At 32.0% G+C, this 144,179-nt stretch overlaps 3 protein-coding genes across 4 annotated transcripts; 2 read left to right on the top strand and 1 right to left on the bottom strand.

Moving 5' to 3' along the window:
- Positions 1 to 2,047: 2,047 nt before the first annotated feature.
- Positions 2,048 to 17,719, top strand: LOC124371403 (nucleolar protein 16-like). The gene is made up of 4 exons (XM_046829734.1): positions 2,048 to 2,379; positions 11,845 to 11,953; positions 14,046 to 14,216; positions 17,503 to 17,719. Exons 1-4 carry the CDS (start codon positions 2,279 to 2,281, stop codon positions 17,626 to 17,628), a joined length of 507 nt encoding a protein of 168 aa, XP_046685690.1. The 5' UTR covers positions 2,048 to 2,278; the 3' UTR covers positions 17,629 to 17,719.
- A 6,714-nt stretch (positions 17,720 to 24,433) lies between these two features.
- Positions 24,434 to 83,933, bottom strand: LOC124371401 (probable 2-oxoglutarate dehydrogenase E1 component DHKTD1 homolog, mitochondrial). 2 transcript variants are annotated; one of them, XM_046829732.1, is made up of 19 exons: positions 83,519 to 83,933; positions 64,422 to 64,545; positions 63,430 to 63,598; positions 62,365 to 62,584; positions 61,754 to 61,915; positions 59,630 to 59,703; positions 58,388 to 58,492; positions 57,802 to 58,023; positions 48,605 to 48,762; positions 46,641 to 46,776; positions 44,287 to 44,418; positions 43,995 to 44,115; positions 42,344 to 42,483; positions 41,942 to 42,098; positions 39,381 to 39,583; positions 37,450 to 37,570; positions 28,816 to 29,007; positions 27,998 to 28,083; positions 24,434 to 25,557 (listed from the first exon to the last, which is right to left on the bottom strand). In XM_046829732.1, the coding sequence occupies exons 1-19, from the start codon at positions 83,634 to 83,636 to the stop codon at positions 25,450 to 25,452; spliced, it is 2,748 nt and encodes a 915-aa protein (XP_046685688.1). In that variant the 5' UTR covers positions 83,637 to 83,933; the 3' UTR covers positions 24,434 to 25,449. The 2 variants fall into 2 exon arrangements, with proteins under 2 accessions (XP_046685688.1, XP_046685689.1); XM_046829733.1 differs by lacking the exon at positions 63,430 to 63,598 and having other exon boundaries at positions 83,775 to 83,928.
- Positions 83,934 to 88,020: 4,087 nt separating this feature from the next.
- On the top strand, positions 88,021 to 129,685 carry LOC124371400 (egl nine homolog 1-like). The gene is made up of 4 exons (XM_046829731.1): positions 88,021 to 89,068; positions 105,196 to 105,315; positions 114,189 to 114,328; positions 129,388 to 129,685. Exons 1-4 carry the CDS (start codon positions 88,130 to 88,132, stop codon positions 129,518 to 129,520), a joined length of 1,332 nt encoding a protein of 443 aa, XP_046685687.1. The 5' UTR covers positions 88,021 to 88,129; the 3' UTR covers positions 129,521 to 129,685.
- Positions 129,686 to 144,179: the final 14,494 nt, after the last annotated feature.

Here is a 144,179-nt window from a genome sequence, read left to right as displayed (position 1 = left end):
GGAACAGGAAAGCATTGTTCAGAAGATCTCATGGTTTTGTAAAGGCCTGGGATTCGATACAGCTTAAACCTGAGAGAGGGTGCACAATAAGACGGATGGCTGAGAGGCAACTACCAGGCCTAGGAAACCTGGCCCTCTGTTAAAAAAAAAAAATCTAAGGTCAAGCTGAATGTGAACAATTGGTACTCTCCTGAACTTGCTAGATTAAAGAGTCTTATTCTGTTAGTTAATGACGTGTCAAAATTAATCAACAATCTGATTCCGCTACTTCTTAGTTTAAGGAGTGATTACCGTACTAAATTAAATTAAGCCAAGCAGGTTGCTAATGCAGCTTATATTATTAAATCACCCAATTCTTTTAAAGCAGCTTGGAGTCAATAGATGAAATTCTGAACAATATTCCCATTTTTTTAGAATAACCCAAGTTAAAGTAGATGAACCAGAAGTTAAAAATAGACAGTTAACATCAATCACGCTTTGTGACTTATCTCATGCTTTTGGCTGCATTCCCCATAAAATTCTTGTAGGCAAACTGCAGAAGTATAACCTTGATTATTTTCTTCCAAAATCTATCGAATCCTACCTCTCTAATAGGCAACAAGTAGTTAGCTAGAATTGTAAGAATTCTAACTGCACAATCGCTGCACGGGGTTCCTCAAGGCTCATTCATGTTGGGCCCTCTATTGTTTCTGGTGGCGGTTAATTATATCTACTTCAGAACACCAGATAACACGTTTCTTTTTGCAGATGATACCACACTGTTTTCAACCCACAAAGATGTATCTCAAGCTAAATCGAGTATGTTGGAGATTTTAAATTTAGTGCAAGAGTGGTTCGATTTGAACAGATTGGCTTGGAAAATTATTAAGTTTGTAAAACAAAATTACTAATTTTTGGCCTTGAGAATAATGTCACAAAAGGGGAGCCAGTTAAGCTTTTGGGTTTTACCTTGGATTCCAGGCTTGTGTGGTATGCTCATATAGATGCTCTTGTGTACTAGGTTAATCAGAGTCTTGTACTTATATTAAAATGGCTATCCATCCACCTTCATTTCCATTACTAGTGCCAGGCCTCTTTTGGGTTCTTCCACCCCCTCCTATCCTATGACATTAGGTTATGGGGACATGTTCAAAATGTATATAAAGTTCAGTTAATACAAGAAAGGTAGTACATTTATATTTGAGGCACACTAATTAAACCACGGCACGCCTTTTTTCATGCATAATTCTATTTAGACTGTCTTAAATTAATATATTTAACAGTGCCATGTGAGCATGAGTCCTTCCCTCTGAACAAAAATCTTCATGAGTACAACATTAGGTACAATGGCAATCTATTCAATCCTAGAATAAGACTACATATGTCAAACAGTTAGTTTCCTGTTGCAGGTATCAGGTTTTAACCCAATTCTTACTTTTGTCCAGAACCTCCCACTCTCAAAATTTGCAAGAATTTTGAAAAATTGGCTCTTAGATAATCCCTTTTACAATGTCAGTGAGTATTAAGACACTAGTCACAATGACATTGCAGCTTATGTATCAATTAATTGATTAATACCACTAACATAGACCAATGTATCCCTACGCTGCGTAATTATTCAGTTGTGTAGCTTATTATTTGTTTGAGTTTGTTTGTGGTTTGTGGATTCTTGTTTTGCCTGATTTGCTCCAGTTCAATTTTATATTATTTGTATACTTTGCTCGTGTATGTACACTTCTGGATCAAGTGAAGCATATATATATATTTGAAGATTATTTGATCCGGTCTATTGTACGTTTGTAACGAATGGCTGAAATAATCTTATGACTTAATCTAACCCTACTTATATCGGATAATACAAATAGTAGCTAAAAACAGAGCCGCCTCCGGATAGTACTAAAGTACCGTTACAAATGTATAAAACTAAATTTTCAAAGTATAAAAATAAAGCAGTCTTCAATAAAAGTGTGGATTTGTAACCAAGTGTTATGTAAAATTATAAATACAAAATATAAAAAAAGTATTATTGAAGTCGGTAAATAAAGCAAGAGCAGTTGGCCTTTGAGAATTTCACATCTTAATATTTATTGGTGTTTGGTCTATCTATACACATGTACAGCAAACATGATTTGAGGTTGTTTACAAATTTCAGTTTTGTATTGAATTGAGGTTATTATTACTGTTAGTGCACATTTTGTCGTGTATTCAACGTGGGCAATAAAGAGTATATTTTATTCAAACCTTAGTTTTATTTTGTTTGGTGGTATTTTTTTTTTTCAATTTAGCCTACTAAGTAAAAATGACAAAAATTCGGAAGCAAAGAATGAAAAAGAAATATGGTTATAATGTTAACAGGAAAAGGTTGCGAAATAAGGTTAGGAAAACGCCTGTTATTACTTGGTGAGTTAATAATGAAGCCAATTTATTTACATCATATTTTACCCTAGTTAAATTGATTAATATTAACTAAAGTCACGTAAAATAACTTTTAACAACTTTTTAAGATAGCATAGGCTATTATCATTTCCAGAAAGAACCGAAGGATTTTAAGTGTTGAGAAGTATATGCTGCACAAAACTTATTAATAGGTTTTATTATTAGGTTATATCTCATTATACAGGTTAGTCCATCAATGGGCCATTGGTATTTGGGTGGGGAATCTTAGGAGGGGATAACAGGGTTATCAACATTTACATGAAAAAAGGCAGGGGAAATAGCGTAGTCTACCAACTACGTTTTGAGGATAAGTTGAGATTTTTTTCTGCTACTTTTCTACCTCTGTGGAGATGGTTATTTATTGGTTTTCTCTCTCCATTACACAACAGCTTTAGGCGTTTCAGTGTTAAATATACTTTTTGTATTTCATAATTGGTAACATTTTTGTTGTGTAGTTAATTTCAAGAGGCAGTCACTGTGTTTTCTCTTTTGTGGCGTTAATGAATAGACAATAGACAATAGACAACTTTATTAACCGTTTAACAAGTAGCATACATGTAATAGGTTTAGTTAGTAGAGGCTAAAAGAACAATCATGGCTTAAAACTAAAAACCAAAGGCTATGTACAAACCATGCAGGATTAATAAATACTAAAAGTGAGCACTCCATGCATTAGAAGTAATGGTTAAAGTCACTCTGAGATAAGGCAAGAAACTCACTTTGACTGTAGAAAGGGTTTGCCAAAAGGAAAGCAGTCAGTTTGTTTTTAAATTTGGTTGCCTTCAAGGTCCGAGCTGAGCCTGGAAGTTTATTAAAAAATATACAATACCTTGGTAATGCAGATTAGATTTAGATTTAGTGAGCCTTTTGTATGGAATATCAATAAGACTTTTATTCCTAGTGTCATGCTATGGACATCACTTCTTAATATTAAAGCTCTCATAATTCTCTTTAATATTCATAATAACATTAAAAATTATACAGATTAACCACAGTCATGATATTCTGGGTTTTAAACAATGGTCTACAGCTAGCACATGAGTTAACTTTGCATATTATTCTAAGAGCTTTCTTTTGGCAGTATTAAAACACTATTTACACCAGAATCTGCCTCCCCATAGACTGAGCCCATACTGGATTAAGCTTTGAAAAAAAGCAAAATATGCTGTCTTAACATATTTCAATGGGGACGCAGTCCCTTAGTTTTCTTAAGAGATATATTACTCTAGATAGATAGCTTACTACTTAAAATAATGTACATGATCATGCCAACTAACTTACTATCTAAGGTTATGCCTAGTAGGTTAACACTATCTCTAAAAAATATCTACACCACTCAAGCTAAATATAATTTGTTGTGTTTTATTCATGTTAAGCATAAAAAGGTTGGCTCGGAACCAACTAGAAACTGAGTCAAGTGAGTCCTGCATCGATACGACTAAGTCATGTATATCAGCATTAACATCAATCAGACTGGTGTCATCAGCGTAACAAATTACATCAGAGTTGATGTTACAAGATAAGTCGTTTACCATTACAAGAAAGAGTAATGGCCCAAGAACGGATCCCTGTGGTACTCCGTGCACAACAGCGCCCACCCGAGATCTATGACCATTTACTGTGACAATCTGCTCTCGTCCTCCCAAATAAGACCTGAACAGTTCCAAATTATTGTGATTTATACCGTAGTGCCTTAATTTTTCAAGCAATATAATATGTGATACACAGTCAAAGGCCTTACTGAGGTCACAGAGTGTTACCCCCGTATTTAACCTATGTCAAAGCCATCCAGTACGCCACTAACCAAGTGAGAGACTGCACTCACCGTGGAAAGGCCCCTTCCTAAAGCCATACTGGGCATCCGAGATCAATCCACCCTCCTCGAGAAACCTTTGAAGTTGACACTTAATAAGAGATTCAAAACCTTCCCAAAAATGGGAACATTAGAAACAGGCCTGTAGCTCTCCGGCAGTGACCTATCTCCCTTCTTAAAAATTGGGGTGACCCGAGCAACCTTTAACTTTCCGGGAAAGACACCTTCATTTAAACATGCATTGAAGCAGGCCATCAAAGGCAGCAAGATATACCCAACCACTGATTTTATAAGGCTGTTTGATAACGAATAAATGTCCTTGCTTTTACTGTCCTTCATCCGCCCAAAACCGTGTGCAGAATCTGGTCCACCGTTATAGGTGTCCACCTCATGTCTTCCACTGGAGCAATTAGCTCTTCTGGCCATGTCCTATCGGATTGAAGGGAGCACCTGAACATTCTTGAGAGCCTCTTCCCGCAACACTGAGGAAATAATCATTAAATTTATCCGGTGTAACCGAAACCTTCGTTATATTTGTACCCAACTTTTCTGCCTAATTACCTTCCAGGCAGCAGAGCACTTGTTCGCAGCACCCTCAATATAAGCAGCATTTGTCTTCAGTTTAGCTTGTCTTATTTCATACTGATACGTTTTTTCTAGCAGCGCTATAGACTTTCTTAGCATCCAAGCTTCCTGTTGACTTAGCAAAGTCCCGGTAAGACATTAGTCTCTCCCGCATCACTTTGAGTTCAGGGGTGAACCATTTAGGTCTAGTAGGCCTATTTTTCCGAGTCCTAAGAGTCACTTCCGGAAAACAAAATTGAAAACCATTCATAAAAACCTGAAAGAAGTCATTTTAAACCTTGTTTCATCAGCGTCCTTGACAGAGTCTACCACAAACTCCGTTAATCGTTTGGAGATGGTTAATAAAATTACATAATTTATCAGGTGTGATGGGTCTAATAGTACTAACAGTTTGATTATTTTTGTTGCAAGGTATGTTAGGATCTGTTGTCCAAACATTGGTACAAACTGAGTCATGGTCACTCAAAACCGTAGTCAATTACTTTCGAGTCAATCAATTCAGTCCGCGAGGTCGGTATTATACTATCCAAACACGAGAGTCCTCTTGTAGGATTGTAGTTCATAAAATACATATTTAATGATTTAAAATGATTTTCCAGCCTGAGTGTATTTATATCACGCTTGGCGATATTTACATTAAAGTCTCCACCTATAAGAAAAGTTGCATTTATGTTTTTCCAATGACAGGATCATTCTTTCGATGTTCGACATAAACAGATCCAGGTTACCACTAGGTGATCGGTAGATAACTATCACAATGATCTGAAATGTACAGAGTTTTACAGCTGCAAATTCATTATGCAATTCTGTACAGTAATAGGAAACATCAATAGCTTCATAAACACACTGGAATCTGTCCGACAAGAAAAGAGCCACCCCACCATGTTGTAAAGTACTGCGACGGGGTATGAATAAACCTACTATATACACAAGTTAGTGTCAAGAGTGCTTATGAAATTTGACTGCTATTGCGTCTAAATATAATGAAAACGTGTTTTCTTTTACTTCTAAGTAGGGATTTATATTCTTTGTGTACTTCAAATGTGCTGTCTATTATTCTCTTGCTACATAGGCTACAATAATGTTAGTTGTTATGTATGTAATATTTTGGTATCTATGAGGTTAAAGGCCAATCCGGCATATTACGAAATTTGACATTATTAACATATTCTGCTCATCCTCTTAAACAAAAATATACATGGTTTTAGGGGGTGCAAATGGCAAATAACATGGTTTTAGGGAGTATATTCATAAATAGTTTAGCTTTTAATATTTTAATGTTCTGTTTATGTGTTGTGTGTCTCTATATCTGTGTACAATGTTTTCTGCGGCTGGGACTGATAGCGTATATGTTATCTGAGCGCTCCGGGGCTGTGGTCCAGTGCTTCATAAGATATCGTGTACTGTAGTTCGGATCGAGTGAGTGCTTGTCAATCATGGATCAACCACCCACTAGTTAGACGAATTGTTTGTGTCGGGCATGTTAGGAGTTTACGTTTTTACCAAAATGAGATTATTCCATTTTAATAGTAAGTGTTCTCTATTACTGCCTATTTATATATTAATATTGGGTTTTTACATGATTTATTAAGTTTTTTTACACTTTCATAAATTTCTTTCCATTACTTTTCAATTTGTATTTCTGATCAGCTCCTCTAGAATTTGATATTTTACTGATATGTACTCTCTAGAAGGATGTTTTTCTTTCATTGACATCAGTGCAGAGCAGCACTCAGCCCGTGCTGATGGCTGGAGGCACTCGTCTCAACCCGATAACAACTAATTAATTTGTACCTCGAAAATAAGAACAACATTCTTTATTTGGGTCAAAATTCTGCTCATTTCAATTTTATTTTTCATTTACGTTTCCAAAGATGGTGGTGCATGTGTGATGACGTCATCACAAGGTTAAATCACGGTCACAAAAGATCACGTGAGGCCCGACGCAGATGTTCAACATGGATATATTCTTCTGTGCGTAAAAAATAGTTCCATATTTCATGTTGTATAACTTCCATTATTTCTCATTTCCACCCTGTGAAACTTAATATTGTTTATTGTTCAGTAGGACGATTCCAATAAATTAATGCGAAACTTGTATTTTTAAGCTCTAGCCGTTACTTTCACAAGTACTACCATATTTTCATGGGTCTCAAGCATTTGTAATCATTATTTTAGAATTTTTATATTTTACAGATCAATACTGTCAGCCCATTGAACTACTAGTTCCTTTAACAAGGAGTTTTTTGGGCTTTCCAAAACTGTTTTCGGTTCCTTTGTTAATATTACTTTGTAAGCATTTTGCCTTTTGAAATAAAACAACAAATAATGTGAAGTGGCTAAAGTATTAAATCTAACAATAATTATTTAATTTCAATTAGCGGGCTTAATTAAACCCCTCAGGGTTGACCGGGACAGTGTCCTGGCATACTAGTGCTAGCGCTTTAATGCTCCGTTCTTTATTTATTTACTCAATAGTTTTCACCTTTTACTTGATAAACAATAATTAACTTTCTAAAAGAATACATTAAAAGTTCTGATTTGTTTTTTGGTTTACGAATCCCCTTTTATTTGCTGCAACATTTTTTGAATTTGCTGTGTAAATAACTTCTAGCAGTGATTACTAAAGGTACTTTGGTATTATCAGGAGGCCATTATTTTTAAAGTATTTCTTGCCGGCGACCTAAAAATTCAAGATTATTAGAAAGAACAGACTTTATTTGACTTATTGTGAAAATTACATGTTATTATGATGTTTGGTTCTTGTTGTCTGCCTCTCAAAAGTAACTGATGTCAGCGAGAAGAAGGGTACTCTGTCCCTATCTAATATTTGTAATTAAGCTATATAAGTAGATAAATATGTATGTATGAATTATAAACAATACAATTTAATGAATGCTCATGTGATCTGAGCTTGAATTTAGGTACTATATCTCAGGATATGTTTTTATTTTTGTACCAGAAGTGCAGGGTGACACCAAAGGTGGCACTAAAACCTGCACTGGTAACCAGGGGCATTTCCGATCAGTACTTTACCAACCCCAGATTACATGCCAGATTGACCTACGTGATATGAACTCGGAATAGTTGGACGATCTAGGCACTCGTAGACGTTATCTTTAAACTGGTACTTTTAGTAACATATTTATGATAACCTAATCTAAACCTACTTATATTGGTTGTAGAACTCGTAATAACAAGTGGTAGGTAGGGACAGAGCGGTCTCCTCGGCGAAATCACTTAAATGCTGCCTACTCTAAATGTTTAAATAACCTATATTGATGATAAGTAGTTATGATGCCTGGGCTAGCGTAATTTAATTTGGCTAACCCTGCATTCCATGTACCCTTAAAGTTGCAAATAATTGTTCTAAATTGTACTGATTGGGAGTGAATTAAAAAGGATGGCCTTTCATTTGCAATCAACAAAGGGATTCTTCCTAATCATACAGAAAAGAAAATACCAAATTTAGTTAAATTCAATTATTAGGGGTGAGCCTATGTAGTTTTTTTTTTCGGGATAAGAATTGCAATAGATTAATAACGCAAGTTCTGCTGGTGTGGTTAAAAGTAAACCAGAAAGTAACACAAAATTTAACAGTAACTGTTTACAAACATAATAAATAATGTAAAGAACAATATCTTAAATTTCATGAATTTAATAAATGAGAAAAACAAACCTAACTATAACTTCCTAATCCCATAAGTATAGGTATAATCTACCAACAACCCACAGGGTAACTTGCAATTACATCAAAATATTAGTTTCATGATTTTAAAGTAACACACAATAACACAAGACCTCCAAGTTTCACTTTTGATCACACAATGATCAGTTAAAAAATCATTACAATAATTTCCTCAAATTTTAATTGCTCACATTATCCACAATCAAACACATTCATTATTTTTCAAACTAAATGGCGCTATTATAGTTGAATGTGCGGAAGTGAGTATTAAACAAGTCTGCAGTATAATAAGCGTCCACCTACACAATTGGATGAATCGAATCATCAATATTCATGACCATCCAAAGGACTAAAAGCAAAATGTCGGGCCAAATAACGTAATAGATATTTCAAAGAACAATAGGGTTTTGCTAATTTTCAATCTTAGAAATGAATTGGCATGTTGACAAATTAATTGAATCTTGAAATTAATGTATAAATATTAATATAACTACAGCAAAACAATAACATTCACTTACTGTAACGTATTTTCAAGGATAAATGTGACTGCTTATAAAACAAAGACACGTACGTCACTGTTCTTGCTGCCATTAGTTAATAACAAAACGCATTATTTGAATTTTGGATTTATTTCAAACCCCGTTTTTACTTTGAATACATTTTGAAATAATTTCAGATTATAGTAATAGTCCTGGAGACTTTCAGAATTGTAAATAGTGTGTACAATTAAAATAGGAAGTGTAAACTGAGAATTTATACATTTCATAATTGTCTTGCAGTAACATTTCTCTTGTCCATTGGTAGGAGTAAGTCCAAAAACATAGATTAAATAATAACAAAACATGCTCATTGTTGAGGTCTGAAATGTCAAAGGCCATATGTTTGGGCTATATGTGTATGCTGAAGCCAACGAATTATACTAATGGAACGCGCTCTGGGCCGGAGAAACCGAGCTGAAATCCTGGGCTGCGTTCCGAGTCTGCAGGCGCTGGAAATGGGCAAGAACTCACTCCGCCCATATGGCAGGCATTATAGTAATGATCAAACACCACTTTAAAACGCCTTCTAGACTTAATAATATTGCTAGATACCACAATTTATTTATTATTACAAATGTTAATAACTGCTTTTTACTGTAAATTTTTATTTTTAGTTTAAAAAAAAAACAGATTTTTGTACAATATCAAAATAACTGAGATTTTGATTTGGTATTTTACTTGTAAAGTTGGAAACGAAGATGTCTGTAAGATTAAAATATTTCCCAGGTGAAAAAACAACATTTTTATTGACAGTATTTTATTTCAAAGTAAACTACATAAAATGTACAAACATGAAATACTTAATCTACGTGTTAGAAAATAAAATTATTTTTGCAAATTTTTGCCTTATTCCTAAGTTAGATTTTTTTGTAATGTCAAAAGTTTTCTGTTTTGCGATGTTATGAGATATTATTTTAAAAAAATAGTTTTAATCACAGTTTTAATTAAAAATAACCCGTGGCTTCCAGTGAATTCATCATAAGATAAATGCCCCTTGAAAACACTACCATTAAACTGGTTACAAACACTCAATGTCAATAAATTCAGAAGTGGTCGTATTTGTTTGAGATAGCTTGAGCAAATAACAATATTTTACAATTTTCAATACATCATCGCTTGATCTAATTAATTTACCCTTAGATTTAAAATCAATAAAAAGTTAATGTGTTCTAAGATCAGAATCATTAGCATGGAGTAGCCTACAGAACTACAATCGTTACATTTAATACATTTTTCAATACGTCTTACAACGACGCCACAAATATAGTATAAAATTTCATCCTTAAAACTAGAACTATCATAATTTTCCATGAGATATATGGCACTCTCAATTTCATCATCCAAAGACAAATCCAAATCACACTTATCAGCATTAGGAAGCTCAATGGTGCCTTCTTTCTGACAATAATCCTCCTTCGTTTCTCCAGTGGCTGGTGCTTATGAGATGGTAAATAAAAGATTGATGGAACTGCTTCATTTGTGAGACATTTTCTTAGTGTGTCAGGCAAAATTAAATGGTAATCATGTTCTGTAAAATGTTTACTGCATAAAACAGTATGTTTTGTTGGCTTAAATTTTTTTCTCTTTGTCGCAGTAATCCACTTTTTTAGTAAATTGTCATCTTTCAATGGAAATCCAAAACAAACAAATTAACAAATAATGGAATACAGGTAGCTGAAAATCACAAAGATCCCATAATTATAAATTAGAGTAGGTCAGTAGATACTGTTTTTAGCAATGATTTATAAGTTTATGCATTTATAAGTGTAACGACCAACATTGATATCTTGGATCAATGCGGATAAAATAATTAAGTGATAAGCATGTTTTACTTCAACGATATAATTATTGTTAATGATTAAAAAACGATAGCTTATTATGTAGGCTACTCATTAACAGTCGTACCGTACTTTTACTTTTACTTTTATCCAAATATTTGGATAACCCAGTTAATAATTTGGCAATATTAATAATATAATATTGGTGAAAATCACTATTTTGGAAGTTGCAAATAAATATTGACATGGTTGATATAGTAAGAACTTATTTGTGAAAACAAATGTGGTTGCCTTTAGTCCATCTGGACGTGGAGTTGTACGCAGAGCAACTCTTCACCATGTCACGAAATAACAAACATGACTAACATTGACAAATAAAAGGAAAACTAACTAGTTGAGTTGCTCAAATCAGACGTTTTGACGGAATAAACAGGAAGAGTTGCCAACAATGCAAATAACAGCAATGATTTGTGTTTCGGCATGAAAAGGCGTGATGCCGTATCGTCCCGTTGATCGCGGGAACTTTAAGCGCCTGAAAATCCATGGATACACCAGTAACGCACAGCTGTGTGCGACCGGAAAACACAACATATGGCTTATGGGCAGTGCGCGTTCCAGTAGTATAGTTCGTTGGCTGAAGCTGATTAAAACACCAGAAAAGAACACAATAGGACATATTAAGTCTAAATATATGAGGCATACTTGACTTCTTTCAATAATCCATAAAAAATGGCCTGGAACATGGTTGACCACCACAGAGACTATCACCAATTGAAACAATTTTTAAAAACACATAATTTGTTCAGTTGTAAAAAAAACCACAAAAAGAAGGACGCACCTCATTCTTTTAATAAACATGGCTTAGAATTACAATAACCGAATATCACACTTTAGTCATCTCCAGTGTTATTTGTTATATGCTATGTGCAGCAAATAAATGCATAGCTATTTTATTGACACTAACAACATATAAATCATTTATTTTTATAGGTTGAAACACTAATATTGATCATTTTTCTGTTGCAGCCCTCAAGTGAAAAATGCTTGGAATGTCAAACAGTCGGTTAAAAGAAATTTAAAAAATATGGGCCTGGCTTATGATGCCAATATTGCGCAGTCCATATCAAGCAATAAGGTAAAACTTTAGTATTAGGTCACAATTATTATTAGGAATATTATATATATATATATATATATATATATATATATATATATATATATATATATATATATAATACAATATATACATGGGTTATTCTACAAAAACTGTACAGTTTGAATAATGAACAAGAAAGTAGAATTTAGGACATTTGCCACTGTTATATATTGCAAAAATTATAACACTACATTTCAAGGATTGAAACCTACCTTATTCTTCAGGTGTAGAAAACCCTAATATAGTCATCTTTTAAGGACAGCTGAAGAGGAGGGTAGGTTTCAACCCTTGACACAGTGTTATAATTTTTTTGTAACATATAGTAAAATCAAGTGTCTGAAACCCTACTATCTACTGAAATTATCCATCATCAATAAATTTTAAACAAAGAAAAAATCATTTAATTTTTTTTATTATTATATAGAAACTGAAACTTATAAATTAATGAATTCCGGTGAGAACTCAAGTAGAGAGCAAGCTAAAAGACTACATTATGTACTTAAAAATGTAATATATACAGCCCAATTTGTAATCACTTAAGTACACAAACTCACTTTTAGAAGGCCTAGAAATTTGAAATCTGTTACGCAGTCAGGTTTTGGCATGAACCACCCAGAAAAGTCTGAAAACAGGATTTTAATTTTGAACCCTTAAATAACTTACAATGGCGAAATGAAAATTTAAACTCTAAAGGACTCAAACTGTAGGAACTAGCTTGGATTTGACTAAAAATCATTGAGGAATGAATAGGTCTACAAAAAAGGTCTAGTGACTTTTTATGCTCTGTTTTGTATGTATTGTTTTTGCCTAAATCTTTACCTTTAGTCATAAATTTTAAAGTTCCATTGATATTTCCCCTCGGAATTAAACCCCATCATTAACTTAATCCCCTGATACTGATCAGCTCTTTAAAAGTAATTAACTTCCCCGTTAATTGTGTGTTCCTGCTTACCATAAAACACCAGAGTGAGACTGGGAAGTTTTGTGTTATTGTGTGTTGCTTCAAAATCATGAAACTGATATTTGGATGGTATCTCAAGTTACCTGGTGCATTTTACATATACATATGAAATCAGGAAGTTATGGTTAATATAGTTTTTCTCTTCTTTTCATTTTTCTGAAGAGATCCAAAAAAAGTCGGCAAAGAAGAAGCTCAAATAAACAAACTATGTTGAGAAAGGCTGATTTAATGTGAGTGTTCAGTTTAACTCCAGTTTACCTTCATCTTGGTGCAGCACCTGAAATCTGATGTTGTCACAGACTTGACACCTGGAATCTGGAGTCTTGTTTGTCTGAAGAGTTGCAAAAGTAGTTGGCAATAAAGAAGATCAAAACGAACTCTTTGCATTGTTTCAACATCAGAGACACCTAGACTACAAAATATAGTTTAACCTAGGTGAAGATGTATTCTCATTGTCCCTTTAAGTGCACATTTTAGTTTTAATGATGACATGATGTTTTAGACACAATCCCATGCTGGTGGAGCAACCGAGTTTTCTGCACATAGCTAAGGTTAGAAGGGTTGATTCAGTGTGAATGTTGAGTTTAGCATGACATGGTCCCAGTGTCTTAACCATCATAGTGCATCTGATAAAACAATGGGAATACCTCTTCGCCTAGACTACACTATATTTGATTAATCCTGAGGACACTTTTTTTTACATATTATCCAATAAAAATAATTTAAAATCTAAATTAATATGTTCAACAAGCTACATTCTAAACTTCTAAGTCACGGTGTAACCCAATTTCATCAACTGTAATTTTTGTAATCAAAGGACATTTAACTGTATCTTTTTAGAAAAACCATGTATAAATTAAATTTGTGGATGCAGAAGTAACCCAATTTAATTTCAATGAGACAGATTAGTGAAAAACAGTATTCAATCAGCCTGGACTAAAACTCAGATCTCTTATTTGCTTGGTGTGAATGCTCACCATTTTACACCAAAGCCCTTATCTTGTATCGATAAATTAATCTATAACATGATTATTTTTGCAATTAAAATATAATCAGAATGTATGATACTTATATTTTTTCTAGTTAAAATATAATTGTTTTGTTTTACAGTTAATAAAAACAGAGCATGTGAAACCCAATGAAAGGGCACCAGAAAAGTTACATGTTGTCACTGAACTAGAAGAAGATGCTCGTGCACCCAGAGAAAGGCGTTTTGCTTTACCTAACAGTCAGGTGCAATGGGTCACATATTTAATGGACAAGTATGGTGAAGATTATGAGGTAAGATTTTTGTTCTATAATCCTTGGCAAAAGTATTGTGATGTATCTTGTTTTTTTATAAAAGCATTTTCTAGGTCTTATATTTTGTAAAATGTCAATTTTAATTGCTTCAAGCTATGTGGGTTTGTATGAGTTGAACAAGTGGAACCCAATAACATAAACATCGAAGCTGCTTGGAATATGGTAATCCAATGATCAAACATTTTAACCTTTCACACACCATTAATAAATCTATTAATTTTCCTATAATTACAAGTACAAACTTTTGTTTCTTTAAGTTAAAAGCTAATTTTTATTATAACAAAACTATAAAAGGTAAAAGCCAAAAAAGTATAAAACAGGACATTTTATTTCAAACTAGTATATTTATTGATCAAAATAAAAAAAGGACCATTTATAAAACTGTTTATTTCAAATAAATTGTAATTTCATTGTAAAATGTAACTAAACTGAAAAGTTTAATTACATTTTACTATAAATTAAGACAAATATTTTAAACGAATCATAACACTATTAAATGGTGAAGAATAATAACTTAGTAGAGTTAGTAGACGCCTGCGTTCATAATGACCGAGAAAGCAGTAATACACACCACGGATGTTTGGTTATGGATCTGTACAAGACGCAGAACTAATGAGCAGGTAGTCAGAATTAGACAAAGGGTGCTTCCCTCCCCCTGCTGCAGAGTGAAGGTCGTTTATAAATACTTCTTTAGCAATCGCAATAAGTACAGAGCATGCAAATTCGAAGGCCTTTTATCCACTAAAAACTCTCCAAGAGTCATAATCTATAATATCGGATAAACTGTATTTGGCGTTTTCATCAAAGTCTACCATTCTAATACATCCGTATACGGCGTGGGAAGGATTAAGACTTCGCACTTGTTGATGAGGGTGTGGTGGTATCTAGTATGCAATCTGATAGTGACATTGTGGAGTCCCGAAATATTAAAGATGTTTTTTTTTTTCATGACAATTGCTCAATAAATAAATCTGGAGGTGAAGATTTTTCGGTTCCATGTTAACATCTGGGCATATCAGTATGAAAGGTTTGGCTATTAAATAATGAGACTGACACTGCCGTGGATCAAGGAGGTATGCATCAACCGCTATTAATTAACATCTGATTAGTGCGGACTTTTCTCATAAGTATGCAGCTAGTCTCGCTTCTGTAAACAACACCGTTTAGTCAGAGCCTACATTTACGTTATTGTTGTTTTTTTTGTTTCGCCGGATAAAATGTTTGGTGTAATAGCAGAGGAACGAATTATTGTAAAATTTCACTTTAAACTTAAACGAACTGTTACTGAAGCTTATAATTTACTGAAAGAAGTGTATGGCAATGAATGTTTATCATGGTCACGTTTTTTTGAATGGTTTAAGCATTTTAAAGATGGCAGAGCAGATGTTGAGAGAAGATTATTCGTGGCCAGGTCACCCTTCAACATCAAAAACAGATGAAAATGTTGAAAAAGGCTGTAATTTGAATCACACTGACCATCGATTAAGTAATGACGCAATTTGTGAAACTGTAATTATCGACAAAGAATATGTATGGCAAATTTTACATGACAATTTTTACATCTGAGAAGTGTGCCTAAAATTCTAACATTTGAACAAGAAGCTCGAAATAATGTTTGTACTGACCCTTAGTACACGATTTTAAATTACTCACATTTTCTGGAAACTATAATAACATGTGGTTTTTTACTTACGACCTGGAAATGAAGTGCCAATCCATGCACTGGAAGAGCCCAACCTTACAGAAAGCCAAAAAAGCTCGAATGAGCAAGTTAAAATTTAAAGCAATGATTGTTTTATATATATATCCATGAGATTGTGTATCTTCACTATGTTCCTGAAGGTCAAACAATAAATCAATATTACTACCTTGAAGTACTTTCTAAACTTCGTCAAAGAGTAAGGAAAAAACACCCTAAAATGTGAAGGATAAATCATGGGTTCTCTACCAAGACAATGCACCAGCTCATTCCGGTTATCTGTCAAGAGGTTCCTAGCCAAGTACAGCATCCCTGTGTTAGAACATCCACTTTATGACTTCTGCCTGTTCCCTAAGTTGAAATCTGCATTGAAATGAACAAGATTTGAGTCTGTGGAAGCTGTAAAAGAGAAGTGGCTGTCCTGAAGGAGCTGACAAAGGATAATTTCAAGCACTGTTTCCAACAAAGGAAAATTCGCATGGACCATTGTAGGGATAGAGGAGTGTATATTGAAGGTGATAATAAGTAATTATGAATAAAATTTAAATACATTTTTTGCTTCAGTCTAGTTATTTAATAGCTAAACCTCATAGAAATATCAATTGATTGTAAGGGTTTACAATAAAGGTTATAAAACAAAACGTATTCAGGGTAGAAGCAATTAGTGAGGTGCTTTAGAAAAAGAAATAAATTCTGATTTTGTGTTGGTATATGCAACTCATTACTATTTCATTGTTTTGAAAACCAACCAACTTAATACTATGTTGTTTTAGTATTATAGGCTAGTAAATACTTAACCAAAATCGTTGTTCATTTTACTTTTTTATTCCTTCCATTCAAACGTTAATTGGAGCCCAAAACCTATTGATTTCTACACAATGGAATATCCCCTTCCATTAGTACAAAAAATATTGCACCATTCATGCATAAAAAAATTTTTTAGCAATTGAACTTACCCACACGTACATGTGGCCACATTAGATCTGGGGTTAAATAATATTACATCAAAATGTATAAATAACTTTAATTTAGCAAAAAAAGTATTTAAAAAATTTAGCAAAACATACCACATTTGTTGAACTAGAAAGCTTTAATATTCTTTTGTCAAATACGAATTCCATTTCTGAAATTTGATGAAACTATATTCAAATTTTCTAGTTGAAACATTTCCAACATTACTTATTTGCAACAAAAACGCAAGCAAACAAATTACTGATGTAAAAACAAAAATAACAAGATAGAAAAATTAGTACGATATTTATCTCTCTCTTAGCTTTGTCAAAGATGTATTGTCACTCGAAATTTCATCTATTAGTCATAGTTGAGAGTGATAGACCAATGAAATTTCACCAGTTATTAGTTCTGAGGTTAATGCTAACTGAAAATCAATTTATATATTAAAGGAATAGGGTCTTACAAATGACCTTACCAGCAAGAAAAACACAAAAGATCTGTCAAGGAAGGAGAGACGTGTTAGGTGTAGTCTGTGAAAAAACAGTTTTTCTAATAATACTTGCACATTATGCTTTTTCCATCAAAATATTTGTAAATGTTATTTTGTTTTAGGCGATGGCACGTGATAAAAAGAATTACTATCAAGAAACGTGGCAACAAATCCGAAGAAAGATTAAACTGTTCAAGGGTGTCCCTGAACAGTATAACCAATACTTGGCTTCAAAAGAAAAATTGTAGTTAATTGTTGATATTATTGTTTTGTTTAAAATGATTTTTAATGTACAAAGATTAGTTGTACATTGTCAATAAAATAATTCTTTTTAATAAACAGTGTTATTTTCTCATTAAAACGCCACTTAAACCCTTTCACCATCAGAAGCGTATATGTTAGCTTGTATATAGCCAATCGCTGTGTCCTTAAAATGCCAAGAGCTTATATATAGCCAAGCTGAGCGTTTAAAACAGAGAGCCTATATATAGGCTTGTGACTATTTTGCTTATTACTAAGTAATTTTCTATTAAATTTCAAAGAACCTTATGCCATTATATTCGGGATGAATTGCGCTGTTATAATATAACACATTTCATTAGCTCGTTTCATTTTGACGTGACAACGTCTTAAATTAGGTTGCGGCTCGGAGTCACTCATGAAAAAGTGTAACGCCCGGTAACGTTACGATGCCCGTCCAGTGGGTCCGCCGCACGGGATAAAGCAGATAACTATGTTTATTCGTGAAAATGTGGAGTGCTTAGATTCGTCATTTACAACAACTACAACAATAAAGGTAAATAATTGTACACTGATATTTCATTATCGTAAACTATGATTGATTGATTAATTGTTAGATTGACACAAAAGTTGAGAAACTGAGTTTATAGGTTATGTCATACTATTGACAAATGTTGATAGTGTTAAGTAAATTATTAGTTTAAATCACCCTGCAATCAATCGTAATTCAGTCGATTGAGAAGAAACAGCGCGTATTGCTAGTCAAACATTTAAAATAACAAATTATAACCTCTAACCTGTCATAACAGTGCGACCAAACAAACGAACTAAACCGACCAATCACCACGCGCGGAGTTAGAATTTAACTGTGTTTAGCAAGAATTTCAAATTCCAATTTTAGTAAATGTTTTATTCAACTTTACCATTTACAATAACAAATTTTAATTAATTTCAAATTATGTACAATGTTTTAGTAAACAAAATATATTTCTATAGTTAAAATTTGTGCAATTCTTATTTTCATTCAATTCCTTGTTCCTATTGTGCAATTTAATAATATTCATATCAATAAATATTCTACAGAGAAAAAGACGTTGTCACGTAAAATCTTCGCCCGTAAAACCGACTTTACAGGCAACCATAATTTTTTTTTGTAATATAGTATACAAGTTCTGAAAACTCACGATATTCGTAAGGCAGTGGCCAATACACCATGAATGCTGGTCTATCTTACATGGTGTGTCATATGTTTACACTGTTAGTCATTTGGTTATGACAAAGTAATAATATAGCTTAGTAACCCTTCAGTAATTACTTTAGATTATGTTTATCGAGTTCAAGTTAAAAAATAAATCTGTTATGAATTTTTTGCTTTATCGAGTTTTATGAAATTATTTTAGAAGGAAGTTTTTATTTTTGTTTTGTTTCTCAAGTTGCACCTCTCATCACAAAAAAATGGAACTAAAAACCATTGCTCTACAATCAAAAATAAGAGAATGGCAATAGTTTATGTGTAAAGGTACAAAAACAGCAAAAAATGTTTGGTGTTCTAGCACTTATCACTGAAATGGCTGGTGCTTTGATGCTCGCACCCGTTATTTGCTTGGAGGTCAAAGGATTATGTAATTAATCTTACTGGTCTTTACTATAGAAAGTATCATTCTTCTAATACCATATATTTAAAAATCATAACAAATTCTGTTTGTTATTCAATCCTTTTAGGACCAGGCAAAACTTTTTTGTATATTTGAAATTTTATGTGTTTTAGGAAAATAATCATATATGTATAATTATTTATTCAGAAGCTCTGGTTTTATGCGTATTTTTTTACCTATAATATGTTCTACTGAAAATTATATACTTTAGACCTATAAGAAAGGTATATATATTATATGTAGAAAGTTATGTCTGAAAAATTCAGTTTGATCATGAAAAACTATTGATTATAACCATTTAAAAAATATCTTATAATGGGAAATCTTGTATTTTGATTTTAAATATAATTTTGTACAAATATACCAAAGTTTAAAGCTCTAGTATTTTAAATAAATTAATCCAATAAAGTATTTATATATATTTGCTCAAACAAAGTTTTTTTTTCCATGATTATAGACAAAATTTTGTAGCCTATTTAGAAAGCAAAGTTGAAAACATATCTGCAATAATTTATATATATATATATATATATATATATATATATATATATATATATATATGTATGTTAACATATCTAGATGTATAAAATCTTGCTTCCCTGAATCCTTAAAATGTTGGCTCAACATTCTTCTTATGGCTCTTTTTTGGAAAATCAGTATTTTGTTTACATTTTGCAGAGGAGTGTATCTTATACAAATTATAAGAGTGAGTTAAAATACAAAATTGTTGATTTTTTCAGATATCAATGTACAAGATGTGTACAATAAGTATCATGAATTTTGTGTATTTTCAAAAATTATTTATTTATTCATGAATATCTGTTTTGTCCCCTTCAAAGTAATCCCCCTGGGATATTATACACTTGTGCCAACGTTTTTTCCAATCTTCGAAGCACTTCAAAAAATAATTTTTTTGTATCTTGTTCAGCTCCTCCTTCGATGCCGTCTCTATCTCGTTAATCTTGGCGTAGCGTCGTCCTTTCATGAGCCTCTTCAGTTTCGGGAACAAGAAAAAGTCACAGGGGGCCAGATCTGGGGAATACTGTAGCTGCGGTATCATTAGTGTGTTGTTTTTGGCCAAGAAGTCGCGTACAAGCAGCGATGTGTGAGCAGGGTCGCTGCGGACAGATTCTAACATCTCATTAGCAATGTTCATGCGATGCTGTTTTTGATCGAAATTGAGCAATTTTGGTACAAATTTTGTGGTGAACCGTCTCATGCCCAAATTATCGACTAAAATCAAATGGCACGAGCCAATCGATATGCCTAGGTCCTCGGCAATTTCTCTAACGGTGATTCGACGATTGGCCAATACCATTTTCTTTACTTCATCAATTTTCTCATCTGTTGTTGAGTGCTCGGGCGTCCGGCACGCTCTTCGTCGTTCACATCTTCTCGGCTTTCTGAAAACATTTTGTATCACCGATAAACATTGCTTTTGTCCAAAGTAGCTTCTACGTATGCCACAGTCAACATTTGGAATGCATCCGTGCACTTAATTTAGTTTTTCACACAAAATTTGATACAGGTTCTTTGTTCCATTTTTTTAAATAGGTAAAAATCGAAGACGAACCAAAACATGTGCAAGCAAAGCAGCTGTCAACAATTAACTGAACATTCAAAATGGCCGAAATTGTCAAAATAAGTGAGAGACATATGTACAGTAAGCGCGCTGAAGGTTCGGCCCTGTCGTTGCCCTACTAACCAAATAAAAACATTGACTCTCCAATGATCCATCACGGACGGCAATGTTTAATTCTCGCTCGACAATCAACTTATGGTTAGACCAACTTCCTGTACAAATAAAATTCTGAAACTTCGCAGATCTATTTTCCTGTTTATGCCAATGATGTATTAAGTTTCAATGTCTTACTACTTTTCTTCAATAAAATATATTTTAAAATTAACTGTGCCAAAATTGTGATACAAAAAAGTTTGTATGTGAGGATTTTTTTTATTATTTGGTCAGGAAACTTTCACCAGCGGGAAAGTTTTTCTGAATGAACTGAAGTTAATTTTAGATTTAACTTTTTTCAGATGCATAGTTTAGGTTAGCCGTAACTTAGTCTGAAGTGGAACGTATCACCGACACCGCTACCCTACAGTTTATGGCCCATTCACTTAAATGCAACATGGCAATACCATTTGAAAGTTTAACATTGAATCACTTTGCAATAGTTTATTTCTGAAAAAAAAACACTTTAGGCCATAGTGGTGATCTGTGATAAACTAAGTTTTAAACTTTAATGAAATTATGTTGAATTTCATTGTATTATATTCGAATAGAGTGTTTTGGGGTGTATTGTTTATAAACTAATTTTATGACAGATGAATGAATACGAAACACTGTTGTATAAAGAATCCTGTTTATGAAAAACTTAATTATTAATTATGTGGCATGTCAATAAATTATTTTTTTAGCATTTCTACGAATACACTATACATAGAGGCATTGGTTATATATGGATTAAACCGTATTACATTGTAGCATTCAATTCAAAATTCGAATACTACCTTAGCAATATATTGTATATTAATTGACTTTCTGACAGATAAGAAATAAAATGTCATAAATCTATTAGTGATTAAAAATTGTAAAATTACTAAACGTCTAACAATACAAATTAAGAATTTAAATTCTCAACACATAAATGTAGAATCCGTTATTTTAAAATCGGCATGGTGAACAGTATTTTCCCTAGATTTTACTTTGTTTACAAAGCTGTTCTTACCTATAATAGAGTTGCCAATGGCGAGTTATTTCCATCCTCACCACCCATTTCTGATTCTTCGCTGGCATCCTGTTTACTGTTGCTGCCATCAGATAACTCATTCAAACTAATAATAAATCTTTCTGTTGTGTCATCAATTAAATGTTCCTTTTCATAATATTCATCTTCAAATTTTACAACTTTCTTACACACCTTTCCCCAGTCTTCTTTTGTTATTGAGTCTATTTTCTCTTTGCATAAAACTATGGTATTTTGAATGTTATTTACAACATTTTTTTAACCTACATAATTTTTTATTATTCCCCAAATATTCTCAATCGGATTTAGATCTGGATGGTACGGAGGAAGGCAAAGAACGCTGTGTCCGTGGTTTTCTAACAAATCGTCAAATGCAAATCTTTTAAATACATCCTTATGTTGTTTTACTAAACTGTACAATTCAGGCTTAAGTGACATTGTATCAAACTGCAGTCCATGATCTTGTAGCCACTTGATCATTTCTGCTTTTTTGGAACCTGAATTACGTGCTTTCTTAACTAGGACGTTATGATAGGCGGCATTATCAATAAGTATTAGAGAGTTAACTGGCAAGTTTGGAATGAGCTGAGTTCTTGTCCATGTCATGAAGTTCGCATGGTTCATCTGATCATAATAATCTCCTTCGCTCGTTCCCGCTTTCCAGATTAAGCAAGCTCCAGGAATAAACCTCATTTCACCCCCTGCATGCAGTATTATGGCCCTCTCGCCTTTACTTATTTTCTTTTTAAAACCTTGAAGACTGGCGTCACTTCATCCCTTTTCAGTCACATGAGATGATAATATATATACGATTCATCGATGTAAACAATAGGAGAGTTCTCTGCTCGCGCTTGTTTTATACTTCGTAAATAGTTTATACGTTTCATTCCTATGTCACTAGCTTCAATCAAAATTTGTCTATTATTTTCATTTCCATATGATCCATTTTCATATTATTTTTTCCCACCGAAATCCTAATGATGCTAATATTTTTCTGAGGCTAGTTAAACCCCCTTCATAGTTAATTTTTTCATTCAGCTTATTTTTTAACAATTGAAGAGTTGACAGGCAACTATCAGTTTTTTAAAATTCATGGACGGTTCTTCGAACAACACATTTATCAAAGTCGTCTAGTTCTACTATTTTCTTTTTTCTTTTATATTTTTTAGGGGTAGTGAACAAACACTCCCCTTCAGTGGAAGAATACATAATTTTTTTTCACAGCGAATGTCCTTTATCAGTGTCTTTGAAACACCACAAGCCGCGTCAGTTCTTTCTAAACATTTATTTATAGGGATTCGTTCATTATTAGATAGTTTCGACTCATTTGCCATGAACTCACTAACCCTCCATATAATTTCTTGAGCCTGGCTTCTCGTAGTTTTTCCTCGAGCCACTTTGGAAACATATTGGGCCATTATACCAACTGAGATGATGAATCAAAACAAAACTACTAAAACTTGTAATATAACCTTAATAGCAAGGATAATATTAAATAATTTGTAATGCCCTACAACTATCAAAATTCACTAACGTTACTACTAACTAAACCAATGAATTGTGTATAATGCACTTAAACCACTTGTCCACTTCTAACAACAGTGAATACTCGACTGTAAGGGAGAACAGGGACAATAAATATTCAGACTGCAGCGGGCCAAACATTGGCGGATGTCTGCAGGACAGTTGTTATATCGGGCAATCCACCCGTCCCCTGCCATAGTCTGCTCGGTTGACTCGGAGCCAAACCTTCAGTGCGCGTACTGTACCAACATAACACCACAAAAAAATCAAAATTCGAACATACGTAACCCGCGAAAATTCAAAATTCGTGATACTTTTTGCACACACCTCATATATAGAGCTAAATTTCTACCTTCCTGTATTTTAATGTATAAATTATGGAGCACACCCATACTGCCAGTACACATAAAAATGTTTGTTTGAATGTCTGATAAGTTCTCAGATTCAACACATAATAATAAATTATGTAATTTAGCACATAACTACAAAACTACTACTAGTTAAATCTGCCAGAAATATTGCAATGTTAACCTCTTGCATTGAAGGTTTTAGCAACACCAGAACAAAATATCCATGCTTTTTTGGTTGGTGAATCAGATTCTGCTTATCAATCAGATTCAAAAAGACATTGGTTTAACAATATTAGCAGAAACTTAATATAGTAAAAGGAATATTCCCTGTGCTTTTATTATCAGTGGTGAAATTTTAATGGCTATCTTTTAAAACTTTGGGGGAGAGGGGAAGGAAGGTTTGCCAAGCCCCCCTGAGCTCCCCTCCTATATACATGCATCTGAAAAAATACAAATTATTAAGTTAGTTAAGTTGTGAGATCTGCAAATAAATTATGTAACTCTGGAAATGTGAAAAAACAAATAAAGATCAAAAACATTTTAAAATATATTTTATATTTGTAAACATTAACATATAACATGATGAATAAGAATCCCTATAAATTTACATTACCAAAAGTATCAAAAACAACTAACAATGAATTGATTAGTATAAATATAAACTTCTGAGTTAAGTTGGAGTTAATTTAGAATAATGATTTTTGTTCTGATACATCTTACAATAGTAACAATCAGTAACAGTGAATCAGTCTTATTTTTACTCTGTATAAAGTTCAGAGAGATCCATAGTAAAAATTAAAGCCATATATGAGCAATTGATTACTTAATTCCACTATACACATTGCTTGAATATACAAATAAGCATTAATTTGTATATATATATATATATATATATATATATATATACATACATACATACAGAGCAGAGCTATTTTCCCTCTTAATCTGAAATATGATGGTGGATTCCGTCTCAGCTCCCAAGACCTGCATTGGCCGTAATGTCACTTCTTATGTTTACTTTTTATTGTTATTTATAGTCTATGTACACATTTCAGTTAAAATGTTAAATGAATTAAAACTTGCAAATATTGACACATTTTTGTTGAAAAAATATATATATAGAAGTTATGTATATTGTTTCTGCATGGTTATGCTATTACTCATAACTATTTTTTTCTTATTTTATTAAGTTTGATTGATTTATTTAGTTTTAATGTTACATAGTAATAATAGAAATTAGGGATAATGATAATGAATTTGCTTTTTATGAATTATCGCATCACTATGGCCACGAACTGTTGCCAGCTGCAGATTAGGCAGATTGTTAACAATCTTTAACTTAGTCTGTTGGATAAGATCCTCACCATAGACCATGGGAACAAGCAGAATAAGGTTAAGAAGGGAATGGCACTTCCTCCCTACCTATATGATAAACAGCCTACACAAGTTAAAATAATTTTTTTCATTTTACGATTAAATCAAGTAAAGTATATACTGAATTTGATAAACTCTATACCCTAAATCTACATGAATTAACAAAAATATAAGCCTCAATCCATCTGAAATGGGTGTTTGATGACGTGTTCCACTTCTTTCTTATGAACGTTGCTGATACCCACAGCAGGCGTTGCTAGAGGACCTCTGCCACAGTACTTCAACTGAAAGAGATGTGTGTTAACAAAATCAGATATTTTCAAGTAGCAAACCATAGAAAATATTTGTAATATAAAAATACAATAGATATATAAATCTGCATTTTTAATTTTACTGAAGTGTTCTCAATTTTTTAAGAATGCTTAAAAGACTATTAAACATTTTCCTGTATGCCTAGTTAAGAAACACAGACTAGAGTAGATAGAATGTAAAATTCTTGGATATTTTTCAATTTCAGAATTGTTTAAGTTGGCATCAAAAAGTAGTCTGTTAGTGTTTGTTCACAATAAGGTTTATTTATTATTATCTAAGAGTTACTAACACATACATGTACATCTATACTTTTATGTAAAATTCTAATGGTATCCAGTATGTATGTTACTCAATCGTGCAAAAACTATTGGACCGATTGTATGGACATTTCTAGGATCCCTGGTTAACAGATAAGCCTATTTATATTTCAAAATACCTCCGGGTTACGCCCCACTGGTCTCTAAGTTGTAAAAAAATCCCATCATGGTCTCTAAGCCCCTTAAGATTATTTTTTTGAGGCCATCGGTAACCACAGGCCATCAGCCACTTCATTTTTTGTTGTGTACACTCTTCATAAAACATTTGGCACCATTTTTAACTGTAGTATAACTCATAATGTCTTTTCCATAAACAGAAAACAATTCATGATGAATTTCCATATGGCATTTTCTACACCAAAAGAAAACTAATAACGCCATTTATGTAATATCTGGTGGGAGAGTTGAGTCCAGTGGCTATTTTGAACACTTGTTTAGAGCACTTAGAATGGCATACTGAAATAACTATGACACTGCCAGAAGTGCACAGTAGATCGTGCTGTACATTTTATGTGTGTGTGTGTGTGCATGCGCACATGCACAAATTATATCTTAATACCTATACAGCCACATGTGAAACTGTCTGACTGATGTATAGATACAATCTAACATATTTCTAGAAGTGCTAGAAACTTGAAATTTGGCACGCACGTACCTTTTGTCGTATAACCAACAGGAAAAAGTCTGAAAAATGGCAATGTTTACTTTTTATCCCTTATAAAAATTAAAAACTGTTTGCAACTTGTTAAAAAAATGCTGTAATATTTTGCTTTCAAGCGATCTAGCAACAAAACCGTTTGTCGTAGCTCAAATCTAATTTTTTACAGGTTTTAGCAAATTGTCTGGTCAACGAATAAGCACATTAGTTTTCCACGCATTTCAACCAGCTCATCCAAAAAATACTCTCAAATTAAAATTTTGCCAATTTTCACATGTATATTTTTATTTGAGGCCCTGTGTTTATTTGTGCAATTCAATCCAGTTTCGGATTTTGCTTCTATTACTGCATAAACGAGTGATTTTATACGTTTTACTATGTTTTATTTTATATAATTTTATATAATTATACACACACATATATATATCAAATTATGTTTGTCTGCATGTTTTCCTTGAGAACAAATTAAGAGTCAACGTTATCAAGACAATTCAATGATGGACTATATTTCCCTGACGGGAATTGGCTGAGCGATAGTGGTGTAAATAGTAGATAGGGAAAGAGTGTTTTTGACTGTTACACTGACTAAGATTAAACAAGTCAAGTATACTATAAACTTTAAACTTCGCACAATTCTATAATAGTAGTCTGTGTAGCCAGCCATTTGAAAACACCTCTCTGAATCATCAATTTTTTCGTTTAAATTATTCTAAAAAATATAGAAGAGATGACCAGTGCAGTCATTTCTCCCAAGCTCTATAACAGGCAAACCAGAGGTCGTACCTCAAATCTGAGGGCAGAACCGCATCTTAGTTTAAAATTTTCTTACAAGGAAGATCCAATAGAACTAGGCAATTTTCTGTGTTTATTTTCCGTGTTCAAAGGCCAATTTTGATCGATGCAATATCTTTATTGGAAATTAAGTGATCTTTAAAAAAAGGTCATTTGGTATTTATTCGTATCTGTGATTGTTGGTTTGAAAATAGCCCTCAAATTCAAAACTTAAGTAAATTCTTGTCAACTCCTTAGCTTATATTATTCTTTAACTCTGTTATATTACTACATTTCGTCTAATTAGATTCGGTCTCGAGAACAAGTTCATTTTCACACGAAATCCATTGATTATTTTTATATATCACACATCATTTGGCTGAGCAGTAGCAAAGCATTACGACCCACATCATTTGCGAGAACGGATACAACTATGAACATGAAATTTTAAAACCTCATGTCCAAATTTAACCAATCACCAACTCCCTCTTATCTTTGAATTCAGAAATAATCCCACTTAGGGGTCTGGGGGTGTAGCCCCCTGAGAGCCGAAGGTGAGTATACAGTATATATACACACACAATAAATGTTGTAATTATGTCTAAAAATATAATTATAATGAAGTAACATTCATAGAAGTAAATCAGTATAAATAACTAAACATACCTTTCTACCAAGAAGATTTTCAAACCGTGTTTTACAGAAGGTCCAAGCTCCCATATTCTGGTGCTCTTCTTGACACCAAATGAAATCTGAAATAAATATTCCCTCAATTTGGCACTCATCTTGCATCCCCCTTCCCACACAATATACTTAGGATTGTAATCACATAAACATAGTAAGACATATATAACAAGGGAAATATGTTATAATATTAATTAAACTAATAAAACTATAATTAGTTAAAACTGTTATTTAGTTTGTATAATTTATTAATAGCCTTTTATAATTAAACAAACTCCCCGTTGAGGAATTTTATCAGTTTAATATTCTTTTGTAATTGTATAATTTATGTGATTTTCAATTGTAAATAAATAACAATAATTGATAAGTATAAAGTATGATTTTTCATTTGTTTTGATTGATTGTCAAATTTAAAGTTTCTATAACCTGTGATATGATTTTAATAAATACTGTACACTATATACGATCTTTCCTGAGAACTTTTCTAGATGGTTTAAAATCACTTTATACAAAAGTTTGTTTCTCATTGCAATAAACACACAACAACTGAATACTATGCAAGCTATGCTTAATATATAAATTAACAACACAATCATATTAGGCTACTTTCTTTATTAATACTTCTAAATTAATAAAAAAAACTCTTTATTAATATTTTATAATTTATCTAACAAACTTAAATACTTTTTATTGCACAAAGCCCCCCTCTCCCCTAAGCAAGTTAAACATTGTAACTTTCCAAAAATTTAGGCAAATATGTAGTAAATTGTAATTAATAACAATAAAGTTAAAATACATACGTTTGGCATTAGTAAATTTGTCAGCCTCTTGTTGTAGGTAGTAGGTGGGGAATGGGCAGAGCTCCTCCACACGAATGATAGCAACATCTTGCAAACCCAGCTCTTCTCTCTGTCTTCTCAGAGCGTAGTAATGTTTCCCACACACAAACAGCACTTTGTTTACTTTATCAGGGGCTCTGATACTAGCATCACCTTACAACAGAACATAAGTTGTGTTACAAACGAATTTCCATACCAGCTTTATGAGTGGGCTCTCAAGAGAGTTGATGAAGTCAAAGACCTGGATGTAACACTATCCTCGAATCTCAGCTGGGAATCTCATATTAGACATGCAAGAGCAAAGGCAAACAGGCATCTGGGTATTATCTTCCGAGTATCAGGTCTTCTTCGGCAGCCTCATACTTTGAGAGCTCTATACACTGTGTATGTCCGACCCGTTTTAGAATTTTCCTCCGTGGTTTGGTCTCCTCATCATAGTTACCTCACTGAGCTTATTGAAGGGATCCAGACATGACTTCGTCGAATAGTGGGCTTGCGCCTGAACTATCCCTTTCATGATGTGTCAGTTAATGACATTGCTCTGCAGCTCAAGGAGATAGCATGAAGCTACAATATGACATTATCTTTTTGTGCAAGATTGTTAATGGGATGATTGACTGTCCTGTGCTTCTTGAGATGATAAAACTTCTGTTTTCCATCAGGAACTAGGAACACTGAGCTCTTTGCTAGATATCACCACGGAACAGCTTAACAGATGAACAGTACAGTGATTCGCATGCAGCGGAAAGCCAACTTACTTCACCCTTTTATCGACTTCTTCCAGACTGCTGTTCCAACTGTAAGAAAATATCTGTTAGCTGCCGAGGAGAGTGTATCCTGATCCTTGCCAATTTCATGATTTTCTGTTAGTTGTTGAGGTAGTTTTTTGTTATTTTGTTCTTGTTATGTTTTCAATGTATTACTATTGATTAGGTATCCACTTATTATTGTTATCTATTGATTATACTGGGTGTTCCACGAAGAGGGGGTTTAAAGGTTTGATTTTATATTACTTGCCCATTTATGCACCAAACATTTTCAAACTCTACACAATTTATTAAGTAGGTTTTAAAAATATTCTGTGAAACTTTCACCTCTCTAGCAATTGTTGAAACAAAATGGTGGCATTTTGAAAAACTATACTTTAAAAACAGTATTTTTGGTTTTGCAAAATTATTTATTGTCATATTCTACAGGAATAAAGCATTTCAATCAGCAAATTATGTTCTATTAAAAAACCTACAATTACAGTCCACAATTATTTGAACTGAAATCCATCAACAGCAACACACTGATAACAGTACTTAAGAAATGAATCGTAAGATCTTACAAAGAACTTTTGTAGTATCCGGAGAAGTTTCTCTTCAATTGATTGTTTTAATTCCTCATCATTATTAAAGCTCTGAGTATAAACTTGTTCCTTTAAGTAACCCCATAAAAAGAAATCTCACACAATTAAATCTTGGGATCGGGGTGGCCAATCTAAAAAAATCACGTCCACAACCAGTCCAACAGCCATTAAGGTTGTCAGTTAGTAATCGCTTGACAGGATTTGCGAAATGAGGAGGAGCACCATATTGTTAGAAGATTGCTTGATCCATTTCTGGAACCATAAATGGGGCAAGATTTGTTCATTTAAAACCTGTTCATACCTATTCCCAGTCATTGTACTGTATGAAATGTCATAAGATAGCACCCCATTACAACTGACAGCTGCCCAAACAGTAATTCCTTTTGATTTGTGTACAGTCTGTTCAAGAATGTGTAGATTGCCGGTGTTGTAATAATTACAATTATGCCTATTTACAGCACCATTGCGGTAGAAAGTGGACTCGTCTGAAAAAACAACTTGAGTATACCAATTAGGATCTAGCTCATGAAATTCAATGATACGAGAACAAAACTCCACTCTCATGTCCAAAAAGATCTTCAAAAAGATTATGGGCTTGGTAACTTTCGTAAAATGTAATTTTTTTTTTTTTATTAATTATTCTCTGTACTGAATACTTTGGAACACTAGTTTCTCAAGTTCAACCTTCCTTAGTGATTTCAGTTTACCTGGAGAGCGGAGCATTGATGCGCATACTAGTACTTCTCTTTCCTCATTTGATGCTCTAGAGTACTTTTTACGACACTTCCAGTTTCTATTTAATGAATTATGTTGAGTTAAAAAAGGTTCGGTGCATAAATAGGCAAGTAATATAAAATGAAACGTTTAAACCTCTTCGTGGGACACCCGGTATGTTATGTTGATTGTATTATCCATCATATAGTTGGTTATATCCTTATAATTTATTTTTATTAGTTGTTACTGTTGTCATATATTTTCTTCTTGTTATTCAACCATTTATTTTACTCTTGGTTATTGTATAATATATATAAGTTTTTTTATTACTAAAAATTTTACAAATTTTTTGGCTTGGCCAGCCATACACTGCCATTATTTGAAATTGTAAAATATCTGTTATTATGACTGTTAGCTTTAAATATCTTGTTGTTAGAGCATGTTGAAATTGTTTTCCCAATTCTAGTGTTGTTATTTTCATGTTGTAAATTGTTTGTAAAAAGGGTTTTCCATCAAATAAATAAATATATAAAAAGATCAATAAAGAAGATCATGGTAGTTATCACCCTATTTCATTAGTATTCAGACTTATAGTAAAATTTTTGAAAGTTGTCTGAAAGAGCAAATGTATGATTTCTTTTCTCCAAATAATCTTTTCTGTGCAGAGCAATATGCATTTCTTAAACAACCAAACACAATAAAAGCAATAAAAAAACACTGATGAAAGAGTTTAAAAAAACATTATTATCGTGTGAAACTGATAGATTTAAGAACGGCATTCGATTGCATAAATTATGAATTATTGTTAAAAAAGTTTTGCAGTTAATGTATGTGAAATAAAGAACTTAAGTTGCTGTCATCTTAATTGTCTGATAGGAAACCAATAGCTGTTAAAGGAGAAAACAGGTCAAATTAAAAACATTCGTATTGGAGTTCTGCAGAGTTCTGACCTTGGGCCTTTTTTTAGTATTGTTGCAATCAATGAATTTTCTCTGTCCCTTATAGATCAATATTGTATGCAGATGATACAACTTTTTTAAATTCCAACAAATAAATAACAAATTTAAATGTAGAATAAGAATATTTCATATGAGTCTAGCTCTAGAATGATTTAATGCAAACGGTTTGGCTGTCAATCGCAGTAAGACTGAATCCATAACCTTTTCTCTTTGAAAATCTATAGACAACAGTAATGAGTTTGTTAAGTTATAAATGTAGAAAAAATTTAAGCTGGGACTATCATGTTAATTACCTATGCACAAAATTATCTAGAGTTGTTTATCTCTGAAATAAATTAGAACATTGTTTCAGACAAGAAATGTTGATAACGGCATATTACACATTTTTCCACTCTCATTTACAGTATGGTATTACTTTTTGGAGGAATAGTGTAAGTACAAAAAAATGTATTTGGTAGAAGAAAGCTTTGAGAGACATGAAAATGTGTCTAAGCATGAATCTTGCTAACCAATATTTAAAGAATTTTAAATTATGACTTTCCCTAGTTTATATATCTATTATCTATTATTCCAAGCTATAGAACATTTAGACAGCTTTAAAAATAGACAAAACATGCACTTACACGATACAAGAAAGAACTATTTGCTAGATCTACCATCAATTAGATGAAATAAAACTAAAAAAGACATGTGTTTCTTTTTTTATAAAACTTTTCAATAAGTTATTATAATAATAATAATAATAATAATAATAATAATTTTATTTGTCATGAAAATGTATTACATCATTGACAAAGTCATAGTATATTGCTTATTGTTAACCAAGTCAATACAATAGTCAATAAAGTCTTACAAGTAAATTAAATAAAATAAATAAAAAAATCACAAAAATGACAGTACAAATTGTCAGTAACAGTAACAAAACACATTAAAAATCAATACTTTTGGTGTTGAAGAATTCATCTAGGACTGTAAAACGGATTCTCCAACAACCAGGAATATAAACTTATTCTTAAAGATATCAAAGGGATATGAGCAATATTTTTTCTCCAGAAAGTTATAAATTTTCAAAGATACTACAACATGACTGGTGAGGGTTTTGCTTAATCGAAAATGTCCAATTTCAGCATTGTTTGTCGATTACGCGTTTGTGGTCATGAATTTTATGTTTAAAATTTAACAAATTTGGATTTTTATGGATGTAAACCACCGAGTCATATATATACAAATTTAGAACCGTCTGAAAACGAAAATTTATGAAATGGGGTTTGCAATGCTCTCTGGTATCACACTTTTTTAGAGCCCTAATTGCCTTTTTTTGTAATACTAGTATTTCGGAAATTCTGGTGCAATTACCATATAGGACTAATCCATATCTAAAAACAGATTGGAAAAAGGCAAAGTATGCGGCTCTTATAGAATTTAGTGGTACAATATCATTCAGTCTACTCAGAAGATAAATGACTCGTGAGAGTCTTTTATTTAGATAATCAATATGTGTTGCCCATGTCAAATTTCTATCAAGGTTGATACCAAGAATTTAACTGAGTCTGAATAGCTTTCGTCCAATGACCCAGCAATATGCCTAAGAGTAAACAACATTTTTGTTGTTTTGTCTTTATTTAGCAAAAACCCATTAGCATGAAACCAGTTTGATGCATTTTTTAATGTATCATTTGCCAACAGCTCCAGATCATGTACACTTTGACTGACATTAAAAAGTGTAGTATCATCTGCATATAATATGGTTTTCGAGTTAAGAGATAATGGTAAATCATTTATATAGATTAAAAAGAGTGGGGGACCTAGGACGGAGCCCTGTGGAACTCCCCACTCCACGAGGGCTTCTTTAGACCACTTACCATTATTAAAGACCAGTTGCTTGCGATTGTTAATATATGATTCAAAAAAAATTTAGATTAGGCCCAGAAAATCCGTAATGTTTTAGTTTAGATATAAGAATTTTACTATCAACACACTAATCAAAGGCCCTGCTCAAGTCACAAAAAGTAGCCCGAGCAAAGCCCTTGCTCTCGAAAGCTGAGTGAATATTTGTCTAACTATTGATCTAGAGCATTAAAAGTTGATTTATCCTTTCTAAACCCAAATTGTGAAGGTTCCAGAAGGTTATTACTTTCCCAGAAAGTAGTAATTTGATTACAAACCAATGATTCAATTAGCTTACCCAATACAGGAATTACAGAAATTGGGCGGTAGCTTTGAGGTTGGTCCTTAGGACCCTTTTAAAAATTGGACATACTCGTGAAATCTTGAGTTGCTCAGGGAAAAATACGTCATGAAGCAGATGATTAATAGACACTGCCAGAGGTTCAGCCACACTACCAATAATACTTTTTAACAAATTGTTAGACATACTATATATGTCTTGACTATCAGAATTGCTCATTCCCCTGACAGCATCCAAAACATCATTTGAAGTAACAATTTTCCATTTAAAATGTACTAAGCTATCATTAGAGATTGATTCCATAAGTTCAACAAATGTAAAACTGGAATTAACAACCTTATTTTTAATTTCTTTTACAGATTCGAGAAAAAAATCATTAAAACACATCAGGCTCAATATTACAAATATTTTGTTTGCTGTTTGCTGTATTATATTTAATTACATCCCAGGCAGCTTTACATTTATTTTTTACTATTTTGAATGTACTCAACATTTTTAGCATGTTTTGCCTCATTTATAGAACACCTGTATTTACACTTCAACTCATAAAACCCCATATTTAGATGTATATTATCCCTGTTACATTTTCTTAATCTGTCCAAGAACAGTAGCCTTTCCTTCATGATAGCTAATTCAGTTGTATACCAATCCTGTTTGTATTTGTTTTTATGCTCTGTTCTTTTTCTATTTTACCCTTTTAAACAACTTTGTAATGATTAATACTATTCAGTATAACATCAAAAATTTTAGTAAATAGTGTTGCAGAACTTTGCTTAGTATATTCACTTAACAAGGACGGCCAATCATAAGACTCCAGAAGTAAAGAGAGAGGTTTAATATTCTTTTTAGGTAGTACCATGCTTTGAATACTATTTATATGTTGAGAGGTACCCCTTGAGTCAACAAATCCGTCTTTTTGACATGCATTAACAAGTATCCCATCATGATCTGAGTAAGGAAACGATAAGGTAGTTACAGAGGAGACATATAAATTGTGATTAAAGATAAAAAACATTATCTAGGCAAATTTTTACCCCTGGTTGCATTTTTATTCAAGGGGAAAAAGTTGAACTGTCTTAAAATGTTTAAAAATTCATTTGCAGTTTTGGTATGTTTTGTAATATCAAACTTACTATTAAAAATCACCCCCAATTATAATAGTGTAAAATTTCCAATTCATAATAAAATTTAAAAATTTCTCCATTACTAGCAAAAATTCCTGTGGATTGCCATTGGGAGAGTGATATACTGAAACTACAACAGTTTTACAATCATCTAGTATTGCAGCTGCTGCCTCAAAATTTAGTTCGTCACAAAACCTTGTTACATCACATTCCTAGGCTTTAGTCTATCACTAACAAATATACAGGTTCCTCCTCTTATTTGTTTTGATCTACAAAAATCTGCAGCACAAGAAAACCCAATGGGATAAGAACTAATAATTTCATCTTTTGACATCCAGTGTTCTGTTAAGCAAAACCACTGAAATATTTAAATCAAGCAAGAAACTCTCCAAAACAGAAACCTTATTCTTTAAACCTTGAATATTTAAGAAGATTATATTAAGGCTGATTGATTTTTGTATTGTGCATGGCAGTGCTGTACATACAAGGTAGGCTAAATACATTGTCCTGATCTATCAGGTGACAGAGATAAATTAATTTGACTTATATTAGTACTATTTACAGTTGTGTTTAAAATATCTTGAACGACACCTTACCGATCTCAACAAGCACAGCACTAGACACTTTAGAACCTATATTTTCAACCGCACTACAATTTTCACTTTCATTTTGAAATGCTGAATGTGTGAAAGGCGGCTGAGCTGCAGAGTGGGTCATGGTCAAAGGTGTTGCTCTCGGTACGGAGTCTTCAACACGGCTGTCTGCTGACTTCTGTAGTTGATGGTATTGCAGAGAGATTGACTGTTTTAACTTTTTGATAAACTCAAGATGAGACATACCGTTTTGTAATTCTCCAGATCCTTCATCAAAAGATACAACTTTGATAATTGCTCCAGTGCGATTGTTGAAAATCTACAAGTTTTTTAGCAAAATATTGTATTGGAACATTATCCCGTACACAGCCCATTGGAGAGCAAATAAGCTGTTTAAATTTTTTTAATTTGAAAATCTGTAGAAACTGTTCAAAGCTTGCATCATAGTCAATCAAATTAGGCTTTTGGTAATGTCTAGTTTTCGTCACAAGACCATAAATAGTTGCTCCTTCAGTTTTTTGACATGTCAGATGATTATTAATAAAGTCATTAGGTTGTGGTCTATTAAATTTTTCTCTGAAAAACCACTGCCACGCCCTGAGTCATTTTAACGTCAGCTGAAATACAGTGAGAGAAAGCCGTGTCAGCAGAGTTTTTAAATTCTTCTATGACATCAAAACATATTACTTTCAACTAAATTAATTGGTAAGGTTGTATCCATTCTCTTCTCTTTATCCTGCTGAAAGATTGAAACTTATAGTGTCTGAAATTGAATACGCCAATTTAGTTTTTCCCCTGTTGTTCAATGCAAACCCGTGGTGTGTAAAGTGGAAACGTTTGAGTACTAGATCCAGATCAATAAGGTGAACGGAGTCAAGACGACTAACTATACTTCTTATATAGTTGTTAGCTTTGAGAATATGATTATGGTAACTATCAGTAACATGTAGATCACACCTCGCTGGGATTGTCGTTAAAAGTACAGGTGTCTTTTTGCTTAACTGAACCAGTTCTTGTTCCAAGGTTGAGTAAATTGGACGAAAGTCCTTACATAGAGTGTCATTAGTTCCTCCCATCACAAAGATGACATCATCCTTAGTATGTGAAGCAGTCTCAGCTACTTGGAGGAGGCAGGCATTTGGCATAACTGAGCCTACTACTTTAAGGTTGTTTTGGATTAATCCACTCAATTTTCTGTGCCAGTCCTCTACCCTGGACTATCTGAGTACAATGAGAGTCTCAGTTTCCCTCCCATATCATTTCCTAAACTGGACAGCTTCTTTTTGGTGGAATTTTTTATTAGTAAAAGCATGGGATGTTACATTAAGAAAATTTAAAGTTACCCTAGAAAAGTGGCTGAAAACCCACTTGTTTTACTCCATAAATGACTCTACATGGCCTGTGATATTAGTACTTAAATTTTTAATTCTGTTTTAATTTAATTTTTAGATAATTTTATAATTTGATATACACATTTTATTGTTTGTAAAATTTTCCTAATACTGTTTACTTGGATATTATTAATCTTTTCTCTTCTTCCATTGAAGGTATGGCTTGTATTATATTATAATATGGTATAACATTTGTTCTGACTTTGTCTATTGCATGATTTGTAATTGTGCTTAACGAAATATCTTTTATCTTAATTTTTGAGAATTTTACATACCAATGACAGGCTGAAATCTACTTCCAGGTGCAAAAAGACTAAGAGCAGAAGTCGCTTCTGGATCTCGAATCAGAATTTTTGGTGACACAAGAATCAATGGTTTTCGGTAGTTACGCACCATCTAATCAACAGATCAACAACAATAAATTAGTGCAGACTCTGTCTTATGACTGTTATTTATTTATATTTGTTACTTTACTATATAGCCAAAATGAGGAGAGTTTATTGTAAACTTTAAAAATAATACGTCCTCTGAATCCTACAGTGCTATGCTCCACACTGACTTCTTTCTCTGGGAAAAAATGTTCTCTGAATATTTTATCCAGATAGGAAGCAACATTTTTCACCTTACCAGAATGAGGTAATGTTCCAGGGACGGGGCCAGAAGGAGATGGGCATATGTACAAATTCCAAAATATTTGAAAGAATTTTTCCTTACTGAACATATCCTTAAAGAAACGCTTGATAGTCCAATCTGTAGAAAAGCAGTTGGCCATTTCTGGTTTGCCATTCATAACCATGTATATAATTACTCCATGGAAAGCTTTCAACTCTGAAATTGTTAGTTCTGTACCCATGACCACCATATCAATTTCTTTTGTAAACGCGTCTGTTTCTGAATTTTTTCAACAGTATATCTGTTGGTTTCTTTTACTATTTCTATCAATAGACTATCAGTAAAGAAAAGCTGAAAATTTTAGAGGGGTTAAGAGTTTGTCATTGCTTGTAAGTTTACAACCACTAACCTGTGTCCATATAAATTTGCAAAAGTTTCCATCACTTTCAGACCATTCTTTCCATTCTCCAGCCACGTCTAGGCCTACTATATTTCCATTGTCTGTCTTGTCTAGGCCTGCTATATTTCCATTGTCTGTCTCATCTACTTTATCAGTATGTTCAATAAATTGTGACTCTTCTTCAAATACTTCTTAGGTAGTTACATAGTTTTCAAAATCACTATCCGAGTGCTGAGGACAACTCAAATGGAAACTAATATGATTTGATGCACAGATAGCTGTGGCCCATCAGACTAACAACACAATTGTAGAGGACTTACTATGAATACTGTATCCGATCACAAAAGGTTAAATTGAATGGGTGTTTAATTGGCTGAGCGTTTTAGCAAAGTCTATCATTGAGAGGCTCGAAATTTGTCTTAATCTGCCTTCTAAAGGATCCTTGAGAACAAAATATCCTGTGGATTAGAAATTTTGTATGATGCTTCATTTCTACACATACACAAGTTTAATTATTGTTCATATCTGTCCATGGGATCAGGCTGAGTATTAGTGAAGTTTAATTCACAAGTAATGCTAAACTTTGTGCAAATTTAAAACAAAGCTGGTGAAAACATACAACTCAAAGGCATGATGATTTAATTAAAAAAACTATTTGAAAATCATACAAACAAATTTGCCAATATCTCATATATTTCAAGATATAATTATTTTTATTACTTTTCCTCATGGTTTAAAATCACTTTATACAAAAGTTTGTTTCTCATTGCAATAAACACACAACAACTGAATACTTATAATATGGTTAAGTGCATTTAACTATACAAAAAAAAAAACTAAATACAAAATAGTACTTTACTATATTTTTAGTTTTGTTTTAAAGTTTAACTGAACTTTATAAATAATATTGGAGTTATATTAAAAGACATCCTCTCTACAAAAAGTATACAGAAAAAAACCACATTTAACATTTGAAAACTTTAAAACTATTTAACTAGTCTAAAAGGAGACTGCTTCAGTCGATGCCAAGTTTTTTACTGATCTAAAAGAGTTATGTACAACATATCAAAGTCTGCTTTCTGTTTGCAACTAATTTGCTGGCAATGGAATATCTTGCTAGACCTATTTTAAAGTCTTTGGACAGAGCTGCTGACCATCTGTTGGTCTAATGTACCTGTATATAACAAATGTTACCTGTCTCCTCAGAAGATGGAAATACTGAGCTGGTGTGGTGGGGTTAACAATGTGCCAGTTGACATCTTCCCCATCCACCTCAGTCTCACTGGAGTCTGACAGCTGGAGAAAACGTTCCAGTCGACATGAGCTATGCTCTGGACCTGCGCCATCATAACCGTGTGGCAGCATCATCACCAGACCACTGCATCTCATCCACTTCGCTGTATCACATGCACACATTAGCTGAGCGAAACAACAAATTAAATTACTCTGACTTGGACTAAATTATATATATATTACCTTTCTATTAAATCAACACTATTAATTATAATTTCACTACAGTAAATCATAACTACCTTTTTATGTCGAAATTGTCCATAGAAGTGAAATATTTTTACAATCAGAACAAATATGAACCTAAAAATTTAACCAACATGTTCTCTGCTATGAGTAACAATAAGATAAATGTTGTGATGCCACTGGCATAGTGGTGTGTGTAGGACACTAATCATTGCTTCGTACATATGTATTTTTGTTTATCTTTAATTAAGATATTTGTTTTATCAAGTATCCTAATTATTTAATGCCTTTTTCGGTTTGAATTTTAAAAAATCAACTAACTGTTTGTTTTCATAAAACATTAGTTGTTACCTTTTACTTTGCATGCATTTCTTGCCAATATAATAGGGACACTATAAGCCAATTCTTTTATCAAACAGCATTCTTAGTATTTCTGAGACAAGTGATAACTTAGTCAATGGAAAATATCATCTCAGGAAATACTACAAAATCATTAAATGCTTTATGTTAAATGTCTATGAAAAGTTTTAAGTAGAAGGACAACATCTAATAGCAAATGATCTTTGAAAAACATAGCATTTGCATCTAGTGCTAAAACACACAGTTTCTAAAAGGGATGTCATTGGTAAACCTTACTAGTACAAAATCTGTAATAATGATAAGTATGAGAAGTACTTGAGGGCGTTAGATCCCTAGTATTAGTACTCGCATAAGTTTTGAATTAGTAATTTAAAGGTCAGTGAAGTATAACAAAGCTCTGGAGTTTGAGAGTAAAACATGCGAGCAACTCTTCATCTAGATTACACTTGTTTTCATAGTCTAGGTGTCAGAGATGTCACAACAATGCAAAGAGTTTGTTTTTTTGAGCTTCTTAATCACTTTCCTTAATTGGTATAACAGTAACAGCAAGCCAACACAGATTCAACAAACAAATGTTCTGCCCCTTAAATATAGGGATCGTCCATTTGCAAGCATCTCATCTACACAAGCACTGGTAGAGATGTGGTATTCAACATAAGCAATTATTGCAATACAATAAAAAAATTGGTGTATCTTTGAGATTAATCAGTCTTCAATTAAATTCAGTAGATGCTAAGGCAATAAAACATTTTTCATTCATTCATTTATTTTATTTTATGGCAGACTTATTTTTAAGAATGCTAACTAACACCTTCTCCCTATCTTTCCTAGTTTGAACGAATATGTTTTAATATCTATATACTTATTATCCACCAAAAAATATCTGCTAGCCTGTTTTCTTAAGTAAGATTTCAGTTTACTTGAAACACGTTGATTTCATGAGCAATATTTGTTTGTCACATGAACTTGCCAAAATAAGAGCAATTTTAAACCTGAAATTGGCTAAGAAAGAGAACCTTTAAGGAGAAAGGTCACCATATTAAAGGGTAAATCCTCAGCCAAACTTCCTCTTCTGTGTTAGGTCTGAGAAAGCTTTGGGTAAAAGAGAAAGCAGTTACTAAGTTGGAGGATTACAGACAAATTGTAAAATTAAGAGGCATAATAATTTATCCACTTTTCTATGGTATTGGTGTCATACTACAATGTATGGATTTTCTTTGTTTGAAAATAGTATTACCGACCGTCCAATCCAAGAAAACTTATGTACTAAACATCAATAGCTACCACTTGTAAATAAATAATATCAAATATTCAGCCAATTTCCTGAGTATTACTTCATGCTTCCAGTCATCATGCCTCTCCTTCTCACCCAATAACTAGACAGGCTTGAAATATCCTTTGTTTAGTGTAACTTTCTATTAGTTTTGAATGTAAATAAAGTCAGCAATAGGTGAAAATCCAAAACTTATTTCATTTTAAATCAAGCAGTAGTGTATAATTCATATTCAATTCAAAATGCTAAATATTTGCACACCTTTAAATACAAATTTTCTTATGTTAACAAAATAGACTAAGTACCTACAGTTAGCTTTTCAATTAAACATAAACAACAGCAAAATTGGTAATTTTAAAATCACAATTACATACAAAACCAGAGAAACATTTGTTAGAGTTATTCTACAATACTCCAAGTAAACTTTACATACACATCAAAATTGAAAAGTGTATAACACACCACACAATTACAAAAGCCTCTACTGAGATACAATTATGTAACTAAACTACAGGACAACAAGCTAGGAGGTATAAAATATATGAAAATGAGAACTGTATGACATCATAAATGGTATGGAATAAACAAAATAAAAAGAATAGAAATAGTGTTTCAATTTCAGTGATCTGTTAAAACTGGAACTCACTCTCGCCCGAAGACACAAACGTATCAATATGGATCTGAGCACCATTGAAGAAGTCCCCAAACTGCGCCTCCCAGATGATGAGATGTTTGGGGCTCTCGATACTCATTCCATACTCGAACCCCAGCACCGCTTCCTCGGACAAGTGGCTGTTAGCAATCTGGACATGGGCATTACAAGGCAAGGCTCACAGTAACACCAAAGAAGACAGTATCGGCAAGGAACAGATTATTAGGAAAAGACACAGATGTTAAATCACAATCTACGAAATTTACATTAAATTTTTTAGAAAACTTTCCAAGAACGATTAAAGCTTATTGTGTAATGAAATCTACAATATATAACTTACAATGGTTATTAAGTACATCACTAAAAGGGTAGAAAACATAAAAGAAATAGATTTACCTCCAAGAATGTGGCTTGGCCTTCTGCTAGGTTGTTGAGAGGAATGTGCATGTCATTGGTCTCCTGGTCAACCAGCATCACGTGTCTGTGAGAAAATGTGCCTCGCCCAACATCTTGTCCACTAATTCTGACATTGTAACCTGTATATAAGTGTCAAAATTAAGTAATCAGATAAATTAACCTCTGTAGTTACAATATAGTCAACACTGTACCAAGTTTAAAGGTTTTATATTGACCATAATTCTGAAATAGCCACAATACTTTTTATTTTTTTAGGCAAGTGGACTAACACTGTTGCAGTTTAACCAAGATAGAAAACAAAAATTAAAAATAGAAGACAACAAGAACAGAAACAATGTTTTGTCTTTCTTGAAAAAAAAGAAGAGATCAAACATATTGTGCACAAAACACATCTAAGAACATTTATTGGCTGACTGTTAGAAAAGCCTATCAATCGTGGGGTTAGAAAAATTTTATTTCTGTCTGTCTGTTTATCCACACGATGTTTCAAAAACTAACTTGGAATTTTGTATGAAACTCCAGTTTTAGATGTAGAACACTGAGTTTGATTATAGTGCATGTTACTCCATGGGATTGGCTGAGCGTTAGTGAATATCTTTAAATTGGTCTTAAAGGTAACCATGAAAGCAACGAGAAAATATCAGAATAATTTTGTAAACAGTACACACATAAGAGATTTTAGCATGGACATATTAACACACGTAGCCTAAATATACCAACACATTTTATTTTATTGAAACTTGGTGTGTAGGTTTTTATTATTTAAACACTGACATGAGTCAATTTAACGAACAAAAATGTGAATGTATCAAGTGGCAAGATATCACGAGATAGATTTCATCTGTATGAATATACTTTAAAACTTCCATGAAATTTTATTTCTACATAGGCAGGAACAAGTTCTATAATGGTGCATGTCCAACCACGAAATTTGGCTGAGTGTCATTGAAGCCTATCGGGGCATTTCATTAGATTTTATAAGGTAGAATTAGGGAGAAATGAGAGAAAAGGTGTTTTTGTGCAACAGTTAAACATACTTCACAGGTGGTCTGCTCACCCTGTACATGGAAAGGATAATTTTTAAACCAAAGTGCTGAATTATTTTAATTATTGGTATTTACATCATTAACAGCTGTTTTTAATTTAAATAGAACATTTCCAACTGTAAGGAAATTTAATTTTACATACATATAAAAATTAAAATAGGTAGCTATTTTATTTTTCCATCAATAAACATGAATAAGGTATAGTACAAGTGATTAAATATCCAACAAAATATTATTCTTTCAAAATTCTTTGTAGGAATAATGCTTTTCGATATATTTAATTTAGAAAACTTATGAATGGAAAGTGATTTTTTTTCTTCTGTCAATGTCCCTTAAATGTATATAAATGTTTAGTATCAAGTTATCTGCTTCATCTATTTGTAAGACATGATTAAACAAATTTAAAAATGCATTTAAACTTACAGACAATAAATCAAATGAAATATGATATGAGTTCAACTTGTATGCTTATTTTTGTGTCTAATTTTACAATAATAGGTTTTATTTTAATATTATAATTTCTTGTAAAAATTCAATACCTTAGAATATTTACTCTCAATTTATAAAAAACCTATCTTAGTTACCTTCATAAATGAGACTTCCCCATGCCATTGCTTCAGCTGTACTCCAGTCAATGTCCAGGCCTTCATTAATCCTCTTCAATCTTCCTTTAACATGGTTTTTCAGAAGCGTTGGGTGAATTATCTGAAATGAAAAGTCCTTGCAGCCTAAATATGCTATCAGTATAACATATTATACAAACAGAGTGTCATCAACAGAGAACAAGGTGAAACATAAAGTTTCCATTAAATATTATTATGTATTATTATACAAGGATAAACATGTAATGGAAGTGTAGAATGTTTGTTTACTCACAAAATGCTCAGGGTAGCTGACAGACTTGATGGCAATGTATCTGAGCAGGTTTGTGTCACAACCAGTATCCCAAGTTGTGATAGCTGCAGGTGCCTGGCTGAACCCCCTCCAGTGAACACCAAAATAGCTCTCCTATACAATTTATAACCAAAATGACATTATGTGGCTTTATCTCATCAAGATCTTTTAATTTACAGTATCACTCAATGTGGTCACCTTACTACAGTTTTTCCACAACCCACAGAGAAGAGGAGAATAAATTTAGAATCTATCAAAAACATCTTTGGGTGATATTACAGTTTTCAATGAAGATATTAAAATTTTTTACCATTCAAAAGTTAGAGTTTGATGGTGGGACTTTTTGAATACCTGGTGTGTCTGTATGTGTAGGACACAATAATGGCGGTCATACATATGTAACTTGTAAAATATGTAACAGATCTATTTTTTAGAAAACTAATAGCAAATACATTGCTTCTTTTGTAAATTTTAAACATGTTTTTTATACAATACACAAACAAAATTACACTAGTAAAAAATTATGCAACATTTTTCAAAAATATCCCTACTAAATTTATATTTATAAACGTTTAATATGAACTCTAATAGATGTTGAATATCCCAAACTAGTACATTTAATATGTGTCACATTTATTTAATTTATAGTGCTGCATTAACAAGTTAAACATATGCTTAGAAAGTGTTTGAAAAAGACAGTTAAACATAAAAAAATTATTTCAAGTTTGACGTTTAAGATCTTGAAAATCCACTCTAGTTATCTCAACAGCTCAGATTGAGTGTATAAGACAGTATTTCTCAATGTTGTTGGACTCAAGGCCCCTTTTAGGTTTGTACTATTGTCTGCTGTGCCCCAGATATAAGATGTGTGACAGAGTGTGAGTGCAGTGATATAGCAAGCCTACCTAACCTTATGAATTTTATCAGAGAAGGGTATCAAACAACAGTTTTCAAAAGATAAATATTTTCCATCTAAGTATAATACACATTTCAAGTAGTAAAATTTCATAATTTTAATCACATCTTATTTTAAAACAGCAATATTTTAAATCCAGACTTGCATATGCACATGAACTACATGTTTTGTCAATGTAAGTTTTTTTTACTTTAAATCAGATATTGATTAAAGACATGACTTTTATAACTAGTGATAAATCAGACAAAAAAGATATTTTATTCTGTATAATTATATCACCCAATAATTAATTCAATAAGAAAGTAAGATTTTATATTGATAAAAAAGTAAGTACTAATTAAATCAACTAGGACGCTAGTAATTAACAGTAAACACTTGTCCCAACTTACTACAGCAGAAGCAACAATCAGACAATCTTACTGTATCAATGAATGGCTCTTATCCACTGATTTACTTGGTGACCTAGACTGAACTGTGAGATTCCAATTAATAGCACTTTGATGAATCATTGCTACTGATTCTTAGTGTCACCTTTGTAGTAAACATGACAAGTAACAAATGACAATGACATCCTTCAGGTAACCATATATTGCATGTCAGCTCAAACACCCTAGGCAGACTGTACAGTTGCCAAGAGACAACCAACGAGAACTACTGACGAATAAAACAAATAAGTAGTCAGATCTCATATCCTTTGCATATTAATTCAAATAATTTTTCTTTTTTATGAGTGTTTTTATTGTACCTAATTGCACTGATAACAATGTTAAGTATACAGTGCAGTTCCTTACCGAGATGTTCAGCGGACAATGATTCTATACGGATCATGCAATGAGTCCTAATTGCACTGGTTGCTTTTACTCGAATGGAGCTTGAAGCCCCTTTTTTGAACCACCATTCAACTGCCACTATCAGTATGCTACATATTCCAATAGATTTTTGCCAGTCAATGTTATGGTTATTGGCTTGTCTGAGTGTAGTGATGTAAAGCGTATCCTGTTGTCAAGGCAACATATTCTGAGAAATAGTGATGAATGTGTCTGTGAGTCTCTCACCAGAACGCTCTTCGTTCAAAGGTATAGCAACCTCTTTCATTTATGTTTAATTGTTTTAATAAAAGTAATTTATAGAGCTGTAGATGCACAAATGGTTATTAAATAATTCAATATGACATTATATACCTATTCTAGCTTGAAGGGAATAATATATTTATTTAACTTTTCACACAATGTTATTTTCTTAATCATTGTCACTCAAACATCGTTGTGGTGCCCCTGGCAGGGGTTAGAAATAATTCACCTTCATTTTTTGTTCTTTCCTTCAACAGTTCAATATTCTTAAAAACTAATAAGCAGACATTTCCAATATAATTAACACTACAGTTTGAACACTACAATGAATTTTAATTTAAATAACCTACTTCAGGTGTATAGGAATCTGCTTTCTGTAAACACTGGTTGAGCCACTCAGTGTAGCTAGCCAGCGCCTCCTCCACTTCCTGATCACTCAACACTCCTGCCTCCTTGAGCTGAGCTGCGGTTTTGTCTGGTATTGTACTGGAACATGACAGTTATACAGTAATCATAATGGATTTCGTTTATATTTCATTGCAATAAATAATACATTTTATATCATTATCATTGGGATTTTATGCTTAAAAAGAATTAAAGCAGCACAATTTTAATTAAAATACATGTACCATCAACTTTGATATTTTATTATATTTTGAATATTGAATGATGTGGGGTATATTGTACAGTAATTTATTTATTTGCATGCTACATTATAGATAAATTATCAATTACATTGTAGCATTATACAATAAATTATTAAATTTAAGCTAGTTAGCAAATATATAAAATACAAATAATCAATACTCAATCATGCTAGTCTAAATACTAATAACTGTAACTAATAATAAATACATTATACAATTTATTCTTATCTGAAATAACCTTAGATAAAATATTGAAAGCTGAACATATTAATTTAAATATAACATATTTTACGAGACTACGAGACATACATATCACGTTTTACTAACATTAGACAAAACAATAAATAAATACATATAAATAGTAATTCAGAAAGAATATTTATGACAAAAATTATACTTAGTTTATCTTGAAATTATTTAATACTCATAATTCTACAACATATTAAGTGTTGCTCTAAAATATTAATATATGTATTTAATATTATTTTCAGTATTACTTAGTATTAGACAGAAACATTTGTTACTGATATACATTTTTAAATGAACTTCAGCTATTGATGTATTCCACATTCGGAGCAGAATAACTTACACATAATGGTATTGTTATCAATCTTATTGATGGTTCGAAACAAGAGGGTTGTTGTTTATAAAGATCTAAAACATCTGAGAATTTTTACGCAGTGGTGAGGTGTGCTGTCATTTATAGATAACTAGTCAACATTTATAAAATTTAAAAATTATATTTTTAAGGAAAATTTAAAATTAAACACATAAGAGATACTAAATCGCCCATAATTCGACGAAAGAAAGGCACGAAACAGTATTAACTGTAGATAAAGGAACCAGGTTCTTACTTCTACATTATTACTAACAGTAGGTTCTCTATCCTTAGCACATCTGATTCAGTGTAATAATCAACTCCCTCCATGCCTATCCCCTCTACTGTTAGTCAACACAGTTGAGTCCTACTATGTATCCAGGTCAACTCATCTCTCAGCCGAGCGCACCGTCTGCCTAGAAATCTATATTTGGCTATTCTCAGCTTCTCTCACCACTTGGAACGAGCAACTTTCTACTGTATGTCTTAAAATGCCATGCACTCATGTCATGTTTGTTCAGTGTTCTGTCTAATAATGGCTAAAACTTTTTAATTTGTAATTGTAAACTAAAAATTTGGTTAGTTAATGTATTATTTATTTCAAAACAATATTGTTTTGGATACAATGTCTAAGTTGAACTGTTAATAGGTTTACTAAATTAAATTTTGTTTTGAATCAGAAACATTTTCACTGTGCAGCATAAACAATGCAGATTCGTTGTTTTTCAGGAGGGCAACAACCTTTGTTAAACACTGATATTCTCACCCTCGACATTAGTGATGACACAGTGAATACATAGTGCTTCACCACTGATTTTATGCCAGCTGATCAATACTACACAAGGGTAGACATGGGGTTCCAAAGATTACTGTCCAACCAATTTGCACTCTATAAGCATACAACCTGGTTTTTTCTTGAAATAGGTAGAAGAATTTATCCTAAGAAAGAAACTGATCTTCAGCTACAGTAGTTTTAATAGACGTCAGTGTTTTAAAAGCATTTCACACAAATTGTAATATTATGATTGTCACACCATCCAAATGACATATGACTGTTCAGGATACTTACCTTCGTTTGTGTATCACTTCATACAGTCTGGGGTTTGTGAATGTTGGGTCATCTAGTTCGTTGTGTCCCCTCTGGCGATAACAATTCAGGTCCAGAAACACATCCTTTCTGAACTTCCTCTGGTACTCCGTCACCAGCTGAGTAGCTCTAATCACATCCTACAACACAATTCCTGGCTAATAAAAATATTTATAAGATGCTTTGAACTTGAAATGTTTTTTGGAAGTCATTATACTTTAGATTTTGCAAACAGATTCAAAATGGAAAAATTGGCACAATTAGGTGAAGGGAAGGAAAAAAGTGCAGTACAAGGTAGCTAATACAGGAGTAAGAATACAGGAGCTGCTTGATCCTCGTAGAAGTTGAATTATCCTAATGTTAAATTCCCAAGCTATCCCTAATCAGGGAGAAGCAAGATTCAAGTGTTACTATACTATCAATAACCTTGGCGTACATAATATTATTCCAATAAAAGTCTGTATAAAAATCACCAGTAGACCCACATAATAGAAATATTATTTTTTTAGAATTTGAGTAATTGAATATCAAACAGTATAAACCACACAATAAGCACAAACAAAACTGGTTAGTTACTCCTTTAGGGGAGTTATGACATTTTGGAACATCACTAATTTATATATTCATTAGATAAGCAAGTAGAAATTAAACAATACTCAAAATAGTAAAAGAGTATCTTCAATTTTTAGATTAAAATTATTTTTAATATAATGTAATATAATATGATAAAAAGTATATAGTAAAAAAGGTGATGTATTCTTTTACTTATTTTAATATTTATAATCACGAAAATAACTGTTTTGAAAACGGGATATAGAAAGTTACAAAAAACCAGCAATAGTTAACTAATGTGGAGTTTATTAAACACAGTTTTTAGTAACAATTTTATTGTTTACGTGGAAAGAATCTTCTAAGGAACTGTCCTTCCTCAAAAACTAACCAATGTTCACTTATTGTTAAAATACTACAACTAAGTGAATCTAAAAAAAGCTCTAACATTTCAATTTTGTTCCTAATTGATTGAAAATTTCAATGAAAAACACAAAGAATAAAATTGATCATCAACATATGTTATTTTTTTCGGATCTAGAAGTATTAGTGGTGAGTTTCCCAACGCTGTGGCTGCCCTCTCCCTTACTTGATGATTTCTTCTCCTCCTGTTGCTCAGTCTCCAGGTTTTGTGTACTATACAGGTTCCGCACTTAATCTGGTGTTTGACTCCGATTTTGGGAATCGTCAATGGGAATCGTGTAGGAGGAAGGTCTTCACTGCCTCACAAATTTTATCTGCAAGCCACAGTTTCCCTTCATAATTGATGTAGGCCATGCCAGGTATGAAGCTTTCTTTCAGCATCCATGTACATTTACTGACATTGGCATATTGGTCAATTAAATCATTCAAAAAACCATTAGTCTTTTTAATTTCCTCATTGACACATAATCACTGTGCTAGATCATATCAATGAGGAATATTTACTAAAATTATGTGTTAGTTTGAATATTTTTCAAGTTTGCTTCTGATTGTACATATTGCTTCTTCTGACTGATTTCTTGAAACATCATTAGTACCACAGATCAACAACAAAATGTCTTTTCCCTCCAGTTTTTCACTATGTATATTTACTGGATTCTAAATGTATTTGGCTCTACCTCCTGGAGTCCAAAACACACTGTTTGATGAGTCCTAGTCAACTTATTAACATATACAAACATGTGGTCTATGAAGTTGTATGTCCAATCACGGACTTTAGATGAGTGTCATTGGAGTAGTAGCTGGGACACACTTCTCCTTTGTCTGCCAGGGCGATTTAAAAATTGTATAATTGCCTGCCCGTCTATCTGGCCATAGGACATCTTGATAATAAAATGGACTCACCAATATCACGAGCTAAGGAGGAATATAAACTTGTTCTTTGACATGTTAAGCATGGCTGGGGTGTACCTTAAATGTCAGGATAGCAAATAATGGGCAACTCCAGCGCTTGAGTATTTGAATATAAGTTTATTCATCCAAAACATCTAATTAATAATTATACATTGAACACAAAGTTGTTCATACCAGACTGATTAAATATTGGAGACTACCAAACATACTAAAGAGCTTGAGGGCTAGCGTGACTTACCCAGTACCAGGGACAATAGGGCCAACAACGACATGGCCGCACGGAGAATGACACCCGGGCAGGACTCGTACAGGACTGGGCCCCGACTTGACTGAGATGGCGATACGAGAGATGAGCCGACAAGAGCTGGGAGAACTACTTCTCTACTAATTTTGGCTAAGTTTGGGTTTATATACTGAGGTGGTGGTTCCCTCTCTCCAGAGGAGGCGGAGCCTCCCCTACCGTGCCGCACCCCGGGGGTTCTGAGCCCTGATTGGCCAGTGAGTATTTTGGGTCTACACGTGTGACCTCCAAGAGCGGAACAGGTTTCCCACAGCCGGCCATTAGTGGTGAGCCGACATCCCGACACTGGTTTTTTGAATGTTATTTTAAGCTGCGTGTGGCCTTTCCTCATGTGGTGTCATCCTCCCTGGGAATCTTGACTACATGAGTGTTTTTTTTTAAGTTGATGCCTAATCTAAATAATCCTGTCCTGCATTCCCAGACGCTCGTTAATACCGCGGGTTAGCCTTGTTGAATAATGATAGTAAAAGTGAAGGCGGGATAGCCTTGTTGAATGACAATAGTGAAAGTGAAGGCGGGATAGCCTTGGTAAACAAATGTGAAGGCGGGTTAGCCTTGGTAAATAGTGATGCGGGCGGGGAAGCCTGGCAAAAAGTAGTGATAGCGGCAGGGAAGCCGTGTGTTCGGAAATTAGTAAGGAAACGAAATTAACCTTGGGTAAATTAGCAGCCAGTGTAATTAAAAGAGAGCATAATGAAGTGTGGTCACAGTTACAGGAAGAAACAGATAATACAGGAGAGGAAGTATGGGATAATATAGTAATGGGAACTAATTCAAATAAAGATATGGATGTATTGACCTTAATAGACAAAAAGTTAGCTCATTTGAGTGAGGAAGATAAGAATATTTTAAAACCCGTTTTGTTGGAGTTTAAAATCTTTGTTTTATGATGGAAAGGACCATTAGGATGTACTAGCTTGATTGAGCATAAGATTCCTACAGGGGACGCTGCGCCAATCAAAATGGCACCGTATAGGTTGCCAGAAGCGTTAAAGGGGTAGTTTCAGGAGCAAGTTGCTGATTTGTTAGCTAGGGGACATTATTGAACCATCAGATTCTCCATGAGTAGTCCTATAGTGTGGTAAAGAGAAAAGAGTGTAGATGCGCCACCTGATCAGCCCAACTCAGTATCGACTGTGTTGTGATTTTTAGAGCACTAAATGCTCTGACGCGTAAGGATAGTTATCCTTTGCCATTAATACAGACCACTTTAGATTCGTTTAGGAGGATGTAAGGTATTTTTCTACCTTGGATTTGTTTGCTGGTTATATGCAGGTAAATGTGTCGAAAGAGGATCGTCCTAAAACTGCTTTTGTTTTGCCAGACTCGTTATGGCAGTTCAAAAGGATGCCATTTGAGTTGACGTCTGCTCCCGTTAACCTTTTCAAGGTTAATGGACAGTGTTCTAAGAGGATTAAAAGGGGCTGGAGTATTAGTGTACTTAGATGATGTAATAATTGCTACAAGGTCAATGGTAGATCATGCACAGAGATTGCGGGAGGGTTTTGAAAGTTAAAACAAGCAAAATTTGGTAATGCAACCGGAAAAGTGTATGTTTGCTAGAGGGAGTGTAGAATTTTTAGGACATACTATAGGTGAATTCGGAGTAAAAACCGGATGCTAAAAAGATTGATGCAGTACTTAAGTATCCGATTCCAGCTAAATTAAAGGATGTACGTAGTTTCTTGGGGCTTGTGAATTTTTATAGGCGATTCATTCCAAATTTCAGTGATAAAGCGAAACCACTTAGTAAGTTAACTCGTAAGGATCTGGATATGAATTTATTGACGTGTAAAACTTGAAATACCAAAAGATGAAATTCTTAGGGTAAGGACAGGGAATAGCTCAATTAAGGAGCATGTTGAATCAAATAAGTGTTCTCATGGAATTTAAGGAGCCAGTCAGTGCCACGGATAACGGATCTCGTAAGAAAAAGGGTTAATAGATTCAGTTGGAACAGGATTAAAGTATTTGTTTGGAACCTTAGATGTAGATGATTTTAATGAATTAAATACAAAGATTGGTATTTTAGCCAAAAGTGGACGAGGATATAGTTCACATGAATAAAAATCAGCTAACCTACGTGAAGGAATTACAAGATGGGTTGAGAGTTACGCAAGGGGATGTTCAAACCATTGCTAAATTAATGAATAACAATTTTGATAAAATTGCAAAAGTTATGGGAGAAGTTCGAGATAATATTATGGATTTAAATAGAACAATTGTATATCAGCATATGTTGTATTCGGTAATAAGAAGTATGGAGTTTATTATTCAAAATGTACATACGGAATTAATCAAAATTCAAGGGGCATTGGATGAGGTATCGCAAGGTCATATTAGTTCAGTACTGAATCACCTTTTAAATTAACGGAATTGCTTAACGAATTGGTACGTAGGTTACCTGAAGGTTATTCACTTTTAGCACCTATTGACATCAGCATGGTACATATATTCTATTCTAATATGCAAAGGCTATGCAGTTGCATATAGTGACGGTATACGAATCATTTTTCGCCTCCATCCAAAACATCTAATTAATAATATTATACATTGAACACAAGTTGTTCATACCAGACTGATTAAATATTGAGACTACCAAACATACTAAAAGAGCTTGAGGGCTAGCGTGACTTACCCAGTACCAGGGACAATAGGGCCAACAACGGACATGGCCGCACGGAGAATGACACCGGGCAGGACTCGTACAGGACTGGGCCCCGACTTGACTGAGATGGCGATACGAGAGATGAGCGCGACAAGAGCTGGAGAGAACTACTTCTCTACTAATTTTGGCTAAGTTTGGGTTTATATACTGAGGTGGTGGTTCCCTCTACAGAGGAGGCGGAGCCTCCCCTACCGTGCCGCACCCCGGGGGTTCTGAGCCCTGATTGGCCAGTGAGTATTTGGGTCTACACGTGTGACCTCCAAGAGCGGAACAGGTTTCCCACAGCCGGGCCATTAGTGGTGAGCCGACATCCCGGACACTGGTTTTTTGAATGTTATTTTAAGCTGCGTGTGGCCTTTCCTCATGTGGTGTCATCCTCCCTGGGAATCTTGACTACATGAGTGTTTTTTTTTAAGTTGATGCCTAATCTAAATAATCCTGGTCTGCATTCCCAACGCTCGTTAATACCGTGGGAAGAAATGTTAAGAGGGCCACTGTCCTAAAAGCCTCAGATATCTGTCTACTTTCCAAACTGGACTTCCAATTTGGAGTAGAATGATTCATAACAGACATATCCCCACAGAAAAATGTTACATGGTGCAAAGAGAGATGACCTTGGAGAATGTAAAGCCTCATCTGCGGTTATATGTGCCCTAGCCAACGCTGAGACAGATTGTTATTTGGAGAAAGGTTCACTCAAGGTCAACGCTAATAGAGACAATTAGTGAGGTTTTCTAAAACTCTAGACCATGCCTATTACTTCCAGCACTCTTAGTTACTGGGAAAAATTTGTTTCAATAATACTATACATTAAAACCAGATTTTATTTTTTAAACGCCCTATAAATACAAAATTGAAGCAAATTATAAAGCGGTGTTCAGGAAATTCTAACTACTTATCTATTCATGAACGGGTTAAAGTCTAAAAAAATTCTATAAGTTCAAGAGAGAGGAAATGTTTAATTGTGTAACATAAAGCTTTTGAAAGATAAAGTAACAAATTGCAACAAACCTCAGTTTTTGGCAAAGCAAATGTTTGATGAATCAGTGTTAAAATTATAATAATCGTAATAATAACGAGCCTTTTAAATTAAAAGCTGAACATTCAAAATTTGAGACATGTAGTACTTGAAAGGAAGTAATGCTGAATACAAATTTGATTTTTATTTAGATAAAAGTAACCATTTGATGTTTTCCTTAATGTATAAGAATAAGAATACGAATAAGAATAAGAATATGTTTATTGTCATAGAGCTTACACGAGCATCGACACAAGTCATGTATAAAATATAAAAATTAGCATAAGTCCAGACAAGGAAAATTTGGTACCCAAAACATGAAGTTGCCAAAACAAGTCACGCCACAATTTAAATTATTTTAAAATACAAATAAATAAATAACAAATTAAAACAGGTATGTAACAAATAAACAAATAACAGCAAGTAAAACACAGCCTCAGAAATTACAACAACAGAATTATATGACATTGATAAATTTTCTAATATAGTTTGTATAAATAAAAAACCATGACATTAACATTTAAAATCTAATCATTAAATTAAATAGGTTATGTCTAGAAACTAACAGTTCCACAGTCAAAAAATTCTTTCAATGAATAAAATGGATTGACTAAAAAAAGCCAGGAATAAAATTTTTGTTTAAATTCATTAAAACTATATTTTGAGATAAGTGGTCTTAAAAAGTTGTATACTTTCAAAGCAATAATTGTGTGACTATTAATAGTTTTGTTTAGTCTATAAAATTCTATGGATACATTTTCTCTATTTCTGGTGTTATACATATGTCTGTCACTGTATGTCTTCAGAGGTTCAGGATGTTTGAGTATGTAGAGTACAATATCAAATATATATATAAGTTAAATATTGTTTGAATTTTATTTGCAATAAAAAAGTGAGCTAATGGTTCACAACGTGCAATAATTCTAATGGCTTTCTTTTGTATAGTAAAAATTTCTGATATCCTACTGCAGTTTCCCCATGGAATAAGGCCATATCTGAGCACTGATTGAAAGAAAGCAAAATATGCCGTTCTGAGGTAATCAGTGTGCACACAACACGTGACACGTCTTAAGAGGTAAACAATCCTGGAGAGCTTAGCTGATAGGTGATCAATGTGGGGTCCCCATGTTAAATGATCATCCACAAAAACACCCAACAACTTCACATTATTCAACAATTCAATATCAGAATAAATATTGTAATTTACTTGTCTCAGGCTAAAAATTATATGCTGTGTCTTGTTTTCATTCAACAAAAATCCATTGGAGTTAAACCACAATGATGCTTGTTGAATGGATTCCATTGAAATTTGTTTCAATTCATTCAGGTCATTACTACTACTTAAAATGGTTGTGTCGTCTGCATATAATATAGTTTTGGAATTGACTGAGAAAGGTAAGTCATTGATAGCTACCAGAAACAAAAGTGGTCCGAGAACAGAGCCTTGAGGAAATCCATACTCAATCAAGAGCTCTCCTGACCACTTTCCCTCGGCAAATACTTTCTGTCTACGATTACTTAAGTATGATTAAAAAAAAACTAACAACATTCTCACTTAAACCATAATATTTTAATTTCATAAGGATGTTATTGTGATTTACAGGATGTGCCCTGCTCAAGTCACAGAGAGTGGCCTGAGCAAAGTCTTTGTTTTCAAAAGCATTTAGCACAAATTTAACAAGGCTGTCTATTGCATCAAAGGTGCTTTTTCCTGACCTAAAGCCAAATTTTGACATACTCAAGAAGCCATTAGTTTCCAAAAAAATGTTAATTTGATCGTATACCAAAATTTCAAATAATTTTGACAGTATTGGTATAACAGATACTGGGCAGTGACTATTTGGCTCGTTCTTGGGCCCCTTCTTATAAATAGGACAAATACGAGCTATTTTAAGTTTATTTGGGAAAACTCCCTCAAGTAGGCAGAGGTTCAAACAGTATGAAAAAGGTTTGGTTAAAGTTGTTATCACCTGTTTTATAAGAAAATTTTAGTCATCAGGAGATATACCACTTGTTACTTTACTACCATTTTCTATGTTATTATTTATTATTCTCCATGCTGCCTTACACTTATTATTACTGGAATCTATATGTTCAGAATTGTACAACATTTTAGCATCGACTATTGCTTGTCTATATTCTCTTTGTAAGGTCTTAATATGTTGCTGAAGCTCATTGCTGGTAGTATCTCCATTCAGTGACTTTAAAAAGAAAAGTCTATCCCTCATGGAAGACAATGCATTGTTGAACCACTTATTTTTTTATTTGTGCTTATAATGTGCTTATATTTTATATTTGTGTTTATAATCCACAAATGATGCATAAAAATTCAAAAAGTTTACAGAACTAAATAGAACGAAAAACTCAAAGTTGTGGGAAAAAGGGTAATTATAGATTAAAGGATAGGCATATTACCAACAATTGAAAAACATTATTTCCTGAAATTAAAAAACCTTAATCCATGAAGGGAAAAAAAATTATTTTATACTTTAATATTTTTTCATAAATTTAAGTGTTCAGATGAAACAACCCTCATAAATTAGAAAGGCTAAGTATGGTTTCGTTTTGTATGAAGCCTTCATAATTTTATTCAATTTTCACAAAATTGTGTTTCAAACAAAAATAATACTATACCAAATAAAATGAAATGTATTAGAGAAAATAAATAAAATTTAGGTTTTATCATATTCACTGCGACACAAGTCTTTTAGAGACTTTAGGACAGTTGGTATAGTAGCAATATGCATGCACCTTAGTCAATTTGATAAACTAAAATACCTCTCTAGCTATATTATACACCTTCATGTGACACAACTCATGTATAAGAAGAACTGATATAGTTGAATGAAATCTGCATCCACTGCATACAATGTGTTAAACTAAGATACTTCTCTATTATATGTTATTAACACTTCACTGTGATACAAGTCATATACAGACTTTAAGACAGCCAGTATAGTAGTAAAGTGTGTCCACCACAGTCAATGTGTTAATCTTGTATTCTTCTTAGCTTTATTTAGTTTTCAAAGTCAAATTACTTTAAGAGAAGATTCAGTAATTCCTCTGAATTCTGCTTCAGCTGTTGAATAAAAGTAATAAACAAATACACCCCTTTCTCATAAACAGTCTGCACCTTGTGGATACAGAAGCATACTTTAAATGATCCTACTACATAGCTTTATCTTTGTAAATGACACGTTATCATTAAATACATTTTGTAATAATGTATTGCAATTGAGTTTTGTTTTGCAAGCAATAAACAAAAAGACAAATTGTTTTCAGTACATGCAATTCCCATAGAAGAGTACCTCAAGAACATCGCCATTAACATGAACAACAGGAGCAGCTATGAGTTTTGCGATGTCGGAGCAGTATGGAGTGCCTCGGCTCCGTTCTGATGGGGTGGTGAAAGCCACCTGATTGTTGACTATCAGATGGACACTCCCACCCACCTCGAAATGAGGAAGTCGACTCATCAGTAGTGTCTCTTGGTTGATACCCTGACCGGCTATTGCACCATCTCCGTGTACCTATAAGCAGCCGTTATCATTAGGTGTATATTTTTAAATTCAATTCAAATAATCTATACTTTAAAACAACACGTAAAATTGTAACAAATTCTCTGAAACCAAGAAATAAAACTCAAACCTAGACTTAAAACAACTTTTTCTATTGAATCAAATAATTGAGTAGGTAATTGATGTTTTCTCAAATAAACTTATCGCAGTGAATAGGCTGCTATGCTTGTATCTTAAATATTTTTTCAAAAATCTACAGTTTTATTTTTTTAGTAAGTGATGCATTTGAAATTGATATCTTATGTGTTACTAAATCTAAGATCTACACTACATAACTAGTTAGTTTTTGATAGGAAATCACTGGTAAGTGACGTACCTGCAGATTAACAACCTTGTCAGACCAACTGCTGATGCCATACTCTCCCTCACCCAGCTCTAAATGTCTACATCTTGTTTTGCCCATGGATACAGGGTTGACTGCCTAGATATACAGACGGACAGTCAATATCTGAACATTACTGAATAAAATCTCCATTTCTCACACAATGTAATCGGCTGCAATGATTTACATCACAGAGATGGACCTAACAGAAGGAACAATCTACATTCTTTCACTAACAAAGATAAAATATCTGATGCAAAACTACACAATACTGGCAGCATCCACAAGTCAAGAGACTGTATTTTTTACACTACAAGTGTTAAAACTTAACATTAAAACATAACAGTTATTATAATAAATCAAATAGAGCAGAATTACACACATTACACTCAGAAAATATTTATAGTAATGTTTAATGGTTATCTGCATTGTTTCAGACACTGATGTGGGCAACATTGAAAGTTCTGTTGTTTAATTGTTCGATTTAGGACTACTTTTTTAGCTTCTATGCTGTCCTTTTAATAAGCATGCACCAATTTCTTCATCAAATAATACAAACACAAAAGTTTGTTCTGTATAAGTAGTTTTATAAGAGTCTTAACAATAATATTGTTCTACAAAAATATTGGAATATACCAATTTTAACCCATTGACTACTCTCTTAAATATAAATGTTTTTATCCTCAGAACCGAATTCATTTTTCAATGGAAACCATTGTGTGGGTGCTTAGGGTCATTAATTAATTAGTCTCAGAGGAGCATCACCATAGGTATGCTTGACTTTTCTGGCAGCACAACAGTTGTCAACATTTGCTCTGCAATATTCAAACTGAATTCTGATAGATGTTTTTTTTTGTTTTTGACTAGTTGTGAACTACATAAGCATTGAATAAAACAACATCAAAAGTACTGTAGTAACTGAAGTAATAAATTGTAATTGTTTGTATAGAATTTGTTGTTTACGATATAAACCTATTGCCCCATTAGGCTCTAATGTAGTATGCATATAATGTGCTAAAAACTAAGCAAATAAAAGTTGAGTGTAAAATTTCAAAAGCGACTCACTTATATAGTACGCTTACGTGTAGGGAGGCCCGGCTACCAGCTGGATTATGTGGAGGGGCTCAAAGTAAAAAGTTTGAGAACTGCTGCATCAGGCAATAAGAGTGGGCCACCCAAGCTTATGAATAAAATTATTGTGAGCTAAATAAGTTATATCTGAGAAACTAGACTCACCTCTAGGTGTGAAGGGTTATGTAGTGAGGTAACCTGGAGCAGTTTCCCATCCACATTTATCTCGGTTGAACAGACTGGTCAACAGAGTACAGAAATATCACATCAATCTGCTACTCCAACAATGACTTTGTTAAATTATTGAGATTACGTATATTCACTCGAATATGTAGCATAGTTTCAAATAAATAACTATAAACGTGATCACGAAGGGGTTGGATGACAAAAAATATTAAACTATTGTTAATTCTTTGGGATTTGCTAACTAAAAGAAATAGATCTAGATTTTTACATGTTTCCACTTCTCATTACCTGACATTAGGCTAGTAATATAAACATACATGTATGAGAGTACTATTAGAACAATGTTCCTTTATTGAACAAAGACTTGGATACTCGAGAAAAAAGTAGAAAAGAAATTAGTAACTTTAAAGAATCAAGTTTTAAGAAAATATTTGGACCTATCAGAGAAGAGGATAAAACATAACAGAGAAATCAGAGAACTGTTCAAATTTCCACATGTTGTGACTGAAGCTTGTTTGGACGATGAGGATGGGTAGGAAACATGAGTAGGAGAGAGGAAGTAGAAGAGGTAAAGGAAAAATGGGGAGGAAACTCATCAGGATGGAGGCCCCATGCCTGTGACCCAAGAAATAATGGAAGGATCAATTAAAAGAGGAACATCAGAAAATGAGCAGGAGTGGAGGAAGACGCTATATGTCAGGAGTGATGGAGACAGTTTGTTGATGAGGTCAAATACCACCTGGGATATCCATGACCATGGGAGTAAGTCAGAAAAGTTAACAGCATGTGGCTGAAATTCTGGTCTAAAGGCTGACTTATGGAACTTAAACTGGCTTATCTGGATTGGAACAATTTTGTAAAATGAGAACATTTGGATCATACAAGATCTTGTACAACTTAACTCACCAACTTCTTTGCACCTTACATCCAGAGGGGTAATATTGGGAGCCATTTGAGGGGTAACCATAAGAGTGCCAGCTATTACTCTCATTGGCTTTTTAGTTGTACCTTGTAATTATGTTATAGATAAGTTTTAATCCACATAGGGATACAGTATGCAGTAATTACATAGAGTAGAGACAGATCTGATCCTTTATACCTTTACAATGGTTTTTGATGATGATTCTGCCCTGATATTTTAAGACATTAGCCCTAATTTTTCTTTACTTAAGTCACCTTTCACAAATATTTAGTTTTTAAGGTATTCAGTTTATATTTATCCATCCTCTCTCTTATTGTATAGAAGCAGGTACCTATTTCCTTTTTTTTAAGGCTTGGGTTTAAGCTACCAGGTTGAAAACTAAATATTTGAATCTAACTACTTTGAATATTAGAGTAATTTCTGTCACTCAGACATCTCTGTGTAGTCATGACATTTCTTGAGTGAATATCAGAAATCTTAACAGTATACACATTAAAAATAATAATAAAAAAACACATAAAAAACATTTCTTCTTACCTAGATGTACCGAAAATAAAGCTAGCCATACAGGGAAAGCATAAGAAGTAATCCATACAGTTTCCTTAGAAGGAATTTGCTCTAAAGAGTATCTAAGCTACTGAGAGATCAACCAAGGCTACTGACATTCTAAGTGAATATTCCTATTCAGTCTCAACAAAAGATATCTTAAAATAGTATTTATTGTCATTCAGATTATGAAAGGGGATTAATTGACATTATCTTACGATACATATATTATGTACTTAACAATATAAATTACTTTTTCTGTTTACTTGCTGTATTTGTATAATGCTCAATATAGAAGGTTCGATTTAATGTTACTGAGACTCTTAGACTACTCCACCAAAACACTCAGTAAGCAACTAACAGATTGGATGAAATACAGCTCATGTGTGAGAAGGTGAAATCTGATATCCTTGTTGTAAAAATATAGTAAATTTCCACAAATAATCAATGCTAACCCGTCGAGTCAACCATTGTTTCTGCTAAGATTAGGTGTAAAATGGCCAGATCAAGTCGGCATGGCAGCTGATGTATTTGCTGTACGATGCTACTAAAGTTATCATGAATTCTAATGAATCATTATCAAAGCATATACTAATAATAAATAATCAAATCTATCCCACAAAATGTGAACTTACTCAAGTGACTTATCACATCTCCAGAAGCTTTAGCCGTGTCTGGAAACTCTGACTTTCCTAACAGTTTTCTGAAAAGTAGCTCTGGTGGAAGATGAAGATGGTTAATCAGTAGATTCAATCTCCCTCTGTGTGGCATCCCAATAATGAGTTCAGTGACTTTTCCTAAAACAAAATTAGACTTAAAACTCAGTTTCAGTGAAAAAATTCTTCAGTAATGAATCTAAAAACAAAGACATATTGAAATGTATGTATATGGTGGTGATGGCTAGAAGTTAACAGTTAAAATAGTCTCAAGAAGAGTATTTTTAAAAGGTATTATTAAACCATAACAAATTAGGTTGAAAAACAAACAAAACTTTATTTATCCCTTAATGATTTTACTATAGTTTAACATAACTCTCATTTTAAGTAAACATATACTCTCATAAAGTAATACTGTAATTACTTTATGAGAACATTATAATTACAATTTCAAAATGTAAATATTACTGCATTTTTAAGAAATTATCTGCAACATTCAATTTATGTACCAAATACAACCAAGAGAAATACAAAGTTTAAAATTAAGAATTTTAAAAATCTGTAGCTAATAACCTTTTTTTATTCATTACCTTGAACACAAGATTTAAAAAACTGGAGGAAGAATGCAACTAGGGACTCTGCACCTTCTGCACCATATCGCTTCAAGGATACAAATTTTTTTGCCATGAAATGATCAAACGCTTGACACTTCAACATTTCTAATGCAAGCATTTTTTCAAAGTCTTTGTTTACCGGTTCATTCTTGAGTTCTTCCAGACGATTTGCAAACCATACTCTTTCTTCTTCTTCCTAAAAATAAGAATATTATTGCTGAAAATTATCAAACAGTGTTTTATTGATTACCTTAAAAATTGCATTAAATTACCAATTATTAAGTAAACGTATTTAGAAAACAAAATATACATAAATATGAATCGAAATGCGTAAATTGAAAACAATTCGACATTCGATACAGAAAAATTAATTGTAAAATGTAAGTTTAAAACAAAGACATGATTATATATTAGCTAAATAAATGTTAGTACACTATGGACACAATTATCTGATGTTGTTAAGATCAAGTTGATTTTGGACAATTGAAATGTAGATGAAGCGAATCATCATTAAAAACTTGCTTCCAGTTTGTATTGATATCTAAAAACTGAGGAGTGGAAACAAGCACGCAGTTACATACATATAGCAGGGATTGTTCACAAACTATAGCACTAGTTGCGGACAGTTTGGACTAGGGTGATGAATTTTCTAGGAGAACCTGGTCGGTTGTTTTCAGCGATTTGTAGAACTACTAAACCTGTAAACTGGCTGGCCTCATTGTATACTTCCAAGGTGCACAAAAGGCACTTGGGCTTAAGCACATAGCAATAAGCCGGCCCTTAGAAGAAAAACAGTACAGGACACCTGTACATCAACCGACTGTAAGGCAATAGCTCATTCCAAAACTTTTAGATAACCATTCCCGTTTAACTACATTCAGGATAAATTGTATTCCTAGTGTATTATGTGAATCTACATAAATTACATAATTATAATGTTCTTGACTATGATTCTTTCGACAATTATTCAAGGCAAAAAAATATAGAATTAGCTAACATTACAGTGTAATTCTAATTATAGATTTTTAAATGTTTACACACTTGCAAGTATTCAAATTCGCCACCAATACTTCCACAGTAGACTTGATTAAGAAACTCAATAGCTTCAGATAAACTTCCTTTTCTTTGTGTAGTGGAAAGAAGTCCTTCAAAACTGTAAGTTCTATCATTTGTTAACCCATATCTTGAAGGATCCAGTTCAGGCACTTCCCTAAAAATGAATTAGATGGATGGTATTCATTTAATCTGTAAGATATTTAAGTACCATGTAAAAGTACCATGTACAGCTACATTTGGAATCCTTAAACAGATTACATAGAATTGTAGATCTTTAAGACAGTTATTACAGTGTTTTTCTAGAGAAGATCCCTGACAGAGCTGGGTCCCAGCTACCTTTTTCACATGCTACACATTCTACTTTTAAACGTCTACCACATTAATAAATACACCTACATTAACTCGGAAATCATTTTTTACTGTTTGAGTAGTATTCACTTATGTATTCAAGTAAATGAAAAATATTTCGAGAATTATTATAGATTGTGGTAACAAAAAATATAGAGAAAACCAATGTTTTCACTTTAAATTTTAAGCTTTCTCCACTTGAAATAATCATTACTCAAAAAGTAAAGACGGTAAAATGAAAATTCTTAAAACAAATTTGTTGTATGCCTCGTAAAAAACAACATACAAAAATAGAGTTCTAAGTTAATAACTTTAAAAATGTAAATATTAAAATGATTTACGTGAATTTCTATAACAAAACAAATCGTACCAAAAAGTATTGGGATAAAGTAGATAACTACCATTTTAGACTTACATTCACAGCTGTTTTTCTATAAAATAAAATTAAAATTATTCAAACAGGTTGTTCCCTTTAATTTAATTTAATGAGACTACTGCAGTTAAGATTTATCTTTGGTTAGAAACTATCTCATCCGTGATGCCACAAATACACATTGACTCATACTGTTAAGCCAAAATACAATGAATTCATCTAACAAATGTAATGTAATAATGAGTCAGTTGCTTACCTTGGTTTTCTTGTAAAATCAACTGGATTGATATCTGCTCGCTTATGGCCATGTTCTCTATATGCACTAATTAATTGGTAAAGTTGACTCTCTTTGCATCTAGCTTTAATTATTTCTGAACTTACTGTAAAGTAAAAATTATTATAAACACAAGATAATTAATATTCTCAATTAATAATAAAACATTAAAGCTAAAGGATCCCATACCCAACCCAATTGTTTTAATTCACTTTATATGAATCTTGACTCTAAAGTTCATTTGTCCTGATCTCCTTTATCATTGCACTCTGTTTTGTGCTGCCGTCATACAACAGTTTATTTTAACTTGTAATAAAATATTCTATTCTCTATAATATTTTTATCGTTCAATGATTATATTTTTTTAATATGCCTCACATACAAGTAAATAATAAATGTTTTATACATCACTTTATTGACAGTGTGATAATCTTTCTTGGAAAAACCCACTAATGTGTTGGAGTACTAACAGAAAAATGAAATAGGGATTTTAAAACAAGAATAAATATACAAATAATTTGTATAAATAATAAATATACTACAATTATTGTAGTTTTATGTAAGTTAATTAATATTATAAATAATGTCAGCATACAATTTAAAGAGAATTGTTGAAATTCGATAAATGCCAATAAATGTTCTTCCACAGCAGAGGGGCTGAATTATATCAGCCCACAAGTGCCAGAAGCGAATCACACACAATAATTCAGTCTGGGAAAGTTTATATCTCTACTTGCTTTATAATGAAATAAAACGTACCAGTAAAGCAATAGGGGTAGGTATTAAGAATTTTTCCATCAATCATGAACTCAACAAGTAACAACATTTTCCATATAATTTTAGTTATATTTCTAGCTCATAGAAGTTGAATATTTTACAAAATTCTTAACTGCACTGAAGTTGATTACTCTGAGAAATAAACTAAGATTCTAGGAAATAGTTCTACAACTTACAAAATACATTAATTGTGGCTTGTGCTAACTAACTAGCTATTCCACAGTCACAAGACTAATCCCATCTTAATTTCCAATATTTGTAATCAAAAACATCAATACATAAGTACTTAATCAAATACTATTCGCTCCTAGGGGAGATTCATTCAATAAGATATTTTTTATTAGTTATTAGGATATCAACTGTATTGTTTGTCATATGAATCTCAAATTTCCATCCAACTAGAACTGAAAGAAACATTACCAGCTGAGTCACTGATCTAAGAGACAGTTTACAGATCTTTAACTGACTTATACCAGCTCTCCCACCAGCTTTACCACAGACCAGTGACCGTTGTATTAGTGGACACTTAATAGACCACAAATATCCCTTCCACGATTCCAAAGTCAACTCTAAGTCCAAGAGAAGTGCTAAAGAACACGTAGCAATACTGACTTGATGTCTTGGTTGTGCAGAGAGATTACTCACGTATCGCTTTGGCCGGGCCTGAATACATTGTGATTGTGACTTGTAGCACTTATAGGGTTCATACCGGAAGGCATAATAAAGGGATAGCCGTAAGCATCCCAGTTATCACTCTCATTGCCATGTACAGTTGAATAAAATAGTTAAGTTTAAATCACAAATCAAGATCAAAGCTAAATCTTGATGTCTACTCTCGGATCACAAACTAATATAGTTCCAATAACAGGAATTATATTAAAATTTAGCTTGTTCATTTCTGCGTTTCTACACATATACCTTTTTACTAACTATAACTTTTAGTTTTTAAATCAATGAAAACGAGAAAAATACTGGTTTTTGGCACTTTTCAACTAAACTGCAACTTTGAACATTTATAACTCGGAAACTTGTGATTCGATAATGATCAAATGTTTATACAAGATATATGCAAAGTGTACTGTAATTGAGTATGTAGTTTTTTAGAATTTTAGAACAAAATATAATTTTAGGACCTTTATGGGAATACATTTTTTATCCCAATACTATTGGTCTTAACTTTGATTCTTGACTGGATGATCCTCAAAATTCGGTATTGGTCACATCATGGAGCTCTTAGTCATTGAGCATGTTATTTCGTAAAACACTATTACAAATGTTAAAACTTTTAACACAGATAAAATTGAGCAGATTTTTAAAATTTACCGCAACCAGTAACTGCTTGTTTTAACGTGCAAATCATCACAATGCCCAGGGTGTTGCCTTGTAATGATAACAAACGAAAACAAAATAACACAGTTCAGAACTGCTTAGAGCTTGGTAACATACTAACTACTGTGACAATTGATTATATCGGGACTACTGCAAAAGATACTTTGTACCGGGTATGTAACTATACAAAACCTGAAACGTACCAGTAGCGAGAAACCTGATTTAAATAAACAAAGCAAAACCTTTAAACACTCTGAAACACAAACTGAAAACATAAAATCACCTGTCCACTTTTTTGAGCAAAGCCATAGCCTTCCCCTAATACACAGCTTGGAAAACATGAAAACCCATCAAAACCAAGTTAAGGATACCGTGAAAGCACTTAAGTGCTAAATTCAAAATTACACTGAAAAAACTCAATACAGGCCACTATCCCGCACATATTCTAATAGAAATAGTACAGACCAAACAGCCAAATTAGCGTATCCCTCCAAATGGCCAAAAGTAGAGTACTCAGCCAAAAACAAAATGGAACTCCTGACTTTTATCCATCTAAAGCTCAGAAAAAAATGCTCACCAATATTCTTTCAGTATCTGCACTTCCTGGAGAACAAAAAGAAAATGGTAAGATGCAAAAAACACAAACATTACAGCCTACTATGCCATGAGAACCATCAGTCAACGCAAAACCACGAAACAAGGATGTGAGTATAGAGGAATTCTATACCAATAATATAGATTTCTATATGGAGCTCATGACAAAGAACCACAGTGATCGACTGAACACTGACAACATTGATACTGATACATCATCCACTCCTGTGGTGCTAAACCATCTTCACATATCCAGGCAGCAAATCCTAGTTCAGGCAGATGTTCACCACCATGAATCTTTTTTGGACGACCTTCAAACAAACCAACCTCTCAGCTCTTCTAAATCTATAAATTTTTTAGGCTTTCCTCTGAAAAAAAAATAGAAAGGGATAACCAATAAACTAACCATCTTACATCAAAATATGGATTCACTAGCTTAAAAAATAAACAAACTTGACCATCTTCTTAAAAAAATTAAACCTGATTTAATTATCTTGAGTGAACATAGATTAAAAGAAGACCAGCTCCTGAACACTAGACTACCTGGATATCTGCTGGCTGGGGGCTTCTCCAGAAAAAACTTCAAGAAAGGAGGAGTAGCCATATATACTAATGAAGAGCTAGGGAACTCAACACAAAATGTACAAACCGGTATTAACTCCACTGAACTTAAATATGAACAACATATAAAAAAGTTAATGTCAAAAATAAAGATATCTATATCCTCGGCCTCTACCGACCTCCAGATGGAAATGTGGACTACGCTTTGAATGCTCTTTCTGACACCCTTGACCTTCTACCAATCTGTAAACATCCCATTATAATTATAGAAGATATTAATATTGACAGACTCCCTCAGGTTTCTAACAACTCAAAACAAGAAGAAAAGAAGAAACTTGAAGAAATGTTAACCAGTCATAAACATTGTAAGACTAGAACTTCCAGCAACAAGAGTTGTGCACAATTCTGCATCTTCAATTGATGTAGTGTGCACAAATCTTAACAAAGAAGACATCGGTGTTGAAGTCATCATAACAGGTCTGTCAGACCATACAGCACAATTATGCACTGTAAACCTGTAAACACAGAAGAAAATCTATCCTAGCTCAACCTGTAGACATTTTACTAAAGACAATTTGCATCACCTTAAAAACTTACTCAGCTTTGAATCTTTTGACTACGTATACAATACACATGACGTTGACAAAGCCTATGAGTTCTTTAGTAATGTGTTGTGTAGAACACTCAATGCAGCTTGTCCATATAAAAAAACAAGGGCAAAGAAGAAACAAAAGCATAGAAAGGTGTTTAACGAAGAATCTCATAGGTTAAAAACTGACTATCTGAAGGCTTTGGACAAACAAAATTTACATGGAAGAGACATAGACAAAGTTGAAACTGTTGCAAAAAAAAGGGTGTATGATCTACAGCTTAAGGAACTCAGAAAACAGGCTACATCACATTTCATTGAGCAATCTAGTAATAAGCAAAAAGCCCTATGGCAAGTGATAAATTATGAAAGATGCCAGGACAACAAGACTTCAGACTCCATAGAACTAGAAATTGATGGGAAACTCCAATCAGACCCACTACTTGTTGCAAACCACCTTAATCTCTATTTTACAACAGTAGCTGACAAAACCTTAACAGAAATGGGACTCACACAAACAAGCAAACAACTCAACCAGCTACAGAATCATATACCTGATATATCGTTATGGCTTGGTACCCTGAAAGAAATAGAAGAAGGCATTTCTAACCTCAAACAAAAGCCTTCAGCTGGGGTGGATGACATCTCATCAATCCTTTTGAAAGGCTGTTTAGAGGAACTTGTACCACCTCTGACATCTATTATCAACAAAACTTTCTCCCAAGGCATTTTCCCTAGAGCTCTAAAGTTGGCAAAAGTGTTTCCAAAATTAAAAAAGGATCTCCTACTGACGTCAACAACTACAGACCTATATCCCTTCTCTCTACAGTTTCAAAAGTGATTGAAAAAGTAATTCTAAACCGGCTTATAACACATTTGACCGACCACAATGTCCTAACCACCCAACAACATAGGTTTCTGAAAGGAAGAACAACAATTTCAGCATTGATAGAGCTCACTGAATTCATTATAGATCAGATGGAAGATGGAGCTGCTGTGACTGGCCTTTTTCTGGATTTTACTAAAGCATTTGACTGCCTGGACCATAATATCCTCCTTCAAAAGATGAATGGTATGGGAGTCAGAGGAAATGCAGCCAATAGGTTTACAAGCTACCTGGAGGGAAGAACACAAATGGTAGAAATATATACCAAAAACAACACCTCATATCGTGTAACATCAACACCACTCCCTCTAAGTAGAGGCGTTCCTCAAGGATCTGTCTTGGGGCCGGTACTTTTTATTCTGCTCACCAACGATCTCCCAAACTATCTCCAAGAGCTTAGCCAGGTACTCATGTATGCTGATGATACTGTCCTCCTCATAGCAAATAAACAAGTACAAGAACTAGAAATAGCATCCTTTATCGCTCTAAACACAGCAAAACAATATTGTAATCAGAATGACTTAGTATTAAATGACCAGAAGACGCGACAACTAAACTTTGGAAGAAGAACAGTTGAATTGACAGGACTCCCAGAAGTTGACCTTGATAATAAAGCTAAATACTTGGGAGTAACAATGACAAACTCACCTGGACACCACATACTGATCAACTTTGTTCAAAACTTAACTCCTGCATTTATGTCCTTAAAAGACTAAAGGCTACCTACCAATACTCAGGAGATAACTAGAATTGCCTATTTCGCACTTTTTGAGGCTCATCTCCGATATGGCATAACAGTCTGGGGCAACTCCTCAGCAAACAATGTGCAACGTATCCTGGTAATTAATAAAAAGCAATTAGGATCTTAGCCAACCTCAACCCACTTGACTCCTGCAGAAGTACATTTTAAAGAACTAAAGATACTCACATCAGTATCCCTCTACATCCAGGAAGTTATCCTTTACACTACTAATCAAAATCTAACAAGAACAGGACAGCTCCATTATTACAACACCAGGCATAGAAACAATTTCATTTTGCCGAACCACCGTCTCAGCCTATATGAAGAGAAGCCAAGCTACATGGGACCAAAATTGTTTAACTGCTTTCCTGACTACTTGAAGATCTCCAGACAAAAACATTTTAAGAGGAAACTTCAAGAATGGAGTGGTCCTTTTACTCGATCAAAGAATTCACTGACTTAAAACAACAACATCAAAATTTATAAAATTAAAAACCCCTTTTGTATATTTATATAAAATATGACTTTACTACCATGACGCCATTGTATTTCTCCATGAAATTACAAATAAAGAATTTTTGATTTGATTTGGGTACTTGTCTTCCTAAGAGTACAAGTCTTTGCAAACCGAAAGTACCCGGTACAGATTACTTTTATGATACAGGTACTTTACACCTTTACCGCCATTCCTGGTACAAAATACTTGGCAGTAACAGTAACTCGAACATTTTAGGAGTATGAACTCTGTAACGTATGATTTTAAATAAGTACGAGTAAATTTTGCACTCTGTTACTGAAAGTACCGAGTACAGGTAGAAGCCACAAGAAATAGAAAAAACTACCTCACTTTTGTAGGTGCTGCATGATGGTAAAATATTTAGTGTTTTGAACTAAATTGAATTATATGCACAGTGTTATGTATTTTGTAAACTAAAGTAGTTATAAAGTTTAAAATTATAAGTTGATTATAATTGATTCAAAGCTCCAACATAAATCTTATTTATAGTCCAAAATAAACTAATAGAGGATTGATTTATAGAATAAATGGCTTTTGGGGAGGAACATAACCCATTGTCTCCCCCCTATCGGTGGGCCCCTGCACTTGAGAGGGGTTTACATTTAAATGTTTGAGTTGCACCCAAAATCCCGCAATTTTTGGTGAAAACAACAAATTTTCAGTCACTAAATGAAAATTTCTTTTCTTATTGCACTACTATGCAAAGGATATCTTCTTACATCAATTTTAGAATAAAATAGAGAGGGAGGGGTTCCTGACTTTTTATTCATCCTTTATATTTCCTCTTATTCCAGTTTACCACTTGTACATACATTTCCTCTATATAGAATTGCAATGGTTGAAGAGTATCAATTCCAATTTCCCATTGCGTGATACTATGAGCCTTTGTAAGTCAGATTTGTAATATTTTTCATTAAAATGCTCTAATACTGAGAAGGTATGGGTAGTTTGGAATAAGTATTACATTCAATTCGACTCGGTCTTACTGATCTTCATGCCATGGATAGATCTAATACACCATGGATGTGGTTGAGTTGCCTCTGTGAGATACCTAAGAGCATCGGTCCACCCTTCTAGTTGTGAGTAATGTAAAAAATAATTGAAGATCTCTCGAACAATGTTTAGAAAGTTAACAGCTAATAGACATGAGGTAGCAGCATCATTGATGACTAAATTTAAGGAATAGCTTCCTCGGATGTTGATGGAGTGAATTTGAGTTTTGTGAGCATTTACTCTTCTCAGATGCTTGGACAATACAAAATCAAATTTAGAAATGTATTTAACCAGTTTAAGAAGTTTCAATTATTTTCTTTACAAAACTGTGTCATTGCTACCACAAACGGCCATACCTTGAGTACTCAAATATTATACTATAATTAGAAGACGTTTATAGTTTAATATATATATATATATATATATTTTAAAAATTTCGTACCAGTGGTCAGTTTCTACTTTAATTAATCTCTGATGTTCGTCTACTATGGTTTTATATATCCTACACACAATCTTTGAGAAAGTTTCAGCTATAACTGAATATAATTTATATGTGATGGTGACTTTTCAAGCTTCTCTTTTCTAACCTTGATATGTTTTGCCAATTGACATGTTAAAAAAAATTGTTTCATAGAAAAAAACTCTACAACAAAAGCAAAATATTGTATCCTGAATAGATTAGCCATTTCCTAGTTACTTCCTCACCATTACGTATCTTATAAAGAATAAAGAATGATTTATTTTCTCATTTTCTTACAGGCTACATACATACATCAATACATAACGGTAAATTAATATAATGGAGTTATAATTTCCTAAATCTTGCCAGGTCTGACTGCACCATTACAAAAGACTGGAAATAAAAAATTACTTCTTCAAAATACCTATAAACTAAATTTATAGTTAAAATATAACCTACATCTAAATGCGCTTAGGCCTATACTTTACAATAAATGAGAAAATATAGGGCCTCCAAGGCTAAGCCTGTTTGGAGGTTCCTTATTATATTTTATCACATAAAAAACATCAGCAAACAACTTAATTTAACAATTTAGATCTCTCTTGAGGATATAAATTAATATATTATTTAATCAAAACATAATATAATAATAGTTGTAATCAACCTGCTTATTTGAGTTAGATTAGATTTTTCAAATTATTTGAAAAAATATATATATATATATATATATATATATATATATATATATATATATGGGCCGTGAGGTAAAAAACCAGTTACTATGTCTGAATATATAAAACTGAATTTATATCCTCTAGTTCAAACAACCACCTTCCCAATTTTTTTAAAAATACTAATTTGTTATTTGAGTTTTTTATATTGTTAGGTAATTTATTAAAAATCCACGGTGACATAAAAATGAATGATTTAGTAAAAAAAGTATTGTTTGGTTTTGGAACTCTTATATTTCCTGAATTTCTTAGTTTTAAGCTGTATTCATTTGCTTCTAAGTTGGTAGTATTTATCAAATCATAGTATTGTTTTAATACTTTATATATAAATAACATCTTGATAGGGAAAATCTTAAGCTGATTAAATAATGGTCGTGAGTGTTCAAATATATGACTGTGGGTTATTAATCTGACAAAGTGCTTTTGCTGCATAAGTAATGAGTTTAAATTTGAATCATAAGCACTTCCCCAAAGAAATATGCCGTATTCAATTCGACTTTGTACAAGCGCAAAATATAACATTCTAAGTATTTTTAAATTGCAAATGTTTCTTAAAAAATAAAAAATTCTTATAATATTATTGAGTTTTTTTGTAATTTTCGATATGTGAATTTTCCAATTAAATTCACTATCCATATGAATTCCCAAATATTTTATAATATCCGATTTTTGTATCGTTGAACAATCCATTGTTAAGCAATTATTGATTTGGCTTGATTTTAAAATACAGTCAGCACATCTATAGAAAACAGGTTCAAATATAATGTCATTTTTTTCTGAGACTGAAATTGACATATTTTGTTTTTTCTGTACTTAAAAGCATATGGTTCATTGTGAACCACCACTGAATTATTTCTAGATCTTTGCTCATAGCAACGTGGATATCAGTCCAGCTATCTTTGACATAGCTAAGGGCTGTATCATCAGCAAATGATGTTAGTGTTCCTTGAAATCTGGCATCGCATAGATCATTTAAATATATAATGAAAAGGATTGCTCCCAATACTGACCCTTGGGGCACGCCATATAAGATTTTACCCATTTCACTATATGTGGAGTGCATTCTGACACACTGATACCTATCCCGTAAATAACTTTCAAACCAAGAATAAGCTATTCCTCGAATACCACACCTATAAAGTTTTTTTAACAAAATTGTATGATCTACAGTGTCAAATGCTTTTTTTATGTCTAAGAATAAACCACTTATACATTTACTTGAATTTAGGCCATTGTATACATTTTTGGTAAAATTAAATATAGAGCGCTTTCGGTATTCATATTTTCTCTGAAGCCAAATTGATTTTTACTAAAAAAATCGGTCTTATTTAAAAAATTAACAATTTTCTTTTTCATGAGTTTTTCATAGATTTTTGAGAAACAAGAAAGCAATGAGATTGGGCGATAGCTATTACACGTACTGCTTAGTCCACCTTTATATATAGGAATTACAACGGCTGTTTTTAATTGTGTTGGAAAAATTCCTTTTTGAAAACTAAAATTGATCAAATATGAGAGAATAGTGACTATTTCTGGTGCGACAGTTTTTATAATGTATGAACTAATTTCATCTATATCTGGAGAAGTATTATTTTTCAATAAATTAATTATACCAAGGATTTCTTCCTCACATACAGTTTCTAAAAATATAGTTCTTTGTTGGTGTTTATCTATAAAGTAATTTCTTATGTTTAATTTACAAAAATCAGATGGAACATTATCGGACAATTTTAATCCACTTACTACATTAAGAAAATACTGATTAAATTCATTTGCTACATACTCTGAATCATATTCAAGTTTGCCATTTACATCTAAGACTATGGTTTTGCTATTTTTTGTTCTTTGGTTTGTAATGTCATTCAAAACTTTCCAAGTGTTTTTAGTATTGCCTTCACACCTTTCTAATTTATTTTTATAATAATCATTTTTCAATATCCTAATTTCCTCTAATAACTTATTTCTAAAACGTATATAATGATTTTTCAATTGAATGTTTTGAGGATGATTTTTGACTAATTTGAATAATGAATTTCTTTTTTTAATCTTGTAACAGATTGTATCATTAATCCAAGGTTTTAGTTTCTTGAATTTATTTTTTTGTAATATTGATTCTCTGCTATAACTTATACAATTTTTAAATGTTTTAATAAACGAATCAAAAGCTGACGACGGATCAAGTTTATTGTAAACACAAGACCAATCCTCAGCGGCTAACAGCTGCTTTAGATTCACATAATTGATACGCTGGCCGTCCCGGTGGGGCGGAGGAGGGGGCCGGGTCTCCCCCTCCGCCACCCCACCAAGAGCAATGCATACCAAAGAGTGGTCTGTGATACCAGCGTGTATTGTTGTGACATCGATTGTTACCGAGCGCTTATCATATAAACGCGCATAGACATGATCAATGCATGTTGCTGAATCTACTGTAATTCTTGTAGGTTCATTAACAAGACTTTCTAAACCATTTACTGCCATTAACCTTGGATAATTATCTACAAGATAATGATTTTCCAAAATATTTATGTTAATGTCGCCTACAACTAAAAAACTTTTTTCCTTCTTAAAACCATCTAAAATATTAGTAAACTCTTTAATAAACGAATCTATTGTATATGAATATAATCTATATAGAGCCAAAATACAAAGGTCAAAGTTACATAATTTTAATGATATTTTTAATGCGTCAGCTGTTTGCATTTCTACTATTGTTGAATTTATAACAGTTATTGAATTTTTAACATAAATGATAACGCCACCAGCTCTGTAGGTATCATTACAGTTTGAATATAAAACATAATTTGGTATTTCATAAAAGTTTATTTCTTTACTGTTGATCCATATTTCAGATAAAATAATTATATCGGGAAAAGTATTTCTCTGTTCAATTTCAAGTATAAAAAGATCAAAGTTTTTACGAAGGCTTCTTATGTTTTGATGGATTATTTTTACAGAATGTTGATTAGTCATAATTAAAGATTTTATGTTTATATTTACTTAATACTGAATACAAAATAACTAGTATACTTTATTCATTTTGTAGCAAAGGTGACCTACATAATATAATAATAAAATAAAAAAAAACACTTAATGTATTAACATACAAAAGAAATAGATACTGGTACTGAGTTTAACCTTCATACATAAGCTATTTATTTACATTTACCTTTGGCAGGTCAGCCTGGCAAGTTACATGAATAACTTTAGAAGCCTTCTCTTTTCGTAAAAAGATCCTTCCATCCCGCACACAAACGAACTGATAATTGTTCTCACGCTTAAACTTCCGTGCCTCTGCCATGAGCTTCCTCTTCATCGGTGTCAGGGACTCGTTGATATAGACCGGCTTGTCCATTTCCAGGTTCATGTGCCGCGTCGAGAAGTTACTTTTGACACGTCTTTTTCTTAGCAGCTCTTCTTTATCTAGTCGGCTTACAAACTTCAGCACTATTCCAGGCGGAGGACTGTTGGGCTCGGATCTTTTTCCCAGACGATGGCAGGCATCAATCATTGTAATGGATATATTGAAGTCCAACGCTTTTCCCACCTCCTCTACGACAGACACCACGTCTTCATTTTTTTCCTGTGGGATACCATGGATTTCAACAGTGTTCCTTCTTGAATACTGCTCCTGCTACTCGATGCGTGCTTCCAGAGAACTGATTTTCTCCCTGAGTATTTTATTCTCAGTTACTAGGCCATCAACTATTGCGAGGCATTTTTCCACTTCCTCAGTTTGTATCTTGACGGCTTCTGTACTCTCGTCGATTTTACTGTAGAGTGTTTCATACGACTTATTGAAGTTTTTCTCCATTTCTTTTTGGCTTTCTGCCACTTCAATAATCTTCTTCATAACGTCTTCTATGGTGAGTTTCCCCTCCGTTGCTTGAGACTCGAACCTCATACTCTTTCGCCGTTCTGAAGCACAAGGTTAGCATCTCCACACTAGGTTATCCGCTGTCACACACTCTACATCAGCCTTGCTCATTTTCAGACAACTTGCGTGAAAATCCTTAACACAGTCTTTGCACGACAACCTTATCTGCTTAACCGTAATTGTTTTCAGGCACATCCCACACATAGACATTTAAAAAAATTTAATTATGTGGCAGTCACCAAAATAAAACTCTCCAAAAACCAATAGTATTAACACAGCGCGGCAGGTTGACAATTGATTCACTCGTGAATTTAAGACTCCCAAGAGAGACGTGAGCTCTTATCAGACACAACCTTCCTCAACGAGCGCTGACTCATTACTGTGTGTATCTTTCTTTTAAAGTTTGAACAAGTGGCCTCCTACCCCTTTTTTAATAGAAACATTAGTATTCGTGATTTGTATAGGGCCTCTTTCAACAAATATTTGATACATATCATCCTAACTTACCATTCCCAGATATTAGCTGATAAGGTTATTTAAGTTGTATTAGTTAAAATCTTTTAACAGAATTATTTAAAATATATCTTTTAATAACGTAGCAAAGCCTTTTTTCCTTCCAAAAATATTAAGAATTTCCAAAAGGAATAAAACTAAGTTAAGGCCAATTAATTGTTTTACAATTTTTATTTTACCAATTTAAAGCTGTTAAAAAAAAATTCCTCTTCATCAAACCTTCAATGTTCGCTGGTCACCTAACATAATTAGTTCTATGCCACATATTATGTTTAGTTGATCAGTTGACAAAAGCAGAGGCACCAACATTGTTGGCAACCTCTTCTGTCTCGGCGCCCCATGCAACCGCATGGGCCTCAAACCGGTCCAATTTAGCATTTAATGTTTAATATGAATTAATTGAGTACATTGGTATTTTCCACTATTTTTGGAATCTTTTTTACCAGGTACCTAAAAAAAACTGTATATAATTAGAATCAACAGATTATTTGATTTACTGTGAAAATTACATGTCATTATGACGATCAGTTCTTGTTTTCTCCCACCCAAAAAGCAGCAATGTCAGTAAGAAGGAAATCACTCTGTCACCATCTACTACTAGTTATTATGTGATATAAGTAGATTTAAAATAGGTTATCATAAATATGATACTAGTAGTACCAAAGTTAAAGCGCTCACGTAATCTGAGCTTGAATTCAGGTACTATCTCAAGGGATGTTTTTCCTTTTTCACCAGATGTGCGGAGTGTGTCAAAGTCTGAGGGAAGGCCAGGGGTAATTCCCATCGGTTCTTTTCCAACATCACATCACATGGGATGATTTGGCACGTGATTTGAAGTCGGGGAAGTACCGATCAGAAAAGCCCCTGTCCATCAGAGCAGGCTTCGGTTTTGGCACCTCCCACACTTCTGGCAAAAAAAGAAAAACATTCCTAGAGATAGTACCTAAATTCAATCTCAGATCACGTGTCACTCCTTAACTTTTTAAAATTATAATACATATGTGTGTATTTACCTACTTATATAGCCTAATAACAAACAGTAGATAAGGTAAGAGTGGCCTTCTTCTCGCCAACATCAATTCCAAAAAACAAGAAGCCAGAAAACAAGAATCGATCTATGTAACTTTCACAGTAAGCCAAATAAAGTCTGTTCTTTTCAATAATGTAGTTTTTTAGATCCTCTGTAAGTAAAATCCTTCCAAAAATTAGTCGCCTCCGACCAAAGTAACATTAATTGTGATTGATATAAGACACAATTAAAAAAGGTTCAAGTAGCAAACGTAAAAAAATAGAACAGCTGTATTTTTAATTAGTTATTTAGAAGATTCCCTAATTTAGAAGATTCCCTAATTTACCACAGACAATAGAAAGGAATAATCTAACAGTATAGAAACAGCATTTTATGTGTCAAATAAAACTTAAAATGAGATTGTTAAGAGTTCTACAAACATTTTTGTCAAATAACGGTTTAATGAAAAAGATAGGAACCACCACAAACAAACACACTCGATACTATACATCTTCTCCTGGCCCTAAACTGGATTGATGACCACATGTGAGTGGTATGTACTTTAACATGACATGAATTTAATGTGTTTTAAGTTTGCCATCCTTAAATAAGTCAAAGTCAAAGTCAAAATATCTTTATTACATTATCTTCAAGATAAGTACAGTGTCATAAAGTTTATCTTAAGAGCTAATGCTGTGGTAACATTTTACATTTAGTTACAAATTAGAAGTTCTGTCAAAGAATTCGTTTACAGAATAGAAGGGCCGGTCTTGTAGCCAGATCTTTAGGCGCTGTCCAAAAAGTAGCTTGTCAGTTTTCTTCATTTCTTCTGGCAAGGCGTTCCACATCTTTGCCCCAGAGTAGCTTGTTTTCTTCTCTGTAGAGCTGAGATGGTGTATAGGTAGGCAGTAGTTGTGAGCATGCCTGGTGTTGTGTTGGTGGGTTTGTGATCCATTGCTTGCTAGTTCGGGCATCTTGATATATACGTGTTTTATTGCCTCTAGGATGTACAAATTGTGTACTGTGAGGATCTTTAGCTCCTGGAAGGCTTTTCTACAAGATTCTCTGGATTGTAAGTTGCTCAGAATTCTGATTGCTCTTTTTTGGAGGACAAGGACACGTTGGAGATTTCTTGCTGTAGTACCACCCCAGACAGCAATTCCGTATTGTAGATGTGATTCGAAAAGGGCATGGTAGGCTATTTTAGCTGTTGTCATGTCACATAAAATTTTTATTCGTCTTATCACAAACAGCCCTGTGCTTAATTTGCTGCAAAGAGAGTCTATGTGTTCTGTCCATGATAGTTTGTCATCCAGAGTAACACCAAGATACTTGGTAGCTGTAGCTTCTTCCAGCTCAGGCAGTCTTCCAGTGTGCTCTTTTCGTCTCCCCAGGACTAGTTGCTTGGTTTTGTTTTCATTCACAACAAGGTCATTGTTGTGACAGTATTGAACTGCCATGTTTAGTGCAATATAACTGTCCACTTCCAGTTGTTCTGCCTTTGGTCTGCCAAGAAGTAGTACAGTGTCATCAGCGTACATTAGAGACTTGCAGTAACCTTGCATATGCTTAGGGAAGTCATTCGTGTAAAGGATAAACAGAACAAGCCCCAACACTGATCCTTGAGGGACTCCTCTTGTGATTGGCTTCAGTTTGGATCTAATTGATTTTGATTTGCCATTTGCTGAATGTGTTATTTCCACCAGTTGGCTTCTGTTGGTTAGATAGCTGGAGAACCATGATTTTGCACTTCCCTGTATTCCAAGAGCTGTTAATTTCCTTATGAGATAGTCATGATCCAGGCAGTCGAAGGCTTTGCTGTAGTCTAAGAGGATGGCAGTCGATGTGTTTCCCTCTTCTTCTTGGTCAAGTAGGAATTCCACTAAGCTGATCAGTGCTGTGTTAGTCGATTTCCCAGCCAGAAAGCCATGTTGATGTGGTGTCAAAAGCTGATGGAGTGTCAGGTGGTCAAAGAGTCTAGTCAAGACAATTTTCTCAATTATTTTAGAAAAAGTGGGTATTAATGAGATGGGGCGGTAGTTAGCTGCTTGTGTGGGAGAGTCCTTTTTGAATTTAGGGTATACTTTAACAATTTTTAGTGCCGAAGGGAAGATACCAGAGTTAAAAGACTTATTGGTGATGTCTACCAGAGGGTCCACAAGTTCATTCTCACATATCTTTAGCAATCTAGAGGATATATCATCGTACCCTGCTGAGGATTTAGGCTGCAGTGATTTGATTATTTTGGAAACTTCTTGCCTGCAAGTTTGTGTCAGTATAAGATTTGGAAGGTCTGTTGAGGGGGCTGGTAAAGATTGTTGTTTGTCTATGTTTCCATTTTTCATAATTGTTTCCTCTGCTGTTGTGGTGAAAAAATTATTCAGATAGTCTGCTATTTCTGATGGGTCTGATGTATCCTGTCCATTGATGTCAATTTTGGTCAGCTGATTTATTTCTGTTTTAGTTTTCCTTTCTGAGTTGATTATATGCCAAATGGTTTTTGATTTGTTATCAGCCTCAGCAATTTTAGTTATATTGGTGTCTTGCCTTATTTTTCGGAGCTGTAAGTCATATTCCTTTTTTAAAAGGAATGCTCTCCTCTTATGTTCCTCACTACCGCTTGTGTGGTATAAGTTTTGTGCCCTTAAAAACTGTTGTTTTAATTCTGCTGCAGTTGGATCATTGACTGGATGTTTTTTGTATCTTTGTTGCCTCGTAGTAATTAGTGGACATGTATAGTTTAGTGCCTGTTGAATGCCTGTCAAATATTTAGTTAATTGCCCATGAGCTAAATTTTAATGTTGGAGGATAACAAATTTTGTTACTAGGCTTATACGTTTATATTATAGGCTAATTGGACTACTATTAAAATATTAGATATTAGCTGCTAGCTAGTAAATATATTAAAAAGAACTGATCAAAAATTATTTTTGAAATCAACATTTTATTTCTAAACTTAATATTTGTTTAGAAAATAAGCTAATAAATAGATGATACTAATAATGTACTAAAAAAAATGGTTTTTAAAAAATTCAAATTCATTGGCACAATGTTCATAGGCAGTTTATATTAAGTAAAATTTGTAAAAAGCATATTGATTTATACATTTTACTTTCCACTCTTTTTGCATATGTTTGATTTATGATTACAATTGAATAATAAATAAATTATGCAAACATTTTCTACAAAATATTTGGTAATTGATTTATTATTATTTGATTTCATAATTGATTTTTTACATAAAATGGACTGAAAAGGCTTTTTTCAATTATTAATTTTTAAAATACTTCCTTTGATATCCCCTCTCCAACAGTAGCGACTCGTCAGACAAAATCTCATCTTTTTTCCATATATGGAGACCCTAAACAAGAGAAGGCAACATTTGGTTATCCAGTACCAAGGTGGTTACAAAATGTTAAAAGACTGAATCACACAGGATACATATCATGACACTCTATATGTCCCAGTGCTTCAGCTTAATCTGATGCTGACTGAGACAGGAACACTTTTGTAATAAGTGTAGTTCCTGAGTTCAGTGGTATTAGAGTTGGATTTACTGTTAAAAGATATCATGATACATTGGGTCTGTATTTCAAAAGTTAGTCCTAATTCAAAGTTCTTCAAAATATTTTTAATAATTGAAGCCTAAAGCAGAACTGGGTGAATTTTAAATTAAAAACATGTCTCAACCATTATTTCTAGTCCACTGAAAACAGAAAGTCACAACGAACAATGTTCTATTTTAATTACACAAAATGAATACTAACTATATTTTGGTAATAATTTCATAGTTTCATAGTGCAGCATAATCAGAGGCCACCGTGACAATTGAATCAGCAAACATAATTATTTATTAGAAATAAACTAATTATGTCATCACAAAATCATTTGTATTATAATTATTTATAACTAATTAAAGCTAGCTGTTTTAAATGTATAATGATATTTTTATTAATTTATACAAACAATGAAAAACCATTCGTGTGGTATTTCAGTTGCTATGGCCGAAACTACAATGGCGATGAACTTACATTATTTGTACCACAAGCTGTCAGACATGCTTATCCTTCAAAATAGTAAATTTTACACTGCTTTGTTTGTTACATTTAAAAAATTCACATAAATATTTTTAACTCGTCATTAAGATATTACTTTTCAAATATAAAAGCATAGCTGAACTACACCATAATATGAATTACCTATATCATAATTTTATTCGTCCATTTGTTCGGTAGTTTAGATAAACTGAAATATTTACGATCAAAGAAATATTGTGCTGGCCACTTATCTTACTCCAGCCTTAGTTAACAATATACAACTTTTAGAGTGCAGTCAATCAAACAGCACTATTGTAGAGTTTTAGATTTGAAGAAAAACTAGGTTTTGTAGTATTTAAAGTCACGAGAAATCGCGTTATGAGAAAATCTAATATTTTCATTCTAATCTCCTGTCTGATGACCCTGATCTTTTAATTATGCTTTCTTTGGTATATTTAGCAATGTTTCTATATAAAACGAGTGGTAAACATGGTGATTTATATTGTGAGTGTGTGGGTGAAGTTGGTGGGGTCATAAACTAATAGTTTGTATATAACAGTGCGACCTACCTTGTGAGTACAGTGTTAGGAGCAATTTAACGGCATGACCTACCGTGTAATTGTATGAATCATTCATGTACGTGGTTAATTTTAGTTTTATTTGCATTTATGAGTGAATACTAAGTCTTTTTCAATATTTTTATTTCACGATAAAAGGCAACGATGAGAACATACTTGGTGGTTGGAAGAACGCTCTAGTGAATGTTACTTTTATACACAAGTCCGACATGGACACTGATTCTGAGCATCATAAGAAGACACAAGTATGGAGCAGTCCGACGACGAAGAACCTGAACAGACTGTTAAGGAAGAGTTAGGGAACAAACACACATCTTTGCAAATTCTTCAGGGTTGCCTGAACAAAACCCTACGTTGCCACAGCTTTCTCAACAGAGGGACCATTCCACACTCCGAGTACCTGTCTGGTACCGAGAAACATTCAAAAGCTGGTTTAAGAGAAACAACTGGTATGACCCTTCATGTTGAAAAATGGTTAACACTTCCGGGCACTGCAGTTGTACAACCAAATTCTCTCGGTCATAGTATTTTTGGCAATTTTATTATATTCTAATGATAATATATTTCATATTTGTATTCAATAGTACTCCAAATAACAATTAAAGTCTTTTTGATCACTTATTACAATTTAGCAAGTCATATTAAGTTTGAGAAATGTTGATGATTTATCCAATACACATGATCCACCATGGGAGTGCTAGGGGCATGATCTCTCATGGGTTAAATCAGTCAGGCTAGCCAGTTACAGTTAATTTTGAATTTAAGTGACTTGTATTTTGTGGATCTGTGTCTCCACTTCCAATAATATAATTTCAAGCAATCTGTTAATTAGAGCTGTTTATAACCTGTGTGTATTAATCTCTATACTTAGCCTATGTAGGCAACTTACATTTAAAGCTGCCAGAATCCTTTGGGCGAAAGCCATAAACAGCAGTTCTGTTATGATAATTTCTTTTGCATACACAACTATTACAAATGCTCAATACTTTCCTTCTCAGTAGTAGCATAATGGAAATTATATAACAATTTAACACTATTATCTTGTAAAAACTTCTCAATTTTAACTAAATGTATCCTGTATTTATATGTAACTTAGAATGTAACTAATAGAAATTGATGAAAAACACAAATTAAACTAATCTTACTGGTAACATAAGAGACATTATGTTATTTTTCAAATTCATCCTTGTATCGAGGTAAAAATTTGACTCCAGTTGGTATATCTCACTTCTAATCTCACCTAACCTTCAACTTTTATCACTACTGATAAGACAACACAACACCATAAACAAAAATGGTGTAAAAAAAACTAACACTCCAGATCATACTTTATTTTATAATCTACGCTCCGGACATGACTGTCTTACATGTACACTCAAAGCTCCAAATTAGGTATACACTAGAAGTGATCATCATATAACATCATCTAAACCGGAGGTCGATCTACATGCCCTCACCAGTACAACGAAGTGTTATCTATTGATATAATTTAAGTCTGGAATGATAATCTCACTGATTACAGTGCCTTTACACCTTACAGTAGCCTACTGTACTGAGCAATATTTTAGACAGCAGGTTATCTTGAATACCACCCTAAACCCTCAAGGCCGTTTTTATTTGCCTTATCAAAAACTGAGATTTGTTACATAATGCACCATAGGTGTAATTTTAGTTACGTGTGTAATCATTAAAAGGCTATCTAGAAGTAACCTAAATAGTTTACAGATTCATCATTTATTTTATATATTTAAAAAGATGACTGAAAAATGAGATTATAATATTTTAAATTCCAGACTATGACATTTTATGGATGGTCAAGAACGAGATTTTACTTGTGAACTGCTAAAATTAACTAGAAAGCTATTAAACGTGTGAACATTTACAGACATATCCACGAACTTAACTATAAAAATATAAAACCGAATAACCAATAAAATATTTCTATAACATTAAATATGAGGTTATAGCTTTAAACATGACTTGAAGCTCATTAGTATCATGGGTTTCTAATAGTGACCAAACATCCTTATCACTTTTAGAGCAAAAGAGCGGAAATAACAATTTAACGGAAATCTGTTGGAAGCAAAATAATACAGATTCTTGGATTTGTTTACTGTGCAGATTTAGATCCTACAACGATCTGAACATGTCACTCTCATACTTCTAAATATATTTTGTCATAGATTATCTTACACAAGTAGGTTATATAATCCAATTTCTTCGTGGCCGAACGGGTGGCCTGCTGAAGGCGTATTTCTAAAAAGTATATTATTTACAAGTGATTCGAATGATTTTGGAGTTTCCTGACAAATTAAAAGGGCATATCTTAAGCGGTGGTGAACTAGGATTTGGCTTTGGGGAAGTAGAGATGAATGTGATTGAAGACCGGAGAGTATTGAATAAATCTAAATTCGTATTAATTAAACGCTCCTCATTCAAACTACAACATTTAATTGCTACATTTCAGACAAATTGGATTGATTTTATACGAATTTGTATGTATATTTTGGGGCTCATTCGGGAGTTTTTAGATCCCCCCACCCATCCCCGTAATAAGATCTCTGATCTTTAGCATAACATACTGATTGTTAAACAACAGTGGATAAAATGTTGCTTACAAAAAAGGGGCTCCTGAATGTATTGCGTGGACAGTTTGATTAGAATACTTGGATTTTACTAAAGGTATACTATCTTTTCAAAACTGTTATGTCGTTTTTATGAAACATTTTCCAAAAATACTGTATGCTGTTAAGATTTTAATGTAATGGACTTTTCAATTTGACATTTATTTCAGTCACATAATCATTGTCTTAGTTTTAAGAGAACATGTATTTTTCTTGGTATAAGATTTTCCAATTAAAAATTTTTAATTATGTTTCAGTATTCAGTATAGTATCGCTATATATTCTTTAAATGACAGAACTAGCTTTACCGAACAAAATGTCTGCCACACAGTTTCTAAGGGGATGTACTGTAAGGTATATTTTTTGTTACCAAAGCTTAAACCAAGTTAACAGGACTTGAGTTTGGGGAATTGTTTCATATTATATAAACATGTGAGACGGGAGAGAATTATTCTTTTCTTAAATGCACAGAGTTTTATAGCTTGACTGTTAATCAAAGATTTCAAATAGCTTCGTTCAACTGTATCTTTATCAAAACTGCGGATGTTTTTAAACATATGTAACAAGAGATTAGGTTGTTAGAGAAGGTATAATTTGGCCTTCTTGATTTCCACATTAAAATTGTCTATGGCAGTTTCCACAGTATAAGATGGTGACTTTTCCTAAAAATTGTATTAAATGCTTGTATAAAAACTAAAAATTATGGTTGCCTGTAAAGTCGGTTTTACGGGCGAAGATTTTACGTGACAACGTCTTTGTCTTGGTAGAATATTTATTGATATGAATATTATTAAATTGCACAATAGGAACAAGGAATTGAATGAAAATAAGAATTGCACAAATTTTAACTATAGAAATATAAATATATTTTGTTTACTAAAACATTGTACATAATTTGAAATTAATTAAAATTTGTTATTGTAAATGGTAAAGTTGAATAAAACATTTACTAAAATTGGAATTTGAAATTCTTGCTAAACACAGATAAATTCTAACTCCGCGCGTGGTGATTGGTCGGTTTAGTTCGTTTGTTTGGTCGCACTGTTATGACAGGTTAGAGGTTATAATTTGTTATTTTAAATGTTTGACTAGCAATACGCGCTGTTTCTTCTCAATCGACTGAATTACGATTGATTGCAGAGTGATTTAAACTAATAATTTACTTAACACTATCAACATTTGTCAATAGTATGACATAACCTATAAACTCAGTTTCTCAACTTTTGTGTCAATCTAACAATTAATCAATCAATCATAGTTTACGATAATGAAATATCAGTGTACAATTATTTACCTTTATTGTTGTAGTTGTTGTAAATGACGAATCTAAGCACTCCACATTTTCACGAATAAACATAGTTATCTGCTTTATCCCGTGCGGCGGACCCACAGTTATCTGCTTTATCCCGTGCGGATCCCGTGCGGCGGACCCACTGGACGGGCATCGTAACGTTACCGGGCGTTACACTTTTTCATGAGTGACTCCGAGCCGCAACCTAATTTAAGACGTTGTCACGTCAAAAATAATTGCGCAAGAATCAACAAGTTTCACTAACATTTCACATGTTATAAGATTAAAACGTCTGGTGATATCTTTTTTTTTTAAATTTAATATTTTGAAAAATTAGTTGATGATATTGGACAAACGTGTAACTTGTATTGGTGATTTTTGATAATATTAATAATTCTGTTTTCTACTTTTCAATACCTTCAATTTATAACAAAATAAAACAAAAATCTAGTAATATTTACTAGATGATTTCATACAATTCACATTCATAATTAAGATGTCATATTAAAAGTTATTCCTGTGGAACAGGAATTTTGTTCATGCATTTATCACATGTTATAAAGTAATAGCATTACTAGCAATAATTAATTGTACGCATGTGGACACAACATACAGTACACTACATCCGTGTTATGTAACCCATCCTCAAAAAATCTACGAGGCCCATTCAAGTAATGCACTTACTTAATTACATTACACTGTATTCGCATTTTGTATATTTATCTTTTTCATTTCGTCTGGCTTATTGTATTATTACCCATATATTTCTATTGTTTTATACAGTATACTGTTATTTATTATGATGGCTGATGATTTATTTAATGGTTTTATTTTGTCCATTGGTAATTTTATTATTTTATTTATCGTTAATTTAAAAAAATCTATTATTGTTGTTGGTTTGTCCAGGTGAATTTTGTTTAGCTGTTTGTATAACTTCATGTCGTTAATTGATATTTGTTATACCCATTATATTGTATACCATATTGACTTCTATTTTTAAACAAATTGGCATAAAATGTGGTTTATTTGTATTGATTACTGTTATGTGCTCTTACTTACTACCATCTTGCAAGTTACTGATTATTGTAAAATGATACTATAATACTGTATGAAGTTAAAATAACCACTGTTATTTTAACTTCAGTGGTTATTTTAACTTCAGTCTAATACATTAGACCAGCTTAGTGCACATTTTTTTTATAATTAGTAATTATCGGTAAAATTTATGAATATTGATCAAACTTATGAAATGAACATTTTTGTACTCAAAAATAATTTATTGAATTTTCATACAATTTAAAGTACATAGAGAAACAAAAGTAACATTCATATGTACCACGAACGTAAATATTTTTTTTATATGCAATCAGAGAAATTTTATTTCTATTATTGATTTTTTAGCATCTCTTTCATTGCTTACGTGCAAGATTCGGAGTTTACCACCATCTCTCTGTAATATTAAATTTTTTTAACTTGTAATCAAGGTAGTCATGGAAGAAGAAGGTTGAAGGTGATTAGGAAGTTGGAAATATGGAGTGCAACTTGCGTCGTGTTTTCCTTGACTTTATACTGTGGTTGTCATAAAATGGACATAAATACTTGTGCATATTGTGGAGCTGTTGGGCATTTTTCAAGATGTAAAAGGTGTAGAAGCGCGTATTATTGTTGTAAAGAACATCAAATTGGTGACTGGAAAAAACATAAAATACACTGCAGTGACAAACAAAACCCTACTGTCGGTGATACGAATGCACAATCTTCCGTTAGCGATGTCAAATTAAAAACTGTTCCAAAGAATACGTCGTGTGTTCCTATATCAGGCGAAGAAAGAAAATTTAAACATTCTAGTCGTTCAAATCAAACTTCAGACGCAGTACTCGCTGACCGCAACACTAGTCCTATTACACATGAAGGAAGTTCTGAAAATGAAATTATCAACGCTAGAACTGAGGAATTAGATCCTTTTGAGTTTTTACAATCTAGTTTAAATAAACCTTCTTCCTCCAACACTTCAGATTCAAACATCAAAATGCCACTTTACAGTGATCTGCCAGGAAAAGATTTTATTTCCGGGTTACAAGGGAAAGATTCACCAGTTTTAAAAGAATTTTCAGAAATAAAGCTCGATGGAATCAATGGATTACCACCATTTCATCATCGTAATGATCAAGTCGAACAAGACATAATTGAAGAGGTTTGCAGAAATGTCATAAGGGATATGGACGCATACGGTGTGTGTGTTGTAGATAATTTTCTTGGACATGAAAAAGGTATGGCAGTATTAAAGGAAGTAATCGGTATGTATCAGACAGGTGTTTTCAAAGATGGACAATTAGTAAGTAACAAAGTGAAAAAAGACTTAAAAACTATACGGGGAGACCAAATAACATGGATTGACGGTAAAGAAACATTTTGCCGAAATATTGGTATGTTGATCAGTGAAGTTGATGCAGTCATTATGAGAGCTAATAGAATGGTGAATAATGGGAAATTAGGTGATTACACCATAAATGGCAGAACAAAGGTATGTTTTCTAATTTTACAACTTGTTATAGAGCATATAAAAAACCTGTTGCTCTGTTGCTTGTCTATTTTATGACAAACTGAAGTTTTTTATATACTTTCAGAAATGTTTTAACTTAGGTTAACTTACTGTTCCTTAATAAGGTCTTCAAAATTGCTTAGAACTGGGTCCAACAATTCCATCTTGCAATAATCGATATTAGTAGCTAACTAACCTCAATAAATTATCGGGTAGGGTACGATAAGCGGACCCGGTTTTTTATATCGAAGAATGTAGTCATCGATACCTAATATTCGCATCTCAAATCCTTGACTATCAAACGATATAAAAGTATCTATATATAGTCCTCAATAACAATCATATAAATTTTAAATTAAAATAAGAATTTAATATTTACAGTGATCAAACAAATTATTATAACCAAAATTAGGAAAACTGAAGACCATATTTGCTCCTCTCACAGTTACAGTTGTTTCTTTCCCACAAATTTCACATAGTGGGTTTTTCGGTACGAGTCCCACATGTTGAAGTCACGAAAAAATGTCTTTTATCATCAAAGCAATGTCGTGTAGTTTTGTAACATTGACTGCTATTTTTAATAATCAAATGTTACTTATATAAAATTGAAATATTACATTACGAGTATTATTTGAAAGTGTTTACAGCTGTTGATACAGATTATTAAAAGTTAATTGTTCAAAATAATTAATCAGTATCGATTGATTATATCGATGGTTTGATTAAGTAATATCGTTTGCCAATTTCGATATAAAAAACCGTGTCCGCTTATCGTACCCTACACAAATTATCTAGTTATGAAATATTACTGTAACATCTTAGTGAAAACAAAACATTATCAAACCAAATTTGAGCAGAATACGATAAGCCGACTCGGTTTTATATATTGCTTATTACAGGTATCAATACTTTATATTCGAATAACTTTCAATCGATATCAATGTGTCAAATACTAAATTAAAAGTCACATTTTCAAATTAGTAGAAATACCTATTTTAACAAATACGTACCGTAATGCCATAAATAATGAAGGAACCATAACCATTAATCAAATGATAAAATTAAGACAGGTGACAAGAAAAATGTCATTTAAACAAACAATAAAGAAAACTTAATAACAAAAAAAATCATCTTGAAACCAAGAAAGACAGTAATTCAATAGCAAGGGAGTGGTATGTCATCTTTGGTAGTTTGGACAAGGGTGGTGAATTTCCCCAGGAGGACCTGATGGGTTGTTTACGGCGGTTTGTGGAACTGCTGAAGTCATAGACTGGTAGGCCTCATGGTGTGCAAAAGGCCCTTTAGGCTTAAGTGCATGGCAGTAGGCTGCCCCATAGAAGAAGAAATTATCTTTTAGTGTAATTTTATACCTAGTTTTTCTAACGTTAACTATCTTTTTCTTAATTAGAAGTTACTTATATAACAAATTGTGTAGAACATGAAAATGTATGTATAGTTGGTGGAGATGATTTTGTTATAATAAGTTGCTACCAACACAATCGGATGTTGATTATCGAATGATACGGAATCATCGATGTTCGTGACCATCCAAAGGACTGAAAGCAAAATGTCAAACCAAATAACGTAATAGATATTTCAAAGAACAAAATGGTATGGCTAGTTTTCAATTTTAGAAATTAATTTATAAATTAAAATATGATATATAATTACAACAAAACAATAACATTTACTTAACTTATGTATTTTTCAAGGATAAACATGACTGCTTATGAAACAAAGAAGACACGTGTACTTCACTGTTCTTGCCGCCATTTTTCAATAACAAAACACATCATTTCAATTTTGAATTTATTTCCAAACTAGTTTTTATTTTGAATAAATTATCAATGATGTTGTCAAGCTGAATTATGTTTTAGGTTTTAAAAATGTGAAGATAGAGAAGCTATACTTTTATATGTAAAATAAATGTTTTTGTTTCAGATTACATAAAATAACTAAACTTTATTTAAGTCTGTTGAGCAGTGTAGTAGTTATGATTATTTTAGCCAATCTGAAATACTATTTCTGCAGGTACTGATGTCGTAAAAACTACATTTATTAATTAAAATGTCATAGTTTGTTTGATTTCAACTAAAGTAGTACATGATTTTTAGTATATTCATTATACTAAATTTAGAATGTTAAAAAAGTCTTCTCAGGTGCGTTTTTTGCAACGTCACGTTTGTTGTGACATTTCTTGTAGCGAAACACTGTTTGATTTTTACCTTTAATTCTAGTTTTCATCTCCTCACTACAAACAGGATACTTCAGATTTAAGGAGCTAGCTCCTTTCCTTGCAGCCATTTTAAACATTACTCAGTGTCTATAAAAACATTTTGAGCCAGTATTTGAATATTCATCGCCTTTATTCTTATCACTAGCCTTCTCCTACATAAACGAAATAACATCAGCTGGTAATGATGTCATTAGTCTAAATAAAAAAAGCTGGCTTTAATTATTTATGAATATCTATAAGTCAAATGTAGTATTCGAATGTTTCGATATTTAAAATCGATAATAATCATCCGATTGTGTCGGTGGCTGCCTATTACTCTGTAGCCTATAATGCTAAACAAGAAATTAATTTTTTTGAAGTTTTAATTGGGTACTGTGTTTTTTGTTAAATCTGTTTTTCAGTATTACCTGTACCATATAGCTATAGCTATCTGAGTATAATGTGGTAAGTTTATTCTAGTGCTGCATCAACAACTGTTCCATATATAGTAGGCTATAGATAAACCTCTAGCAAAGAAACCTGCGCAGAAGAAAATATCTGAGCAGTACCGCGCAAGAGGGGCCCCCCTCCGGTGGGGGGTTGTGGTGGGGAGTGGGACCAGCACCTTCTGGATCCGTTTATCAGCTATGTGGATCCTGTCTCGCTCGCACAGTTTTGCTTACACTGCAGCTAATTTACTTCCTCTATAACTATATTATATTTTTGTGAGTAGGCATATACAAGTGTCGCAGTAAGCGAAAAATATTAACCCATTGCGGATTGTATTGTTTTCGCGCGCAGGCACCAGCGGGCACAATTTAATTTAAGGTCGAAAACAGCGGCCGAACGAACAGCAATGGTGCGCCACATCGTATCGCTCGCTATTGTATACTCACTTCATATCTATAATGAACTGGATTCCGGTTTATAAAAATATTCTTATATATCTTTATATCTATATTCTTAAAAACAAAATAATTAAATACAATATATTGTTTATTAACTATTGTAATAAATATCTCTAATAAATATCGATCAAGTTCAGACGATCGTAAGTTTTCCATTTCGATCAGCTCTTATTATGACATGCAAATTATACCATAAAATGAGATACTAGTTACTATTATAATAACAGCTGAGGAAAACAACCAATCAGAAGCGCTAAAAAGCAGAGAGTAAACTCATATGAATGATTAATTTCAACTTCGACATACAACTGCGATCTGTAGGATTTTTATAAAACTTTTGAAAACTCTGAACGTAGACCGTTGTTAAACCTCTTGGTTGACAACTGAAGACGATCGCCCAATCTACCAGACATTAATAGAACTATTTGGAGGGAAACTTAAAAGCAGACTGCTGTTGCGACCTGAGCTCGTCATCGTGCCGTTAGGCCCGGCCGCTGCGTGACGAGCATAGCTCGTCAGTGATCCGCAATGGGTTAATTGAACAGATTTATGTAGCCATAGACGTTTCCAAGGAGTTTACATTTTGTTGTGAGGTTAGCCGCTCAGTGGCAGTGGCCAATAGAGATGTGTCGTTCGGTCTTGACCCGTTCAATTCTAACAGGTCAGTCAAGTGAACGAGTGATCTGAATTAGAGTGATTCAAAAGACCAGTTCACCTCGAATGTTTCGTTCTTTTTTCCTGTCAACTTAAAATATTAAGAATTAATAGTCATTTTTTTAAACTTATTCTTAATTATTATTATTCTTATTTTTAATTGTTAAAACTTACAATATTATAATTCAGTTCATTTAAAAACCCTTAACCATATAAAATTGCTTAACATCATATGGAACTAACTAAAAATATAGAGTTTATGCATTAAGTTACACTAGGTCCCCAAAATTGTTCAGTTGTTCCTTTCGTTCACTGCTAACCGATTAAGATTAAAACCATAATCGTATAACTCAACGGGGGGAGTAGGGAGTCTGAGCATTATGAAAAGTGGTGGGAAATTAATCGGTTATTTATAAAAATTAATTAATTTCAAACGAGCAATGTGTCTGTTTAATTTTATATAAATTAAATTGTAATTTATTTTAAACATTTGCAAGGTAATAACCTTACTTATGTTAAATCAAAGGCATATCAATCAACCAATTCAATTGATTATATGTATTAACATTTAAAATATTTAGTAATATATCTGGTAACTTACAATGACGTTTTCTTAATCAGTTTTGATAGATATATTTACATTTACTAGATTCCTGAAACAATACATTTATTGTTATATATCTATCCATTCACTGTACGATATACTGTCTCTTCCTCTATTCGAACACTTTTTACAAGCAGATCCTTTCATTCACTCGGTCATTACATTCATTTGTTATTTTGTTCAGTCAACACGATGACCGGTATAGCATTCTCTAGCGGGAAGGCTCAGTAACTCTGTTCTGACTGGTTCAACTGAATGAATCTCAGCAGTGAATGAGACTGACTGAACAATATTTAAAATATTGTATTTTAAATATAAATATATATTATGTTTTAATAAAATATCGCTAAATGTATTTGATTAAAAATTGTACAGTATTTAAAAAAAATATATTATAATTGTAATTCTTGTTTGGTACGATTAGGTTACATATAATAATGAAGTTGGATAATATATAAAAGGATTCTCCCCAGACAGGCACACTTCCCCGTAGTACAAAATATCACAAAGATGGTTTGCTTAACAGTCTGTTGGTATTCCACTCTTTAAACACTTCTCTTGACCACTCAACAACAACTTTTAATTATTAATCTCACACTATTTCCTCGTATTCATTGCGATTTATAAGTTCTGCAAAAAGTTACTTCTTGTTGTTTATTGTTTACATTAAACATTAATATAATTAATAAGTTGAAATTACATGTGAACTTAAATAAATTTTAATATAAAATTATTCATTTGATAAAAACAGTCGAAACATTCAATTAAAACAACTGATTAACAAGTGTAGGCACATTCAAATGTGGTAATTTGAGAGCAATAAAATGATTTTAGACTCTCTCTGTTCACTCTGTCAATTTAGAGATTTGTAAATTTAGAGTGGGGACTACTTTTGTGGACCATTTTTCAAAAGTCAACACAAGCAAATCCCAAATAATGAGCATCCATGGTACTTTGGTGTTATTCGGAAGCCACTATCTTTGGAAGAGTTTTTCTTACTGGGGACCTAAAAAAATTCATTATTATATGAGTTACTCATATAATTACATGTCAATATGACAATTGGTTCTTGTTTTCTGCCACCCGAAAGGAAAAGATAACGGCAGGAAGGTGCCTCCTTCCTATAAATTTTTAATGTATTTTTGGATAGTGATGTATCAGACATATATAGAAGAACAAATAAAGGTCGGAAGTGGGCTGCTGCCATGCGTAAATTGGCCACCAGGTTATACCGTACCATGACCTATGTCTATTAAATTGTCTTCAATAACACATCTAATACAATTCTATATCTAATATCTAATCATATCTGATATTTAATATCGTTTACACTGTAAGCAGGTGTTCTAAAATCCAATTCTTTGTCAACTATTTTTATAGATAAATAATATTGAATCGACCTTTGTCAATGCTATGTATACAGGGTGTATATTATGTCTGGAAACACCCAAATATATCCTTTAATAATTTAAATATAAATTTGAATACCCTCTTACAATCGTGATAGAGATTGGTGCATCTTACTTTTGGAAACATTGTTTTGTTATGTCAAAACACCAACGGGGGACGTCCTGGATGATAGACCGAGGGGTATCGTGAATATTCTTAAATGGAAGACTATACCTTGTGATACATAATTTAAAGGTAATAGCTTACTGAATTGAATGCCACAAACCGCATCTCAAAGGATTATTTCTATCAGGAAAATAGAGCATTTTTAGTATTGAAAATTTACTGATGTTCAACAATGTAATTTTAACATGGTTCTTGCCGAGCAAAATGTGTTACACTAATTTTTTAGCATTTTTTTAAAAATCGTTCAATTAAATAAAACAAAAAATTTCATTTTTAAGCTGGGTTCTATTAGCACAAATTTGCCAGTTTTTCATTACAGTACAATTATGGAAATACTTATGTTATTGATTTCTTATTACAAATAAAAAATAATGTATGCTGTTAGAAAAGTCTTACAACAAACGTTTTACCTGCATTTGGTGTCAAAGCAATTGTTCGAACTGTGTTCCTTCTACGGTTTGACAATGAGCCAATCTTGTGTAAAATGATTCGACACTGAGTTGCCTAACATTTCTTCAGTTATCAAAGCAATCTCCTCTATAATCCTGTTTCTTAGGTCTTCCAAATTATGAGGCTTTCTTCTTAACACATTGGATTTTAAAATGACCCCATAGGAAATAATCGATTTGGTGACAAAATCGGAGATCTTGGAGGCCATTCGATTTCTCCTCTATCGGCCACTCCATTTATGAGGAAACCTTAAATCCAAATACTCTGCTTACCTGTACTCCCATAATGGGGTGGAGCACCATTCCTGCTGAACCCATACCAACATTATCAAAGTATTCATCCTGATGCAATTTGAATAGCATGGGATTATTTCATTTTGGAGCATATTGTAGTAAAGTTCGGCATTTAAATTTCCATTGATGAAAAAGGGTCCAACAATTTTGGTTACCTAAAAATTTCCACACCATACGTTTCAGTTTTTGTGGTTGCTGTGAAATGGGACTTCTCAGTAATCCAATGTGGGTTTTCACTCTAGGCCCAGGAGTAACGGCAATTGTGCCTTTGTCAATGCTATGTATACAGGGTGTATATTATGTCTGGAAACACCCAAATATATCCTTTAATAATTTAAATATAAATTTGAAAACCTCTTACAATCGTGATAGAGAATTGGGTGCATCTACTTTTTGGAAACAGTGTTTTGTTATGTCACACCAACGGGCGGACGTCCTGCGAGGGTATCGTGAAATATATTCTTAATGGAAGCCTATACCTTGTGATACATTAATTTTAAAGGTAATAGCTTACTGAATTGAATGCCACAAAACGGCATCTCAAAGGAATTATATCTATCAGAAAATAGAGCATTTTATTTAGTATTTGAAAATATTTACTGATGTTTCAAACAATGTAATTTTAACATGGTTCTTTGCCACAAAATGTGTTACACTAATTTTTTAGCGTTTTTTAAATGTTCAATATTAAAATAAAATAAAACAATTTATTTTTAAGACTTGGTTTCATTAGTACAAATTTACCAGTTTTTATTACAATGAAATCCCAAAATTATGAGTCACTTTCCTCTGATTACTTATGAAAAATCTGTGACTTGGTGTTTTTCCAGTCAGCAGGAAGGTTTAAAGAGACAAAGGTCACTAGCCTATGAGAAACATTATTGTGTTATTAATCATCTTTGGTCTACAGGTTTTCAGTTTGTTGAGCATGGAGCTTTCACGTAGACAGGTCTAAGCTGGTGGGAATTACAAATGGACAAAGGTCATATCATTCCTGTCGAGGTAATCAGTGTCTCTGAAGCATTGCTGTCAACAAAGTTATCTAATTACAGTAGTTCAGTTTTTATTTGGCATTTTTAATGGAATTGTCTGAAAGAGAACGAATTTACTTGTTGATGATGCGATAGATATGGCGATCGTCAAAGATCTTATGGAGGCAGAGTTTGTTATTTGTTTAATGACACTTTTCCCAGAAAGGAATCCCATAAGTGTTTCAACAATATCAAAAAACTATTGAGCGTTTTGAAATGACAGGGAGTGTACGTTAATCGGCCTCAAAGTCGGGTAGGTAGGAACAATCTGCAACAGATGAAGAACATGCACTAGATGTTTTGCAAACACATTTATTTGAAGACACTACATAATCATCGCTCAGAAAAGCATGCACAGCCATCATTGATATGCACCCTATGTCTGGGGTGAGTAAGATTTTGAAAATTAAATAAATTACAAATCCAGTTAAAGTTCATTTAGTCCTAACAGTTAAGTGAGGATGATTTACGAGAAGAGTTGAGTTTTGTGAAACTTGTGATTGCGCAAATGTGATGACAATAGAGATTTTCTGACCAACATACTATTTTTGATGAGGCAACTTTTTTCCTAAAACATTTTTGGGCAATGTTAACAGGCACAATTGCCGTTACTGGGCTAGTGAAAACTCCACATTGGGATTACTGAGTCCCATTTCACAGCAACCACAAAAACCTGAAGTATGGTGTGGAATTTTAGGTAACAAAATTGTTGGACCCTTTTTCATCAATGGAAATTTAATGCCGAACTTTACTACAATATGCTCCAAAATGAAATAATCCCAGCTATTCAAATCTGCATCAGGAGAATACTTTGATAATGTATGGTTTCAGCAGGATGGTGCTCCACCCCCATTATGGGAGACAGGGTAAGAGAGTATTTGGATTTAAGGTTTCCTCATAAATGGATTGGCCGAAGAGGAGAAATCGAATGGCTCCAAGATCTCCGGATTTGTCATCCAATCGATTATTTACTATGGGGTCATTTAAAATCCAATGTTTATAGAAGTAAGCCTCATAATTTGGAATGACCTAAGAAACAGGGATTATAAGAGGGAAGGAGATTGCTTTGATAACTGAAGAAATGTTTATTAAGGCATCCTCTGTCGAATCATTTTTACACAAAGAATTGGCTCCATTGTCAAACCGTTATTAGAAGGAGAAGGAACACAGTTTCGAACAATTGCTTTGACACCAAATGCAGGTAAAACGTTTGTTGTAAGAATTTTCTAACAGCATACATTATTTTTTATTTGTAATAAGAGATTCAATAACATAAGTGATTTCCATTAATTGTACTGTAATAAAAAATGGCAAATTTGGCTGTAATAGAACCAGCTTATACAAATGAAATTTTTGTTTTATTTAATTGAACATTTAAAAAAATGCTAAAAAATTAAGTGTTGTAAACATTTTGTGGCAGAAGAACCATGTTAAAATTACATTGTTGAAACTATCAGTAAATTTTCAATACTAAAAATGCTCTATTTTCTGATAGAATAATAATTCATTTGAGATGCGGTTTGTGGCATTCAATTCCAGTAAGCTATTACCTTTAAAATTATGTATCACAAGGTATAGGCTTCTCCATTAAGAATATTCATGATACCCTCGGCAGGACGTCCCACAGTTGGTGTGGACTCATAACAAAAACATTGTTCCAAAAAGTAGTTGGCCCAATTCTCATAATCAATGATTGTAAGAGGTTTCAAATTTATATTTAAATTATTAAAGGATATATTTGGGTGTTTCCAGACATAATATACACCCTGTATAGTCAGATGACAATAAAAGATGTTGACTTTGATTTTTGTCTTTGTTATGAAACATAACCCATTAAATCATCAGTAGTAATTTTTTGTATACTAAAATTTTTCAATTAAATTGAAGAATAATCTGTAGATCTTAATTTTATAACTATATTATAATAGATTATTTAAATAAAATACTGGTCAGTACCATAATAAACCTGCTAAAGGTGAAATAATGTGATAGTGATAACGTTTTGTCTACATAATGTGTATGAGTAGTTAGTGAAAACAAAGGTGTGTATGTATTTTTAGAGTTTAGACAAAGCAGAAAACAAATTTAAAGTACATGAAATTAAATTTAAAATGAACAAGTTGTTAGTTGTTGTTTGCATAAAATATTCAAAATACGACATATTAGATACTATTTTTCAAATAGACTACCATTGTTGAGTGTATATAATATTGTGTACCTGTAATAATTTACAGTAGTGAGGTGCAATGCTTGGTAGTAGATGAATCAGATATTTCCTCCCACTCTTGATTGGTGAAACCACTCTGACCTGGCTTTGTTTCATCTATGCCCAGTTTATTTCAGTATTTAGTCTTTGGCTCAGAGGCATCTTACCTTAATCACTGGAGGATGCTACAAACATGAGTGGACAATGATCGGCTTCACGATTCAGTACCAGAATGTATGTGGTGTACATACTGAATCTAATGAGATATTTTTATTTTTGACAGGTGTAAGGTACAATATTGTGTTTTAAATGAAACATGTCCCATCTGCATCTGTGTCTGTCTTCTTCATCCCAGACAATTTTTTTTTTTTTTTTTTTTTTTTTAGATTTGAGAGGGAATTAATGCAAATTGCACTAAATGGGGAAGGGAATTGTTCACTATTACAAAAATACATTTTCTTTCAGAAGATCCGATTTACCCTGACAGAGTTTGGCAGGCATTTTTCAGGCCTCTGATGGAAAACGGTCAGGGGCTGTGGTTCGTGTAGATGATGAAATCCGTACCCTCCTAGTGTTTGACAGCCAGGTATATAGCTGCCAACTCTTGATCGTATAAGCTGTACTTTTGTTATGAAGAATTAAGTTTCTTGGAAAAGAAGGGTAATGGCTGTCATGTCACACCTACTTTCTGTTGTAGGACAGCTCCCACAGAGTGGTTAGATACCTCACACATGACAGCCAGCGAAGCATCCAAGATCGGATGGGCCACCAATGTTGCCTCACCAAGATTGCGCTTACAGGCCTGAAATGCTTCTTCTCCATTCTCTGTCCAGACAATCTGTGTGTTACCTGTTAAGTTCCCTTTCAAGAGACCATGTAGCAGCCTATAGCGAAGCAGCGTTTGGCAGGAAATGATTATAGAAATTTAGCATTCTTGTGAAATGTGTGAGGTCTTAAGCCATCTTCAATTTGAGGTATGATAGTACAGCTTGTATCTTCTCAGCTAATTGTTTGTGGAGCCCTCTCTGGAAATAAGGAACCCCAGAAAATTGATGTATTTGGCACCCAGAATGCACTTGCTGAAGTTCACTTGCCTAAGGAGGAGAGCCTTTCAAACAGCAACCATAGATGAGCGAGATGCTCCTCTTCAAACTTAGATTTCACAAGAATAGCGTCGATGTAGGCATAGCAGAAATGTATGCCTTTCAAAACATCATTAATGAATCACAGGAATGTCTGTGCTGCATTGCAAAGTCCGAAGGCTAAATGGCGTAGTGGTGGCTGTCTTGGGCTATCACCACGAGAAACAGAATTTGATGGTATGCATGTACAAAATGTACTGTAGAGAAAGTTTTCACAAGTTTGAAAAAGTGTAAGAAATCCTGGTTGTTGGGAATCGGGTTGCAGTCGGGAATGGTTCTAGAGTCAAGGGCTCTGTATTCTCCATATGGCCACTATTCAGAGTCTTTGTTGGGAGCCATGTGTAGAGAAGACCTGCTGTTTGAGGAAGGTTTGGTGATTCCCATTTGGACTATTTTGTCTAACTTGAGTGTAAATTAGGACATGATCACAAGGCAGAGCAGCGAGTATGGTACTCATCTCTCTCTGACTTGAGCAATTTCTTGCCTCAGTGCGTTAGCGACCTCACTTATGTTTGCCATGATAAGATTGTGAGATTCTTCATTAGGGCCTCCATGGTGTTGGTAGCGGCAGTGGCCTCCACTACTTGAGTTTGTGAGCTGGCTTCTAACGCTGCATCAGTGAAAATGCAAGGGTGTGATCAGCATTCTGTTGAATCGTTAAGATGACTTGTGTCAGTGGCTTCAAACACTGTCAGGGACTACCATACCGGTGACAGCGCGGAGATGTCTCAAGAACTGTGTGGGTTTCCACTGTGTTTGTGTCCTAGGACCTGTCTCATCTTGTTTTTGATTAGCCAAGTTGCTGAATAAGTTTGTCCTTGAGCTTCTCATACTTTTTGGTTGCTGGCGGCTTGATTCGAATGTCTCATCTCGGCTGTGTATTTGGCATCCATATGACCTGCAATATAATTAAATTTGGTGTCATCTGTGGTGACGCAAGCCAGAGTAAACGTGTTCTCAATCTATATGCAAACCGTAACTCAGGATAAGCCAGAAGGGTGGAATCTTCACTGCAACCCGGTTCACAATAGATGTGTCAAGTTTTCTATATGATGTTGATTTTATGTTATGATTTTATGTTTTTTAATGATTATTTGTATGATTTGATGTTGTAGAACTAATTTCCCTTGTCAATTATTACGCATATCACTTTGGAGTCACCACTATCATATGCGATAGTGAAAAATAAAAATTTTATCCTACAGTAAATGTTTACACATGGTAACGGTGAACTCGCTCTTTATTTACAGCCAAAATCTTAATAATAACATTGATTATATGTTTTTAAAGTAATTACAAAGATTAAAATGTCACATGTAAAGTCTAAACCCCACAAGAAAATTCTCAAAAATACATCCAAAATTTGGGGAAATTTATAGCCTATTATTTTATAAAACATACAGAACATATTGTGTACAAATATTTTTTTGAGGTTTTATTAATTGACGTATAATCCATAAAATTAAATGATCAGAGATTTTTTCTTAACAGAACAAGAAGCTGAGAAACGTCTTATTGCTCTTAGTCCTGAAAGCACTTATCCGCTTGCTTCCAGAGTGGCAGGATATTTAGGATGGGTAAGCATAATGGGGGTCACCTCCTGCCAAGATCCTATGAGAAGGGATAGTGGGCTATATCTTAGTCGTGTCAACTTGAAGAAGGAAAGGCCAGCTCTCTTCGAGTCTCTCCAGCCAAAGGGGGCAGGGAACAATACTCTCTCATGTCCAGGCTAGCAACAGCCTTTAATATAATACTAAAAGAGCTTTACACGATCTCATTGGCATGGAAAAACAAAATTTAACATTTGACTGTGGCAGACGCCTTAGTATCACTCAGTAACCACTATTCACCGAGAACCACAATGTGAGCTGGGTCTTGTGACAGTAAATCTGCAAAAACTTGGTTATTTATTATTTTATTTCAATAATTTTAGTTTCATTAGATTTATGATAAAATTTAATAAAAAAGTTATTATTGTAACTCTTTTATAAAGTTGCTGGTTTGAAAGTTTTATTTTGAATGGCCAACATTTTGAAAGTATTAAGAGTAATGTTGTGATATTTCTTTGTAGCAACTGGCCTTGTTACGTAAACATTTTATAAAATTTCATTAAAGATATTATATTTATGTAAAAAACTAGCTGAACTGGCAAACTTCGTTCCGCCGTAAAGGCAAAATCACATGATCACATTTTTTACTTTTTAAATTAGGATAATAGTAAATAAAAAAAATATATTTAATCAATGATTCTTTATTTGCCATTTATTGTAGCACTTTGTGATAAACTATATTTTTTGTTTTTTTATTAGGTGCGAAAACAAATAATGCGGAAGGTCTTCTGACCCGTGAACATGCCACATATAATTGGCCATGGGAAAAACATGGATGTTCGAGATTAAGACCACAAACTTTCAACGATTGGCCTTGTGACTTATTTACAGTCATGGCGAATGCAAGACGGATCGGAAATTGAAGCCGTTAAAACTCAAATGGCATGTTGGTTGATCCTCGGAATGAGAACTTCCTCACCTTTGAATTTTCCTTTGAGTATTGTGGCGTAAATCAAATTGTTCATCAATTTACTTACCACCAAACGTGTTCCGTTACACAGTTTTGGTTGGTTTAAGTTTCGAAGCATGATTACTACGGAACCAATCTTTAGTCGTAAATTGTGCGGTGGTAAGCCAGATACATCCAAGGAGTTTATAAATTCAATCGGATAGTTGGTGGCATCATTTTCATCTGTTACACAGTCAATAGATTTGAAAGAATGCAGTGTACCAATGATCTCATTCTGAATTATGTAGTTTAAGTCATCTACATCTTTATTCTTAGCCGCCAAAATTGCTCGCTCACTCAACCATTCATTATTTTTGAGGTTAGTAATGATGTTTGGGAATACTTTGTTGATGAGTTCGTCTTTCGATGAGACAAAGTTACAGAAATTCTGAGGAAATGAATTCAATCCGCTCGATTCGTTGACAGGTACTCTACCATTACCGATAGTCAGCAATTGCTCAGAGAAATCTTCAACAGATGTATCATTTAGCAATGCAACTCTCATGTTTGTTGTCAGCTGAAGTTTCTTAACATAGCCCCATAGCCGGTGATTTGAGGCAAGCGTTTATTATGTCGGTAGCAGTCAATCTGAGAATTACTGGCAATGTTTGGCAGAAATTGCCAGACAGTAAAATCATTGCGCCTCCAAAACATCTCGAGTGATTACGTAGATCTTGCAATGTTCGGTTAAGTGCTTCCAATGCACGTTCATGCGCCATTGTGCATTCGTCCCAGATGATGATCTTCGATTCTGATAAATCTTTGGCCATAGCGGAGCGCTTTGTAATGTTGCATGTTGGTTCTTCAATAGATTGAAGATTTAACGGCAATTTTAATGCAGAATGTGCCGTACGACAACATTCTAGCAATATGGCTGCTATTCCAGAAGAAGCAACTGCAACCGCAATGTTGGATCTTGCACGAACAGTGGCTAAAACTACTGACATGAGGAATGTCTTACCAGTTCCACCGGGGCATCCAGGAAATATAAACCGTTTCCATCATCAATTGCCTTCATTAATGTATCATAAACTTCCTTTTGTTGGGGATTCATCAGGGGTACATTCGTTTGAACTACTAAATCTAATTCCTGGTGATCATATTCATGTTCCCGTTCCAATTCTCAATTAAATGCTTCATTCATTTCACGATTTGGCACTGGCATTCCTAACCTAACTAATAAACTACCGCACATGAGATAACACATGTCTTCGATCAAGAGCAAGGCCCGATTATGTATCTCCTCATTCATTTCAAGATCGGAATTTCTTGAACTGACACGAATTTGATGAAAAATATCTTCCGCCATATCATCCTTGTATTTGTGCCACAGGTTAGATGGGTTAGATGGAAAGCATGTCGAAATGATGATAGCAAATAATGTACATATCTGACTTGGAGATGCAGAGATAATTGCTTTGAATTGCAAAAAATTAAAATTTGAATTGTATTATCTGGATAGTAAAGTCTATACTTAACAGTGATTGCAGAAACAGTTGAAACAAAATTTGCTGTTTCTCTTAAGCTTACTCTATGCTTTCAAACTATAAATGTAAAGAAATTTAAAATGGTAATTAAAAGATATAAACATATATTTCTTTTGTCACATTATATATGTTTACAAAGAACAGCTGATTAAATTTGAACAGGCTCTTTCACTTAATAACATATGTTTGCTGCAATGCATTTCTTACAGGTATTTCCGTAACTTTTAGAGACCAGTGGGGTGGAATCCTGTGAACTTTTATGATATTTTAATACTTGTTATCCTATTCCCGACAAAGACAATTCCAAACACACAAAAATCATCAAAATCGGTCCAACCGTTCTCGAGTTATAAATAGTGTAACTAACATGACTTTCTTTTATATATAGATGGGAAACTTAGCCCCCATGTTCATAAGATAAAATGCGTTTGTTTGGACCGAAGTAACAATATATTTTTGCTATATTTTTGTCCATAGAGTTTTGGGACACTGTATATATATATATATATATATATATATATATATATATATATATATATATATATATATATATATGGAGAAAGTTAAATTTTTACTGGGTCATCATTGGTATCTCAAAGTGACTAAATTTACAGGAAAGATTAAATATAGTGACAATTAAAAATATAAATTTGGATAGCAAAATTGGACTGCCATTGTCGATTTCAACGGTTGCATTGAAATATTCTATCAATTAATTTTCTTGTTGATATCATGACTAATTTTTTGTAGAAATAAAATTTGTCATGAGTATAATGTCTATGTAAAGTTAATAACACTCAGAAGGTTAGAATGTAAAGAAAAAGAACATTAGCTATATTTAGCTAACACTCTTGATGCTATAATAGGTTACAATAAGAATATTGTATTTATAAACACACAAAATCATTATAAAACATTAATAAGTCGTTCAAATAAAATTTATGTACAACATTTTGATAACTAAATTCATACTTTTTACTTTTAGGCAATGGTTGCTTGTTATCCTGGCCATGGCACTCATTATGTCAAACATGTTGACAACCCCAATAGAGACGGAAGGTGTATCACTGCTATTTACTACCTGAATGCTGATTGGGACATCCAGGTAAGATTCCAGTATTTCTGTGCCATCACTATTATGCAAATTTTCTAGTTTACATTGCATTAAAACATTACTAGCCCAATTAAAATTTCAAGATATTTCAGCATCAGTGTGGATAGCAGCCATCTTCAGTCAGCTAATGTTAAACAAAACTACAGTAAGTGAATATCTCAATCAAAATTTTAATTTTTGTATTAAAAATGTTTCAACTTGATATGACCTGAAAAGTTAGATGATAGAAATGTGAGGTGTGGCTATTAACCCTTTGAGTGCCGGAGCATCGCTGTGAGCGATCCCGCATTATATGCAAGAAATGCCAGAATCGCTGTTGGCAACTTCTGCAGTAACGCTTATATTTTATACAGTATTTATCTAAATTGGCTCAATGACTATACATACGCATTCCAAAGGCTTCAACGTAACTTTTGATGTAGGTTTTGTTGCATTCTGGTTAGATTCTGATTTTTACAGCGGTTGTAAAGTGAGCGCGTCAGTCGAGATTAGAATCGACCGCTATGCGGACGAGCCGTCACGTGTTTTGTTTGCGCTGCTGTTTATTTCACAAATGGTATTGAAAGTTTTTAAGTGTAAATGGGTTTTTAGTGTTAGTATCTTTAAATTATTTCGTTTGTGTATGTTGTTCTAGTCTGTGTGTAAGTAGAACAATGACTTGGCCGCGAGTTACGGCGATCGTAAGCATCTAGTACTTTACTAAATACCTTTGTATAGTTTTTACGTTTTATGTGTTTGTTCAGTGATATTTATAAACAATGAGTCGTAAAAGTGTAGACAATACACAGAGTGTTAGGTTAGGTTAGAAAATTTCTAGTTTTGCAGTGGTTCATATTTTTATATTTATTTTCCAAACTTTATTTATAAGTATAAAAAAACGTTTATATGTCTTTTTGTAAAGAATTAAATGGAGTATAAGATAGAATAACTAAAAGTGAAAAAATAAAATATTTCAATAGCACTAAGTTTTGTAAAAATAAAAAACTAAATGTTTTTGCTCATAAAGTTTTTGTTAATGATTTTTCTTATTCGTATAATAACGTTAAATAAGTGATCAATGTATTATATGTATAAAGAAAATATATTTATCTAAAAAAAAAAAAACAAAAACCCAAGACATTATACCAATAAATAAATTTGTTATGAAATTTTTAACCAGACCCTTGCAGAATCAGGCATTTTCGCTCGGCATTTTATGCATACCATATAGCAAAACTCTGCAGCACTTAAAGGGTTAAATAACAAGACTGACACTGCTGCAGATCATGGAGGCATGCGTCAACCGCGATTAATCAACAGCTGTTTAGTGTGAACCTTTCTCTTAAGTATGCAGCTAGTCTCGCTTCTTTTTATTTCCGCCATCTTGTTTCTTTCTGCCGTGACGATTGCCATTTTCCATTGGCCTCTGGTCAGTCGTAGGTGGTTCGTAGACGAATGCAGACGTATTGTGACCTGTATTCTGTAGTTCAGTTTTAATGATTAGTGTTGTGTGTAGTTTTTTATTAAGTGCATGTTTTATAGTTAGTGAAGTTGACAAACAACATGGTGGTTGTGATTCCTGACTTGGGCGTGCCACAACGCTTTGGTATGATTTGTTTATTTTAACCTAGTTTGTAATTATGTATTAGGTTAGTTATTTACCTCAAGAAGAGATCAGATTGCAGATCTCGAAACGTAGTGTTACTGATTTTTTTGTTTCACTGAACGATTGCAAATGTCCGGAAAAAATAGTCCTTCCATCATCAAAAATAAACTTCAAACAAAGAACTAAGTCAGAGCCTACGTTCATGTTATTGTTGATGGTTACTAATAGTAGAGCAAAGAATTATTGTGAAATTTCACTCTGAACTTAGAAGAACTGTTACTGAAACTTCTAATTTACTGAAAGAAGTGTATGGCAGTAAATACTTATCGCGAGCACGTGTTTTTGAAAGTTTTAAACATTTTAAAGATGACAGAGAAGATAATTCATGACCAGGTTGCCTTTAAACATCAAAAACTGATGAAAATTTGTAATATGATTTGATCTGACCATCAATTAAGTATTCACGCTTTAGGCACAGTATTGATTTAGAATGTGTACCGCAAATTTTACATGACAATTTTAATATGCAACACATGTGTGCTAAAATGGTGCCTAAAATTCTAATGTTTGAATAAGAAGCTCACTAAACCGTTTGTACGTGATTGAAAATGACCCAGATTTTTTGGAAACCATAACATGTGATGAAATGTTGTTTTTTACTTATGATCTGGAAACAAAGTACCAATGCACTGGAAGAGCCCAACTTCACCAAGAGCTAAAAAAGCTCAATTGAGCAAGTCAAAATTTAAAGCAATTATGATTGTTTATATGTATATATATATATATATATATATATATCTCCATGGATTTGTGAAGGAGTTGACAGCAGATGTTTCTAACAATGGAAAATTCGTATGGAGCATTCATTGTAGGGATAGAGAAGGAATGCATATTCCAGGTAGCAATAAGTTATTATGTATAAAATTAAAATAAATTAATAAATTAAATTAATAATTAATAGCCACACCTCGTATAATTGGATTATGTTTTTTTTTTTTTTTTTTTTTTTTTTTCAAAAATGTAGACAGTCCCAATAGAGATAGAAAGCAGTCTGGTATTTTATTAGTTCTGGACATATAGATGAGAAGGATTATTTCCAGTATTTTTAAGCTATTGTCAATAGTGTTAAAGTCCCAATAGAGATGGAAGGAATATGACTGCTATTTACTAGTAGGATGATAAGTGAGACATCCAGGTAGAGATGGCTATTTCTAGTATTTCTAAGCTATTGTCAATAACATTGACAGTTCCAATATAGAAGGAATGCTTAGGAGTGCTATTTACTTGTTGAATGATGAATGAGGCATCAGGTGACAAGGATTATTTCCAATTTTCTAACCTGTTGTTAACAAAGTGGAAGTCCCAATAGAGATGCAAGGAGTATTACTGCTATTTACTAGTTAAATGGTATATGAGTCATCCAGGTAAAGATGGCTATTTCTAGGGTTTCTAAGCTATTTTCAATAACATTGACAGTCCCAATAGGGAGGGAATGTTTAGGAGTGCTATTTTCTAGTTGATTGCTGAATGAGACATCCAGGTGAAAAGGATTATTTCTAATTTTCTAAGCTATTGTCAATAATGTTGGTCACAATAGAGAGGGAATGTCTAGGAGTGCTATTTACTAGTTGAATGCTGAATGAGACATCCATGTAGAGATTACTTCTAGTATTTTTAAGCTATATTTGTGTGTAGAGTATATCGACGCTCCCAATAGAAGTAAAGGTGTATTCATTGTTATCTAAGTGTAATGACCACAAAATATGTTCCATGAAAACAATCAGCAACCTGGAACTTGCGCAAACTGTAACTAACAAATAAAACAAATACTCATTGTAGGTTGCATGATTTAGTTTATCATACTTCATGAATAATTTATACAATAAATAAATAAGCTATTTTTATAAAGTGTTTACACAAAACCTTTTTTAAGGTCTAAAATTTATTACTAATAATGTTTTAAAATAAACAGATGTTGCCTACTAATATTTAGAAAGTTTGGTATGAACCATTCATTGTTTTATTATTCTGAAATGGTGAATGTAATACTATTCTTGCATAGTACCAATGTGTTTTTGACATGGAATAAGGAAGAGCCAAATGCTTAACATCACATTTAATATCATTCAGTTTGGTTTTGCCACCTACTAAGTTCCACACTACTTGGTCTAATCTTGTCATGTTCTCTGTTGCTTAATTATCTGTCAAGTTTATCTTCCCATTAGCTATTTTGCATGGTAATGGACCGTAATTTACAAAACATATCAGACATAATTGATTAAAATAAAATATTAAAATGAATGCATTGGTGTCAAAAATGAAATATAAAATAAAATACTTTTAATATTAATTGTATATGAGGTGTGATAAAAAAATACAGTGAATGAAATTTTATAGTAGCAACTACTGACGTTACATTCATATGGTATAATTTGCCTTGTAGCGTGATCTATTGAGACAGGTAATGACAGGTTTCAACATGCTGGAGCTCATCAGTCGAGTGCCAGAGCTGCTAGAATGAGGTTGTGGTTATTGTGTCTGTCACGCATCACAGATTTTGAACAACGTATTAACATTAAGTTTTGTTTTAAGTGGCAAAAGATTGCAAAAGAAACACATAAATTGTTATGTGATAACTCTGAAGACTGTATACAAGTGTTATGACTCACTCAGTGTTTTGAGTCGGTTGAAAACAAGCAGCATTCGGGATGTCCATTATACTCAAAGATAGATGAAAATGTGAAAAAATAGAAACAATGGTTCATTCAAGCAGGTGAATGACTATTATCGAATCTGTAACATTTTTTATGGTTCCGTTCAAAGTATTTTAACCAATAATTTACAAATATGACGAGTGAGTGCAAAATTTGATCCTAGACTTTTGAGTGATTAACAGAAGGAAAATCGTGCATCAGTCTGCAGAGTCTTGAAGCAGATCCGTACTTTCATGGCCAAAATTGTAACTGGAAATGAAAGTTGGGTCTATGAATATGACCCATAGACCAAAATGTAGTATTTTCAATGGGAAAACAGTGCATCTCTTCGTTCTAAAAATGCACGTCAGTCAAATTTGAAACATTGCTGCGGATCTGCCTCACGTTGGCTGCGTCAATTTGCTGAAGATCTGCCCCACGTTGGCTGCGGTAATTTGCTGCGTGTCAGCCCCACGTTGGGCGCCAATTTGCTGCGTATCGGTTTTTTTTTTTTAGTGTTGTTGACGCCCCATGTAGTTGTGCGCCATTTTGTTACGAGTCCCACGTTGCTGTACCATTTTGCTCCGGATGGCGTTGGTCGCCATCTTGCTCAAAATCTGCCCAAAGCTAGCTGCGTCCCCTTGGTACTGCTTGAAACTCTGCCACCTTCCAGATAAACAGTTTGCTGTCCCAATCCTCTCCCAATCACTATTCAAAATGTGCTCCCTCTCATTGGTTATGTAAATTACTTCGTGTTGGCTAACTCATACTATTCCAAGTTAATACCAAATTACTATCAAATTTGAATGTCTGTGGTGTTGTCACCAACAAAAAGTCTATATCTATCTCAGGTTTTTAAATAGGTTGAGTAGTGGTTAAAAAATTCAATATCACTCCATTAAAGTTCCTATCACACTTCTTTATAAATGGGATACTCAAATAAAAGTCAAACCAAATGACCTTGACGTTAATTTATTCCATATTACACTGTCCATACACATATAATTCCACTCACCTTGCTTTGATAACTTAAGAATCTAACATAATATCCCATCCTTCATTAAAATTTCAATACACCATAATACAGTTTCCTATTAATTTCATCACTACTATCCCAGAAGGATCTACATGAACACAACCTCCTTGCTTCAAGTCTAGAAAAAGAAGAAGGAATCTCCGTATAAAACTACACATACCGATTCAAAACAATACTCATCCCCTCTCCCGTTCAAATCAAATCCGTCTTCACGATTAAATATAATTTGATTATTTTCTTATAATTGTCGAAATTTATCACGTTCACTATAATTAATCAATTTAAGTCTTTCTATTTTCTTTTTATTATTTTTTCAAAGCATTTTATTTAAATTTTTAGCAACATGTGCTTTATGACGTCATCAATATACAAGTCATTTATCCCACAATTGGCTTTTCTGCGTAATTCTATTTAGTACTTTTGTAAAACACGAATTTTGGTTATTTTTACTTCATTTTAATTAATTAAATCTTTTCCTGTATAAAGTTTAATATATTTCTTCGTTATTAATTAAATAAATCTCAATTCCGACAACATGTGATTCACTGACGTCACAGTCTGCCGATTCACTGACGTCACAGTCTGCCAATTCCCGCGAATATTCAAATGTCGTAATTTGACCTGTTACAACATCAGGGTCATGCTCAGTGTTTTTTTCTCGATAATAAGGGCATAGTGCGATATTAGAGTTTGTTCCAAGAGAAACAACTGTGAACTCTTGAATTTTATAAGGGCGTAATGCAACATTTGCGAAACGACATGCGAAGAAAGAGACCAGAAAAATGGGCGAATGGCTTTTTTTTCTTCATTATGGTAGTGCTCCATGTCACACCTCACACCTCGTGAGTTTTTAGCAGAAAAAAAGTGTTCCTTTGTGTCCACATCCGACATTCTCACCCAATTTAACACCATGAGACTTCTGGGTCTTTCCAAAAATTAAAACTGTTCTTAAAAAAAAACTTTTAAACCATTCCTGACATTGAGTGGGCCAAGACTGAGCAGCCGAAACCCCTTCAGAAAAAAGCCTTCCAGAAACTTTTCCAGTTATGCATTAAACATTAGAATAATTGCATTGCCAGCCAAGGACAGTACTTTGAAGGAGGTTCAATTGAATTCAATGTAAGTTTATTACTTTTTGAAATAAAAAATTATTCACCGTATTTTTTATCACACCTTATAAATTACTATTCATAACCCCTCATGTAATCAAATTTTAATTCTGTGGTTATAGTGCAGTCATTGAAGTATTGTTGGTCCGAATTTTTTTACTGTGAACCGAATTGCATAAAATTTTGGAATTAGGTTCATCTTACCCTTAACTTCAAAAGTTGAAAATGATTTGAACTCCGCAACCACCCTGGGGGGTGGTTGCCACCCCTTCTCGGGAGTGAATTTATTTTTTTCAAAATAACCTCGGATATCGATAGAAGGCCTAATTTTAAGTAAAAAATCATCTATAACGTTTTTTGAAAAATCTAATACTTTTCAAGTTATTGGCAATTGAAAATTCGCAATTGTTTCACGTTTTTCATCGGTTTTTAGCAAATATCTCCAAAAATATACGTTTTATCGAAAATTTTATAAGGAACACAATTGTAGCAGATAAAACAATGAACAATTTTGTTTTTTATAAAGTATTCTAAGTGCAATATTTAGCTAGATATTAAAAATCAAGCCGTTGTTTATTTTGTCTGAAATTTAATCGATGTGGTCAATGCCATCTAGGGGCGAGCAGATGCATTTTAGGCATTCTAAAAAAAGAATTTTATAGTGCTTGAAATAAGCTTTAAAATGAGCACTATTAAAAGTCTTTTTGCACGTAAAATAAGTGAGCTGTATTGCAAATAAGAGGAGCATCTAATGTTTTTTCTTTTAAATCAATGGGTTTCATAGTGCCATTTCACCAAAATTAAAATTAATTGTATTCCGTCCTAGAATCAACTTTATTATGAAGAGGTTAATAGAATTGTATCAGTTTGGCTGCTTCAGGACACATATTTTTCAAAAAAAAGTCACGATTAAAAAAAATTTCAAATTTAAAAAAAACCACCTTTTTTCATAATATCTCAAAAATGATGACACATACTCGAATAAAAGTGTAGGTATGAAAAATGTAGGTATATTTTCTGACAAACAATTGGATTTTTTTTGATTTTTTCTGTAAAACAAAAATTGACGGAAATATGATTGTGTAAAGAGCGCGTGGCAGCGCAATCACAGCCTCTCTTAAGCCCTTTAACCCTTCATTGTTTGAGAAAAAGGTTTTTTTACTATATATTGCAATAAAGGATGTTGTAGCTCTCTTAATTAACTTTACAATGGTTTTTTATAAATTGTGATAGCATGAAAATTGAAGGAGTTATGGTCAAAAAAACTTATGATATTTTTTTCTACTTAGTAACTGAAAATCTCGGACTGTGAATACTTGGAGCAATGTGAAAGTACGCAGTATAATAGAGACCCCAAAACTATTGTAATGTGTATATATACATAATATGGCTCATATATTTTGGAAACGTAGGCATGAATACATACCAACTTTCTTATATGTATATATAACACATTTGAGTAAATTTTGTATAATTTGTAAATTAATACTCTAAATTAAATTATTGTTAAATAATATGTAATCATATATATTTAATGTTTTAATTTAGGGGTAGTTTTTAAGGGTAGAAAAGCTTAAGAATATGATAATCATTTTCGAGAGAGTGTGGGAATAATATTTAAATCCTTTTCATTTTATAAAAAAAAAAATTTTTAACAATTTTTTTTATCAAGGGGTAGTTTTCAAGGGTGAAAGGGGGGTTAAAAATTTGATAATTATTATAGAAAATATAAAATCTTACTAACTCTATACTTACATCTTTTTTATACCACACCAAAGTATTTTTTTGTGATTTTTTTCAATTTAGGGTTGTTTGCAAGGGTTGTAAGATGTTCAAGGGGTTGAAAATGATTTTAATATGAGGTAATTGTGTTATAAAACACTTTAAAATTTCACCACTTACTATTAAACATGTTTTCTAGCGATTAAAATGGCTCAATGTCGATTTTTTCCATTAAGGGGTTGTTTTACACCCCTTAAAAATAATAGGCGGAGTTCAGATCATTTTCACTTTTGAAGTTAAGGGTTAAGATGAGCCCTAATTCCAAAATTTCATGCAAAATCGGTTCACAGTAAAAAAATTCGGAGGTAGACCGTATTTTTCGCTTCAATGACTGCACTATTAATCATTAGATGCTTATTTGTAATGTGGAATGAATAAAAATAAAATTTTAAAAAGTGATGTACTGCAATATAAAAGTTTTATTGATTGTAATGGGCTGATTTATGAAAATAAAGCTGGTTAGATTGTGTTCATAAAAATTGGAAATAGGAGTATCATTTTCAAATTATTGTTACTTGTAAAATCTTACATACACTAAGTTAAATAAATTTATAATCAGCTAAACAATTTTTTAATTCATTTCTTTATCTAAAAAGGTTAGTTTTAAAATTGTTCATTCAGTTTCCTGTAAGTTTATTGAATTAATTTTTGTTGTGCAGCGTAATGGAGGATTACTGAGAATCTTCCCAGAAGGATGGCAAGATCAAGTGGCAGATATTGAACCCTTATTCGATCGAATTCTATTTTTCTGGTCTGATAGAAGAAATCCTCATGAAGTACAGCCCGCATATGAAACCAGGTAGGGGAGCCTGGCTATCAAGAAATTAACAGATTGTTTTGGGATGTAGTTTCTAGCTTAACATCTTAAAAATAGTCCTGGAATTAAAGAGTAATATTTTTGTTTCTAACAAAAATAATATATACACAAATAAAAAATAAAGGCATAAAGAATACATAATGTTAAGTAACAGTCTTCTACGTAATTTTGTTTTGAATTATTCATGAAAGAAATGTAAAATAAATTGTAACAATAACAGATTATTTTACTTTTGGCTTCATACAGTAAACTAGTATATTTTATTTATTTAGAACAATATAAGAACATGTAAAATATGACATTCATTAAAAAGAAAATGTATAAAACATGTATCTTAATTTCTATAAATATATTTTTGGAAATTTGTATCAAAAATATACAAATTCTAAACAAAATTATTGACATAATTATTTTACTGTATTGTTTATAAAATTAGTAAGCAAATAAAAAAAATCTATAAACATTTCTGAGTATATGTGAAATTCATTGTAAAAAATTTTAAATAAATAAGTAAAGAAATGAAACCAATAAATAACATGATTTGAAGCACAAAAATCTCATTTGATTAGAAATTAAAAACTGTTCACTCATTTATTTAAAAACAACACTAACTAATTAATATCACAACATTCACAGTTATAAAACACGGATTGCATGTAACGTAACGTACGGTGCAGAATGGCAGAACATGAGTAATGGCAGACAAAAAGACTGAGAATCGGGTGCTACAAATCATCAGCTGTTCAAATTCTTTAACCTCAATACGTAGCTGTAAACCAGAGTTCTTTTGTTAATATTTGGCATAAATATATAAAATGAACAGATGTGTTTTATGAATGCCATCATCTGTTTTAAGTACGTTTGATATATATATATATATATATATATATATATATATATATATATATATATATATATATATACAGGGTGTATATTATGTCTGGAAACACCCAAATATATCCTTTAATAATTTAAATATAAATTTGAAACCTCTTACAATCGTGATAGAGATTGGGCATCTACTTTTTGGAACAATGTTTTGTTATGTCACACTAACGGGGGACGTCCTGCCGAGGGTATCGTGAATATTCTTAATGGAAGCCTATACCTTGTGATACATCATTTTAAAGGTAATAGCTTACTGAATTGAATGCCACAAACCGCATCTCAAAGGAATTATTCTATCAGAAAATAGAGCATTTTTAGTATTGAAAATTTTACTGATGTTCAACAATGTAATTTTAACATGGTTCTTGCCACAAAATGTGTTTACACTAATTTTTTAGCATTTTTTAAATGTTCAATTAAAATAAAATAAACAATTTATTTTTAAGCTGGTTTCATTAGTACAAATTTACCAGTTTTTATTACAATGAATAAAACTTATGAGTCACTTTCTCTGATTACTTATGAATCTGTACTTGGTGTTTTCCAGTCAGCATGAAGGTTTAAAGAGACAAAGGTCACTAGCCTATGAGAAACATTATTTGTGTTATTAATCATCTGGTCTACAGGTTTCAGTTTGTTGAGCATGGAGCTTTCACTAGACAGGTCTAAGCTTGGGAATTACAAATGGACAAAGGTCATATCATTCCTGTCGAGTTAATCAGTGTCCTCTGAAGCATTGCTGTCAACAAGTTATCTAATTAACAGTAGTTTCAGTTTTTATTTGGCATTTTAATGGAATTGTCTGAAAGAGAACGAATTACTCTGTTGATGATGCGAGGATATGGCGATCGTCAAAGATCTTATCGAGAAGTTTGTAATTTGTTTAATGACACTTTCCCCAGAAAGGAATCCCATAAGTGTTTCAACAATATCAAAAACTATGAGCGTTTTGAAATGACAGGGATTGTACGTAATCGGCCAAAGTCGGGTAGGATACAATCTGCAACAGATGAAGAACATGCACTAGATGTTTTGCAAACATTTATTGAAGACCCACATACATCGCTCAGAAAAGCTGCACAGCAACATGATATGCACCCTATGTCTGTGAGTAAGATTTTGAAAATTAATAAATACAAACCATTTAAAGTTCATTTAGTCCAACAGTTAAGTGAGGATGATTACGACAGAAGAGTTGAGTTTTTGTGAACTTGTGATGCGCAAATGTGATGAAAATAGAGATTTTCTGACCAACATACTATTTTCTGATGAGGCAACTTTTTTTCCTAAATGGCAATGTTAACAGGCACAATTGCCTTTACTGGGCTAGTGAAAACCCACATTCGATTACTGAGTCCCATTCACAGCAACCACAAAAACTGAACGTATGGTGTGGAATTTTAGGTAACAAAATTGTTGGACCCTTTTTCATCAATGGAAATTTAAATGCCGAACTTTACTACAATATGCTCCAAAATGAAAATAATCCCAGCTATTCAAATTGCATCAGGAGAATACTTTGATAATGTATGGTTTCAGCAGGATGGTGCTCCACCCCATTATGGGAGACAGGTAAGAGAGTATTTGGATTTAAGGTTTCCTCATAAATGGATTGGCCGAAGAGGAGAAAATCGAATGGCCTCCAAGATCTCCGGATTTGTCACCAATCGATTATTCCTATGGGGTCATTTAAAATCCAATGTTTATAGAAGAAAGCCTCATAATTTGGAAGACCTAAGAAACAGGATTATAGAGGAGATTGCTTTGATAACTGAAGAAATGTTAGGCAACTCTGTCGAATCATTTTACACAAGATTGGCTCATTGTCAAACCGTAGAAGGAACACAGTTCGAACAATTGCTTTGACACCAAATGCAGGTAAAACGTTTGTTGTAAGACTTTTCTAAACAGCATACATTATTTTTTAATTTGTAATAAGAAATCAATAACATAAGTTATTTCCATAATTGTACTGTAATAAAAACTGGCAAATTTGTGCTAATAAGAACCAGCTTAAAATGAAATTTTTGTTTTATTTCATTGAACATTTAAAAAAAATGCTAAAAAATTAGTGTAACACATTTTGTGGCAAGAACCATGTTAAAATTACATTGTTGAACATCAGTAAATTTTTCAATACTAAAAATGCTCTCTATTTTCTGATAGAATAAATTCCCTTGAGATGCGGTTTGTGGCATTCAATTCAGTAAGCTATTACCTTTAAAATTATGTATCACAAGGTATAGGCTTCCATTAAGAATATTCACGATACCCTCGGCAGGACGTCCCCCGTTGGGTGTGACATAACAAAAAATTGTTCCAAAAAGTAGATGCCCAATCTCTATCACGATTGTAAGAGGTTTCAAATTTATATTTAAATTATTAAATGATATATTTGGGTGTTTCCAGACATAATATTACACCCTGTATATATATATATATATATATATATATTTATTTATAAATATATGACACACACACACACATATATATACATACATAATTGAATTGTAAAAAGTAAGGGCTCTGTGATGTAATGGTGGCACATTCACCCGGCAAGTGAGAGATCCAGGCTGGAGTCCTGGCGGAGCAACTACTTTTTGTGATTCAATATTTATTTAAATTAAATTCAGCTATTGCCATTGATACAAATTTAATTAATGTAAAAGAAGTCGTTTGATAGGTATTTGGTCTTCCGATTATATGTTAGTTTGGTTATTTAAATGCATATGTGACAGATATGGCCAAATACAAAATAATTGAATTGTAAAAAGTAAGGGCTCTGTGGTGTAATGGTAGCACATTCGCCCAGCAAGTGAGAGATCCAGGTCCAAGTCCCGGCGGAGCAAGTGCTTTTAGTGATTCAATGTTTATTGAAATTACACACACACACACACACGCACACACAGTTCAGAAGTTTGCAGTTGGTTTGGCAGACCAAATATGTAACTAAAACATTTTTTTAATAAAAAAAACTCCTTTAATTGACAAATACAAGATTTTTTATGCTCTTTCAAATAGTACCAACCACATCTGGTTATGAACGATACTTTCCAAATAATTATTTCAGTGAAGTTAGATGGTTGCTGTCTTGATTGCAGCTCCTCGCACAATTGAACAGCTAATGTGTGTATATATAAGGTGGTTTACAGTGAAAAAGTGTAGTTTTAAACAATTACCAATATATATATATATATATATATATATATATATATATATAAATCCAATCCTAATTCGGCCCATGCAATGGAGCATAACAAAAAATTCTATGAATGCTTTTCTCTAAAAAGTATTAACAAAATTCAGAACCCCAATAAACTTAAAATGAATTATTTAGAAATAGCTCATCAGAGGGTGCTACAAACTAAACATCCGGATGGTCTAAATTTAAGATATGGATAGCAGTATGTATAAATTACATTTTACAATTTTAATTTATAACATTAAACATTTAACTACAAATTTAGTTTATAACTTTGTATTCCTTGTATTAAGCAAAATTATTTACTCTTTTTTTTAATTCAAAATTAGTTTTATTAACATATGATGTATATATATATATATATATACATTAAATTGTATAAATGGCAATTGCCTTATTTAATTTCAATAAACATTGAATCACAAAAAGTACTTGCTCCGCCGGGAGTCGAACCCGGATCTCTCACTTGCCGGGTGAATGTGCTACCATTACACCACAGAGCGCTTACTTTTTCCGGTTCTTCAATTATTTTGTATTTGGCCGTATCTGTCACATATGCGTTTAAATAAGCAAACTAACATATGATCGGAAGACCAAATACCTGTCAAACTACTTTTATTTACATTAAATTGTATAAATGGCAATTGCCTTATTTAATTTCAATATAGATGACAGGTATTTGGTCTTCCGATCATATTTTAGTTTGCTTATTTAAACGCATATGTGACAGATACGGCCAAATACAAAATAATTGAATCGGAAAAAGTAAGCGCTCTGTGGTGTAATGGTAGCACATTCACCCGTCAAGTGAGAGATCCGAGTTCGACTCCCGGCAGAGCAAGTACTTTTTGTGATTCGTTTATTGAAATATATATATATATATATATTATGTTATTAACTCCACTTTATAGGGTTATCTATTTATATTAATGTAATGAAAATAACTAAAACCCTTTAAATTAAAACTTTTTTATTACATACACGTGTTTCGGTTTTTAACCATCTTCAGTGTACATTAACCTCTAAATAAATAAATAAATAATAAACAATGAGATATACACATGTGGACCTTTTAAAACATATGTTAAATTTAAATGACATAGTTGTAATTTTCTTATTAGTAATCTGTATTTAATATTTTAATTTTTTCAAAAAATTGGATTTGTCTTATTTTTCAGATTACTATTTAAAATGTTATGAGGATCTTTTATTATAATTTAGATAAATGTGTAATTCTTTCTTTTGTGTTTAACTTCTCTCCTTTCCTTTCGATATCTAAAATTTCCATGTTCTTTTTCAATGTTTGTGTAGTTATGGTCAGTCTCCAATAGGTGTTCAGCAAAATTTGATTTTATTGTAGTCATGTTATTTGTTTTTAAGGGGAGTCGGATGGGCCTATCCCCGCAATGTTTAATTTGATGAATTTTAGGTACCATTATCTTAAAAGCTATAAATGGTAGCCAGTTAATTCTTTTTTTATTCTGCTCCTTGTACTTTTCTTAACATTTTGAATACAGGGTTATAAAAAATCTTTTCATATAAACGTGTGACATTTTTTTTCTTTTTATGCAAAAAATATCATAAAAAATTACAATTTTACTCTGATGTTATAAAATTAAGTACTGAACATAAGGCAATAATATGTATTCAAAATGCAGATTATTACTTAGGGAACAAATTAAAAAAAGAATCAACAGGCTACCTATAATAGTTCTTGAGAGAAAGTGTACCTATCGAACAAAAAACATAGTTTTACAGAAAACGCATTTGAAGTTCATTGTAACCAACTCTATAAAAAATACAAAAACAAACTACAGTTAATAGTGTCCAGGGGCATATGCTGGATTATCTGGATCCTCTTCTTCCTCAAGCTACTCTTCCAGTCTTAAATTTTGGTTAATTTTGCCCTCTGCCGGCACTTCTTTTCTAATTCCTCGATGGCATTTTTTTGCTTGTCGGATTCGGATCTCATCTTTCTGTTTCATTTGTCTGACCAAATTGTTGCCAGGCTTGTAGCCTAATTGTTAAAGATAAACATCTCACAATATTACCTTGATTGAAGCAAGCAACAGCCTCATATACACCTAGTTCAAGGGTTGACCTTAGCATAAATGTATTTTTAGGAAGTCGAGACCAAATTATGTTTGTTGACGGATTCATTGGGGTTTTGTGTACCTCCGTGTAAACATTTCCTTAGAAGGTCTGGTGAAGCCAAGTTCCTAAATAATGGTTTTATTTTGCCCATTAACCACTTTAGGCAGGTGGAAATGATCTTTATGATCATAGGCCTCCTTATTGGCCATCGCTCTCTGGTACTTGCACGTCAAAATCTCTTGGCAATTCTTTAGAAAAACAGCTATAAAAAAAAGAACTAACCATCAGAAAATCTTAAGTGAAGTATTTTATGAAAAAGAATGAAACAGGGAATAGAAAATCACAAAAAAACAATTTTCAGTCAAAAAAAATTTTTTGCCCATCCGAGTCCCCTTAAAGCTTGTATGTGTTCTTTAAACCTTTTATTAAAATTTCTTCCAGTTTTGCCCAATATAATAGCTTTCACAGTCACTACAGTTAATTTTGTATACTCCAGATTGTTTGTATAATTCCTGTTTGTCATCATTTTGGTTGACTTTGTTTTCAATAAGTTTAAATGTATTATTTCTTGTTTGGTGACTGATGGAGAATTTTGAATTTTGAAAGGTTTTTTCGAACAGCTTTGTTTAATTTTAGTATTGAATGGTACACATATATATTTTTGAATTTCTGTAGTATTATGATTAGGTAGTATTTTGTTGGGTTTTATTAATTTTTCTTGTTTTCTTCTTAATCATTTTGTCTACAATTTGGGGTTGATATCCATTTTTGACAGCTAGGTATTTTATTATTTTTTATTTCTTTATTTTTATTTTCATCACTCATTGGTATATTTAACATTCTGTTTACCTTTGAGTGAAATGCTGCTAATTTGTATTTCCAAGGATGGTTAGAGGATGATGGTATTAGAAGATCTGTTTGGGTTGTTTTTCTATAAAATTTCAAATGAGTGCTTTCCATTAAGATTAGAAATACTTATATCAAGAAAGTTAATTTTTGACTTTTTGGATTTCTTTAGAAAACTTAATTGTTGGTGATATAGAATTGAGAAATGTTAAAAAGTGTTCTGCCTGGTTCTCATCTCCATTGAAAAGACATAATATATCATCCACATATCTAAACCAATAAATTATTTTGTTTTTAAATGGATTATGTGTCACTCATTATTTTGTTCTTTTCTAAATGTTGCATATATATATATTTGCAAGAAGGCCTGAAAGAGGAGATCCCATTGCCAACCCATCTTCTTGTTTGTAAAAGTCCTTATTGTATTGAAAATAATTTTGATTAACAGTTGCTTTTGTCAATGATAAGATATCGTCAATTTCATTCATATCTAGTTTACTGTATTTTATTAGATTATCTTTTAGGATTTGAATTGTTTCTTGTTTTGGAATGTTTGAGTACATGTTGTTAACATCAAAAGAAATGAAGAAAGAATTTAATGGAATTTGAATATCTCGAATTTGTATATGTATGTACAAATGTGTATGTAATAAAAAGTTTTAAATTTTAAAGGGTTTTTAGTTATTTTCATTACATTAATATATATATATATATATATATATATATATATATATATATATATATATATATATATATATATATACATATGTACATATGGTGTATATATGTATGTATGCATATTTATAGGTTTTTACTTCACATTATTACTAAATTGCACTAAGAAATAAAGTGATGTTAGGTTGGAAGAGTCTACCTTCTCCTGTTGAGAATAAATTCTTTCACTGTGAACTTTTGATCCTATAACGGTGCAGTGACCATTATTTCTTTGGTGGGAATGACCACAAAACAGTTTCCTGCAGTGAGAATTGGGATCACTCTTGCCTTAACAAATGCCTATCTGCACCTGGGGATGGTTAACCTGATCAATGTTTTAATTTCTTAATTGGTGCCAACACAGGCCGACTCAGAGGGCAGAGCTAACCAAGGTTGTAACTTTCCAAGACATTCCTCAAGCATGTCTTATATCAGTTGATCCTGCTATAGATAAGTGAAATTATAGTCTGGAGATGCTATCGCAGGGAATTTAGATCACTCCATTGATTGTTTTTTTCCAAACATTTTTACTAATCTGATCCTCCCCCATGTTTTTGTATTTCCTACTAAATTTGAGTGGCTGAACTCACCAAGAGTTTTTACTATAAAATCGGTGTGGGTGTTCATTGGAGAAGAGCACATCTTGATGAGGTGAAGATAAGTTCAAATCTAGGAAAAGTCCTAAGTAGGTCTAGAGTATCGAGCAGTTCCATTTCATGATGAGGGAAGAGGTAATTGCTACACAAGAAACTGTCCAATTTCTTATTCATAACTCAATTGAAATTGAGTTTTATTTTGAAATGCTCAAGAATGTCAACATATTACTCGTTTATAGCACACATACCAAGACGATAACCCAGTATATGTCTGTTACGGAAATGCAAATATCTTCTATCTGTGCTTTTATGAGGTCATGCCTTGGTGCAGCCATCTTCATGTGAGAGGATTTCCTTGTACAAGAAACCTCACTCTGATATTGGTGGTTTGTTGCAAGTAATAGAAACTATTATAGGTTTGTACATAGATCTGTGTGGTCTAGGTAGGAATTTCTTGGGGTGTCATTATATAGAGAAGGACTTGGACTTAGCACATTTTTTCACCTGTTTCCCTCCTGTAACTGTGAGCAAAACCTTGGGGCCTATTTGTTCAGCTATTGCACCAGTTTTGTTTGTCCCGGCATGTTTGCCTTTAGCTTGTGGGCGTGATTTATTCACTGTGATCTGGTGACCTGTAAGGAAGTTCTGGCTGCCAAAATCTGCTCTTAGAATAAATTAATTGAACCATATCAGGGATGCATCTATTTTAGTTTGTTTATTCCAAGTAGTATTTGGCTATGTTTAAAAGCTCTTCTGACAACTTTTTGTTTAGTAGGATATTTTCATGTTTAAGAATTTTAAAGGCGCTTTAAATGTTACAAAACTCAGAAATCAAATTTGTAAAACCGTAATATTTCTAGGACAGTAAAATTGCTAACTTAAACACATCTCTAAAATATGTTCCTTATTGTATATTGTAATGATTAATATAATATAATTTTACGATACAAAAAAATAAAGGTAAGTAGTATAGTCAAAGTAATAATACATTTTAATAAGTTGATTAACATTAATGGGAAGTATAACATTTCATTATATACTATTAATAAGTATTCCCTATCCCATTCTATACTATCAAATACAGTAATCAAGCAACAAAAAAACACAGAACATGACCTATACTTAACCAACTAACTGTAGGTAACTGGGTTTATATACGACTATTCCATACGGTCTCACCGCCCTATTGTATCACATATTTTTTTTTAAAACTAAATGTATTAGAAAAAAAACTTGAATAGAAGACTTTTACTGATGAAACTTACCTGACCAAAAACTCAAATAAAAAAAATGTGCAGCATACTAACTTATTAAAATGATAACTAATAACAAATGATAACTAATTTGTTATCATTCTATATGATGACTGCGACTGCCTTAAATACAGTTATTCAAATCAGTTTTATAATAAATTTGGGCTTGAAATTGTAGGTTAAAAGTTTTGTCTATACATTAATAATATTATTAAATGTATGATAAAAAAAATATGAAACGATGTATAGTTTGTTAAATAGTACAACTATTTAATTAAACTATTTTTAAATTCCTCCAAGTTGTTCTAACTTTACTCAGACATAACTAAAAATGTATCAAGAACTGAACGTAAGTAAACAATTTTCTTGCCTCTTAAATAATATATTTATTTGCAACCAAGGCCATTACAACCATTATGATGCCTGTAGATCCATTTTAGATAACACCAGGTCAAAGTCATGCTGTTTCTGCATGTACTGTGATTGTGGTGGTTATGTCACCAATGACTGTTGTTCTATTTTAAGTTGGATAATTTTGCATAAATACTTATACAACAACAAGATTATAACATCTTATATCTATAAATCTAAATACAACTCACTTTTTTCATTCAAAATTTCTAGAAGTACTAAGTACTTTGTGTTTTGATTCATCTCATTTCTTAGTGCTCACTGAGAAACGATTAAAAAGTTTTTCATCATGGAAATCTGTGAAATTTTCAAGTCACAAAATCTTCAAAAATGTTCTCAGGTAGAGGGGCTTGAGATTTTGAAATTTGGTAATTTAGTAGATGATTGCATACTTTACCGTTATATAATTTTATTTATTTTATTTTTTTGTTAATAGTGGTTAACAAATTAAGTTTGTGATTGTATTTCAGTGGTAGAGCCTGGATTTTAGTGCAAAATAGCAATTTTTTCTGTATGTGCAATTTTTCTTCAATGATTCTAAAATTGTTACTTAACCCTAGAACTGGCAATGTGTCACTCTGTACTGGCGGCTCTATTTTAACAGCCTCGCAGACGTTTCTTATAATGTATCACATTTCATAACTGTTAGTCAAATATAAACTATTATATGTCAATGTATTCACAACTATATGGAGAGCATTATAATAACAATATCTTATTGTTTCCATGGAAACATATTTTTTTTCTTTTTTACAAAATGTAAGAAAACATTTTTTGGACATTATTTTTGTAAATATTCCGTTGTGTAACTGCTTAGTAATAAGCTTTACATCAAAACTGTAAATGTATAACTTATTCAAAATTTTGTCCTGATTCCAAAAATATATAATTATTGTAACTTTTACCTCAAAACGTATGTGTTACAGGGCTTTGTATGAAAAAGCACCCATATTTACTTATTTTCAAAAATGCGTACATTTTTAAATAAATATTATTGTTCGTGTGGGTAAACATAATCTCTTGACTGCATTTATTATACTTATATAAGTATGACAGATAAAACAAAAATAAAATAAAATAATAAATTTTAATCTTACCTTATTTACATATGTACAATATATACATAGTTTCATTTTTCACTCAGCGTCCCTAGATCCCGCCCTGCGAGCTCTCTAAGATCGTTTGATCGGTCTCTAAAGTTTTTCACCCATACTGAACAACTAAAACTATAACCTAAGAAAGCTAAAAAAACAATAATAATAACAACACCAAATACTATTGGATTCGTAACCTCAAACACAAACCCGGTACTTGTTTACAGTTTCACAACAATGTGGTTGACCCGTACTACGTTCATGTCAGCTGTCATAGAGAACGGTGTTTTACGGTAAACAAAGAAGACAATAATCGAAGTAAGAACAGTAAATCGGTACTATAGTTAATGCTGTTCCAGAATATATCAAATAAACATCATTTTTATGACCTTAATTGCCTAAAATTTCAATAACTGTACATGTTTACTTTGGCGACAAATATTCGTCGTTGCCAAATCGGACGGGCCTTTGGCGACGAAAATTCGTTTCATACCATCTGGAGGGTTAACCCAGGTACTGGTGACCATCACTGCAGCAACGATCTATCACTCTCAACAACTGATGATCGTCACTGCAGTGACGGTGTACCTAACATCGCCACGAAAAATCCACTTTATACAGTAACTATAATGCTTTACGACGAAAGTAAGGGTAGCATTTGATAGCAGATAAATCAATGTATTGATTAGTATGAAGTTCAGAACATTGATTTCTTTGATGCAAGTTGAAGAGAAGAAGAATATTGTATTTCATTTTCATTCTCATCATTGCTTCGAAGCCCGCACACTGATGGCCAAGAAAATTTCCATCACTTTCTCAACCTCAGTTCACGTGCCAGATTGTTTGGCATCAAGTGATTTTGATGCTGGTAAAGTTGGACGATCTGGAACGTGCTCTGAGTTCGGGAGATTACTGGGGGGGGATCGGAAATGCCCCCGTCTGTCAGTGTGGGCTTTGGTGGCACAGCGCCACACACCGCACTTCTGGCAAAAAAAAACATATGAGAGCATAACAAACTCTACTCTTCCTTTACACAACCATCATCCTAAGAGATAATACCCAAATTCAGACTCAGATAACGTGAGCGCTCATAAAGGTTATTTTTAACTTTGGTACTACTAGTAGCGCATATATTTGATAGATTATTAGGTCTATAAATTTTATCTAGGACTACTTATATAGCAAGAATATCACAATAATAAAGAAGTAGATAGGGACATAGTGGCCTATTTCTCGTTTCCTTTCATGAGGCAGAAAACCATTACTGATCGTCTTAATCATATGTAATTTTTACAGTAAATCAAATTAACTTTTTCTTTTTCTTAATGTAGTTTTTTTAATTTCTCTGTTAGATAAACCGTTAAAAGATAGTAGCATTGGTATAATATTAAAGTACCAGGTTTTTTGTTGCAAGTATGTTATATTATTTGGAGTTATTATTTAGTCAAGTGGTATAAACATATTTTGAAAAGTGTTTCTCGCATAATATTGTAATAATACTGTTTCATACACAGAAAAATACTATTATTGCAATATAAACATGTTACCAGGATAATATCAATTCCCATAAAAATGCTCTATTGAAATAGATTATGTTTTATCAATATAAAATAAAAGTTGTTAAATAAGTCCGTTAAACTATATACTTCCCGAAACTAGAGAAATGTATGAATAATTTGTATATTTTATAATTTTGATTTAACAACTATATTTGTAAAATCTATTAATGTATAAAGATATATATATATATATATATATATATATATATATATATATATATATATATATATATATTACATATGTAACTGTGTATTAATATATTTTTCCAAGTTACAGGCAAACACCAAACAAGAAAATACACATGTATTAATGATTTGTTTGCACTTGATCGCATTAGTACTATTGACAACAAAATTGATAATTTAGAACAGATAGTAGAAAGAACAAACATTTTATCAAATTGGTAATTTCAAAAGATCTTATTTTATATAAATACAGTGTATTAAATTGTTTAAGAAAAATAAATCCTAGTGTTCTTTAAACATTTCTATGAATCAATATGAATTTTGATGAATTTGTTAATAATCCCTTATATGAAGGGGTTATTTTCCCACCATAGAGTGGAATGATTATCAACTAGGTGACCCAACCAGTAAATAATTAATTTAGTTGCCAATAATTCTGTTTCTGTGTAATTCTGTTTGAATCATTAAATCCAACAGGAAAGCGATTAATAACTCAACTTTACGTGCCAGGAACACCTTGGAATCTTTGTAATCTTGCTTATATACAAATGAAATCTAACTGTTTGCAAGTGGAAACAGATTACAGAACTGTTTGTAGTTGATAAGCTACTAGTTTACTAATAGCCATTCAAGTTGATTAACATGTTTTCATAATTTTGCTTTATTTATGATTTCCTTTCTAGACAGAATCTTACTTGAAAAATCCAGTAACATTACCTTCATTAACTTTAAAACCCAATCCAAATAAATCTTTTATAATACTAAATTAATTAATTTAAGCTTTTCGAATCAATTTCTTTGTATTCATTTCTAGAGCATCCTGAATAAAATTAATAAAGGAATAAGAGAAATAGATATACAATTACTTATATTGTATTTTACTTGTTTGTAGTTCTGGTTGTTTACAATTTCAGTTGGCTATACTAAACACAAACAATCGACTGTGGTGGTTTAGATACATCATCCAGACCTGTACTGTGTTGGCACACACTTACTATACACTGCCAAGAAAAGAGTTAAAAACAAAACACAAAATATTTACAAAATCTTTTCTTTAACTAGGTAATTTTTTTTAAAATAAAGTTCCAGATGTAAACTTGGCATGGTTCTATATGTTTGTATGATAATGGATTTCTTCCTTATGATCTATTATTACTAAGAATTAGTATCAAATTTGGAGTGAAAAATGAAATAAAGTTTAACAACATGTGGGGAATGATAACAAAAGCATATAGTGAGTCTGCTTTGAGTAAAATAAGGGTTTACAAGTGGTATAAACATTTAAAAGATCACTGTTAAGACATTAAGTGGATGAACGTCCCGAATGCCCCAGCACATCAACCAATAAATGAAGACAAATAAATAAAAATTGTATTTTCAGAAAATGAAAATTCCCATTACTTTTTGAACATACCTTGTATGTAAAACCATTTCTCAGTCCACTTGAAAACTTTTCATTATAAATAATTATTTTCACATGAGCTGTACTGTGATGAAAACAAGAGTTATATTTCAAGCAGTCTTAACATTGAATATTATCCTGAACATATCCCGTTTTTTGTGTTTTTAAATTTCTTTTACAAAAATCTTATATTAATTTTTCAAAAGCAAAATTATAATCTTTTAATTCTGGTTTGTGAAAATACTTTAATTTGGTTACCAGAACAGAGACTGTAATTATACTTTAGTTATACTTCTTGAATTTTATGTATTCATTAAAACAAACTGTTTTCTTAGGCTTCACAAATTCTTTCTTAAACACAAAAGTCACTCCTGTGCTCATTTGTCATTTTAGAAGTCTCTTGAAATGCAGTAGGCAAATGCAACTTCATCATTCTTATGGAATTTTTGTACAATTTTCATCATGTTAGCTTCTTTAATTGATATTTTGTCTGTGATTGTTGCTGTGGAAGCACTTTATGAATCAAGCATGACTAGAGTAAATGTTTCAAAGCAACCAATAGTAAGACCGGTTTAAAAGGGTTGGCAAATGTCCGTAGAAGATTTATTCAATTTTTGAAATTGTTACTCACTGGAATGCTTGTGGCCCAAATAATAAAACTATTAATTTCATACCTCAATCCTCAATTGATTGAAAAAATTTGTGTGTGAAAATGTTTCAGATATTTTTTGGTAAGTGTGGGTCAGTCATTTTTAGGTGTATTGATGAAGAGTAATCGAGGTTTAATCTGTTTCAGATATGCAATAACGCTGTGGTATTTTGATGCTGCCGAGAGGGAGGATGCTTGTCGAAGATATCAGCGGGAGAGTATGTGTTGTGTCCTCCCCTCCCCCCACAACAACCCCCCTCTACTCACTAACTGTAGCTAACTTGTCGCTCATCTCTCATCTAACCCTGTGGTATGGCCTCATGTCATCTCTTGTCAATGCTAAATGTTATTACATCTTCATCTTGCGTTTTCACCTTTTTGTACGTAATCTGTGCCAAAGTATTCTATTGTATGTTTAATCGGTATATAAAACAGATTTGTATTATTTGTGAATTGATTATAACACATGATGCTATACTTTAAACTTTGATCAAAAATATTTAAACAATGTTTAATGAGATCAGCAAATTATTTTCTGGCTATAGGAATAGTCAGAAATCATATGGTGCCAATTCAGATGAGGGGAACATTATGCCACACAGCTGTTGTTTTGAATGAGACTCATTGTATTTGAGGGAAATATCTCAAGTGCATTAATTGGTTATTGTGATACTCCTTAAAAAGTGGAATCTCTTTGCATCTTTCTTATAAAATGGAATTAGGTCATAGTCATGTACCAGCTATGTTCACATTCCTTAAGAAGTCAAGAGAAGCTGTATTTGCTTAGTTTGGAGAATGTATTTTTCCCAGCCTTTTCCGTAATAAAGGAAGGACCTATGATTGTCTGATATTTGACAAGAAATAACAACTCCTCCAGCTCTTTGTTTCTTCAGCCTCATGTAATAACCCTTTTCGTGTAACAGCATGTGTGGACTGCTGTTGAATCATCGAAGAACGCTACAAATGTGAGTAAATAGTGATTGATTTAATTATGCAATACCAGAATCTCCATAGTCTTACTATTAAATCAAATGAGATATTTTCATTCTTTACAAATACTAGCACCAGAATTGTTCTCTCTGAAACATGGATGCCATCAGACAATGGTGGTCTACTTTTTATCCCAGATAATTCTATTCTTTATCGATCGCTTTTGTTAAAAATCTATTGTCTTTCAATACATTTTATCTGAAACTATTCCCTGGAAGATTATCAAAGAACTATCATGAAAAGAATTATTTTCAGGAACCCAGTCATTTATCAGTTAACTTAATTACATTATTTAAGCGAAAGTGTTAATTGGACATTTAAGTGGTCTGAAGTTATGGATGGCTAATGTATTCTGAGCTGAAAAGAGATGTAAAAAATGGAACAGAGTATCTGTGGAAAGCAACACTGAAAATTTAAAAGGGGGTAATGTTTTTACTTTTTTTTTTCAAATCAATCCTCCTTTAAAAATTGTAAAAACTTTTTGGGTTAGTTATTTAATTCTTCAGAAGTTTCTAAAAAACCAAATTTTGGAATTTATTTCTGAAACAGTTTTCCCCAAATTATTTACATTATGGTAGTTTAATTCCTTTATCAGAAATTTTTCTTTACCGATGCTGGGGGAATTAAATTAACATTGTTCCTACTTAAAACTGGATAATTATTTAAAAATTAACATTTAAATTTTCTTTTTTTCCAACTAAGAAGGGTTTTAAAATTGTAGGATACTTAATTTTAGTTTTGATATCTATTTAATCGTAGGTTTTAAATGGTAGAATTTCAAAAACGTCTTTTTTACGGGATGGTGAAGGTATTTCCTGAAGTATGTAAAAAAATGAAAGAAATCTTTTTAAATGGAACTTTGTTAATTATTTTAAAAAAAAAATTATATTATGAAAAATTTTCCAATTTTAAAAATTTGGGTTAAAATTTTAAAAAAAATTGAAGTTTATGTGAGATATAATATTTCTAATGTTCAAATTTTAATTGTTTTGAAATATTTTATTTTGGGGTTATATCTTTTTGGGAGATTTGGGTGAGTTTAAGTGTGTATGGTTAAATTATGAAATAAGATATTTTTAACTATTTTTCATTCATTTTTGGAAGTTTAACAAAAAATTAAAACATCTATGTTAAGACAATAAAATATTCTTAGCTTTTTTTGTAAGTATTTTTTGAAAAATATTTAAAATAAAATACCCTTATCTGAATACATTTAACAAGATAAAGTTATAGATCGGTCTTAAATTCAAATAATTAATTAACATATATTTGCAATTTTTCAAATTTTTTGCCATGGGTCCATAAAATAGAAAATTTTTTTCAATAAACTTGTTTGAGAAAAAGTAAAAAACAAATTTTAATTTTATTTTTTAAATTACTCTTAACCAATTTAAATTTATTTATTTGCAAATGGAAATTGTTATTTAATGAAAGGATTAAAACGATGTTAAGTGTATTTAATTTAGGAAGTTTAAAAATAGTTTAAAATTTTATGAATTGGGCCAAAGGCAAGTCTAGTTAAAAATCCACACTCAAATGCTTTTTTTAAAAAATTTTGTTATATTTAATTGGTACAATATTTTTTCTTTAAGATAAAAATAATTTTAAAAAATTAATTAAAATTGGAATCTTTAATTTGCTCTTTCCCATTCCTTTCTATACCAAAAAGGGGGTCATTGTTGTGAGTAAAAGGTAAATTCAAGTTTTTGAATAAAATTAAGACTAAAGCATGGAGAAAAATAACAAGAAAACTAATTTTTAAACGAAGGGAAATTTTACTCATATTGTTTAAAAAAAATTATTTCTTTATTTGTTTCTTTTTTTTTTTTAAAACTTAAAACTTTTTTTTAGTCTAAAAATGAAAGTGGTTTATAAATTTCCCTGTTAATGTTAAAAAGGAACGAATAAAAATTTTAAACTATAATTTAAGTCCAAAAAGTCAATAATAAACCTACCCAAAGTTAATCCCTTTTAAAATTGGAGGGTTAAAAAGTTTGGATGACAAACAGGTGGCTTAATTTTAAATGTTGTCCAAAAATTTTAAACCTTTAAACATTTAATAATTAAAAATTTTAGTAAAAAATAGATATATTAATTGTAGAATTAAAAAAAAATTTTTAAAAAAACCATTGAATAACCTTTTTTTTACTTTTATGTTTTCCAAAAGGATTAAATTTTCAAAAAGGAAATGTTCCATTTTTAAATGAAAACAATTAAATACAAGTTAATGTTTTTAATTGAAATTTTAGTGTAGCCACTGTTAAGATGTAAATAATAATGCGGTTTTATATTCAATGGGTTTCTATTGCTTTGTTTAACTACAAGAAATTTGGTTTCATATACTTTAAATTATTACCTGCCACAAAAGGGGAAATGGGAAGGTTACGAAATAACTTTTACTTTTCCCAATTATTCTTTTCTATATAACTTTTAAGTTGTATATTTTATAGTTTTTTAAATACAAATATAAACACAAATTGCTTTAAACTTATTAATTCAATTGTAAAACACCCTGGAAATTGAAGGAATAAGGTTATATAAAACTTTAAAGGGCCATAACAAGGGGAAGGAAAAATTTTATTCCAAAAATTTTTTTTTATATTTTTTAGGTGTATATAATTGGTAATTTCAATTAAACTGTGATTTACAATTCCATTAAAAACCTTATTACTTTTCCTTTTAACATAATTTTTTAATAAAAAAAAAATTTTTTTTTAAATAGGTTTTTTCTCCCTCTAAATAACAATTTTATACAAATTTTATTCACAATTGTTTTTAAGTATGCTTTTTAAAATAATTATATTTTTAGTATCACTATCCTACTTTTTAAATTTTTTTTTGGAAATTTTTTTGTTTACTCTTTTTTTTCAAGCTCCTAATTTAAAAATTGTAAACTTTGGGTAATTATTTGAATTTCATTTATATTCTAAAAACCTTTTTGGACTAATTTTATTGTAAATGATAATTTACTTAACTTACTTCAGTTTTTGAATTTTAAGTTCCTTAATTTACAGTCATTTGATTGTGTCCCAGTGATTTGTTGGGGTCAATTGAAATTACCATTTTTTTAGAATCGAATTTGATAATTCCTTTTTTTTAAAACTTTTATTAAATTTTTCTATTTATTTAAATTAAGATCTAGGGACCAAAAAATTTTAAACTTGAAAATACCCTTAGTTTGTTGATATTGATTTTTTCGTATTCTGTATAGTTTTATCTTGTTGAGAAAGGCCAAAGGGGTTACATAAGTTTCAAATTAAATATTTTTTTTAAGATTGGGCAAAAAACTGTTAAATTTAACCCTAGTTTTTCTATAAAAATTTTAACATAATTTAATAATTTTTTATATTATTCAAAAAACTTTGGTTTACTTTAAAAAAATTTGGGTTAAATATTTTCAATTTAAAATTTTGCTGTGGAATTTAAAATTTCCTTAAGGGCTTGCAATTTAAATTTGTTTTCCAAATTATTTGGGCTATTATCTGGATTTTTGGGGGATTGTATTTTATAGTTGTCAATTTTTGAAAAAATTTTTAGTTTTAGAACTTTTTTAACAACAAACCTTATGTAAAAGGTTGGTACCCAAAAGGAATCTTTAAATTTCTTTACTGAAAAGAATTAAATTTTTTAAAGTTAATTATAATAGTATATAAAAGTAATTTTAAAATAAAATTTGTTTATTCTTTTTAAAAATTTAAATTTTAAAAAAGATTAAAAATTAATTATCGTATTTAGAATTTCTAAATTATTAAACATAGGGGATGTGCAAAAGGTTGTTCGGGGGGTTTTTTGGATGGGAAAAGAGGGCTGAAACATAAAACCTTTTTTTTAATTTCCAAAAAAACTGTTTTAAGGGTAACTAAAAACTAAAATATAATGTTTTTTTGATAAAAAATCAAAAGCATCCTGGGTTTGGATTAATAAAGCAAAGAGGCAACCTGATTTTTTAAAATTCAAGGATTATAAACCAAAAAGTATTGGGTTGTTTTTGTTTAGGTTTTTAGGCACAATTTTTTGGTTAAAATAATTAAGAAATAAATTCCCCGGTCTGGAGGAAAATACATAAAAAATTCTTTCTTAAATCATTAAGTTAAACCACTTTAAGGTCCCAAATTTTTTCTGTAAAAAAGGTGGTATAAATACCAATTTAAAAATAAATAAAAGATTAATTTTAAACTTTTGATTTATTGTGCAATTCTTTTCCATTGGTTCCTTAGCAGGGTCAAATTTTGTAGCTAAAACCTTTTATTGAATTCTAAATTTTTTGTTAAATTTGATTTTTTCATGTTGTTAAGGTAAAATTATTTAACTAAAAAAGGAGGGAAGAATTATTAAAGTTTTGGGTTTATCCGTAGAAACACCCAGAAGGGATTAACTTTTTTTAGTTCCCAAAATTTTTTTTAAATGAAAAAAATTTTTATCATTGACGGTGAATAAAAAAGGGGTAATAGAAAAATAAAATGAATTAGTTTTGGGGTTATGCTTGAGGTTTTTAAGCCGAATTGAAATTTTTCAAATTTAATGTTGATCGTTAATTTTAAATAAAATCTTAAAGGGGGTTAAACTAACTGAAAGTGGTTGTTGAGACTATTCCCTGACTGAACAACATGGGATGTTTGAAGTTTTTATAATCTAAACTTTATAGGAGAACAAACGTAGTTGGAAATAAAACAAAAATAACTCCATTTCCCAAATAAAAAAAAATTTAAAGGGGGTTTAATTTTTTCCTTATGAGCAAAACCTAGGTTCTTCTTTTGAACTTGTCCCCACTCTTTTTGAAATTTATTCATTTTATCAAACAATTTTTGTTTAAATTTAATTTTTAAAAGCATGAAGGGAATTCAATATCAAAATTTTAAAAAAAATGATTTTAATTTTTTTTTATTTAATGTTCCCAAGTATGTATGGAATATTTAACGGGGAATATTTGTTCCTAAATTAGAATGGGCTAAAAAAATTTTTAAATAATTTGAAGTATGTTAAGGTATTACTTTTTTAACCCTTCACCTTTTTTAGGGATGGGAAAAAACCTTTCTCCAATGCAAAATAGTTCTTTATTAAAATTTGTTTGCAAGATTTTTTTCCCTAATTTTTTTCTATACTGACTTTAATTTTATTGTTTTTATTATTTACAAGAAATTAATCTGTCACATTAAGTTGCTAAAGGAAAAAATTATTAAAAAATTTACAAATAATAAATAGGTTTTGAAGAAATTGGAAAGGAAAATTTTTTTTAACAAAATGTTTAAGTGGAAATAGGGGGGTTTTAAAAGAATAAGTATTAAATAAATACCTCTTAATCATTCTAAAAGTTTTAAATAAGATTTCTTTTTAAACATTAAGCATGGGGTAGTAACTTTCTTAATTTCTTTATTATAAAAATTTCCTTTAAAATTTTTAAAAATTAAGCTAAAAATTTTTCAAAAAATATGGAAAAATTTTATTTAGTCTTTTTTTTAAAGGGCAGAAAATTCTTTTTCAAAAATTTTAAAACCCAAAAAATTTGACCTTTGTTATGATTTAATTTATTTAACCTATTTTTTAAAAAAATAAATTATAAAATCATTGTCCTTTACATTTATAGGAAAAAATTAGGGATTAATAATTTTTTGATATTTAAAAGATTTAAATTATTTTCGATTTCGGTATTTTAAAAAGGTTTCTTTCTTAGAAAACGATTACCTTTAATATAACAAAACTTTTCAATAAGAAAATTTACTAAATATGTTACTGTTCTGTTTAATAGGTTGTTTTTGTTCGGGAATTAAGATACATAATAAAATTTACTCAATGGTTACTGTAAAGAATTGTTTGGTTAAAAGCTTAAAATTTTAAATTTAAATTAAAAATCATTATTTTTTTGTGTTGACCATTTTTGTAACGTAATAAACCTTTAAAGCTAAAAGGATTTTATTAATTTTTTCCCTTTGTAATAAACTTTTTCAAAAAGTAAATTTTAATAAAATATTTTTCTGTGTCCAAATTTGATTAATTATGGTTTTAAATCCCTTTTCATTTTTTGTTTGAATTTTTCCCCTTTTCTTAAATAACAAAAATTTTGTCATGGAAAACTTTTTCGGTTTTAAAATTATTCCTTAATTCATGTGTTTTGAAATCTCTTTGGGTAAACTGAAATTAATTAACATTCCCTTTTATAATTAACTTTGAATTAATTGGTCTTATTGAACACTTGAAACAACCCAAATTACCCCTTTTAGCATGAATATTTTTGTCATTTTTTTTCTTTATAAACAAAGTAAATATTTATAAAACCAAATGGAAAAAAAATGAGTTTCTTTCTTGTTCTTTGTTTGTAGCCTGAAAATTTTTCGTTATTCCCTTGTTCTTCTATTTTATTTGTTTTTTACTTCTTTTTTCTTTTCTATTTCATTTTCTTTTTTCTCTCTCCTGTGGTTTTTTTAAAAAAGAATTCTCTTAGACATTCAATCAATATCGTTTCAAATTGGTTGGGGGCCTTTTGAATTTAAACCAAGAACTTGTTTCTTAAATTATTAAGTTGTTTTCTTTGAAAAATAGGTAGAAACCGGTTAAAACCAAAAGCTTTAGAAAAAGGTTAAAGTTTCCCAAAGGGGTTTGGACATTTTTTAATGGTTTTTGGTTTGTTAAATTTTTAAATCCTGTAATTTTTAAAACCCAAGTTCTTTAAACCAATTTTGAAATTTGTTTGATTTTGCGTAAATTTTAAACCCCATGGAAAAAAAAATTTTAATTTTAATCTTGGGGTCAGCTGCGGAATTTTGTTTTTGGGTTAATTTTAAAAATTCAGGAAACATTTGGGTTTTTTTTATAAAAGAAAAGAAGGTTTAAATGGAGTTTTCCTGTTTTTTAAAGTTTCTTGTTATCAAAACCTTGTGAATAACATAAAAAAAACCAACAGTGGATCCGATAAGGTCGAAAAATACGAGGCAACAGCCAAAATTTCATAATGTTTACAGAGTATTTCTCTAGAAAGGGGGCCATTTCTTAAAAACCCCTTTTAAACTGATTTTGTGGCCAACAAACATTCTTAAATTTAAATCTAGTGGACCAGAATGACACACTATTTTTCTAGTAACCCTCTTTTTTACCATTTTGGGAAATTATACATGTAAAAATCTTACTTCCAAAGGGTACCTCTTTGATAATGTTTTTCCAAAAACCCTGGAATATATTGAGTTGTTGGTTGGTTGTGTTTTTATTTAACAACGGATTTTACGTATCGTGGTTACAGATTATTTAAACTTTGTTTAAAACCATCCATTGAAGTTTTTTGAGCAGAATAGTTTAAAACATTGGGGGCCATTTTTGACTCTTAAAAATTTTTCCCCGAACCTAACTTTATCTAATTGGGTTTTTAAGGCTTTAATATTAAGAAAAAACTAAAGTTTCAGTGGTTTTCTTGTTTTACTTAAGGAAGATTATTCTTTTGTTTTAAAGGAATACAAAATTTTAAGAAAGTTTTTCCCGGATTTTTTGTTCAAAACGGAATTAAAATGTTCAATAAATTATTCTTTTCAGTAAAAAAATTAATAATTTACAACAATTGTAATAAACATTCAAAATATTTTTTTAGAAAGTCGGAAAAATTTTTAAGTTTTGCAATTCCCCTAACATAAAATGTATTATCAAATTAATAATCATTAAAAAAACCCGAAAATACATCCCAAATCAGTTACCTCCCTTTACTCCCCTTTATAAAGAGGGGTTTGAGCTACTCTGCACAGGAGGGCCAGCAAATATGGGGGGATAAAGGGAGCGAATGCCTTTGTAATTAGGCTGAGAAAAACCCCCTTACCTTAGTATTACCCAAATTTTTATTTACAAATTTGTGTCCATAATAACCTTTTTTGCTTTATTTTTTTAAATTCCCAAAACCCTATTCAACTGTTTTGATGAGGTTCTCCTTTGGAAAGGTTTGTTCTTAATTTTTTGAAAATTGTTCCGGGATATTGTGTTTTTTCATTTTTTTTAATTGGGGAAAACGCAAAATTTTCAACTTTCTTGCTGTATTTTACTGTAAAATTCTGTTTTATGTGCATGTTATAATGGTTTTTGCAGGCCTGTATATTCTGGCTAAATTTAACGAAAAGTAGCTTGGGAACTTCTGCCGTGATTATGGTTTTTTAGAAAATTGTTATAAATTTTGTTTTTAGGCAGGCATGTTTCGCACAAACCTTTAAATTTTCCATAATTCCACAAAGGGATGATAAACCCATAATTTAATTTTTCTTTTTTCAAAATTTTTAATATTTAGGGTTTTTTGATTATTTTACAAATGGGGTATCAATTTTCTGATCACGATTATAATTTATACTTTTTAGTTAAAATTTTATTGAAAAACTCTTCCATAAAAAGAGTAGGTTATTTGAAATTAAATTTTTAATGGTTTTTATTATTTTAAAAAATTTTATGTGGTGTTATATAAGGTAACGAGGTTAAAATATTAATTTTAAACAAATAAAAGGAATTTTAAAAATTACCCTTAAAAGGCGGTTTAAAAAGGGAATACTTTTAAGTAACAAAAATTTTAGGGCTGTGACAAAAAACAAATACATCTTTTATAAAAACTTCCCAATACTTTTAAATAACCCAAAGCTTCAATTCCTTTAAAATTGCGGAAAATAAACTAAGAATTAATCCCTTAGTTACAAAATTCCTTAATTAAATTTTAATTTTCATGATGAAAAGGGTTTACTCTTTTCTGGAGGGAATTTATTTATGTTTTTTTAAATAAAAAAAAATAAAAATTTCAACAACGTTAAAGAAACTCTAATGGGAAAAATTAGGATAAAAATGTAAATTTCCAAAAGGAGAATAGAAACCCAGTTGCCAATTAAATCTAACTATCTCAAATTTCCTTGAACAACGCTTAACAGGGTTCAAATTTTCTTGAAATTTCGTTTGTTAAGGAAACTTTTTCCCAACTGGGTAACAGTCTGGTTTCAGTTTGGCATTTGTTGGGTTATGTATTATTTTATTAAGTCTTATAATCGTAAAAAATTTTATTAAAAAACCTAAAAAAAATCAATGGGGATAGAAGGTCGAAGACCGATATTTCCGCCAAAAACCATACGCACAAAATAGAAAGTAACTAAATAATTCAAACTTTAAAACGGCAATTTTAAAAATAAAATTTAAAAACCAAAATGATTTTTTTTAAAGCGGGCCCAAAACTGCAAAGACTGGTTACATCAATAATTTTTAAATTGTTTTAAAACCCTCTTCCCCCTTTTTAAATTTCCCAAATCCAAACAATCCCTTTCCTCTTTTCTTGATTACTTAATTTTCTAAGTCCTTGAGATTTCCTTTAGGAAAAAAACGATCATTCACACTTGGGATTCTAATATAGTCAAACCCCTTTTAAATTGACTAACTGCCTGGATTTTATTTCCGAGTCATTTAAAATTCCTTCAAAACCCTTTCCCAGAAGATAATATCTTTTTAAAACCAAATTATTGGTATAAATTTTTACCCCGGCCCCCTTTTCTGTTGAACAACACCATACTTTTTTTGGGGAAAATACTTTCACAATTTTAAATGTCCCCATGTTGGTCCATTCGGCCTATCTTTAAAAGGGAAACACAAAACCTTTGTGCTGGTCGAAGTTGGTTTTAAACGGTTTTCTGAGGAAAACCGGGGTGAAGTGGTTTTTTTCTTTTGGTTGTTGGTTTGGTTTTAGAAGTCACTTTGTTTGTCTGGGTATGAGACTGCCTTGGAATTTTAATCCCAATTATAACCCCCGCACAAAATTGGTCGCTTTGTTCTGAGTGTAAGGGATCCCAAACAGCCGAATTCATTTCATTTTCAAACGGAAAATTTTTTAATCATTCCAATTCAAAATTTCAAAGAAATCCATATGGTTTGTTATAAGAAATTTAAGGTCTTTTAAGTTTTACTAAAAAATTTATGTGATTTTAAAAGGGCAGAAGCAGGCCCATATTTAATTAATCAAAAACCTTAAGGAACATCCTTAGAAAAAAACAAATTTTAAAATTCTTTTAGTAAACTTGTTGGCCATTGAAAATTTTGAGATATTTAAGTTGACCTACCTTAAAGAACGTTTTCAACAACACTCTTAACATTTTGTAAAAAAAAAAATGCACACTTAAAATCTGGTTTACTTTAAAAGACTGCAAGGTACTCCACAAAGCCAAATTAGATGACAAAAAAAAAAACCTCGCAAAATTTCCCATGGTCCCCCTTCATTGAGGGATAGCCACATAAACCGGAAAAATTTCAAAAGGAAAATTTATTGGGAATAATAAATTGGCAACTCAATATTTCCTGTGGTTGGGTTTGGTTGTGTTTTTTTAAAAATTTAAAAAAAACAAAAAATCAACTCGGTATATCGTAATAAACCGGGGAAGTTATTTTTGGGTTTAAAATTAGATTGCATAATTTTTTTTTAAACGAAAAGCCAAACCTGTTTTCCAGTGTTTTAATCTTTTAAACCCAAAACTCAAGAAAAACCCCTTGTCTTAGGGGGTTATGCAACGTATTAATATAAGATTTATTAAAGATTAGTGTTTTTTGTTTTTTAAGGAGAATTCTGTTTTTGGGCAGTTAAAGAGTTTTGGCCCGTTCCTTTGAAACTCCCTTGCAAAACGGCTTAGTAAGGATTTTGTTATTTACAACCGTTTATTTTAATAGGATACTTTGAAAGGGATCAGGAGCCAAACGAGTGTCTTCTTTTTACGAACGAAAAGAAAAATGTTTTCCATTTCGTTTTAGGCGATTTGAGTTTTAAAAGTCCCAAAAAAATAACTTTATCAGTTTTTGGGAAAACCCGCAATCTGGGCTACTAACAATAAAATAAATTTCATTTTTATGACGTTTTAGTTTTGTATCTATTTGCAAATTAAAATATTCAAATTAAAATTTTTAAAAAAAAAAAAGTTCACACATACCTGATTTTTTAATTTTTTAATTTTTGTGGTGTAAAGCTAGCGACGCCACTTTTTTGTTTGTTTTTCTTTTATATTTCACTTATAAGTGTCAAACATACAGTGAAAATAGCTAACCAGATGATTGGAATATGTTTAGTATTTTTTGTTGGGCTCAGGGCTCAGAGTTCCAGCCACGTCGTGATCTCAACCCCGTTCGGAGTTATTCCCCGAATCCCCGATCCCGGACTAAGGAAATAAAAGATATTAATTTTAGAAGGGAAAAGGAATTTAAATGGCCCGACAAAAAAATTGAAATGCGAACTAAAAATTAATTTGCGCGAAGATAAAAAAAGGGAATTAAAAATATATTAATTATTTAAATCTTAAAAATTTTTTGGGAATCTATTTAAACTTTTAAATAATTAAATGTATTTTAAAAATCAACTAAAAATAAAATGTTTTTTAGTTATTTTACAATAAGTTTTTTTGGTTTTTTTTAAACAGGGTTTTTTGATAATTGAAAAAATTTAAGTCAATGCCCAACAAAAATTTTGTTTTTTCTGGGTAATTAAAAATTTTATTGTTTTGAGAGGAATTTGAAAAAAATGTCTTTTTGAAGGAAATTTAAATTAACAAAAGTGGGATATTTTGAAATCATAATAAAACGTTGTTTTAAATTTGCCCCGGGGTTTTTGGGTTGTTATTTCCAAAAAGGTCTTCCCTGTTAGTTAATTTCCGAACTCACTTTTTTCAAATAATTAAAAATTTTACAAAAATTATTTATTTAAAAAATATATTTTGTAAGAAATTTTTTTTTTAAAAAAATTGTTTTTAAAAACTTTTCCCAGAATTAAAAATTTAAAACCAAACGTTTTTTCACCCTTTAATTTCAAACCCAAACACCTAGTTTTTTTTTAATTGTTGTGTTTGAGTAATAAGATTTTTATCCCAATTAAAAGGTTAGTTTTGATTAAAAATACCCCAAACTTTTTAAAAATTTTGACCAAAAAACGAACTATTTAAAAAAATCGCAATAACAAAATAATTTAAAATGAAAAGGGTTTTTTCCCTTTATTAAAATTAATTTAAACACAAGGGGTTTGTTTTTTGTCACTTTTATTATTTCCAAAAATTTTTATTGTCCCCTTAAGGTGAATTTATTTTTGGTAAAATCACAATGTATTTTTAAGGTAAAGATAGAGCTTGTCTCTAGAAACAAGTTTGCGAGTTCTAATGTGACAGTGAAAAAAATTGTCAAAAAAACATTTGGAAGCTGTTATGGTTTAAATTATATCAGAAAAGAAAATAACAATAAAAAACGATTCAATTAAGAATGTTGAAATTAATTAGTGTAAATAGTAAAATATCTCAGAGATATGGGTTATTGTTGTTCCCAATGAAGACACAGTGAAACTCACCCGTTTAAATAAGACTTAAGCAGTTAAATACGCGGTGTTTCAAAGTTGGAGTTGATCTAGAAAAGTTTTCTGACCATAAATGTCAAAAATATTTTTTAAAATTATAAAACAGTCAAATAATGTAAATTACTATAATCAGTGGTAGTCGAGATTCTGTTCAAAGTAAATTCTGTGCATGAAGAAGTATTACAGGACACGTTCGAAACCAAAGATAGAATGTTATATTTTTTAAAATATTTATGTTTATACTAGGTTTGGATAATCGTTTGCTATTGAATTTGGATGTTCAGGCAAAAGAATCATTTTTATTTTGGGCTTCAGTACTTGAATGATTTTGGAGATGTATTGAAAATATTCTTAAGCAATTAAAGCAGTAAAATGATATGTCAAAATGATGCTATATTTAGAATAAGCTCTTCTAAGAGATAAGTAATCATTTCTTAAATATATTCAGCTTTCAGGTATATAGTTTATTTTATTGTCTACGAAATCAGAATTTCTTGATCTTTTGTCAAGATCATCGTTTATATTGGATTTATCCAAACATTTTTCTGTATTTCATTTGTTTTTTTCGTTTTTTTTTTTTGTTTTTGAGATATGCCAGTCTTCCTTTTATCCTTATTTTGCAGACTTCATTGGCTACAGGAGGATCTTATACAACACAAATAAGAGGGGAGAGTCAATTGCACAAAAAGGTCAAAATATTGATAAGAAATGCTAAGGTAACTCGATCTGAACATACACTATCCCTAATTCAGACCCCAAATCCAAAATCTTAGACCTCGTGATTTAAAACCCGTTCTAGAAAATTATTTGTTTAATATTTTATGACTTGAGTTACATATTTATAGAAAAAAATGTGTTAATACAGTAAATTTTACAAAAATTTAGAGAAACATATTTAAGAATTTTGCTAAAAATGGTTTTTATGGGTGAATATTTAAAAAAGATAAATAAAACCCATTACATATCTAGGTTGATTAATTCTACTTCCCTACCAAATTTTATTAAAATTCTACACAAGTAAAATAATTACACAATCTGACAGTATACAGTAGTATTGTTGAAAAACAAATAATTCAATGTATTTCTCTGTTTTTATCTCATATTAACAACTAAGTTTCCCAAAATGGAAAATTTTCCTGAAAAATTTGAAAGCAAATATAGTTGTTCCTATTTAAAAAAAAGATTCAAGAATTAAAATCAATAACCTCCGTCCTTTAGTTGTCAGTTTTTTTCGAAAGTATTTGAGAAGATTTATGGGAAAATACAATTAGTTCAGTATCTAAATAATGTAAATTTTTAAGCATCTAAGCAATATGGTGTTCCAAAGGGTAAGCCTTCTGAAGATGCCTTTATTAGTGTCACAAATTGTATCTACAACAGATTTTTAAAGAAAGTGTAAAGACTACGGGATTGTTCAAATTTCAAAAAAGGATTTGATCTAGTAAAAACACCGAATTTCTTAGGCAAACAGAATCAATATGAGTGAGGGGGAATTGCTCTAAAATGATTTGAAAAATTCCCCAACAGGAAGGAATCAGCGCTTAAAAATAAAGAATCGATTTAGAAATCCTACTATTGTTAAAGTAGAGTGCCCCAAAGGCTCAGTGTAGTAGGTTACTTTTAATTTTGATGTTTTATA

The sequence above is a fragment of the Homalodisca vitripennis genome, unplaced genomic scaffold, assembly GCF_021130785.1.
Source record: "Homalodisca vitripennis isolate AUS2020 unplaced genomic scaffold, UT_GWSS_2.1 ScUCBcl_1313;HRSCAF=4776, whole genome shotgun sequence".
Lineage (NCBI taxonomy): Eukaryota > Metazoa > Arthropoda > Insecta > Hemiptera > Cicadellidae > Homalodisca > Homalodisca vitripennis.
Note: the sequence above shows the minus strand (reverse complement) of the source record. Positions and strands in the feature narration are given on the sequence as shown.

What these genes read in the sequence shown, in the direction of transcription:
- LOC124371400 (XM_046829731.1), top strand. Translation starts at nt 88,130, where the DNA reads ATGGACATAAATACTTGTGCATATTGTGGAGCTGTTGGGCATTTTTCA. An exon ending in ATGCTGATTGGGACATCCAG is followed by an intron (nt 105,316 to 114,188) that starts GTAAGATTCCAG and finishes TTTGTTGTGCAG; the next exon opens with CGTAATGGAGGATTACTGAG. An exon ending in CAGCCCGCATATGAAACCAG is followed by an intron (nt 114,329 to 129,387) that starts GTAGGGGAGCCT and finishes AATCTGTTTCAG; the next exon opens with ATATGCAATAACGCTGTGGT.
- LOC124371403 (XM_046829734.1), top strand. Translation starts at nt 2,279, where the DNA reads ATGACAAAAATTCGGAAGCAAAGAATGAAAAAGAAATATGGTTATAAT. An exon ending in AAAACGCCTGTTATTACTTG is followed by an intron (nt 2,380 to 11,844) that starts GTGAGTTAATAA and finishes TTTCTGTTGCAG; the next exon opens with CCCTCAAGTGAAAAATGCTT. An exon ending in AGTCCATATCAAGCAATAAG is followed by an intron (nt 11,954 to 14,045) that starts GTAAAACTTTAG and finishes TTTGTTTTACAG; the next exon opens with TTAATAAAAACAGAGCATGT.
- LOC124371401 (XM_046829732.1), bottom strand. Translation starts at nt 83,636, where the DNA reads ATGCTACTACTGAGAAGGAAAGTATTGAGCATTTGTAATAGTTGTGTA. An exon ending in TTTTAAATCTTGTGTTCAAG is followed by an intron (nt 61,916 to 62,364) that starts GTAATGAATAAA and finishes ATTTTGTTTTAG; the next exon opens with GAAAAGTCACTGAACTCATT. An exon ending in CAGATTCCTATACACCTGAA is followed by an intron (nt 44,419 to 46,640) that starts GTAGGTTATTTA and finishes TAAATTGTATAG; the next exon opens with GAGAGCTATTTTGGTGTTCA.